This window comes from Psittacula echo, assembly GCF_963264785.1.
Source record: "Psittacula echo genome assembly, chromosome: 2".
NCBI lineage: Eukaryota > Metazoa > Chordata > Aves > Psittaciformes > Psittacidae > Psittacula > Psittacula echo.
The window spans coordinates 153,229,184-153,368,366 of record NC_137737.1 but is presented as its reverse complement, the minus strand read 5'-3'; the positions used below and the strand labels follow the sequence as shown (position 1 = coordinate 153,368,366).

Genomic DNA, 139,183 nt, shown 5'->3' with positions numbered 1-139,183 from the left:
CACAGCCTGAAAGTTGTAATAAGGTGGATAATTGTCCAAGGACAGCACAGATTCAACATGCCAGCAGCAGCCATCCCTGCCCATGCAGCTCTGGTTTACCAGATGGATCCACCATCTTCATTGCACCCTCACATAAATCTAACATGAACGCTTGACTAGCCTGAACATAAACAGCAATAAAAAACCAGTAATAAACAGCACTCTCTGTGTCACGTTGCTCTTTATGCCTTTCTTTGCTCAAATGAGTTTTTGTTAGCTTAGACCTCACTATCCTGCTTTCAGCAGCACTGCTGTAATCATCTGTGAAAGAGCTTAAGTGGACCGCCAGTCTCAATCTTCAGAGATATCCTCAGGCTGATCATAAGTGTGCTATTTTAGGACAGATACAACATAATCCTGACAAGCAGATCCGGCCCCCAAATTTATCTCTATTTTCTATCATATTTGTTTTAATAATGTCAGGAGAATTGCTCTTTGGGATTCCAGGATTGAAAGTGAAGCATTTTGCTACTTAAGAAGACAAAACCATTGGATTTTTTCAAGGAAAGTCTGGTGGAGAGGGAGTTTAAAAAGGGGGTTTTATGGAACCTATTCACTGGGAAAAAATGCAGTTAGCTTTACTAATAATAATACCTACACACACATGTGATCCCTTTCCAGGAACCAGCACTGAGGGGAGAATGGAATAAGAGAGCAGGGGCACAATTAGACCTCCCCTCCCTTATAGGGAACATTTCTGGGTGATGGCAGGTTTGCAATGCTCCAGTAGGTCTTGCTGTCACTCAGAGCACCGGCTACCTTCTCCTAAACATACGGATACCCCATCATTGCCACTCTTAATGACAATTTGGCAAGAGGAGCTTGGTAGAGGATTAGAGAGGTTGAATTGCTCCGTTTACTCACAACCTATTGAGCAGCCTCCTGCCAGCCCTGGCTGAGCTGGCCATCTATGCCATCACAACAGAAGCTGGGTTTGCAGTGACTACAGGTGTGCTTTCACTCATGTCTTTGGCCAGAGCATTTCTGGACACCTTCCAGCATTAGCGGATGTTGTCTGGGGAGCTCTGATTGGCATTCCAGTCTGGTGCCTTCTCCTTCTTTATACTGAGCATCAGTCCTTACAGACTTCTCTTTTCTATAATTGTCCCCCATAATCAAGTTTTTCTCAGCCTTGGTTACAATGCAGAAGGTTTGATGGAAGGTGCCAAAGGATCTAATGTGGCACACGGGACACAGAGCCACATGTCAAGGCACGTGAGTGAAGAGTTGGCTCATGCAATAGGCTTGGTTAGAAGGGATGGGTCTCACCTGCAGCACACTGCCCTGGTCTTGCCCTAGCTTGAAGAGATAACACCCTGCATGTGACCTGTGACTGTCTACCTGGTTAGTCAGGCATAGAATCATAGCACCATAGAATAGTTAGGGTTGGAAAGGACCTTAAGATCATCAAGTTCCAACCCCCCTGCCATGGGCAGGGACACCTCACACTAAACCATGTCACCCAAGGCATCATCCAACCTGGCCTTGAACACCGCCAGGGATGGAGCATTCACGACCTCCCTGGGCAACCCATTCCAGTGCCTCACCACTCACAGTAAAGAATTTCTTCCTTAGATCCAATCTAAACTTCCCCTGTTTAAGTTTCAACCCGTTACCCCTTGTCCTGTCACTACAGTCCCTCATGAATAGTCCATTCCCAGCATCCTTGTAGGCCCCCTTCAGATATTGGAAGGCTGCTCTGAGGTCTCCACGCAGCCTTTTCTTCTCCAGGCTGAACAGCCCCAACTTTCTCAGCCGCTTTCTTCTCCATACGGGAGGTGCTCCAGTCCCTGATCATCCTCGTGGCCCTCCTCTGGACTTGTTCCAACAGTTCCATGTCCTTTTTATGTTGAGGACACCAGAACTGCACACAATACTCCAAGTGAGGTCTCACAAGAGCAGAGTAGAGGGGCAGGATCACCTCCTTCGACCTGCTGGTCACGCTCCTCTTGATGCAGCCCAGGATACAGTTGGCTTTCTGGGCTGCGAGCGTACACTGAAGCCGGCTCATGTTCATTTTCTCATCGACCAGCACCCCCAAGTCCTTCTCCGCAGGGCTGCTCTGAATCTCTTCTCTGCCCAACCTGTAGCTGTGCCTGGGACTGCTCCCACCCAGGTGTAGGACCTTGCACTTGGCATGGTTAAACTTCATCAGGTTGGCATCAGCCCACCTCACAAGCGTGTCAAGGTCCCTCTGGATGGCATCCCTTCCCTCCGGCGTAGCAACCGAACCACACAGCTTGGTGTCATCGGCAAACTTGCTGAGGGCGCACTCAATCCCTCTGTCCATGTCACCGACAAAGATGTTGAACAAGACCGGTCCCAACACCGATCCCTGAGGGACACCACTCGTTACCGGTCTCCAGCCGGACATGGAGCCATTGACCACAGCTCTTTGTGTGCGGCCATCCAGCCAGTTCTTTATCCACCGAGTAGTATACTCCCTGGGGTGTCTGAGGACATGATTACAGAATCCATTAGCTTGGTACATGGGATAAAAGGATGGGAACAAGGTACTGTGCTGCAGTGCATGGTGGAACATGGGACACTGTAAGGGAGAAGCCTATAGTCTTGGCCCAGGATGAGAGATTTGAGCATTTTGATGAAGTACGGGTAAGACTTGAGGACCACCAACATGCAAGTGCTATTACAGCACAGAGCATCTGCTGGCAAAACTCCATGTGCACAGTCTTATTTTTACAATGTGCATTTGCACAGACACAGACATTCACTAACAAACCACAGCTGCCTTTTAGACTGACAATCTACCAATCTGTGGCTCTCGAGGAGTCTTTGTTAGGATATGTTCATTTAAAAATGAAGCAGCCCTAGATCTTTTTCTCCTCTTGTGGAGAAATTGTGGTGAAATTGTGGTGAAAATGTGCATTAGCAGGGAGGCCTGCAGGCATGTTGCTTGTAAATGGAAGTAATTTTCCCATACTTAGCAGGATTTGCTTTTCTGCTCTGCTGTATATACGTGTGAAATGTGAGCATGATAGATGTTCAAGATAAGAAATTAAGCCACATGATTAGCTTCGACTGGTTAATAAGTGCCTACATGACAAACAGCAAAGTCTGATGGAAAGGATTGTCTTACATGAAAAAAAAATCAAAGCAAAATTTTAAGTACAGGATGTCAATGATCAGGTGCCGAAATGAATTGTCACTCTTTCTGCTTCAGCTTCCCACGTAAAATTAAGCAGCTGGTGTGCTGGGTGATCAGACCCTGCAGAGCAGACATTTCCATCAAACTGCATGGAAACAGTGATGGGTTGAGCTGCGATTGCTTCTGTTTTTCACACTGACCTGGCATTTTGGCTCTAAACCTTTCTTTCCAATTACTGGGAGTGCTGCTAAATTTCAGGGCATTGGGCTGAAATTTTCCATGTTGTTTCCATGCCTTAAATGAGTCTGAATCTTTTTAATCTTAAGACATTTTGTTTGTTTTTCTTGCGGTTTAAGGTTGGCTTTGAGCTTCTTGTAGAAGTCTTCAGCCAAAATTATTCCCAAAGGCCTCAGAAAGGGAAGGAAGGAAAGGAACAGAAAAAGAACAGGGAGTGATAGGTCTGCCACCCACAGAAAGAGAAGAAACTAACAAACCCCCCCCAAAACAAGAAAGGTGATCACAATGAAGGGAAGGACATGCTGCAAGAGGAAGCCAAGAAGAAACATGGCGTGAGTAAGAAAAAGAAAGAGGAGATCCTCCATCCTCATCTCTTCTGGAGTGACAGAGAACATGAGGTTCATGAGGAACAGAAATGACCTTTCCTATTTCTTTTAGACAAATCAATAGCCAGCTGCAACAGTTGCAACATTCCCTTAGAGCAAAGAGCTCATTAACAGTTAGGAAATAAAGCTAACCTGCTTAAATTGAGAGGCAAAAGAATGTGCCTACAGAGAAAAGGAGAATATGGGAATAATAAAACCTTCATTGTCTGCTCCAGCATGGATGTGTAAGATGATCTGGAGAAAGCCATCTGCAAAAAAAAAAGACCATAACCTAAAAAACCTTCAGCATCTCTCAGGAGAGCTGTGAGGCCACATAGGGGCCAGTTTTCAGTTACTACCATGTCAGAATCTGTAGCGTATCTTAAACAATCATTTTCCCACATTTGTTCTATACATTTCTTGACGAGAGCGCTTTGAAAGCTGCCTGACCCTACAGCCCTCATCACAGCAGCTCTACAACGCCAATTTATGTCAGAGGATTGCTTTTGTCTCCTGGTGTCTCTGTAGAAGATCTAAAAAGCTGAGGTGGACTCACTGAAACCCTCTCATGGTACCCTTATTACAGAGCACCCATTCCTGATGAGAAAACTTTGCCATCATGTGCAAAGCACTGCTTATCCTGCAGGAATTAAACCTGTTGCAGCACAGAGGTCTGCAGTAACACTGGAGCCCCTTTTGTTGGACCCGTGTGGTTTCTAACAGTGACCACAGGCTTGAGGCACTTCACAAGCCCATTTTCCCTTGCTGCAAGGGGATCTAGCAAGCAGCCCTAGTACCCAGGCCAGAAGGACACACATAGATGGATCAACCTATTCAGGTCTTCTACAAGTGTCCTTCAGCCTTCCCATCTGCCCAGCAAACCCTGTCACCCCAGACACCACTATAGCTTGGCCAAGTCATAGGTGCTTCATCTTGGGACATGCTAGACTAGTAGGGACACCCTGGGGCAGACACCTGCATCCAGACCTGGCATTAAGACACCAGCAGTGTAAAGGAACTTCTCAGATGCCCTCTACATGGGAGTTCGCCTGTTCTTCCTCAGAAGACTGCTTTAGTTAAAGCAGTTAAATCATCCTATTCCTTCCCTTCCCCATTAGGGCAGGGCCTGACCCTTCCTTCAAAAGGCATCGCTGGTGATGAGATTTCCAGCCAAAAGTAGGATTCAGACCCTTTGTTTAGGAACAGAAATGAAACATGCTTCATTGCACCTCATGAATTCTTTCAGTATAAGCATCTTCAGTTACATGTTTCTGTAGCTGGACATACATGTCTGTCACCACAGTAAGGAAGGAAAGAATTTCACCGATGTGAAAGTATGGTGCTCCCTTTTATCCTGATCTCACTGTTAAACAAATGATCTGCCTTTAAAAGCACTGTGACATTTATTTGTGCCTCTAAAAGGGGCTATTTCCACCCCTGTCTCTGTTTACACTTTATGTAGTAACCTTCCTTATATGGGCTCCTTTAATTAAGGGGAATAACCTTAATTTCAGTTAGTAAAATTGCTTTGTGTGCATGTGGGTGTGTGAAAATTATACAGTATCTTGTTTCAAACCTCACAGGGTTCCAACAATTATGCCTTTAACAGAAAATCTCAAGAGCCAACAGCCATATAATGTCTAACTCCTGGGAAACAGGGTAAGAGGAAATTATACATTGACCTTTGAGTATAATGGTGTAAAAATACATGTGTAGATAACTGCCATTATCTAGTGGCTGAAATCAGACCCCAGAAGGCTTACCTCACCCAGACAAGGTAAAGCCAGATCCCACAGCTCCTGCTTGCTTGTATCAGCCTGCATGGGAATACTGCACGTGGGGAGGAGAGTGGGCTGTGCCAGGCAGACATTCCCAGGTGCAGAGCAGCACGTCCCAGGTGAGGAAAGCCTCACCCAGTTCTGAATATGCCTTTCTTGTTGGCAGTTCCCTCATCATCCCGCCCTTCTTCAGCTCCTGGTCCCTTTTCTTGATCTAGGATATGCAAATGCTTCTCTGAGTCACGGCTGCTGCAATAGGAGTTTCATCCCTTTGGTCAGAGTAGTGCTGCGTGCGTGTGTGTGCATTTCTGCTTTACGTGATTGTCTGCACGTCCCTTGGCAGACAGCGAGAACATCTCCCAAACCACAGCTCACATGTCTAATCACTTCCACTCCACACTCCTGAGGCTGAGTTGGGGACAATATAATAACCAGTTTCTTGCGGGCAACTGGGCAATGGTCCAGCCAAAAAGTTTAGTGAATCTGGTGGCTGACATGAAACTCATCTGAAGTTCAGGTCCGCAAATAATCTACAGTCTCTTGAAAAGGTAAGATTCAGAGAGACCCCATCTTCTTGGGCTCTCTTGCACAGGAGATCCTGCCCCAGGATTTGGAGGGAGTAGTACTGGTAGCGCTGGTTAGGTGGTAGGAAAGGGGATGTGCCCACATCTACCTGCAAACCAGACCACCACCATTTGAAATTCACAATTTGTTGGCAGCAGATGACTTTGCATTCAGATTGGCAGAGATTTCAAATTCTTCCAGTCCTGTTTGTAGATGTTCGCACAGAGCCCACTGTAATGGGATCTGGTCCCAATTAAGGACAGTTGAAGTGCTCATGGTAAATAGCAAGGGGAAATGACAGCGAACAGACCTTTCCACGAGAGTTGCTAAAGTGAAATAGCAGCACGTAGACAGCATGTACATTGAGTTAAAGACTGGTCCCACAGCCCTGTCCTTATCTAGTTGGATGATCACCAAGCACAAAGGGAAAATGACTAAAATGAAATGAAAGAGCCAGGGGATGGAGGAGGAAAGATGAGGAGAGGAGAATAGTTTTCATTTTACTTAGGGCGCATATTGCAATGGTTTGCAATACCCATTTACAAGCAGAACTGACCAGTTTGCTGGCATATATGAGTCATTAGATGCAGATTCCATCCACAGCTGTTAACCAGCACTTTACCCTGAAAAAGAGAGACAGGAGAGGAGAGAGAAGACAAGAACTGGAAAGTCCTGGTAGGAAAAACCTCAAGAACAATCAAAAGCATGATAAAATTCAGTGGGAGTTGTCTGTAAGTCACTAAGCAGCCCAACACACAACACAAGGGCTTGGGCAGAAGCAATATTAGGCTGGAAGGGCTACTTGCTCCAACTTCTCCTAACTGGAGGAAATAGACCCATTCAGGTAATGGAACAGACTTCCCAGGGAAGTAGTGGAATCACCACCTCTGAAAGTGTTCAAAAACCATGTAGATGAGGCTTTTATTGACATGGTTTAGTGGTGGACGTGGAAGTCCTGGGGTAATGGTTGGACTTTCTTAAAGGTCTTTTCCAACCTAGCTGATTCTACTATTCTGTGTGTAACTAGTGGGCTTGCTGATGGTACCCAGACAGGGACACCGCAGGTGCAGAGTGGCAGGGTAGGATGGAGATAGAGTAGCAGGGAAATGAACTCATTCTCTAGTCATCTATTAACAAAAGGGGATGAAATAAGTCCAAAGATTCAGCAAAAGATACTTGAAAACTAGTTGCAAAAGCCCATTGCTTCGGCACTGCTCTGGCATGGAGATGGCGATCCGTAGAAGTCATTTTGCTTAAGGAATTGCTGGGTGTCACAGTCAAGAAGGTTTCTGTCATAAGATGTTTTTAAAAGCATTCCTTAATGACTGAAGTTGGGATGCCTTGTGAGGTGGGACAGAGTGTAACTTGGTCTGGATTGCAAACAATTTTGGCTGGAAGAAGAAGCAGTATTGGTCTGTGGTGTGTTGCCATACAGACATTGGTCTGTGCATGAATATCACTTGAGCACCCTGCCTTGGGCAGCCCTGGTTTGCTGTTCTGGCACAGATGCCTGTTGTTGAACAGATGTCATCTTGTAAGCTCTCCTAAGCAGCTCCATTTTCCAATCAGAATTGTAACTGGAATTATGTTCAGAAGATAACTGCAGCATTTATAAAAGGGGAGTCTAAAAAACTGGCCTTGTAGAGCAGCGAATTGAGGTCACCCATCAAGCTCCTGCCCTCCCCTCCTGCTTTTTTCAAAAAGCCAGATGACTTTATTAAGTCAGATGCTGAATAGATAGATACCATTGGCATTACGAGCCAGGAAAGACAGCTAGGATACTCTTTTGTCACTAACTTGTTTTCTGATCAGAGAACAAACCAATGCTTGCTGTATCATCAAACAGGTAACGGTTTCTTGTGTAATTATAGAAAACTAATCTAATTGTTATTATTATAATAATTTATAGCTGTTTTTCCCTTAAGCCAGCTCCTTCATTGTGTTTTTTACTGTCTTCTCTGTGACTGTCTTGTTGAGATCATAAGCATTTTGGGCAGGGACTGCCTTTGTCATATGCAGTGCTGGTCACCCTACTCATGCTTAATGAGTGAGGTTCTGCTTTTGGAATTATACTGTATCACTGAAATCAGCTATTACTAAAAGGAGAAAAAAACCTGTAGCATCTGGATCAGTATATAATATCTGTAAGAAATCACAATATTAATTTAATTGTAAAGAGTCACATTATTCTTTTCCCTTGCTTTCAAGACCTGTGCAAACATGTAAATACATCAGGGCTGGATAGTCTATGTAGTTGACTAATGAGATATTGGCCATTAGTTTAGGCCTCAGCTTGTTAGACGTGATGGCCCTGCTAGTCAGCAGGTGTAAATCAATGTAAAATATCTGTTGAAAATCTGACTCATAGTTCAAGACGAGCTATACCTGATGCCAAGAAAGGAACTTCGGATATAGCACAGCCTGAATAAAAATATTGTTTGCATTAAATCTTCAGTCTGCAATGCTAATATAACTTCAGAATAAGAAAGCATCAACCTTGTTAAATAAACATCACTGTGGCAGAGAGAACAGAACTTTTAAATAAAACAAAACAAAGCTGTGAGCCAAGCAAAAATCTTTTAAGAGGCAATGCAGAATACTTCCCTTCAAACAACTTAAGATTTTCTCCAAATTTCTGCTTTTCTTCCATGTTCAAATCATGATAGGGAGATGATTGTCTAATACCAATATCAGAGCATAGCAGATAGATCTTATATTACACTGTAGATATGTCTGTGGCTTGGATAAGGTTCACTGTTTTTGTAAGAGCTTCAGCTCTATCCCTTTTGGTATATAAACTTAACTGCAAAATCTCTGTAGACGCAAGTGTCTCCATAAAACTCAATGTTAAGATCTAAATGGGGTACTGCAGACCCTTTGATAATGGGCCATGAAACTAAAACGTGAAAGCAGAGACTTTGCTGCAGTCTCAGCTGTTCAAATATCCTGCAGTAGCAAAAAATTATGTTCACCTAAAGTTCACTGCAATAACCGGATCCACACCAATGCAGGATGAGAGCAATGCTTCATGCTCAAGAAGTAGATTTTGTTGTACATCATACGTGGATATATTTATGTGTATTATTTACATGCATACATAATATATACACAGGCACACATAGAATAGATATATACATAACTGTAAGGATCAAATACGTATACTTTGAAAAACGATGTCTTCATCATCTTGGTAAGTTTTTGTTTTGTCTTAACTGTAATTTAAATGTAAATCATTTGACACTTTTGACCAGTCAGACCAGTGAGGTTAAAGCAACTGATTTTTGTTGCCCACTTTTTAAAGCTGGTAAAGGACAATGCTGGTAAAAGGATAAGTGGTATTCCAAAATACTGGAAAGCCAGGGGGGTGGTGGATGTGTTGTGAAAGCTCAACACTCCCAGCAGAAGCAGGTGGGCTGGCAGATGAGTCTGTTGGGGCAGGTCTCTGCATCCTTTGTGTGTCCATGGAGCATTTGGGTTGATGCTATACATCTCTGTGTATCCCACTGAAAGGCGGATGTAAGGGTTGAATGTCCTTAAGATCCTTTTGAAATCCTCTGAGATCTACAGGTGACTTGATGATCTTTTTCTAAGATTAGAGGTATGTGGAGCTGAGATTTCACTCATGCCTGTTGCTGTCACTACAGGCATCAAGAGGTTAAAGCAGTCAGGATCAAAACCATGAAGTAACAGAAATCACAAAACTGGTGATAAAAGGCTGTGTTTCTGATGTTCAGCAAATTTAGAAGCATTGGGCATTTCAGTTTTATGGTGAACCCAGCAGTTTCAGAGCTGGCAAGGTTTACCCTTGGTCAACATGGTGGTGGTCTCCCAGCTCAACAGAAGAGCCAAAGCAAGAACCAGCCCTGCTGTGTCCCTGTCCCAGAGCTCGCACTCAGGAGGGCTGGCTGCTCTTGGCAGGGACGGTTTCTTTCCCCTGTGGTGTCCTGGCAAGCAAAACAAGAAACTTTCCCTCCTTATAGTAAAGCTATCTTCTAGAGACGTTGGCCAGCTTCCATTCCCTGAATTGGTGAGGCTGCTGAGGTGGCCATGGTTTAAACCCTGCTCAGTAGTTCATTGCGCACGCCTCCCCGGGAGGATACTTCAGCACAGTGTGGTGCTGTGTGAAAACCCGTCCAGGTTCATGTGGCTCTTCAAGCCTGCTCTGTAAGAAGAAGGGCTCAACAGCAAGCAACAAGCAAGAAATCAAAGAAGAATCAGTCCTGGGGAGGCCATCCATAGTCAGAGAGAAAGCCCCAACCTCAGCTGATAGCCTTGAAATATGCCAAAGCTTCCTTTTGACAGCCAAAAGAGGCCTGGGAAATATAGCCCCATAGCCTTGCAAGGGGACTTGCTGCCCTTCACAAGAAGTCACCCTGGGCACAAACAAAAGCAGCCTCCCTTCCAGAACAGCCAAGGCGACCGAGGAGGCGAAGGAAGCTCTTAAACATTTGGTTTCTGGATTTTGGCTGCCAGATCTCTTGGGAGAGGTTGGACTCTTCACAAAAATGCTTGACGGGAAGAAACTCCCTAGAAAGGGATTGTTCTGTTTTGTTTTGAACTTGAAGGCCTCCAGTTGACTTGGGACACTGCCACCAGCCACCTAAAGAAAGCTTGAAGCCTTCCTACAAAGGGTGGGGTAAAGTCCTAGTGTGGGTGTACAAAAGGCCTTCAGAGGCATGACTTTCCCTGGGACATAATCTTCTTGCCACGCTATATTTTGTGGTTGAACATAAGCTGGGTTGTTTGGTGCTTTTAATGACAAAATCCTACTGAGGTTTCTCTTTCCCCTCCCAACCCCCATTGCTTTTACTCCCAGTTAACATGAGGTTTTCCCTGGAAATTCCTCTTTATGGGTCCTATGTGCCTGCTATCACTTTATGTTTGTTTCGTCCAATGACTCTTAAAGAAAAATACATAAACAATCCAAAAAGGAAACTGAAAACTGCTCTCAGGGATGGGAGACCTCCTTACTGGTTTGAGCATCTTGCTCTCTCTCACACTCCCTGTCTTTCCCTGAATCCTGCATTTTAGGCAAGGAGAGGGGAGAGACTTTATCTCCCATTCTTCATTTCCCCTCGTCCCAGATTTAATGTCTCCTCCCATGATTATGCCCTCCCAACAGGGACAGAGGAGCTAGAGGAGCAATAATGCTCATCAGTCCCTCTCCATGTACCCTGACATTGGGACACTGAGCAAAATGTGAACTTGTACATGTGGAGACCTCATAGCAGCCTTCCAGTATCTGAAGGGGGCCTATGAGGATGCTAGGGAGGGACTCTTCATTAGGGACTGTAGTGACAGGACAAGGGGTAATGAGTTCAAACTTAAACAGGGGAAGTTTAGATTGGATCTAAGGAAGAAGTTGTTTACTCTAAGGGTGGTGAGGCACTGGAATGGGTTGCCCAAGGAAGCTGTGGATGCTCCATCCCTGACAGTGTTCAAAGCCAGGTTGGACAGAGCCTTAGGTGACATGGTTCAGTGTGAGGTGTCCCTGTTCATGGCAGGGGGGTTGGCACTGGATGACCTTAAGGTTCTTTCCAACCCAAACTATTCTATGATTCTATGTCCAGCTTAGCTTGTGGCTGTTGCAATGGGGTGCTCAGTAGTGTTGGTGCAGGAGTAGTGTGCTGTGATGGCTTTGGTAATTGCTGCCTTCTCAGACATCCTCAGTGCCACAGTCCACAGCTTTGAAGGTAATTTCATGGAAATTTTGGGCTCCCAGTGTATCAAAGTTATTTAGTGACTGTTTTGTGGATATCTCCTTGGGTTTAACACCCAATTTCTCTCTTTTGGGGAGCTAAATGCTATTTTGGGATTTGCTGCTGGACTATCCTTGCCTCAGTTTCCTGAAGTATATAATTGAGGTTACAACATTTTCCGGTCTCATGAATTTATTGTGATGATGCATATGTTTAAGGCACTCAGCTTAAAACATGGTGAAAGGAATTTTCTGCATGTTTGTGATAAATAACCAGAACTCTGGTTATTTTGATGGTTTACTAAAAGAGGCTTCTGATTGCAACACTCCAGCCTAAGCAGCGTCTGTAGGAGTCTGCAGATGTATTTTGTATGAAGCGCAATAAACCAGAACAGGTACAGTGCCGAGTCTGCTAAAACACTTGTCTAAGTACCAGATTTCTTTGAAGAAATCTTCATTAAAGATAAATCTGTGGCAATGTGAGACATAACAGTATGCTATGATGAAAATTGCCCCTCTCTGTGGAAGGAATACAGTTGATTTGATTTATTAACCCAGGGATACAAAATAAACACAGACTCTGTTGTCTACTGTTTGCAACTCCTACAACTCCCAGGGCCACAGCATGAATTGCCCTTAAATTTTACTCACACTACAAAATGCAAATACAGAAATAGGCAGAAAAGCATAATCAGAGCTTGCCCTTGTTTTGCTTAGGGAGGTGACAATGGGTGGCCTGCAAGATGCACCATGGCAATTCAGCTTCAGGATAGGGCTTGGAGCTTGACCTCTCCAGGTCATGGTGTACAAATTGTGCCCATGTCCTATTTAATTGATGTTCTGCTTATCACTCTGTTAAGCACCAGATCTGGAAAGTCTCCAGCTGGTGTGGTGAGAGGAATGCTGTCTATTTGCCCCTATTCATTCCTCTGCTGCTGTGCAGAACAAGGTAGGATTTGGGTCTCTGGTGGGATTTTAGTAATTGTTCTTCAAAATCAGTGCAGAGCATTTATGATTCCTTTTCTGCTTGTCACATGCTGAGTGACACTAGGACTGAACTGTGAATGGAACCAGGTAATGCTAAACTGCTCTGCTTGCAGCCCTGAATCAGAATCATAGAATGGTTTGGGTTGGAAAGGGCCTTAAGATCATCCAGTTCCAACCCCCCTGCCACGGGCAGGGATGCCTCACACTAAACCATGTCACCCAAGGCTCTGTCCAACCTGGCCTTGAACACCGCCAGGGATGGAGCATTCACAGCTTCCTTGGGCAACCCATTCCAGTGCTTCACCACCCTCACAGTGAAGAATTTCTTCCTTATATCTAACCTGAACTTCTCCTGTTTAAGTTTGAACTCATTACCCCTTGTCCTAACTGGAGAATATTAAAGAAAGTTATTGCTCTCATGAGACCTCACTTGGAGTATTGTGTGCAGTTCTGGTGTCCTCAACATAAAAAGGACATGGAACTGTTGGAACAAGTCCAGAGGAGGGCCACGAGGATGATCAGGGGCTGGAGCACCTCCTGTATGGAGATAGGCTGAGAAAGTTGGGGCTGTTCAGCCTGGAGAAGAGAAGGCTGCGTGGATACCTCAGAGCAGCCTTCCAGTATCTGAAGGGGGCCTACAAGGATGCTGGGGAAGGACTCTTCATCAGGGACTGTAGTGGCAGGACAAGGGGTAATGGGTTCAAACTTAAACAGGGGAAGTTCAGATTGGATATAAGGAAGAAATTCTTTCCTGAGAGGGTGGTGAGGCACTGGAATGGGTTGCCCAGGCAAGTTGTGAATGCTCCATCCCTGGCGGTGTTCAAGGCCAGGCTGGATGAGGCCTTGGGTGACATGGTTTAGTGTGAGGTGTCCCTGCCCATGGCAGGCGGGTTGGAACTGGATGATCTTAAGGTCCTTTCTAACCCTAACTATTCTATGATTCTACGATTCTATGAAGTCAGAAACTAACTTGTTTCTCATTCAGCAATGCTAACCCATTGCAAAACTACTGGAAGTATTTTGTTTACTCCATGTTAAGCACATCCTCTTTTCAATGATAAATGTGTCATCATCCCCCCCTCACCACGTGCCCAAGAAAGATTAGCTCTGTATTCTTTAAGTACAGAAAAAATGGACTAGTGAGCTAAAGCAATTCTGGTTATCAGTGTTTCAGTTTTACATAACCAATATTGTGCTCGTAACCAGCATGTATAAAGAAATACATTCACCAGTGATGATTCACATACAGAACCAGGCTGCTCATGGACAGCTTGTGAATGGAAGGAAAAGCTAAGTTTGTTTAATATATTAGTATGCAGATGTTATCTCTATTTACAGATAGACAAACTGAAACTCATAAAGACTGAATTGTTTGCCAGGGAAAGGCCAAAAAAGGCAGTGGCAGGTTTGGAGAAAGACTTTGGATCTGCTGTCTCCAAATCATCGCTCTATCAAACAACAGTACCATCCTTTAATTAATAATTCATTAAGTGTTTGGAAACAGCTGAGCAACAAGCACATTGCACTAGAAGATGTCTTGTTGGCATCTTTTTGTACGTGAAGGATGTGACTTAATATTCCTGGATTTTGGCATTGAGACAGCCTGTATACATTAAAGGGCAGCTGTGCCTGATCTTCATGAGTGCTTAAAGGTGAACAACTGATTTATTATTTTTGCTACAGATTTTGTTGGCAACTACATGAATTGCCTAGTTGTTTTTGTCCCAGTAAATACAGTGTTTCAACATAGATATTTTTATTCATATACTTATCTCTCTGAGGATCTCTGCTTTAGCTCTGTTATGCCAAACCATCACTTCTCTTTTCAGCCTTGTCTTTTACAGGGAAAAGTTTCAGATTCGCTTTTTATTCATAAAAAGAAAAAAAAAAGGGGGGGGGGGGAAATGACCCTTGACTGTTTTCAATCCATGAGATCTTCACATCACTGAGAAAAAGACTGCTGGAGTGTGTTATTAAGCATTTTGTTTGTGCTGGTAAAGACTCTACCTCCTGCCTCTTGGTATTTCACTTTAGTGTTATATGTTTGGACCTTCCCAGGCCATCTCCTATAAGTTATGGTCTCATCTGTGTAGGTCCATCTGAGTCTGGCTGTTTCTTTGGGTATGCCGGGTACCTTCAAGAGGGATGCTCTGCAATCATCCAGTGGGTATATGCAGAAGCACTTCCCCAGAAGGAGTTAGAGGCCATGTTCACTGGGGTCTTTGAACTCAAGTCAAGGAGAGGAAGGCTTAACATGGCTCAACAGGACTAAATATCTTGAGCATTTAGTTGGTCTTATCTTTGTGTCACATGTCCATCTATTCTGAAATATCTATCCATGAGTGTACTTCCTCTCAACCTTCCAAATTCCAGATATTAATGCCCCCTGCCAACACAGAAGATATGTCCTTATGTTGCAACGCCATTGTCAGCTGCCCATATTCCTGCACGTGTAAAATATCTCCAGTGGTGTGCTCCCAGGTACACATCCTCAGATAAAGCCAATGGACTGAACAATGCCACCATCCTCCTGTCCCTATGCTCAAATCTCTTGCTCCAGTTAAGTTCATTGATCCTGCCAAAATCTTTCCTGCTTTTCCATTGTTCAACTCATGCTCACCTTCTTTTTCTCTTTTTCTCTCTGTTCCATCCACTGTTCTAGGACCCTTCTGAAAGGACCATCTTGTAGGACCCTGACCAGTACTATGTCATTGTTTTCAGGTTCCCACCAAACCTGTCTTCCTTCCTTACCTGGGTTTCTTCACCTAGCTGAGCTTCTTCAGCTACATTTTATCCTTAGCAATGGCAGATAGTACTTCAGGCTATAAAACAGTTGGTGACAAAGGGGATGAATATCTTCTCACAGGAGTAAATCAGGAGTAGCTAATACTGGTGTGTTGCTGTTCAAGTGGAAAAACCTCATCCTGTGCACAAAATACTGCACAGCATGAAAGTTTAGTGTGCTGTCCCACTCTGAAAAGCATGACCTGTGCACCCCACGTGATAGCATTGCTAAATGAGCTTTGAAAAGAGAACATTTTTCTAGTGGCCTCTTAAAGAATGTGGGTGGCAAAACAGCGACAGTAATCAGCAATGTTAATTGCAGTCACACATCGCTTTTCATTGGCGTTGACCAACTTTCCGTATAAAAGACATTGTTACACTTGAAAGCTGAGGTCAAGTTAGCTAGCTAATCATTCATAGTGTGTTTGCTTTCTCCCAGGATTGTCTAGCAGGAATTGTACCTTGTGTCTTAAATCTATTTCAAGCAAAGAGCCTAGAGTGAAATTGCTTAATATGATTTAAAGACCTTTATAGCTAACCTGCCAGCCAAAGTGATTCAGGTAACAACTGCTGTGCTGTCTGCTGAATTAGATCCGGTTTTGCATTACACTGATTGACGTGTGAAGTATCTCTGAGGAATTGATCTGATTTTCCCCAAAGCGTTGACTCCAGTGAGCAGTTACTACGTATTTAAAACCATCCACTATGTCTGTTGCTAAAAATCATGGGACTGTGAGTCAGTTGTCTTGGATGATTTACGGTTCTGTCACTGATTCACTGAAAATGAATGTCTATGCTGCACCCAGCATGAACCGAATGAAAGCTCAGATGCAAAAAGCAATCTGACCAAAAGGCCAGAGGGTTTGTCACTGGCTAATTAGGGTAAATTACAAGGCTATAGCTTTATAAGGCTGTTTTATAAGATTATAATGTTGTCAGTTACAATACGTACTTGTTCAGAATGGACTAGTTCCTTTACAATCCTGTGCCCAATGTTATCTAACAGTACAATGGGTGAATAATACGTTCCAAACTGAGAAATGTGAAGGCATGGTAAAGTGTTTTGAATGGAGTATTTTAGTTATTGTGTTACAGTGAGTTTGTTTTCTCTAAATTATGGAATATGACTTTAATAGATGAATGAGGGAAATTAGGTTTTCAGTCACAGTATGTTTGTTTATAGGCCAAATCTAGAATGGATTAAAAAACAACCAACCAACTAACCAAATAACTTTACTTCGGTGTTAACTATATCGAATAATAGAATCCCAGCCTGGTTTGGGTTGGGAGGGACCTTATAGTTCATCCAGTTCCAACTCCCTGCCGTGGGCAGGGACACCTTCCACTAGACCAGGTTGCTCCAAGCCCTGTTCAACCTGGCCTTGAACACTGCCAGGGATGGGGCAGCCGCAGCTTCTCTGGGCAACCTGTGCCAGTGCCTCACCACCCTCATAGTAAATACTTTCTTCCTAATATATAATCTAAATCTCCCCTCTGTCAGTTTAAAGCCATTTCCCCCTGTCCTATCACTACATGCCCTTGTAAAAAGCCCCTCTCTGGCTTTCTTCTAGCCCCCCTTTAGGTACCAGAAGGCTGTAATGAGATTGAACTAGAGTCTTCTCTTCTTCAGGCTGAATAAATTCAACTCTCAGCCTGTCCACAGAGGAGAGGTGCTCCTATGACCTAGTATGAAACCCTTTAGTGAACACAATTGGTGACTCAGCTTTGTCAGTAAATGATACTTTTCCCAGCTTCATCAGTCCATGCTAGCTAATGCAGCCTTCTTCAGACAAAGGTAACCTTATACCAAATTTATCAGCCAGTCATTAACAGTCACTGACAGTTGGAAAACTCCTGCCCCCAGCACACTTCCAGGAACACAGCACAAACACGGCTGCTACCCCTGTGCAGTGGACAGCTTTAGCTCAGACCATCATCGAGGCCATCCCTTCAGAGTCTGCTTGGCTCCTGTTTGCCACCCATCATCCAAACTCCTGTTGCTTCCTCACAGCACACTACAAGGTGCAAGGCTGTCCAGGCAGGGGAGCCATGGCAGCTCTAACAGCAGTGGTACCAAAACAGCTCTGCAAAGCAGTGGGCAGTGAAGCAGTACCAAGAAGGTCCTGCAGCTGCCCTGGCAGCTTCTCCATGTCTGGGGCAGTTGCTGTTGGCTCTTTGCAACAAAATCATCATTATTTTATGGTTTTAGATGAACTGGCACATAGCCCAGCCTCATATGTCCAGCAAAACTAAATCGTTAGGCTCTGCCTTACTATAACCTCCATATAACTTGCCCTTAGGGAACTGGTTGGTTAGTCCCCTCCATACTTGTTCAACAGCACAGTTACAAGCATTCACACGTACAGAATAAGGACAGAATTTACACGGCATTTTGTAGAACTGACTCTTGAGGGACCCAAACAAGGACAATCTTTCTCATCCCTTGAAGAGTTTGTGTTATGTACTGCATCTGTGCTTGCTTCTGTGCTGGTAACTACCTGTGACTGTACTGTTGTCTTTTATGCACCTCCCGTATAGACCACCATGATAAGTGAAGCATGGCCTCCCATGCCACAGAGGAGCAGAAAGCTCTCTATTACAGCAGGGGAGGCTTAGATTGGATATTAGGAAAAATTTCTGCACAGAGAGGGTGCTCAGGCATTGGAACAGGCTGCCCAGGGCAGTGGTGGAATCATTGCTCCTGGAAGTGTTCAAAAACCATGTAGATGAGGTGTTCAGTGATATGGTTTAGTAGCAGCCTTGGCAGTGCCAGGATAATGGTTGGATTTGATGTTATTTAAAGTCTTTTCCAACCTAGCTGATTCTATGATTCTATACTGAAAGTCCTCAATGCGACGTGGACCACCTTTTGGTTTGGTTGGGATCCCAGGCAGGTTGGAAGGGTTGGCTTCAAGTCAAGGTGCCAGGTAACTACCTGGGCACAGCTGACACGTCATGTTCTGTCTTAGTCAACACTGTGATAAGAGCTTTCCCTATGAGCTCATGTTTGACCTTCACTGACTGCTGCTGCCACTCTCGGGTTTTCCGAAGGCAGGGTGTGTGTTGATACCACTCTATATACCACCCGATAGTGCTGGCAGGGGACTGGCTATTCACAGCCTGCTATTTCACAAGCATCAGTCACTGAACAAGTTCTGTGGTCAAGCTGATTCAGGAAGCAAAACATTGCTACTACATGAATCTGTGTCTGTATTTCACACAGTCTTCAGTCATCTCTGCCTCCTTGACCTTCTTTCCCCTACATCTTATTTTTAATGTGTGTTTCTCCTGTCCTACCCTCTCTGTTCCAAAACTTTGTTGTCTCCTTTTCAGAGAAAAGCAATCACTCATATCTTGAATTAAAAACATATGCTTCTAATTCCAGTATATTCACCTTGCTCATTGCCAAAAGTCATTATGAAAATCGTGAAGGTGTTGGAGGTTCAGAAAGTCAACCAAAACACAATACTGACATTACAGGAATCTGTTATCATAGAAAGTGGAAGGAAACCTCAGTGCTACTGACAGACTGGCAGAGAAAATGGCATAAACATTCATCTCTGCTCTCAGATATTCCCTCCAGGAATGCTCTGAAAAGCAAATGATACAGGACAGTGCCATGGGATTGTCCCTAGTGTTCACACTGGGCTGGGAAACAAACTCCAAATTGCAATGTGAATGTTGCTTGGGGCTCTTTATACCTTGTGGTTCCCCTTCTTGAATTGTTTTGGCCACAAGGATATAAAAAGCTTTGTTTTGCTCAAAAGAGGCACGGGGAATCTTTGAAAAAGGCAAGTTTAAGCCAAGTGTGCTAGTTTTAGTACCCAGTGCAGTGCACAATGCAGAGCTTTGTGCAGACTCCAAGGAGAAGAACATATGTGCGTATTTAAACGGGAACTGAAAAGAAATGCTCTGTCAACTGACCAGGAGTGGGATGTTTAGGGATCAGTTTTCTAAGTTATTGTAATGGCATGAAAGCTGTTAGGAGATGAGTCAGATCAACGTGCAAAGCAAAGCTCCCTAAAAGAGAGGCTTGCTCTGGACACTTGATTTGTGGAGTAGATCTCAACTGAAACAGATCTCTTTGTGAAGTGTGTTTGGATAATGAAAGCATAGGCAGGAAAGGATCTCTTTTAGGTTTTTGTTCTCCTGGAAACACTCTCTTGTAGGCAGAGGAAAGGTTGATAAGGACCCAAACAGAGATGTCCAACTAGTTAGGCATCCTTCTGGGAAGTGCTTATATCAGTAGTTACCCTTTCCAGCTGTTTGTCACTGCCAGTCTGCTGGATGAGCCACTTGTGGGACTGTTGTTTATTTTCCTCATGGAAAACTAGCTGTATTACTTTCATTGTTCAGCTTGCTGGTCTGAGCTGATTTTCATCAGCAGCTGACTGAAGAGTGCTGCCATAAATTGCCCTGACTGGTTGGCAGTCACTTACAGAGAGGACAGCAGGGGAAGGAAGGTGGGGACAGCAGTGTCCAGCAAGAAAATCTCAAAGAGATGTAAAACCACCAGCCAAAACCTAGAAACCCTACATTGTTTCACTTCACCCAATCACCATACAGCATAGTACACAAGCTGTGAACTGTGAGCCTTGATAATTGCCACAGTGAGGGGAGACAGATTCCTGGGATCTAGAAACTATGTAGATAGAGAGACACCCCAAGTTCAGTTTGGATCACAGTGGAAAAACAGATGTAATACACAGGCAGAAACTGTCTTGAACAGCTTTACAACTCTTCTGCACAATTCTTGCTGCACCAGGAACACTGATTTATCATGAATAATGGCAAGCATCTTGCGTATGGGAACACCTTTTGTTCTATAATAATGGTAAGCATCTTGCATATGGGAACACCATGTGTTCTACCCATGGGAAGTGGGATGGAGAACCTACTTCAGCTTTGGAGGAAGCGGGACAGGACACCTGACCCAAACTAGCCAAAGAGGTATTCCATACCATAGCACGTCATGCCCAGGATGTAATGGAGAGTTACCTGGAAGGGCTGGATCACTGCTGGGTGGGGGGCAAGGTATCAGGATCCGTCTGTGAGTGGTGAGGTACCGGTTGGTGAGCAGTTTTATTCTCTTCCCTTGTTATTTCCTTTATCATTATTATTATTGTTGGTAGCAGTAGTGATTTGTGTTATACCTTAGTTATTAAACTGTTCTTATCTCAACCCGTGGCAGCTGCATTCTTTTGATTCTCCTCCCCGTCCCTCCAGGAGCGGAGGGAAGAAAGGTGTGTGTGGGGAGGGGAGTAGACTGCGTGGTTCTGATTTACGGCCTGGGCTTAAACCACGACAATAGCACATCCTCTACTTGTCTGGAAAGTACCCTAAAATAAGTGGCACACACTTCTGAATGAGCCACTGCTCCTGTACTCCACTTGAAGATGGGTCATGTTACAGCCAAGAGCAGAAGGTGCCTGGATCCAGAAGGACAGCCCATAGATCTGGCTCTCAGGAGAAGGTCTTCATCCTCAGCAGATAGTGATAACTCAATTTCTCTTCTGCTTCAGGCATATAAATCCAGAGTAGGACAGCAGTACAGTAACCCCATGCACCTCATGTTTCCTGTTGGGTAGACTGTCCTTCTTCTGCATGTTTAGATCATGTTTATTCACGGTTTAGGAATCTTATCTCTGGAGTTCATTGTGAGGACATTGTGCATGTAAAGCCTGGGGCTTGGCATTCCTGTGGTCTAGTCAATGTCTGGGCACAGGTCCTCTGAGAGCAGTTTGTTTGGTTGCGAAGTCACTTCTCACTTCATGATGAAATGTGCTTTTGCTGCCTTGTACAACACTGGGGTTGAACATGGTGTCCAGCCATGGAGTATCATGGTTTTGATGGGGAAAACATTGGGATTTAACTAAAAGTAGAGCAAATCTCAGTGGGTGATTATGGTCAGTTACTTTCCACAATATTTCTGCTGTGCATAGAGCAGTCTTTGTCTCTGTGCAGTTGAAACATGAAACAGGCTAATGAGCCACTCCTGGCCTTCCCTCACATTACATGGGCACTCCTGCCCACCAGTAATCCCAGCAGTTAACCATTGAGGGAGGACTAGCTCCTTTGCAAAGACCCCAGCAGAAGGGAAGGCAACCTCTTCCCAGTGTGGATGAATGAAGGAACCTGCTTCTTATCCCCTCTGTAGCAGCAGGGTGTGTGCATATCAAAAAGAAACAAACTAAGCTGGCAGAAAATCCCATCTTTCATCATTTCACAACTCACTCCAGCAATTTGGCTTGCTGGCAACCCTCACCACATCAGTCACGCTGAGGGATTGTTACAGGAGCTGAACAAAAACAACATCTCTTTCCATTTTCTGCCTACCTCAGGAAAGGACTCCTTTGTGTTGCATGTGGCAGTTCCAGTGTAAGAGAAGCACTGGGACCACCAACCCACCCAATTGTCAGTAGTGTCCCCAACCTTGTCTTTTCATCAACAGATGATGAGGCCTTAAGGCCACAGTGCCATTGCACTACTTACCTACTCAGTAGCTACACCACCAGCTAAGATACCCATGGGAAAGGGCATTTTTAAACCCCTGTCAACTGCTCTTTCTTCCCAGGCTAACGTGTTGCCAACTAAACTTGAAACAAAGACGAGAAAAACATGTGTTCTGCATGTGTATCTGGTGAATAAAAGAAAGAAAATAAGAAATTGAGTCTGTTCAATCTCCCCCCCCCCGTGCCTTTGGAAACCTGTCCCTGATTTCCATTAATTTTCTCACAAACATATGGAAGTCATAGGGTCAGTCCTCTGAGGTTTTGTGGTCACCTGCTTTGAGTAACTTAAGGAGCTAATGACAGATCTATAGACCTTGTTAACCTAGCACGTAAGGAAGGTCTTTATGAGGTTAAATTCTGAATTTGTGCTTAGATGCTTTCCATAATTTTTAGTTTATGCTTTAATGGGAATTTAATGCTGTTCTTACAAGGCTATGCACCTCAAAGCTGTGTACACAAAGCTCACACTACCCACCTGCCTGCACTTGCTTAACTTTAAGAAGACCTTCTTCCTTACATCCCTCTTAGACAACCATCTGTGGCTCATAGCAGATGGACAAGCTGGTTGACAGGATTTGTCTTTCTGCCTTTTAAATGCTACAATTTCATTGAAAAGCAGCTCAGGCACCAGGCAACCAGCTGTATTGGCCCATGGGGGTATATTCACACCACTACATACTTAACCACTCTAGGATGTGAACCTTGGCTCCTATCACAGGGTCCACCAGGGTGGTAATTTTATAATATGAAGCTGAGGGCATGTTCCTAGGTGAAAAGCAAGAGAGCCTGGGCATTCAAAGGCAGCGGGGATGATGATAAAGGCAATGTAAGGGATCTGGCTCTGTCTTACCCTCACCCAGGGCAGGTGTCATCCACACCACAATAAGGTTTTGTCTTGGGCAGTGCTGGTTGGGTTGGTCCATATCAAATTCTGAATGAGAAGTACTTCTGGCGTGTGGGCACTCAGAGGTTCATTGCCTCAGTTTCTTCCCTGGATGATCTTTATTTATCAGGCAGACATAGCCCCAGAGCACAGCAGGGAGATCAAACTGTGCAGAGCCTATTCTACAGTCCTCTCTCTTAGGGACAGAGAACACAGACCCTGACTTTTGAAAGAGGCTCTCCTGATTCAAGTAATCACCTCTCATGAGGTTTAGATGCAGAAACTAAGCACCAAGCATGGGGCTTTTAGGCTACAAAAAGCCCACCCTGTGCATTGAAGATGCCCTTCAATAAAAGCTTTCCCTTTTCTCCCTTTTTCTGCAGCTGGTTGACAGAAGGCCTTAGAGATTAGCTGCATTCCTGTGAGCTATTTATACTGAAATATTTTGTGTTGAAAGATGTAAGCCCTTTGTTTCCTCTGTATGTACACAGCAATCCCTGAGGGCAAGCAAATCCTGCTTTGTTTTGGATCAGATACATTGTGAATTACTGTTGTAAAATGGCCTGGAGTGCACTTTTATGAGTCAGTCTCACCTTTACGCTTCCACATGTCACCAGGCATTCTCAGATGCCTCTGCAGCCTTCCAATTCCAGATCACCCTAGTTAAAACATGACTAATCCCCACTTGAGATGATGCTTCCAAATCATCTTCTCCAAAACAATATTTCTTTATATTCTTTTTACAGGCAGAGAAAGCATTTATCTTCCTGGTTGAGCAAAATAAGAATACCCTGAAGTAACATGGTTAAGTGATTTGGTTGGCTGATGTGTTGGAGTAGGCAAAGGTGGGGATCTGATACCAGCTCCATACCAAACCAGCTTAATGGGACTGGAGACCCTCTGACCAAAACTATGGGATTCCTATTTCCATAAGCAAGGACTCTGCCATAGCAAAAATCCAGAAGTGTGAATATTGGGTTTGGAGAAGTCAGCTGGCAATACAACATGTCCTTTTTCACCTCAAAGCCAGAACACTTCTCATCCTCCCCTCAGCTCTGCAGTGAATCTGACAGGACCAGAGGCAATGGGCATCAAATGAAAGACATAAGAATTCAACTGAACATCAAGAAACACTTTTTCACTGTGATGGTGGCATAGGTTTCCCAGGGAGGCGGCAGAGTCTCCTTCCTTAAAGGTATAAAAAACCCTCTTTAGATATGGTCCTGGATAGCCATCTCTCAGTGACCCTGCTCAAGCAGGGGCGTTGGACCACATGACTTCCAGAGATCCCTTCCAACCTCAACCATCATCTGCAATCCTGTGAATCCACTGGAAAAGTCCCTTCCCCTGAAGCATCCCACATGCTGTGTGGTAGCAGGGAAGCTCAACATTAGCAGCAGCCGTCTGTTACAGTCTCTAACAGGGAGGCAGTTTTATGTGATCCAGTATGAGTCTCTGGGGCTGCAGGTCAACGGCCAAATTCTTCTTTTTGTTACACCCATTTAGTCCTGTGGGTTTCAGCGAGTGGGAGTGTAATGGAACCGGTCCAGATACATTTTATTAAAAAAAATGCATTTTGGTGCAAGCAGTTTCAAAAGTGCTCAATAAACAAAGCACACTTTAATATGATGCCCTGAAAAGGTCACCCAAATCTTATCCCTTGGGGAAGAGAATTAATATAAACAAGACTTGATTAAGGAATCCCCATCCTGAAGGGGATTTTGCTTTTTCTTGGACAATATAGGTGGCCATCAGTTGCTGAAGCCTTCTTTGGTTGCACAATTTAGTGATACAAACACAGAATGTACTGGGCATTATTTACACTGCTAGCTCCCCTGAAATGAGGTTTTATGCTAAGTGCTTCCCTACTTCACTGGCACTCTGTTTTGAAGACTTTTAATGTAAAGACCTTTCTCTTCAATTTAGCTTTGATTCACTTTCTATTACTTGCAAGTTATCAGTACCACATTTTTTAGGCATGCTGCAACCTTAAAAGGCCTCTTCAGATCCACTCAAAACACCCTGAGCATTTTTCCACTTTTTTATGATACCCTTTGGAGAACTAGCGATGATTATTTTCCAGATGGAGACATCAAGACATGGCAAATGCCCCCATCCCTCTCAAATAAAAATCCCAAACAGACAAAAAACCTGTCTATATATGAAGTTTCATTATATGGTCTTTATGAAAGTTTTCTAAGTTTCACATGTATGAAGAAGGATAGCAGATGAATCTGGGCTGCAGTGTAGTTTCACTCTGCTCTGTAAAGCAACAGCGCTGTAGGAAGAAATGTCACTAAGTCTAAGCAATAGGTTTGTTATAATGGATTCTGTACACAGGACACTTTTCTAGGGTATTGCTGATTTTTTTGATCTAAACACATTTATGGAGAGTAAAACAATAGATATTTGTGGGTTTCAACTTTTATTTTACAAAGCAGACTATTCCCACTCATTGGATTTCTGATTTCTATCACCAAAGGGAAATTCTCCACTTTCAAAGATAATAAAACATCAACTGTATTTATACAGAACCTAGACAACAACTCCACATTTTTTCTCTGTGTTTTTTTCTGTCTGGCTTCTTCCTACCTCATATGCTGCACAGTCTCCTCAGTCTACCAGCCCTGACTGCTGCATCTGTGCCTGGCATTAAGCATTTAACAGAGACCTTTTGTTTCTAACTGCATGGTTATGACAAATGGCAGATTGTTCAAGCAGGAGCTGTGTTATCAAAAGTCAATCAAGAGTGTGCCAAAAATTCTGGCTCCTTGTGCAGAATTCAAATGTGGAATAGGCATCTTTTAGGTTGGAGAAAGAGACAACTCACACACACTGGCCAAATCAGAACCTTAGGAAGAAAGAGAAACACAGAGAAGTTCAACTGGAACCAGCAAGTGTGTCACCAAGTGTGTTCTTGATTACTTACTTTTGCTAGAAAACCAGCAAAAGAGAGAACCTTTAAGAGCTGACTGCAGTGAGGTGAGCCCTGAGGAGTTATGAAGGGTGAGTGTCCTGTCTGCCTGTAAGGAAGTGGAAGATAAGAAGAGGAACAAATCCAAGGAATTCAGTTGAATGTGGAAAGTTGCTGGAACAAATTATGAAATGGCTTGGGAGCACTTGGAAGATAATAGAGCTAAGAAATGGTTTTGTCAAGAGTAATGCATGTTAATGGAGTTTAGTTTCTTCTCTGACATGGTCACTCATTGTACAGGGTTTGTGTGGCAAGGTTTTGGTAGCTGGGGGGCAACAGGGGTGGCTTCTGTGAGAAGCTGCCATAAGCTTCCCCTGTGTTTGATGAAGCCAATTCCAGCTGGCTCCACCTATGGCCAAGGCTGAGCCCATCAGTGACGATGGTAGCACCTCTGGGATAACGTGTATAAAATGAGGTAAAAAGCCTGTGCAACTGCAGCAAAAAGGGAGGATTGAGAATCTGTGAGAGGAACAGCCATGCAGACATCACTGTCAGTGCAGGAGGGCAGGAGGAGCTCCAGGCACCAGAGCAGAGGTTCCTCTGTAGCCCATGGTGCAGACGATGGAAAGCCTGCAGCCCATGGAAGTCCATGGTGGAGCAGATCTTCACCTGCAGCCCATGGAGGAGCAGCAGAGTCAATGTGTGATGAACTGACCACAGCGTCCCTTCCCCTGAATTTCCTGAGGGGGAAGAGGCAGAGGAGTCAGCAGTGAAGTTGAACCTGGGAAGAAAGACAGGTGTGGGGAAGGTGGTTTTAGTTTTGCTTTGATTTCTCATTGTCCTACCCTGTTACTAACTGGAAATTAACTACACTAATCTTCCCTGAGTCAATGGTAATTGCTGAGTGATCTCCCTGCTCATTTTCTCATTTTCTCCCCTTGTCCTGCTAAGAAGCAGAGGAAGGAAAGAGCGCCCTGGTGGGCAGGTGTTGGCTAGACAAGGTCAATCCACCACACATCCAGCTGATGACAGGGAAGCAACTGGCATAATTTATTGCATTTGTAATAAAACTTGGGGTAAGAGAGTGCTATAACATTCTCATACGGGAAGCAGGGATATATGGACTACATGAAACTACTATTAAGTAACCACAAAATTCCGTGCAATGACTCAGAGAAGGGCACAATAATTGCTACCCAGCAGGGATGGCACATCAAATAGCCCCTTTCAGTTCGTGATTTATATCACCATAAAATAGAAATCCAATGAGCAACTGGCACCGATGTGTGCAGGCAGGTTTGACACTCGAAATGATCTCATTAAACATAAGAAATGAACTAAATTAATTAGTTTACTAAGTATATAGGAATCAAGAAATCATAGAGCAAATAGGGAAAAAAGAGAAGCTCGCAAGACAGCAATAAAATCATAGAATCATAGAATCATAGAATAGTTAGGGTTGGAAAGGACCTTAAGATCATCAAGTTCCAACTCCCTGCCATGGGCAGGGACACCTCACACTAAACCATGTCACCCAAGCCTCTGTCCAACCTGGCCTTGAACACCGCCAGGGATGGAGCATTCACGACCTCCCTGGGCAACCCATTCCAGTGCCTCACCACTCTCACAGTAAAGAATTTCTTCCTTAGATCCAATCTAAACTTCCCCTGTTTAAGTTTGAACCCGTTACCCCTTGTCCTGTCACTACAGTCCCTCATGAATAGTCCATCTCCAGCATCCTTGTAGGCCCCCTTCAGATACTGGAAGGCTGCTCTGAGGTCTCCATGCAGCCTTCTCTTCTCCAGGCTGAACAGCCCCAACTTTCTCAGCCTGTCTCCATACGGGAGGTGCTCCAGTCCCCTGATCATCCTTGTGGCCTCCTCTGGACTTGTTCCAACAGTTCCATGTCCTTTTTATGTTGAGGACACCAGAACTGCACACAATACTCCAAGTGAGGTCTCCCGAGAGCAGAGTAGAGGGGCAGGATCACCTCCTTCGACCTGCTGGTCACACTCCTCTTGATGCAGCCCAGGATGCGGTTGCTTTCTGGGCTGCGAGCGCACACTGAAGCCGGCTCATGTTCATTTTCTCATCGACCAACACCCCCAAGTCCTTCTCTGCAGGGCTGCTCTGAATCTCTTCTCTGCCCAACCTGTAGCTGTGCCTGGGATTGCTCTGACCCAGGTGTAGGACCTTGCACTTGGCATGGTTAAACTTCATCAGGTTGGCATCAGCCCACCTCACAAGCGTGTCGAGGTCCCTCTGGATGGCATCCCTTCCCTCCAGCGTATCAACCGAACCACACAGCTTGGTGTCATCGGCAAACTTGCTGAGGGTGCACTCAATCCCACTGTCCATGTCACCGACAAAGATGTTGAACAAGACCGGTCCCAACACCGATCCCTGAGGGACACCACTCGTTACCGGTCTCCAGCCGGATATCAAGCCATTGACCACAACTCTTTGCGTGTGGCCACCCAGCCAGTTCTTTATCCACCGAGTGGTCCACCCATCAAATTGATGTCTCTCCAATTTAGAGACAAGGATGTCATGTGGGACAGTGTCGAAGGCTTTGCACAAGTCCAGGTAGATGACGTCAACTGCTCTGCCCCTGTCCATCAGTTCTGTAGCCCCATCATAGAAGGCCACCAAATTGGTCAGGCAGGATTTCCCCTTAGTGAAGCCATGCTGGCTGTCACCAACCACCTCCTTGTTTTTCATGTGCCTTAACATGCCTTCCAGGAGAATCTGCTCCAAGATTTTGCCAGGCACAGAGGTGAGACTGACTGGTCTGTAATTCCCCTGGTCATCCATTTTCCCCTTCTTGAAAATGGGGGTTATATTTCCCTTTTTCCAGTCATCGGGAACTTCACCTGACTGCCATGATTTTTCAATTATGATGGCCAGTGGCTTAGCAACTTCATTCTCCAGCTCCTTCAGGACCCATGGATGGATTTCGTCAGGTCCCGTGGACTTGTGTACGTTTAGGTTTTTAAGATGGTCTCGAACCAGATCCTCTCCTACAGTGGGCCTAGGGTCCTCATTCTCACAGTCCCAGAATAGCACAGAATAGGATCTAAAAACTGAGTATGAAAAAGTATGATACCTGGGCAACTGAGCGCAAATGTCACCCTGGGACACATTAGCAGGACTAGCATCAAACACAGGAGGTAAACTTTGCCACCCATTTACCCCCTTTGAGTAACAAATCTATACAGAAACCATTCAGCACCTGTGACTTCCAGCTTTCAGTGCCAGCTTTGGATACTGCAGGTTAAAATAGATGTAAATAAAACTGAGTGAAGAACTATGAACCTGGCAAGCACTTTACGAAACAAGACTTATGAGGAAATGTTTTAAAAATAAAGATTTTTTTGCTTTTCAAAACACTGAAAGGGGAAGAAAACCAGTGGGAAAGCCACAGGAACACACAGAGAAGGAAAGTCCCAAAATTGCTTGCCTTGTTGTACATGGAAATGTTATCAAGTGTGTTACACATTTGAAGGAAAATTTGTTCTCCAAGTGAACGATAAGAAAGAACTAACAGAACTAAGAAAAAATAGAAAATACTTTCTTAAAATACTAAGAATATTATAAATATTCTATAAATACATAAAATAGCATTATATTTATAATATAATTTATAACAACATTATATTTATAATACATTATAAATACATAAAATAATGTATCTTAAAAGACATTACCTAAAGAACCCCCAAACTCTATTGCTGCAGGATTTTAAAACAAGTTAAAAAAACCCAAACTCAAACCTTGATAAAGATTTATAACAACCTTCCAGTGTCTGAGCGGGGTCTACAAGGGTGCTGGAGAGGGGCTTTTCATTAGGGACTATAGTAATAGGACAAAGGGTAACATGTTTAAACTTAAAAGGGGGGAAGTTTAGGTTAGATATAAGGAAGAAGTTATTTACTGTGAAGGTGGTGAGGCACTGGAACACTGAGAAGTCGTGGATGCTCCATCCCTGACAGTGTTCAAGACCAGGTTGGACAGAGCCTTGGGTGACATGGTTTAGTGTGAGGTGTCCCTGCCCATGGCAGGGGTTGGAACTGGATGATCTTAAGGTCCTTTCCAACCTAAACATGCTATGATTCTATGATTCTCTGATTCTATAAAGGATGGCTAAATTTACTTGATCGTTTCCCAAAGAAGCAAATAGATTCCCACTTCAAATCCCCTTCAACTCTAACTTTCTATAATTTTATATGAAAATACAGGTTCTGTTCTTTCCACTTGGCAGCTTTCTCACTTTAAGGGGAAAAAAAAAGTAGTATTTGGAAAATGATCTGAATTTTTTTCCAACTCTGGTTTCCTGTCAACAGAAAAAAGCCCTGATTTTTACTCAAAGCCTCAAGGCTTGTAGCCTGTTTTTCCAAACATATACAACAAGTCAGCGCTTCCAGTAGTATTTTCAACTTGTACCTTTTTTAATCCCTTTTAATACAGGAATGCAGTTCTTTAGGTACATCTTTTTTGAAGTTTTGTGCTGTTTCAATGGTAACAAATACAAGAAACTGCCTGAGCTTCTCTAACCCTCTTTCTATAGAAAGCTGGCTGAAAACCATTCTTCCAGTCTCTTGCAGGGTCACATCCCATTTTCCAGGATGTTTGTGCCTCCCTTCTCCACGCGCTGCTGTGATATTTATGCCATTTCTCTTCTCCAAATACTTACACCATTAATAGATTGATCACAAAGCAATAAACAGAAAAACGCATGTTCAGCTTCCAGAGTTGCTCAGATTGTGTTTACTTTGCACACTGACATATGCCTATCTTGAGCCCAAAGCCCTTGGCATCTGCTTCCTCAGTGGAGTTTCCTAGACTTAAAACCATCTAAATGCATCTAAATGCATTTAGATAAATGCACTTAAATGCATCTAAACTTTCTCAAAACCAGCATCATTCAGGCTAGGATATATAAGTCATTCCTATCCCACTTTTATAAGCAAACTTCCTATATTAAGGAACTGATTTAAGTATTTAAACAGAAACACATATCAATGACACCAACGACTCATTATTGTTACTTAACTGCAGAAAAGACTTTAGGTGTCACAGCATGAGTGACTGTTTAGTAGAAATAAGCGTTTTAAAATAGTGGCTAATCCCACCATCAAATATTTACCATATCTGCAGCTTTAGTATCACACTCCGTGCCCTGGCTCAGCGTTCCTGCAGTACCAGAGAACATACTAACTGAGGCCCCTTCAGATTATTCCAGGGAGGTTTGGTTCTTCGCCAGGAAAGCTCTTGAGTGCATAGCTGCTGGATGTTGGCAATGGGCATGCAGATGATGTGGCTCTAAAAGTGTCCAGTACACAGCAGCTGCTGGAAAACAAAAGGACACTTCCCCTTTTGGTGAAGAAAGTTCTGTTTTGACAAACTTCTAAGAAGAGGCAGTGGCAGCTGCTGAACCCAGGACACTTTTGGTACCAGCAGATATCATGAGCCATGTTGTTTGGGGCTTTTTTCCCTTTGGATATTTAGTGGGCTGCTGTGTCTGTGTGATCACCCATATACAGAGCACAAGTTACCCTGCATGACTGGTCCCCAATAGCCAGACACTTCTTTGAAGCCACTTGGATATAGATGAGAATCCATTTTCTGCAGCATCTTCCCTACATCAGCAATTCTGATAAGCTGCTCTTGCAAAAATCTGCATGGAGGAGTGTCCAAGCCAAGGATGTGGATTCTCCCATCTAGAAAAAGCCCTGAAGGATGAAGGATTTAACTTCACCAGGAGGCTGCTTTCTAGCAGCCAAGGTGACAAATCTCGTCTTTTTGGGGTTGAAACCACCCGATTCCTCCATCACCCAAGGGGTTAGCACACAAGTCATTACACAAGCTCTTGCCTGAGCTTATGAAGAGGTGGTAGATCAGAACTGGATGAGCCCCCTGCAGGTAGCCCAGTAGTCCTTGGGACCCTTCCTAGGAAATCTTCACACCCACAGAAGGAAGGGCTGAGGTCTGGCTTTCATGTCTGCATCTGGATCTTTCGGCTTGACTTGGGTTAAGCTAAAAACACTGACTTGATGAAAGGTCAATAAATAATAGGTCTTAGCTCAAGTCTGCTTTCAGCCTTTGCCTTGAGTTTCTAACAGTGACAGACAGAAAGGACCCAGAAAAACTCCTTTCACCATTGAAAACAAACTGCTCTGAAGCAGCCCCCCCAGCTGCCTGAGGGGTCAAGATTTGTTCCTTCTCCCAGCCTGCATCAAATACCTCAGAGAGAACATGAGATTAAATTTGGCTCCCATGGGCTTTTGTGTTTTGGAACTAATGACAGTAGGAAGAATCAGATATGTCAATGGTTTTGTAGACAAAGAAACTACTTAAAGGCTTTTGATTTTGTCCATGCTACACAATACTATTTCTTAAAGCACGTCCCCCTGTTTGCTGTAATTCAGTTTTAAATCCTGCTGCAAAATTTTATGCTTTTCACAATGTGTTAACTGGTTATGGTCAAGAGTTAAGAAATACTTAGGTCTTATTTAAGTTTCTAATGAGATGGCTTTGAAATTCTGTCCAAATAGAGCTAGAGATACCATGTTTGAAGACTGACCATAAAAACTGCAATAGATTTTTAAAGATTCTCATAGTATTTAAGGAGCTGCTTCTGAGATGAAAATAACCTATGATGTGTGAGATGAACAAAGCAATAAAGGCATTCCAGCAGGGAAAGCATGCTAACAAGGAAATCTTGCATCCAGTAACAAATGTTCTTCATGCCATCCCTAAAGTTTGCTTTGCATCCTTCTCAGCTGCAAGGACACAAAGTGATGTACAGGGAGGGTTTTCAGACACGGGGCCTCAGAGCTCAAAATGTTTTGTTTTGGTACATTCATACTATTCTCCCAGGGTGTAATTCGTATTAATCACCCTGCTCAAATCTCTGATCTCATCAGATGTGCTCATCACCAAAGGTGAGGCAATCTAGTGAAAGCCTTATGATAAAGGGCACCGTTTTCTGGTGCTTAGCTTCCCCCTTTTTGCAAGGCTGCCTGGTGCCACAGACCACATGTAGGTAGATTACTGCATTCAGGCCCTTCTACAAAGTGTATGTGTCCACTCAAACTCTACTCATCCCACAGTATTAATATTTGTGCTAGCTCCAGTACTTGTAATTACTAATAAGTTTGAAGTATTCGAGACTTAAACTCTGGCCTTGATCCCCTATCTACCAGATGATTGGGAATGTCCTCACCATTTCAATAATGAGCATTTTTGCCACAAACTGTCTCTTGGGATTCATTGTTAGTGAACCATAGCAAAGCAAGGTTCCTAACCTCAGCTCTACCCTGCAGTCTAATACCATTGCTAATGAATAATAATAAGCCACGTTTGTAAAGCTTTTCTACACACTATTAAACACCTGTGGCCTTGCATCCACAGATGTTGTATCTCAGTGCTGGGTGATGAAGACCTCAGTTATGCTGGCAGACACTTAGAGAGTTCAATGGGGTAACTCAACCTTGCTGTCTAGCTTGTCTGAAGAGCTGCTTTTACTGTTTGATACATTGGTGACCAGCTCACTGAACTCAGGATACGGGAAGCAGCAGCAGCAGCATGTGTGCACTATTATTTCACTACAAGCTGTGGGATGTCATGCCCACAGAGCCGTGATCAGCTATGTAGTATGCTTTGTAGTAAAGAGGAATCATACGTCTGAGTACTGTGCCTTCTGCCAAGGATATCTTAGGATAGAAACCAAAAGGACTTAATGTATCCTAGCTAATAAACACAACTAGGCATTTAAGATGCACTTTTTCCAGCTACTGTTAACTGTTAGTTTGGTTGCTCCTTCCTACTCTGCTTAGCCTATACTTTTTGTAAAAGCAGCAAGCCTTAGGACTTTTTGGTATCTCTGTTCATTGGATATTCCCCAACACAGCACTGAGAGTCTTCAAGGGTTGTGATGCCCTTATCCTTAGCATATTCTACTATTCTATGATTCTATGATATTCACCTGAATTCCTCCCTGCTCCAACTGGTGCTCCCCAGTCTGGACCCTCTGAATACAGTTCGATTCACCAGTGAGCTCTTTCCTTTCCAGTGACAACTGGAGCTGGAAACAGGCTGTGCAGCCACCCCCTACCAATAACTTTAATCAGTGTTTTCCAGTATAAATCCTACCTTTAGCTGTAGCTCTGCCAATGTTGATCACCTATTTGTTCAAAAGAAAATATGATGTTTGCAGGTTTTAAGTCTCACGTTAAACCTCATGCTTACACTAAACCTCAGATGTTTGCTCTATTAGATACTTGCTCTGAGCATTAAGATGTGAGTCTGCAATGACCATTGTTCTTCTAGAACTGCCTTTGATTTTTAATTCTGAAAATTATTCTCGGAATATCTTTGGTAGGGTCTAGTGTGTTCAGTCTAGCAATGACAATAAATGCATATGTGCTAGTCTCCTGTACACAAAATCCTGCAATTTTCCACACCCAGAGCTAAACCTAGATAATTCTGTTTCTTACTAACAAACCCCTATTTGTTCTTGCAGCATGTATCTTTGATTCTTTTTTAGAGAAGCACTGTTTGGGCATGGGGTAATTCCATTTACTGCTAATTGAAATATTATAGTAACTCAAACCTTACGCCTCTTTAATTTCTGCCTTAGGTTTTTAAAACTCTAAGCCTGAATCCCATATCCAGGGGACATGCTGCATTTCAGACCAGAAACTGGTGATTCTGTCTAGGCAGAGTAAGCTTCCAGAGTTCACCTTTTTAAACAGTCTTGACACCCTTCATTGTTCACTCTGTTTTATTATGGTAATCCCAATGTTGCTGTGATCTGCTCTATGCCTTCCCATGTTGGCTTTCCTCTGGGCTTGCTGCTTCCATTGGGCAGAACATGGTTTTGTTTCCTTAGCTTTATGTTAACACCTTAAACTTCTGTCTAATCTCAACCTCCCAAGCCACAGCTTGTAGCTGTTGCTCCGCTATATTCTCTCCCACTACTGAAATGGGTTTGGCTTCATCAAACCTCCAGTTTTCTTTCTAATGGATGTAGGCTGCTATCAGACCACCCCTGAGTCTCCTCTTGCCAAGACTAAACAAGCCCTGCTCCCTTATCTTCTTCCTTGAAGGTCATGTGCTCTACCCTCCTCACTATCTCTGCATCTCTTTGATGAGCTTTTTAAGGTTCTTGACATTCTCGTGTCCAAAACTGGCCTCACAGGTGACGATTCCCCTGGCTCTGCTGGGCATGCTTCTCCTGATGTAACTCAATGTGCAATTTGCATCACCTGTAATGAGATTCTGGCATCGACCACAATCCCTAGATTCCCTTTTCTCAGGTCTCAGCCGTTCAGTTCCCAACCTGTGCTGAAGTGTGGGGTTATTCCACCCCAGGCACACAACTCTCTACTGTCCCTGCTGAACTTCAGGAAGTTCTTGTTGGTACAATTCTCATGTTTGTCAAAGGCTTTCTGGGTTAAACTTTGTCACTTGGTATATCAATCACTTTCCCTCACTAAGCATCATTCTGAATTTGCTGCAGTGTGCACACCCCTGGTCTCATCATCCAAATCATTGATGAAAATATCGAACAACAGTGGACCACTGAGGCACTCCACTTGTTACTGGCCTTCAGCTGGATATTAAGCCATTGATTATTACACACTTTAACCCTAACATTACAGCCATTTTTCAAGCCATATTCATGTGTCTTACACTTTCTCAACCTGAAAATAAGAAACCTGTGGGCGATGGTGTCAAAAATGTTACCAAAGGCAGGATATATTGCATTCACCATTCTCTCTTCATGCACATAGCCAGTCATCAGTAGCCCTTTTCCAGTTGTCAGGAACCCCCACTAATTGGCATGTTTTGCAGATAATAGACGTCAACCTGGCAATCACTTATCTCTTATCATTCATTAGGTGGATGACTCCTACAGCAAAGAGCCTCTCTTCTTTCCTTGCCTTAGGCTGAGAAAAGCTTTCTTGAGTCATGATTTGCATTGCAGTTGCTCACTCTCCCCTCTGTTCTGTGGTATCTGGAGAACTCCTTCATTTTCCTTTCACTTTTTCTTTCTGATAAAAACACAATAGTTATGTTTTCTTTGTGGGAGTGTCTGTGTACTTGTTAAAAAACCCTGAGAGTTGCTCTGGAGATAACTGAAAGCTGTTTAACACATCAGAGATTTCATCTGCTGTGGGAAATGAGGTTGCTGTCTTCATTTTGGCACTCAGTTTCAGGCAGAGAGAAGCTGAAATGCTGCTGGTTTCCCAGTGTTTTCCACCTAACCAGAGGCTGCAAGCAGAGGTGGTGCTTCACAGAGGACTGCTTAGTCCCTCTGGATATGTGTAGGCTAAAAGGGGATAGGGTGTGAGCTCAACACCCAGACCCTTGGCTGCTCACTCCATTGCTATTTCACTCCCTAGCTCTGGTCTTTCCACTTCCCAGAAGCTGTCGCCAGGCAGCATGGAGAACACCACACTCCATCCTATGCAGTCCCCCAAGGCTGTCCCTCAGGCTCTGCATCCTCCTGCACACTTATTTGGCCCCATGCATACCCTGGGGTATGGAACATATCCCCTCAGCTCCATGCCATAAAAACATCATTCTTCTGTGTTGCAACATCGCCCTTAGAGATTATTTCAGAACCTTTGAACTCAAAAACACATTAAAAAATACTGATCATGTCTTAGGACCAGAGGAACACCACTTGTAGCGCAGAAGAGAGCCAGGGCCAAGAGCCATACAATGTGTGGGGTCAGTCTCCTGCAGAGGGCTGGTCCTAAGGCATGGAGCCTGAGCTGGGCCTTGTTGCTTAGTGTTGAGGCCAGCGGCTGGGTTTTGACCCTTTTATGCTTAAAAATATGGACAAAGCATCTGTTTGAGATGCAGCTTGTACCAGCCAAAACTTAACACCAAAGTGGGATTTTTTTGTGACTCATTTGATTTGCTAATCTGAAACAGATTTACCATGTCTTGTTTAATAGGGAACAGCCTTTAAAGCCATTAAATGAATGAATTGCTGATTTAGGGCTGGCTGTTTGATTCTGAGCAACTGTTTTGAAATGACTGGCAAAAAGAGCACACCCAGTTTTCCTCCAAGAGCTGCAATCGGCTTTACCTACTGCTCTCTTCTTCTGTCCCTACTCCCTCCATTACTTTGCCTTAAGGCTATAAACTCAGTGTTTGTCAAATGATGCCTAACATGACCCCTTAATCAGACTGCAGTCAAAATCTCCTGTTTGCATCTTATCTCCTCTGTGGCATTCTCTTCTTGAGTAACTTATTAAAAAGTGAGCCAACCTCTGTCATAAAATCATAGAATCATAGAATAGTTTGGGTTGGAAAGGACCTTAAGGTCATCTAGTTCCAACCTCCCTGCCATGGGCAGGGACACCTCACACTAAACCATGTCACTCAAGGCTTTGTCCAACCTTACCATGAACACTGCCAAGCATTCACAACTTCCCTGGGCAACCCATTCCAGTGCCTCACCACCCTCACAGTAAAGAATTTCTTCCTTAGATCCAATCTAAACTTCCCCTGTTTAAGTTTGAACCCGTTACCCCTTGTCCTGTCACTACAGTCCCTGATGAAGAGTCCCTCCCCAGCATCCTTGTAGGCCCCCTTCAGATACTGGAAGGCTGCTATGAGGTCTCCACACAGCCTTCTCTTCTCCAGGCTGAGCTCCCCTCTGCTTCAACATAAAACAGGGGAGAAACCTCAGGTATTTCTGTCACAGGTGTTTGTATTTTACATGTAGGAGTCCAAGACCATGAACGTGGTGCCAGGACTGTCAATGTGGTCAACTCAGAGTACATGGTGCCAGCAAGCAAAATTACTTTGTGCTTCTCTGACTGTGGGTTCAAAGCTGTAAGAGCAGCATATATAACCTAAACCTTTAGAAAACAGCTGTAGCCATCTGATTGCAAGTGATAGTGTCATTTAGGGTCTTGCAGAGCCACTTTCTTTTAGTGAATTGCTTGCCTGTGTCATTGCTATGTGAATTTGTGCTCCGGGCAAAAGGACATACACTTTTAAGTGCATTTGCAAGCAGAGAGCACATGACATTTATACATTAGGAAGATTAGACAATGATCAGGCCTTTTACCAGTTCTTCCTTATCAGACATAAGTGAGGACCGAGTTCTGACTTGCTTAGCTGCTCCTCAAACCAATAGGCATTCATGAGCCTATTCTGCTTGAATTCAAGCTATCTCAGCCTTGGTGGGTTCAAAAGTTCAGCAGAGATGTGAGCTGGATGTTCCTTCAGAGAGGTTGTGAAAAAGGGAATGGGAAGGGTTCTGGTACACACAGATCTACTTGTGCCGATGTATTTGTGTGTATAGCAGTGCCTCAGCCAGACTGAGCGGGAGGAAGAGGGGCAGGGAGGGAATTACTTTCGAGGTTTCTAGCTAGTAGAGGAACTCCTTTAAAAATATAAGAACTAAAGATGGGAGCTAGGGGGGGAGAGTGGAGCACTTGTACTTCAGTTTTGGAGCTATTTTGCTCAGCCAAATAACAACCACAGAGAATCAAAAAGACGTCAAATTGCATTTGGTGCCTTTTCTGCCCTGGTCAGTACAGGAGATGCAGGCATGTTGGCTGATGTGACCCACACCAGTGTTTGGATTCAGGAGATTTTCTGTTGGCTTCCAAGCCCTGTGATCTCTTTCTTTGAGTGGTCTCGTTTACCAGAGCACACGCTCATACTCAACACGTCCCTGGTTACATCTTTCTCCTAAAGAACAAGTTGCTGCAAAGCCTGTTTTAAGAAATGACTTGAAGCCTCCAGGTTGCTTGTGAAGCCTCTAAATGAGTTCATGTGAACATCCCCAATGCTGTGCCTCTAGGGTGGACATGTGCCAGGGTTTTCCTCATAATGTTCAAGTATATAGAATCCATGTTTTCTAGTATGTGAAAGCTTTTATAAAAAGATATTTACAACTTAAAAGTATTTCTTTAAATTTGCCATTGAATTTGCAGCACAGGACAGTAGTTGCAACTGATGGTCAGATTCTTCCTATCTAGTGAATGCGGATGGAGATTCCTGGGCATTCCCTCCCCAGCATCCTTATAAGCCCCCTTCAGGTACTGGAAGGCTGCTCTGAGGTCTCCACGCAGCCTTCTCTTCTCCAGGCTGAACAGCCCCAACTTTCTCAGCCTGTCTCCATACGGGAGGTGCTCCAGTCCCCTGATCATCCTCGTGGCCTCCTCTGGACTTGTTCCAACAGTTCCATGTCCTTTTTATGTTGAGGACACCAGAACTGCACACAATACTCCAAGTGAGGTCTCCCGAGAGCAGAGTAGAGGGGCAGGATCACCTCCTTCATCCTGCTGGTTACGCTCTTCTTGATGCAGCCCAGGATACGGTTGGCTTTCTGGGCTGCGAGCGCACACTGAAGCCGGCTCATGTTCATTTTCTCCTCGACCAACACCTCCAAGTCCTTCTCTGCAGGGCTGCTCTGAATCTCTTCTCTGCCCAACCTGTAGCTGTGCCTGGGATTGCTCCAACCCAGGTGTAGGACCTTGCACTTGGCATGGTTAAACTTCATCAGGTTGGCATCAGCCCACCTCACAAGCGTGTCGAGGTCCCTCTGGATGGCATCCCTTCCCTCTGGCGTATCAACCGAACCACACAGCTTGGTGTCATCGGCAAACTTGCTGAGGGCGCACTCAATCCCACTGTCCATGCCACCGACAAAGATGTTGAACAAGACCAGTCCCAACGCCGATCCCTGAGGGACACCACTCGTTACCGGTCTCCAGCCAGACATCGAGCCATTGACCACAGCTCTTTGCGTGCGGCCATCCAGCCAGTTCTTTATCCACCGAGTGGTCCACCCATCAAATTGATGTCTCTCCAATTTAGAGACAAGGATGTCATGTGGGACAGTGTCGAACGCTTTGCACAAGTCCAGGGAGATGACATCAATTGCTTTACCCCTGTCCATCAGTTCCATAGCCCCATCATAGAAGGCCACCAAATTGGTCAGGCAGGATTTCCCCTTAGTGAAGTCATGGTGATTGAAATGCCAAAAAAAATCTTATCTGCTTGTAGGTAATTTTGTAATGAAAACATCAAGAAAAAATGTCAAAGGGAAGTTTTTTGTGCTGAAGACAGTACTTCCTAACTGGTTTCCTTTAGCCAGAGCAACTCTTTTCTAATAAACACAGTTTCTTGCTAAGAATGGGATGGAGAAGGCCACCTACCTATGAGAAAGTTGAGGATCCTCCCCTCATTTACAGCCTTTCAGCATTTCATTTCTCCTGCTTTGACAGGAGGCTTAAGATACTACTTTTAGACAAATTGAAACTACATCACGACAGATAATTAGCAGCAGTGAATTACACTTTGATTGCAGTGAATGCGTGAGCTGAATCCACCTGAACATAGTCCGAAATGCAGCTACTACTGAGACTTTTAAACTCCCTGTTGGGTGGCCACCAAATCTGGGAGCACTTTTCTTTACCACTTGCTGTGTGTGAAATCACTGTCATCCTGGGTTAAGGAGTTGCTCTAATTCCTAAGTGAACCCCCAGTTGGGTTTTCTTCCCTTTTGTCTCATCCTGTGCAAGTTTCTGGCTTAATCTTTGCACAAAGATAGCTCTGAAAACTAAGGCTCTTTTCATGAGCAATTGGCGTGAGAGACAGGTTTTAATCTAGATATTGCAATTTGAGTCTTTTTGGTTTAGAGAAGTGGAAGTACATAGCAAGTCCCAATTCTCCTTCCAACTGTAGCCAGGGTAAGAAACTATCTCCCCACCTTCACAATGACATCTGTGAATTGCAGAACCAAATTCTTCCTTCTTCGTGACTTGATGAACTGTCATTATTTTAACAAAATGCATTGGCTCCAACAGGAGGACTTGCAAGCAAAATGTTGTGCAATGGGTGTATAACCACCCTGTAGGCTGTGGTTAAGATTTTTTCCTGGTAAGCAGAAATGCTGTTCTCAAACACAACTGTGTGTCTGAAACCACATCTCTCAGATGCCTGTATTATCTGTGGGTTACGGACTGTGAGGCAGTACCAGAGAAAGCGCTCACTGACCATAGGTATTCATCTCTCAGAGAGAACTTACAATCAAAAACCTTATGTGGAAATAAACATAAAATCTATTTTAGACCTTGTCTCTCTTGGCGAGCTTTAATATTTACCACTCATTGTGCTGACTTGTCATAAACACAATTCTTAGGCACTTGTCCTCATGCACTGGACCAAAAGTGAGTGGTGAATGTGGGTCCGGACAGCCCTGTCACTCAGCAGCAGAGTCCTGCTGTGAGTTTAGCTCATAGATTCCACCCCATTTAACAAAGCTTCCTACAGAAATGTTCCCCTTGGTAAAATGCTCCACTAAAAACCTCCTGATGGGACATACCTATTCAGAACAAACTCTCACCCCTCCATTCATTAAATGAGAGAGCAGATAAATCCTAATATTCTAAAATATATCAAAAAAATAATCGACTTCCTTTGCAAATGGCAGGAAGGTCAAATTGCAAGACTAAAGAAATGACTCACCCCGCATCTATGCTTTTCCTGAAGTAGATAAACCTGCCAAAAGCAGTTTCCAAACTGGAAATAAGTACTTATGTGGGGATATGAATAATATCAGGGAAAATCTCTCACAAGGGCATGTGAATCTGCAATCCGTGGTGTTATTTATTTAGATTTTTAATTGAGGTCAGTGCCCTTGGTTCAAAGCTGCATTGGAGAATTTTTGGAAGGATGACCAATCCACGCAGCTACATGTCAGCATTATCAAGGGATCCCAAGGCAACAGCAAAAGGCTGTAGTACAATAAAATTCCCAGTGGATAGGGTGTGATATTTGATGGGTCACACAGGGGATTCTTTTGACATGAACCAGCAAACATAAAGTGTATTTTTCATAAAACACGTAGCTTAATCCAAAATTATCCCTGCTGTATTGTTAGCAAGAACAAGGGAACACCCAGTTACTTGTGCAGTGACTAATAATATTACCACTGCTTAAATGTGCAGACCTTGCTAAAGAAATGCACAGTATTTTATTGCAAAGCATAATGCTGTGCTCCTATTTTATTCAGCTCTTTCCTTCTTTGCTATTGCAACACAACCCCTGAATTTTCCTGTGTTAATGCTGGCACAGCAAGAAATACAATATCAAAGGAAAGAAGGATAGTCTCATAATTAAAATCTGTTTCTATAACACTCAAATAGGTGGAATTTCTAGACCTTAGTGGACTCTGGATCAGGTCTCACACCCTGTGGTTCTTCATTTGCACCATCCTCTTTCCCCTGGAGCCTCGCAAGCATTGATTAGTTAATGGCTTTAAAGTGCTATTTAAATGCTGAAATATTGTTACTGCCAGGTATTGGATCCCATAGGCAGGTTTCTGTTCAGCACACATGATTAGTCTTTCTCTAGCATGGAAGTATGCCATTTCCCTTCTTTGTGCAAACGTGTCTTTGTGTGTGCTTATACCTACAATAACCCAGCTCAGTAAAACAAAACAGTAAATCAAGGACTTGTTTACTTTACTCTTAAAAACCTTAGAGACCTATGCTGCAATCTCAAGTGAAAGCCATAGTGAGCACTGGAGAGGGTTTGTGCTTTCAGGTTAGTTTGAACAGCCCATTCACTGGTACAGGAATGGACATCTATGGCAGGGCAACCACTCCCTATAGAGATGCTCTTCTGGAAAGAACAAGTGCATGCCAGCTGCATAAAGCTAGTGTACTGCATTAAATCATATTTACAGTAGAAGTACTCATCAGCTTTTCAGTAGGCCCATGTGGGTGCCAGCTCGTCTTGTCTCCCTAACACAGTGGTTCCTAAAGTACACACGTCTGTACACGTACAGATTCTGGTACATGAGCCACTCAGCAGCTGTGGGAATGCAGCGTGAGCAGTTGAGCAGCCCAGCACTCAAAAACTCAATGAGGCTGTGTCTGTTGCAATGTCCGCAGTGCCACTCTGGCAAACTAAGCCCTGAAATTCCTGTCTTCCTACCTATCTTCTATGTAGCCTTTTTCAAGCAGAGGAGAACAATGTTCCCCAAGTTTTCAGCTGTGCTCCTTTCTGGCACACGGCAGGATTTGGATCTCCGAGCACAAACGTTAGCAATTACATCTTCACATAATAAAATACCTCCTAACCTGGATTCTTGGAATGACGTCATTTTCTTTTGCAATCCACCAATCACCCTCAGACACTGTAAATCACCATGTTATTTCTCAGTCATAACTAGCAAAATAGCTGGGAAGAGTGCTTGAGCTAGTGAAGGCTCAGTTCGGATGCACACATCCTCAGGCTTGCCTACTCATGTGGGCTAGCAACTATTGACTCCTGGCATCTTCTACCTGCCTGCTTCCAACATATCGGAGGGCCCAACGCTGCATGTGATGTAAATAACAAACACACTGCAAAACAAAACAGTTCTCCAGTTCATGCCAGACTCAGTACTTGTTTCTACTGCAAAAGTCTTCATTTAGTGCGCAGGGAGTAAGGGAATGCTTCAAAAGCAAACAAAACAGTTCATTCCAGTTGCAACTCTGGAGCTTTCAGCCCTTTCCCCAAAAAGCAGCCAAGCACAGCAAACTTGAGGATGGGCCAAACCACAGAGTCCAGACACTGACCCACATCTGCTCTGTGAAGGACTGAATGTTTTCGAGCTAGGAATTTGTTTCATGATCAGATGAAGGAAGTATTAATCTGCTGGAAAATGAGTCAAGCCCATCTTCTTGTTCTAGCATTTGCACTTGTTCCATAACTCCAGAACACTGAGCTAGACACATCTTCCATAACAAACATAGCAAGCCAGTGATCTGATGACATAATTTTGAAGATATGACTGGAAAACAGGCTCAAATTAAGTTATTTGTGATGATTTCATTGGTCTCCTGGTCTCACAGTTTAAAATGAGTATGAAAAAGGTTAGACCTTTAAGGATTCAAAACCAAAGAAAGCATACATAGAGCAGCACTGTCTCAGAACGACAAACGCTTCTCTTGTGTTGTTTTAGAAACGCTTTTCCTCCTTGTAGACATTAACTTATCAAATGTAAGAAAACATGGTAAGGAATTTCCTTTATTCCTCACTTAAGACTTAACTGCTACACGATATTGTCTCCTGTCATTTCACGGGGAAAAAGGAACTTTTTCCAGGGTTCTTTTTCCAAAGGCAGCACTTTCTGACTCAGGTGTAGAAGCTGGCTTAGGAGGAGAGAAGCTAATATGCATTTGAACAGCAGCAAGCTTTTATATAAGAAGAAGGCTCAATAACTTTATTGTATAGCTGAGAAAACAGAGTGGAGAGTTTAACAGAGTTTCAGGAGTTTCTGATTTCCTCTTCAGGCCACTGCATGAGGGAGTATGATAACATGCTGTGATTTCATCAGTCTGGGTCACTGTAACCTGCCATAAAAGCGAGGTTGTTAAGTGAAATCACACACATGGGGTAAATGTGCTTTACAGAAAAGCCACAGAAAAAACAACTCAAGCTGTCATAGTTCAACCCGCCCCTTAGTGGGTGGCTACACACAGAACTGTGTATGTAGAGATATTCTTTACTCAGTAGGCAAGGGCCTCTTTTTGGAATAAACGATTAGCTGCACTTCTTGCCAAAGCGCTGTGCGTTGGGAAACTTGCACAGCACTTGCAGCGCCCGCTCACCCTCTGAACTGCATCAGAAACATGTGAAGGCACTATTTTCTACCGTAATTAGAGTTCCTTACTAGTGATCATGTTAATGTATGAGCAGAAGACTTTTTAATTCAGGATCTGGTAAATAGACCTATTTTCACATAGCAGTACATACATCCACAGGACTTTGACCACCTGTGCCCGGACATTGCTGTGTAAGTCCTTTGCTTACTATTTCCCACCACTGCTACTCTTTTGGTCCTCGGACAAACCACTTGCACACACATCCTCTCACCAAACTGTGTGAAAACCCTTCTCACAGGCGTGGTAACACTTTGGAAGCAGATCAGCAGGTCTCAGGCGTCCACTGCTCCCAAAGTTTGCCCGGAAAGCGCATATCAGAGGTGATCCTCCCCCTAGCTGAGCCTCGTGACTTGGAAGAAGGGGGCATCTGGGCTTTCGGGTGTGCACCAGGGATCCCCTTTGACATTTAGGGACCCTGTGCAAACCGGGCATCCGGGGTGTAGCCGCTGCAAACGTTTGCGGGTGACGACGGGGAGCCCTGGGGCGCAGGGACGGACGGACGGGCGGGCGGGCGGAGCCTCGGAACGGGTGGTGACCCGCCCCGTGCTCCCGCCGAGGAGGCGGTGGCGGCGGCGGCGGAGGGCAGCGCCGCCCGGCGGGCGGGGCGCGGGCTATAAATCCGCCCCACGGCAGCGGGCGGGCGGTGTTTGGAGCGCGGCGGTGACGCGGTATCAGCGGTAGCGTGGCAGGTAAGGGAGGCTCCCTTCGTCTACACACCCACCTGCATACATCGCCATCCATCCACTATCTATCCATTCATCCTTTCACTTCCCCCGCGGACCTCGCAGCTTTTCCGAGCGAGCATCTTTGCATCATCCTCTTTTTATTGTCCTTGTAAATAAATCCCTTTCCCCCCCTCATTCCAAGCAGGGCTTTGCCGGAGGAGGGAGTGGGTGGCTCTTAGCAAGGTGATGGTCCCGCGAAGGCGGGAGGGACCAGCGGACAGGGTGTCCCGATCCGTATCCTGGTGGTTCTCACTGAGGGGGGCAGCTGCTGGATGCCGCTACCACAGTCTCTAGGCTCCCCGGCAGTAGGAGTTTGGGCTGGACTGCGGAACAGCTGTGAGACGAAGGCACATACTTCTACGGAAGTTGACTAGTGGCGCTTGTTGCTTGTGTGTCTCTGCTCTCGCAGCTCTGCGTTGGGTTTGGAGCAGAGGACAGACTTGACTGGTGTATCCAGCCTTTACTACTCATTTGTTTCAGTGGGGTTATTGTCTTCTTGTGTGATGATAGATGCAGTTTGCCATCCGTGTTTACAGGCGCTGCTCAGGTTCAGAGCACTTCAAAGCAGTGTTTGCAGGGGAGGCACAGACACATACTGGGTCTGATGAAACTTCATTTCATGAGGGAGGATGTTTTGGTTAGCGCTTTCCATTGTGTTATGTTTTTCCTATGAAACACTTGCAAGCTGGCATTGCTCACTGTTTTATAAAGACCACAGTGTCTGATTTTGCACCTCATCCCCAGAATAGGAGTACTTTTAGGCTTTAGTTAGAATAACTATGTTATATATATGTAACTATAATAGAATAACTGTGTTACTTGGATGGTTTTCTCCTCATTTGCCTGTTTAAATAGGAGCTGTATTTTCAATACAGAAAAATGCAGCTGTGGAGGCATGGAAGAGATTAAAAACAACCTAAAGCTTTCTGACCAGGTTCTCTGCAAGGTGTTGCACTGTTTTCACTTACTCTGGCTTTTTGTCAATGTTTTGTGGCTGTGGCCAAGTGTGTCAAAGATACACAGCTGCTGAAAAACTCACCGTTGAGGGCAAGCAATGGCAATAGCCTGTAAACAGGAGCTATCAAATGGTTCAGGTAAACATGTGGGAAGCCTGCCTTGGCATTTGCAGTCTTGGCTGTTAGAGGCATAACTTGCATCAGAACAGCAGCAAGTGGCGTTAAGCTGATGCACTTTGAACTTGTCTTTGGGAGCATGTGGTGGGTTTCTTTTCTTTAAAGAAACTTGTGCTCTTTTAACCAGAGTCTAAGATAGTTTGTGTGGTTTTATCACAAGTACTTGAGGAAACAGCAGGCAACTAATGCTGTGCGATGTCCTGTGCACAGCAAGGCTTTAATGACTGTGGGTGAAATGGTGAAACTCGGGAGCAGTTGCAGCAAAAATGAAGTGTTCCTTAAAGGCTTGTACCATTTCCAGAGTGCCCTTGAAGACAAATGCATGAATGTGCTCAAGAGGAACTGGTGTATGTTTTGCTATGGAAAACGCAGATGCGGTGAAAACAAGTTTTAATGTGGTAATGAGACCACTTAGGGTGTGTGTGGATTCTGTACCTAATATTTTTCAGTATAAACTGAACAGATGCCATGGGAAACTGGAAATCACAACTTCTCAGTTGGGGTTCCTTGCACTGCAGTTCAGCAGGTACCTGAACAGGCTGGATTTAAACTTCATGGAAGTTTTGTTTCAAAGTTTTGAATCAGTGAACTGAGAGATGAACTCATCCCCTTGGGAATGGGCACTCTGCAAAGTGTCTGGCCTTGAACCAGGCTGGGGGAGAGGGATCTAAAAGGTCTTGACAAGCTGTGTTTTTCATTTGTTTCCCTTAGAAAGAAGGTTTTGTGTTCTGATTCCCTACATTTATTGGCCGCTTTACCCCAAATGACAGCAGGATAGAGATGTCAAAGTGTCAGGTGTCCACAGGATTTGGCAATAGACAAAGAAGTGTCACCCGCTGCTGAGGGAGGGCTCCCACATGCGCCTGCCTGTGTTTGGGAACCAGCATCTGCACCACCAAAAACCAGACTCAAGTTTGTCTGTTTCTGCCCTGCACAATGACTTTTTTGTTCTTGCCAAAATAGAAAAGGAATGCTAAAACTATGGGAGATCATCTGGGCAGCTTGCTTGAATGCTTGGTAAAAACAGCAGGATTCGCCCATTTTCTATACTTCGGTGGGAGATGCTCTGCTCTTTGAATATTCCTTTTTGCACTATGATGGTTATGGGGGGAGATTACAGTGCATCTTGGGAAACACTTTGGCATGGGAGCCTGGTAAAAGTAGTTATAAGGTTGTTGAGTAATTTGCTCTTGTAGTTCAGGTGGGATTAACAGTGAACTGTTGTGAGAAAAGCTCCGATTCAGATATTTAAACCTAGGTGATTAATTTGTTTGAAGTGCAATATACATCTCATAATGACCAGCTTAAGGGAATTTGGCAAACTTCTATTTTCCCATAGAAAATACTGCTTTTTTTTCCACTTAAACTCATTAGAGCCTGAAATCTGTTGCACGAAACATGGAACATACGTGTAATGAGACATTTCTTGCGTTTATTGCTTCAACATAGGCAAAGAGTGAAAGAAGAGATACGGAAAGGGTGAAACTGGCTTGAAGCTCTTCTGAATGGAGACAACTAGAAACTGTGAGACTCTTAAATAATACAGATTCTAGTTGTAAACACGGCTGATGCACCACATCATGTGTACAGCTGGAAGCTGACAGCAGCAAAAGCCCATTTGCTGTCAGGGGACAGTACAGCCTGGGAAGCCAACAGCCTGAATCAGTTCAGCCCCAGCATTATGCAGCAGGAACAACTGTTTTCTAGTTGCTCTGGTTTGACCACTTGAAAGGAAAACCTTCCAAAAGCCAGGAGATGCAACTGCTTGATAGCAATGGGGATGAAATCCCGGTTCGTGAGATGAAGTGTGACTTCCAGGTCACTGTTTACATCTAACTTTCATGTTATGTCACAGCACCCAGAAGTCTCAGGCAGAAGTACAGAAGAGCCCCATTTCTCCTATCAGTTTCACTAAATAAATGCTATTGTATGTAGACTGCCCTTTAGGTAAACATTTGTAAGTTTACCTAATGAGTAATGGTGCTGCCCTGCAGCCTTTTCGGTGAAGGATTTTCCTGGGCTGTTGCATGGGGAGTGGATCTTCAGCAGGTCAAGGAAGCAGTAGTTACCCCTCTGCCATCTGTCAAAAGCTCTGTTCCGAAAGTTGCAAGTAAATTATTTGCTAATACTGGAAGGTCATGGAAAATACTCTGAAGCTGTTTAAAAAGCTGAGAATAAGGCAATTGCTCTTTCAGGTTTGGGGTGTGTGTGTGTGTGTTGCTATGGATGACTAAAATCTGGGTTAGGCTTCTTGGAAATCAATGGCTATGAATATAATGGCTATTGAACATGGTCATTTCTCTCAAATGGTGGTGGAGGGTTGTTTTTTCTCACATCTGGGTCACTTCCAGTGCCCTGAGTGACTTCAGCGCGGCCATTCAGTGGGAGGTAATCGCTGTTGCCAATTCCTTTTGGCTGCAGAGTTGGAGCAGCAGTAAGGAACCATTCACAGCTTCTCCTGGATGTGTGATCTTATATCATTAAAGGGTCATTATGATAAAATTAAACTCAGTGCTGAGCATCCATGAGGATCAGTACTATTATTTGCCATTTAATCCAGCACAGGGAGTGTGGAGTAAAGAGAAAGTAAAGCCTGTAATTATCCAAGTTTCAGATTCAAATGCAGACGCTTCTATGTTGGATGATGAGGGAGGTGAGTTTACTTTTAACTAAGGGTTGCTGCAGGATTGGGCCTGTATTCTTTCCCAGCTGGCATGAGAGTGTTGTCTTTGGATAATGCCCAGCAGTCTGTTGTCAAATGAGGTGTTCTCCATGCAGAGGTGCTCCACACTGTGCTTGCTGATGCACAGCTGGACTGCCTGTGCTGATGAAATTTCCCACAGCTGTATCTGTTTGTACAAAGCAGGATGTATGTCAGTTTTACTGCTCAAAGTCTGTGTGGCTGATCACGTTTCCTATGTTTCTTTTGGGTTTTGCGCTATTTCCTTTCAGTTAATTGTCACAATTTTAATACATCTTTTTCATCTGTCAGGGTTTTTTTTCCACCTCTTGGTAGCTGGAAGCTGGTCAATGCAGATCTTCCTTTTCAATCCCTGTTTTTAAAGCTGGGTATTCACTATTTTTCCAAGCCTTTAACTGGCTGCTTCCTGTCTGAACTAAGTATAGCTTCAAAAGTATAGCTCTTAGCTTCTTTTCTACCATGGATGTATAAGGCCAGTCTGCTATTACTGTACAGATGATGTAAAAGTTAATGGAAAGAGCAAACAGTAGGACATAGTCAGTTAGGTTTTCATGCTGCACTGTAAAACAAATCTTCCCGTGTTCTATCAACCATCCCTTGGAGTTTTTGTGTATGGTTTTTATGTCCTTGCCATTTCATCACTCTTACAACTTGCCCTCTGTAAGAAATAGGGACTTTTAGGGAGCAAAAACCTAAGTGATAAGGGTCTTGAATCAGTAATGCCCCTGACAAAGGCCCTGTTGGTGTTGAAAAGCAAAAGAGTGGTAATATATCTTCTATTATATACATGTGTGTGTTTATTGGTAGGTACGAGATATAATGGAAAGTTCAACAGCAAAGTAGAATGCAGCTTTTAAGGGAACATACCAAGCAGACATCCAGACAGGAAATGCACTATTAGAGGAAGGAAGGATTGCTTTTGCTGTGGGATTTTGGGTTGCTTCCTTCAGGAAGCTCGTGTGCACCTTGTCAAAATAATGATGTCATTTTCCTACTGCTATAGTTTGAGTGCTCTAAATATATTTTGTTTATTGCATGTTATGTGTGTAACGTATCCCTGCTAAAGTTTAAGATGCATTTGTGTCCTTAGCCGAAGTTGCAACATGATTATGTGACTAGCCTGTGAAGTAGAAGCACTGCAGTTTTAAGATGATGCCTTATATTAAGGCAAATTCAAAATGATTGGATTTTGATTCAATTTAAGATAATTTAATTTAAGACCATCTCATTATTTTCCCATGTGAAACATGCTGAATTTTATGAAGTTGTGTATAAAATCCCACTCTTACATAAAAACTTTGGCATGCATACTCCAACCCCTCTTGTAAACACAGCCTGGAAAGTGGTAAGCTCTCTGCCTGGTATAATAGATGTTAACCTGGAGCATGGATGGGTAGGGTTTTGAAAGAAGTCATCTAAGGATAAAGAATTGCTTTTCATCCACTTTAAAGGATTTTGAAAGGTCTTGTTTTGAGGAACAAGTATTCTGGCACTGGGTGGTGCTGACTTAGACTCCCTCACCAGTCCCTTCTGTTATGATATGGGCAGGAGTGTGCTCAGTCCTTAGGAAGATCACATTGTATCTGTAGGTGTTGAGGCTTGCAGGCAATGGAAGACTCTTACCCAAATCTAGTCCTCAGCGCTTCAGCATGTGCAAATGCTTAAATTTGGGTAATTTCATAATGAGACATTCTTGGAAAGAATGAAAGATGAGTCCTTAACACAATGGACACTTGTGCAGAGTTTGAGTCCAGATTAAGATCTAGAATGCTGAAGTTCATCCCAGAAAAGGGGACTGGGAGCTCACAGGAACAAAATAATACCCATAAATTACACTTTTCTTCTCAAAACCAAGCAAAAAACCTCCAGACACTTGTCAGGGCTGAAGTTTCCCGTAATATCTTGGCAGGGGTTATAAAGAGTACTTGAAATAGCGATGAGCAAGCAATTCTAATAGGTGGCAGAACATGTTGTGTATGTACTCAGAAGCTGTAACCCATATAATATGACCTAATGAGTAAACTGAAATTAAGATACATCATCAGCTTTAGCTATGATGTTTTGTAACTTTAGTACTCGTCTTTGCAACATCAACATGAAAATACAAAACATGAAAAGAAGCCACTACATACTTGCGAGGATACAACCTAGGGAGACAGATACCATTCCTCATCTCTGAGTATACTTTGAGCCTGACCCTTCTCGAATAATCTTGATGTGTTTTTGCCTCTAACTTGCACAGAACCACCCCCTTTTTGAAGCAGTTGCAGCTGGGCAGAAGCTATGAACTATTAAAGCATGGCAGATTGAGAACAGGGAGGGGGTGGTGAGCATGGCCTGACACTGGTGAGCTGCAGGAACAATAGCTTGTTTCTTGTCTGTTTAGACAGCAATCTTTGTGGCAGAAGCTGTCTCTTCCATGAAATGGAATGCCTAGTGCATCTTTGCAGCATTTGTTATTTAATCTGCCTCCAAAATCCAGTGTAGCCCCTAGGTGCAATGCAGGTGTCTGGTTCTGTACCCAAGCATTGCCTTTAGTCTTTGCTTAAAACCTGTATGTTTGCAGGCAGCTGAAGGAGGAGTGGGATGGATGCAGAGAAAGATGCTGAGAGGGTTCTGGGGCAGTGGAAGGAGACCGGCTGATTGGTGGGGTAAGAAAACAAAGCTGGAGAAGGCAGCTGATTGTCCTCCACTCTTTCCACCCTGCAGTGCTGCCACCTACAGCCCGGAGTCCTATAAAGCTAAAGTGCAATATTGGCACAAGCACAAATGGGCATAACGTGTTGCCAAGTCACCTTAGGCTGCCACTCAGATGTAGCATTTCTTACAAAAGCCCTGGGTTCCCCTGTCTCCACCCTCTGCCATTATGGCCTGCAAGGACTGTTTGCAGCCATGTCAACAGTAAGCAGTGGCTGCTTGAAGAGGGAGGTTGGGATGACAGAGTCCCAGGAGTCACTAGTAATTTTAGTCTATTTAGAGAAACTTCACATTATTGGAGATAGGCACTTCTCACAGAGGTGTGACCAGAAGCAGTTTCAGGTGCCAGATGCTAAAGAAACATGGATTTCATAGAACTTGATTAGGGTTTGTAATCTATCCCTCATGGGGCTGTGATATGATAATGTAAGTAGTACTAGGGATTGCAGCAACAGGGAAGAAGACTGAAGACATTGGAAGCTCTCCACTTCCCTGCCAGCTAGGAATAGAATAGCTGCTTGTTATATTGGGGTGGGAGGGACAATGGGGGTGTCCAGCATAGGTGTGATGGGGACAGCAGACGTGATCTTTGGGTAGCACACGCAAAGAAACACAAAGCTAGTTTCTATTCCTGTGAAGGATGGGAGGACCCTGAGATTTCCAAGGAACATTCATCATTGCATCCCACAGCGAGAGGATTGTGCAAGCTGCGTTGCAGCAGTTTTCTTGCTCAACATCTGCGGAGTAGACAGAAGGCTTGCTTCCAGCTCACTTTGTTTTGATGCTACTATCAATGTGCAGCTGCCAGAGCATATCATGTGTTTGAAGAGCAGCCAGTCCCTGGTCTGAGGAACTGGCAGTTTCAAGGCTGTGTCCGATATCAGTGATTGCAGCTCAACAGCTCTATGCCAGTTGTACAAGTGAAAAACAGCCAGGAGAAAAGGACTATAGATGAGCCTGGAGATCCTCTTTCTAACTGTATGGATATGCCAAAGCCATGGGCAAGCATAGCTGTTGGGGATGCTGCAGACCTGGACCTGTGTGTTGTTGATCCGGGTGGTATCAGCTGCTGGCTCTTTCCTCACAGCCTTTTCCTGGCTGTTACTTGGCACAAGGCTCAAGTTCTCAGCTAAAACATTCCGGTTCCCTAATCAGATTGATTAGCACACAGCATAAGTCTAAACTTAAAAGTGGCTAAAACTTTAAGCCCTTCTTGCTTTTTGGCTTTGAAAATCACTGTTCCGCTACATTATGCTCCGAAACCCTCTCGTTTTCCCTTGGTTGCCAGCTCTTATTTTCAACTAGAGCTTTCACTAAAGCATGCTTGTGGAGCAGCTCACAAAGGGGTTTGAAAGGAAATAAAAGCGAATTGGTTAGAAACAAATAAAAAGTAATTAAACTGAGTGTTGGCAGTGTGCTGTGCTTGAAGAGGGCTGGGTGATGGTGGTTCTCAGGACAGCTGTGAACCGGAGGCCATCGGGTAGTGTAGTTGTCTCAATTCCCTGATATTCAATTTAATGCTTTGATTCCTGACCTTTTCTGATTTGAAACTTGAGGCTATTTAAGGGTTACTTTGTGTCAGCGTATTAACTTTTAGTTGCAAACTGAGATAATCATGTATAACCAGAGGCTAAGGAAACCCAGACAGGCCCAAGTAGTTGAGTGTCTTCACTTGCTGCTCAGACTGCTTAGTCAGGTGCCTTTTTATAAGTCATCTGCCTTTTTATAAAGGAGAGGAACTGCTATAAAACCTCTTCCGTGCTTTATTGTCAGAATTATGTCAGAGAAAATCAGTAACTCAGCACGCAAAGGACCTCATGACCAGTTCCCATAACAAAGAGTAGCTTAAACAGGGCAGAGTGTGGGCAGATGCTTATGCATGGACTGCTTTGGATGCTTGCAAAATGCATTGTTTTCAAATGAATCACAAACGGGAAGATGGGCTTTCTCAAGTTTATTATAAAATGTCTGAAGTGTAAACTGCACTTAATAAGAGCATGCACTGTATATGGACCATAACCATACATGGGTGCTATTAACTGATGTCCACTTGTCTCTGTTTAGTGGAGACAAGTTTTCACAAGCTGCTTTCCAGTTATTTTGGTGCCAGGCTAGTTTGCGGTATTTACTGTTAATGACTGGAAGAGGTCTAATTGACTGTATGTAAGGCTCAAATGCTGTTTGAGCATCACAGTAACTTTCCTGGCTTCATTGTCAGATGCCTGAGCTCCTTGGTTATTTTCTGACCTGAAACTGATGGGGATCTTTGCTAATCAACTTCTGCAGAGCTCTGGAGACATCTTAGCTCCTTCCATCTTTGCCTCACCCATGCTTCTTTAACAGTGTTTTGAGCTGCTGCAGATGTTCAAAGCCTCAAATTGCCACCCATGTCCTTCCTACTTCTTTTGGTGCCTGAGCTCTGAAGGTGCTTGTGTCTTTCAAGGGATAAAGTGCAGAGTGATGTGGCTGGATTGGAAACACCTGCCATGTCTGGCCCTGGAGCTGAAGTCTCATGTGGTCCCTATCCTTCCAAAGAGACAATACCAATATCCTTCCAAAGACACAATACAACACAAGCTGTGATGCTTGGTGCCCACAGTCTTCTCCCTCTTTGCTATTAGATGCTCATGAGTATATAATATATATAAAGTGATTGCTCAGCCTGTGAAGATGGAGATGCCATCAGGTTGCTCTGGTGAGGTTACCCTTCTGTGTATATCAGTACTGAAAAGGACAATAACCTCTGCAGCCAGTGTTTAAACAAGCTGTTTTAAGAAAGTGCTGCATTTATGAAACACTCAGGCAGGAGTCTTTTCCTGTTCTTTGTTTTCCGTAATAGCATGTAAATAAGAAGCAGTTGGGTATGAGGGCAGGAGTAAATCATGTAGTGCTGGTAGCAGTTTCCCCAGCCCTTTTTGAATGTCAAACCATCATGCTTGACGATGCACCCCATGGCACAAACTTGGACAACCATGTGTGTCATCGGAAGAATAAAGTTTGAAACAAGGGATCTTTGAACTTGTTTTGCTTCTGAGCTTGGAATGAATTTGGTCATGTATCTCAGGATTATCTAATGTTTGGCACTTGTGATTGCAACACTGCTGGTGTCTGAGGATGGGTGGCCTGATGCGTGGCTTCTTAGCATTTTTGTAGGGATCCTTCTTGTGCAAAGCCAGGCTGCACATCCATCCTCTGTTCCCTGCTGCCAAAACAAGGCTGCAGCAATGATTATCCCTCCAGCAATGATACAGAGGGCCAGCAGATATATTCTAACCTTTAAGAGCAAAATAATAGGGCTCAGTAAAATGATTCCTGAGCCTTGGTTATGACACTTGCTGTGGTGGTTTTGGGTTTGGGCTGGAATGGGTATAGAAAAGCATTTTTAGATGAAATTAGTGAAAATGATACTGCTCAGATGACTTCACCGTTCCCCAAGCCCCCTTTGTTCTGAGAAGCTGGTTTAATGCCTTTCCTGCTAGTTGGCAAAGGTAGATATGTGATTAGTTTTAAAGCGCTTTGCCAGCTGTTAGGTGCCTTAAACCTTTACTTTTTGGTTAGTTTGAAGTATGATTGTTTTGAAACTTAATCCTCTGAGCAGCAATTGTATCTGATACCTGGGTGCGGGGTGATGGGTGTTTAATGGATGGAGGTGGTCCTTGGGGCCTCTCAGTGGGCTGAATTGGCCAAGTGGAGTGAAAAAAGTTGATTTTCTCCAAGTTGACACCTTTACTGTTTGCAGGTACAAGTGAACTTTGTCTTTTGCACTGTGAGGCAAGTGCTTTGAAATAGGTATGAAGGAATGCTTGTACAGTTATCTGTTTAGGAGCGTTACACAGTTATGTTAGCTTCAAGCTACTCTGTCACATAATGGGGGGAGCACAAAGCACCCATTTAGAGATTACAAAATTTGTGCTGAAAAGAGGTGGTGCAAAACCGCTTCCCCAGCATCTTTCTCTCTGGGAAATCAGATGTTTTTTACAGTGCTGTCAGATAGCAGGGCTTTGTTTGCCAGCGCTAGTGAACAAACAGCATGTTGTTGTGCTGCCTTATCACAAGGTTGCTTCTTGGTAGGAATGCATCAGGTATTCCTGGTGCAGAGAAGGAAAACCCAGAGCTTGGAAATGCCTGATCTGAAAACATTATGTGCCTCTGAGATCTGGTATCTTTCCAAAAGTGAGGACTTGGTACATGTTGGGCTTTTGTTCAGCAGACTTTATGGCAGTCGTGTAGTCTGCTGGTCAGCACTTCCTAGTGCTGGCTCTTTCGGAAACATAGAGCAACAACTTTGAACTATTATAAAAACAGGATTGTTTTTTAAGGCTATAAAAGGCATCCATCTTGTTCTTCTTGGCACACGTTTTCTGGTCATTTGTAGTCAATGCTCTGAGTCCCTGAAAATCTGAAACTATCCCATGTAAACAACTTTCTTCCACAAACACTTGCTGTGGCTTTGTTCCCTGAGCCACTTCTTACTGGAAAACTGCAGGGGACCTGGCTTCTTACTTTCCTCATCTATAGGGAAAACATGGAAAAATCTCTTGCACTTCTAGTCCCTGTTGCAAAATTGGGTGCAATATTAAGGTGCTATTTCTGTCTTCATGTGTTGAATTGCATAAAGTCATTTGTGTTGGGTGCAATTGTGGGTAAATGTTTTTAACCTCCAGATACTGCGAAGGCATTTGTCTTCCCCCTCTGCCATGCGCAATTGGTCACTGTGTGGAATGGCAGCTTACGTAGATGGCCGTAATCATGAAAATATGTAGCACTATTTCTGAAATGTCACTTTCACTTGCCTGAAGTTTTGGCAAACTTGGTTTTTGCTTGTTCTTCGTGATTAAAATCTGTAATGCACAGAACTGACTGGAAAATCTGGAGGAAAAGAGTGAATCAGGGTGACTGCCAGGGGCTTAACTCTGCATTGACTCTTCTGACTCAGATACTTTGTTGTAAATTCGGATTACAAATTACTGGCAGTTTAGTTCCTATCCAAAGCCTCAAGTGGTGGGGTTAAATATTCCTGAAGCTTTTCTATATGCCTAAAATCCCCAGTCAAACTCTTGATCAAAAATCCACCCAATTGCACAGCTAGCAAGAAGGGTTCCTAAAATCTCAAGCATGAACGCCAGTGCTTTTTCAGCATTAACTTGTGTATGTGCGTGCCACTTCTAAGCTTCCTGCAGCATCCAGCCATCTTACATCTTCTCACTAGAGCCTCTTTGCCCAGGGAAGAGTGTATCGAGCTGACCCATCGATGCTCCTGTGGGCATCACAGCCTTTATTGAGCACCAGGTCATTTCTGTAGACAGGGTTGATTGGCTTAAATCAGATTTAAATCAGGAGGTGAGAAACCATGGTTTAAAGAATCTATTTAAATTGTGTTCTGTAGCTGTGTATCTTCAGGAAAATTGTAAATAGTTAAAGTGTTTGCAGTTAACACAGTCAATAATTCTTAAACATGTTTCAACCTTTTGGCTTGCTTTGTGACTGCACTTACTCATATGTTTCACTTGAGACAGTTCTAAGCTTTTCTTAGAAAGTAAATGATTTGTGTTATAGTTGTGTAGTTAAAAAGTATCCTTTCTTTGTCCAAAGATGCCCCAAACCCATATGATAGGAGTTTCTCCAGCAGGCAGAGGATATGCAATAAACATACTTTGTCATCTCACTGTTAAATAGTTCTGGCTTCTCTTGAAAACTGCTTGTTTCATTAGAGCTTTGCAGGGAACAGCCCTCTGTCTCTGGCACCTTATCTTTGTCAACAGGATGACAACATGCAGTTCTTTTTAGCTCACTGATACGATTGCTGAACTGAGATGCCTCTTGGTCCAAATGCAAAAGGTGCACTGCGCCTGCAGCACAACCTGCTCTGGGGCTCAGCCTTAGCCAATTCAGCTTCCTGCAGATGACGGAATCACAATGCCAGTCCTTTCCTACAGCAGGATACAGCAGTCTTGTTCCTTCTTTTGGCAGTTCTGGAAATGGACCTTGTAGATGTCCACTTAAAGGACTGTCCGTTTTACTTGGTACTGTTTGTTCAGATCAAGGACAGTGTTTCTGTCCCAAAGAACGGAGCACGTTGATCTATGAGTAAAGTGATGCTAATAAGCTTCCAGTTTTCTTATGGTAAATAATGGAGAGGAAGCCTGCATCAAAAAAAGGAAGAAAAGAATATCAGAGACAATTGTTCAAGCTAATTTCAGAAGGTGGCTGTGGAAATTCGGCTGTGCCTCCTTTCACCTGTGAAATGACAGTTTCCATGACACCCTCTGTACTGGTCCCTACCCCTTTCCCTCATTCATTCCCCGTCTTGGAGCTGCCAAACTTTCATTTGATCTCACAGCCTTAATATTTCTTTAATCTTGTATTGTGCAGGAGTGTGTGTATATATAAATAAATCAGGGAGGCATTTTACAAGAGATTCATAACCTTCTTGCCAAAAGTCTTTTAAACTATAATCTGAGACAGTGGGTCACTGCTGGGGTGGGTGGGTGGAGGAGAACCTTTATTTGTTCCTGTATTTAATCTTTGATGCAAGCTGAGAACAAATCTTTTTTCATCTTTACAGATATCAGCTACTGACCATGTCAACAGAGTTCCAGGATGCTCACCTTACAGAGGTGAAACCTCTGGTGGAGAAGGAGGAGGTAATTAAAGCTTTTTAGAGCTTATTCATTTTATTTCAGGGCTGCTGTTAGAACTGCATATGTGTTTTTAGGTTAATTCTAACATTGTATGGAAGAAACAAGTAAAAGAAACTGGAGATGGAGTAAGCGTGGGTTTTTTAAGTAACGCAAAACCAAGACATAATTATTTGGTCTTTTTTAGCCTGTGGTTTTACTCTTCTCTAATGCTGATCTGATGGTGGTGTTTTTTCTCTTCTGAATTTGAACGCTCTGGGTGTCTTTAGCTATTTAGAATGATGTCAATTGAGCTATCTTATGTACATCTTTCAATACTTATAGACTTTTCAATGCAAATATAAAGACTTTGTTTTGTGAACTGCCTTTAAAGGAGGCGCAGAGAGAGCCTTTACTTTTCCCTTGAGCACATCTGAGTCCAGAGGTTCAGCTGTGCCCCATCTAGTCCTCTCTGACTGCACTGAGATATGAGTTGCAGGCAAAGTGCTATCAGGTCTGCAGTTGGCTTGGGTGTGCATGAGCTGCAACCTTTTGCTGGCATTGAAGTGGAGAAACATCCCAACGTCCTAGCCTTTTTGATCTGTTTTTTGCTTGTACTTTGTTCCATTTCTTTTTTTACCCATTTTCTTCAAAGATCTTCCCACAGCATCTGGGTTCAGTATCTGACTCTTCAGTTATAGCAGTACTCTGTGCTGTGGTATGTTCATGGCAAATCATAGAATCATAGAATAGTTAGGGTTGGAAAGGACCTTAAGATCATCTAGTTCCAACCCCCCTGCCATGGACAAGGACACCCCACACTAAACCTCATCCAACCTGGCCTTGAACACCGCCAGGGATGGAGCATTCACAACTTGCCTGGGCAGCCCATTCCAGTGCCTCACTGCCCTTACAGTAAAGCGTTTCTTCCTTAGATCCAATCTAAACTTCCCCTGTTTAAAGTTTGAACCCGTTACCCCTTGTCCTGTCACTACAGTCCCTGATGAAGAGTCCCTCCTCAGCATCCTTGTAGGCCCCCTTCAGATACTGGAAGCTGCTATGAGGTCTCCACGCAGCCTTCTCTTCTTCAGGCCGAACAGCCCCAACTTTCTCAGCCTGTCTCCATACGGGAGGTGCTCCAGTCCCCTGATCATCCTCGTGGCCCTCTTCTGCACTTGTTCCAACAGTTCCATGTCCTTTTTATGTTGAGGACACCAGAACTGCACACAATACTCCAAGGGAGGTCTCCCGAGAGCAGAGGGACAATACGTGAAGGAACTTCTTGTCTTTTTTCTTGACACAAACCTAGTTTTTCTTTTATTCCCAAGGATTTTAATTCTTGACAATGATGTATATAAATTTGTTAGGCTTTTTTTCTGGTTTTCTACACTAGAACTATTCGTTGCTCTATTTCTGCTACTTTCTTTTCTCTTCCCTACCTCTTTTGCGTAAACACTTCAGAAAATTATTTGCACTTGCAAACTGCACTGAAACGGCTTGAGCAACTTTAAACACAGCTCCTCTGCCAAGGACATTGCATGAAAGCAGAGCTTGTTTGGATACCAGTGAATGCAGCACTCAGATGTTTCAGAGACTAATATCCCTTTTTAATGCCAATGTTGTTCAGTAACAGCAAAGCAAAGGAGATACTAAGCAGAGTCCTACGCATGCTAAATGCCTTTGCTGCAAAGTTCAGAAGTATCTTAAAACACTGATTAGCTTCGTAGGTTTCTGTATCATATAGATCAAAAGTTGGAAACCTGAAAATGAACCCTATATGCTTTTATGCATGATATTACCTTTAAGTTTTGTCTATGTAGCACAGAGTTTGACTCCTCTGTGGCCATTCTTCACATAGATGAAGGGAGTTACTTAATGTATTGTGAGTAGTGGAAAAGATTGCCCTGAAAGACATTCAGCACATGCTAAGTTTAACAGTGGAGTTGGTGTGGACTTGATGATGCATTCAAAAGTTGTTGTGCTTAGGTTTCTTCTAAAGGTTAGCCTTTGTTCCTAAACAGTGGTGAACCTTATTTCATATGCTGTCTATGTGGATGCCGCATAAAGTTACTCCTTTCAACGCCACTGGAGCACCAGTGTATGAAACCAGCTATGTTTAAAAGGTTGTGAGACCAACAGTATAATAAGATTAAAACCTAGCATATTGTCTAACGCTAAGGCTGTGTAAAATAACTTCCACAAGCTCAGCCAGCTCTTTAGCTACTTGTTTGTATGTACAACACACTGCCCAATTGCCTAATGATCATGGCTCTAGAGTCCTGTCATAACTATAAGTTGGACTGCAATGCTTTAAGGTCCACTATCTGAGACAATATTGCCCAAGGCAGCAGCAGTATTGCTTCAGCATCTTCCATCTTTAATTTACCTGGCCTTCTGGTACTAAGTGACCTCCTTGCCAGGATCCTAAACTTTGCTTTTTATCACAATGCTTTTTTGCAAGCTTTGGCTTCTCTGTTGTACTCTGCAGATACAAGATGTTTGCTTGGCTGCTCTGCTCTTCCCTCTGTTTACAGCCCTCCAGAAGAACTACAAGTTCGACTTCTTCCTTGTGTTTTTAGTAAAGCGGGTGACTGGAAGATACTTCTTCCCTTGAAGTTATAAGCCTTTAGACTACTAGAGGTGGGGAGGATGTCACCCAACTCCTTTCAGGTGGAGACCCTCCATGGGCACATGAGCTTGTCAGTAACACTGATGGCTGGTCACAAGTTGGAATGGACCTCTCTGTGTCCAGCCAGCCTCCCAAAGCCTAATTTTTGGCTAGGATAAAACCCTTCTTGGGTGCAGAACCAGTGGGTTAGAACACAGGTGTAGATGCAAAAGCCGCATGCATTAATGCTTTAAAATCTCTTCACAGGCTATCACTCGCCTCCTTCCGGACTTTGATGTTCAGGCAAGTAGAGCTATTCTTTATTATTAATTATCATCATAATCATTGTTATTTATTGTTGTTACTATTTTGTTAAAAGGGGAAACTGAATTGATGCTTTGAGAAGATAGCAAAATGCAGTGAGAAATAACTGCCTGCTTGCCACAATTGCTGTTACTGTGGGAGAAGGGTCTGAATGGGGCTCTGATATAGTGATGTGAAGAGGACTGCAGGAGGTCTTTTCAGACCGAAGCTGAGAAAGCTTCATCCAAAAGGGGTGGCTGAGTTGCAAGCAGTTCTATGCTTGCTAAGAGAATGAGTTTCTTCAGCAGTGGTAGTGAGAGGAAAATATTCCCCTCCTACATGGACACACACTTTACCCAATTAATTTGCTTTCATTAGCAATGTGCATGCATTTCCTTGGAGGAAATGCCCCTCTCTATGCTGTTGAAAGCTTCCAAAAGACTCCTTAAGCTTGTAGAGAAGTGGAAGGCACTAGGCAATCAATTTTGCGCTGTAATAGGAGTGGTGATAGTTTCTGCATGCTTATTTACGGCCAGAACAGGAAAGTTCATAAAGCACACCACTGGGTCAGATGGTGGCGAGAGATGACTTTAACTCTTTTAGGTCCCTCTTTTGTTACTGTTATGTGAGCTTCTGACAGAGAAGTTTGTCATTGCTGGTTCTTAAGCTGACTGTTGGAGTCAGGCTGTGTTGAACTGGAAGGGAGGGAGACCAGGATACTTATACCTACCTCGACAAGAATCCCCACCACTGATGACTAGAAGGTGTATGTGTTGGGAAAAGGGGCTTGCTGGGTTCCTTGCTTTTATTAAGGGGTGTAGGGAAGGAGATAGCTTTTCTTATTCCTGCACATTCTATTAAATTTTTCTCATCTCTTGAATATTTAGGTCCTTGAAGGAAATAACCCTTTTTGTACTTCGTGGCATGTTGCACTTTATTTGTGCCTGTCTATATTTTGTTAATGTTGTGCAAATTAGTTTAAAATCCAACAAACTCAACAGTCTTTTCCTTGGAAACCAGGAGAGACAGTTACCACAAACATCTTTACCATCTTTCTTCAGTGGCTCTTACTTGTGTAGCAAAGCTGTAGTTTATGTTAATCCTGCATCTTCCCCTTCATCCTTTCTAATGATGAAACCCACTGCCTGAAGTCTTGATAAATGCAAGTTAAAGCTGTCACCATGTGACTTCCTGTAGGACAGTGCACAGCATGGGAGAAGCTTTCTGTTTGCATCCAGATTGATCACTTGGTCTAAATAAATCTGAATCCCAGATTAAGTCTGCTAACAGGAATACTGTGGTATTTTGATTAAGAATGCAGAAGTGACCCGTATTTCATTTCTATTCTTGGAATAAATTGCTTGCTTTGTAAGTCATGTGTATATATAGATTTATTTTTTTTTTTAAACTTTCAGCAAATTCTCTAAGCCTTTTGGGTTCTTTTTTCTATGTTTTGGATTAACTGTTGCTAGTCCAGAGCATTGGTTCTTTTTATTTAGCCCAGTTTTGCCACCTCTTGCTTTTGAATGATCCTTCTTTGTTAGAGTTTAATCTTTGTTTGTTCTAGCTCAGAAAGGAAAAATGTGGAAGAACAGTCTCAATTCATTATGTTAAGAACTGCCACTGAAAGGAGGTTTAGCTTTGGTCCTTAAAACCACAAGTGCCCTCCCTCTGTGTCTTCTGTGGTTGATTTATGAAAGAGATGGTTTAAAGCAGTTATGAGATACTCTTGCTTAGTTCATTGTAGAAGTTCATGTGTGGCCCTGGAGGATCCAGGTCGCTCAGGACTAACACTGAAGCTCCCATGGGTTCTCTATCAGCAACCTGCCCCATGAACCACACGTGGGAGGAGGATGGACCTGGCCAGAGAAGGAGGTGATCAGCCATGGGCAGGATGGAGCTTCTTTAGTGCCTGTGTGTGGATATGGGTATCCACCATATCCCTTGCAACTTGCTCCATCCTTCTAGGGACAAATTATACAGTGTTCAGTTATTGACTTTGTTTCTTCCACTAGTGAAAAGTAGTGACTGCCTGTGATGATTTTGGTTCCAAGAATAGATTTTATCTAGTTATTCAGGTTTGGAAAGAAAGTCTTATTTCTCATGGTGTTCTAGACAGACTCGGGTTAAACATACTTTTCCATTTTTGAAGTAAGTCACCATATGGTGCAGTATCACCCCTCTGAAAGCACACACTGCAAGACATGTATGTGGTTATTCTCTGAACAAAAGCTTTCCTGAAGTTACCAGGGTTGGCCAAGAGAAGAGATGGAAGAACTGACAGCTCCGAACTACCTTTAGACAGCACTGTCTGTCTTTATATCTGTGGCACCCACCTGAAAACTGAAGTGAAGGTCCCTTGCCTTCCAAGAAGGGGAGTGTTCCTGGGCAAACCTGCTTTAGCACAATTAATAAACTAGTGCAGGGCAGTGTGCCCTGTACTGCTTTAGGTTGGCTTAATGCCAAAGGCATTTTAATTGTATTTCCAGTTTGATATATTTGCCTATTCTCTAGCTTGGCAGCATTGGAGCCGATGGAGGCCTGGCTCTTTGACATGGTGTATATTCTCTTAGCTTAGTGTTCCGTAAGTGAGCAGTCCATCAAGATACTGCTTTTCCCAATAACTAAGCAAACTTTCCAAGATGTGCAGCAGCTGTAGGTGGCAGAGGTGAGTTTCTCCCTTGGAATTCATGGCTTATAGCTGTCTGTACCCACTGGCATGCAAGAGCCATTTCTGTTTCCCCTCCTCCTTCTGCCTGTGAAGGGAAAGAAATCAGCTGGTTCTCATGGTGCAATGGAGTGTGTTTCCTGCTGGTGTCGGTAGATGCTGTTTGCAGTGTTGCAGTGTGTTACATGGATTTCCTCATCCTTTCACGTCTCTGAAGGAAAGCGATGGAGGTGGTTGTGGGTTTGTGCTTTTGCAGGGCAGTGTGACCCAGTGCTAATAGGGATAGGAAGAATTCCTGAGCAGAACTATTACAAATAATCTGCTTCAGTTCCTGCACCAAAGTTTTCGTTACTGGCTTTCACCTTAGCAGTCACTGACATTTACATCTAAAATCATGATACATATTAATATACTGTTAATGTAATTAACTGACTACCTGAACCGGGAAACTTTTTACTAAATATTGCTAATTTAATACTGAAAACTAAAAGAAAACCAAAACAGAAACAAGGTAAAAAGAAAAAAAATATCTGGAAAGGTGAGCATTGGGGTTTTAGAAACACATGAGATGAATTGAAGTAGCTATTTTAGAGCACAAAAAGTTAGAGGAAAAATGCTCAATAGCTTCAGGGAAAAGGGGATTTGAAACCTAGCGTTACAATATCATAGTAAAAGCTCAAATATATTCAAGATATTGGAGGAAAGAAAGAGAAAATTAGCATGTGCAGGTATTGCTGTATTAAATTTCTTAAGTAATACAAATATAAGATATAGTGTCTCCTATAAATTTAAAAGCTATTTAAATCCTCTTTAAAAGCTTTGAAGTTTTTCCCTTTGTTCCGAGTCAATAGAAGGGAGGTACATTTAGAAGGCATAATAGAAATTAAAATAGAAGGATGAGATAGTAATGAAGGATTCAGTATATTTGAAAGCTTTCAAAGTAATCTTGATGGAATGCAGTATTTTAAGTAAAATATAATTTATGGCAGTTTTTAGCAAAATATACAATAGGTGTGTATTTTCCTTTTTAGATACCTAAAGTGTTTTGGTTCCACGTTCCACACTTCAGAAAACAGCTTATTCATAAAGACGTTCCTCAGCCCATGTCATCCTTAGCCAGGGTAGAGAGGAAAAGGAATAAATGGGCTCTCGCATGTTACCGACTTAGAAGCTGGCTCTCCCTTCTAACCTTACACCAAAGCATCAAAAAAGGTCACTTGGCCCCAAAATAAAGTCTACTTTAGCACAGATCAGCTCCTTCAAACTCAGCATCTATTAAATTGCATGTATCCAAAGTATTTGTGTGCGCGCTTTTAGGGCATGAAGATGACTGCACCTCTGTTAAAGTGAGAGATGTGAACAGATGGTGTGTTTGTCTTTATCCTTATATCGGATTAGTGTACCTTGGATTTTTTTTCCAAGATAGTGTTTTAATACAAATCAGTTGGTGAAGAGCCTCTTACTATAATGTTGATGTTGATTGGGATGTGCTGCCATCTGTTTTTAGTACTCTGCGTTTTGAAAACATCCATCCCTACATCACGTAGACAAATCTCTTGATCTTTAATAGGATCAATAGGGATGTGAAGTTGTTGGTTTGATGTCACCGAACAAACTGGTTTGAACTGATTGGGGTATTTTAGGAGAACCTTTTGGGTATTCACTGTATAGAATTCACACTAATGAAAAATAGCACAGCCTTCTAGAACTAGGAGAGCCTTACTGTGAAGATAATGAGGAATTAAGCCAATTGTTAAACTGACTGTGATTTATGCCAGTAATTAAGGGTATGGTCACCTGTCTTCTCTGAACTATTTTTAGTTGACACTGAGTATGAACTAGACTGGGGTTTCTAGTTCCAGAAGAATTAGCTGTGGATGTCAGTGGGATGTTCAGGTCCAAGGGTCTGGCTTTATCTACCATGAACAGATATTTTTCCCTTTCATGCACAAAGGAGGAAGATCCCAAATCTTGAAAAGCGGGTTCCCTCCTAAGAAAACCTATTCTAGACTTTCAGTGCTGTTACTGGAAGGATCTAACAATAATAATGTGATGATGCAAACTGAGGATGAAATGATTTCTATATAACATGTTCATTAAGAGGTGTGTTACACAATATTGCTTACTGTCATTACTGGTGTTAAGGCTGCCAAACTATCTATTGTCACACTTTATATTGAAAATTATCTAAGTACAGAAGGAAGGTATAATGTGGAAAATATTAATTGCTGTTAGTATTAGTTGCTATTTATTGCTACTGCAAATCTCTTCTGGAGTATTGTATGATAACTATACCAAAAGTATCATATTTTCTGCCAAAAATGAAACTTAGTGGTATTAGTATGACTGATTTAGGAATGTTTATAATGTTGCTTATCTAATTTGGATAATACTAGATTTCAAACATTCAAAGTCCTCATTTTTGTTGTTGTGCAGAATCATTCTGACTTGCCCTAATTTTTTGAAGTCTTTTGTCTTCTTACCAGAAACTTATAATCCTGGTTTTTAGGAAAGAACAGGTTTTTGATTTAATTCAGAATAAGTCTGGTATGTTTTTGCATTTGAAATGATAAAACATCAATGAAATTAAGCTGAACTTGTCAAAGCCTGATTGAAACAGCAACAGGAAAGACTGTACTAATTCTCAGGTTTGAAATTTGGCACTTTGTACCTTGTGCAGTGAAGACTGAGCTCATCTTTGATCTCTGAGCTCTGTTGAGTAAGTCTGTCTCCTGGACAAACCTGACTCAAATCCTATTTAAGAATGACATCCTCACGAATTAGTCTGGTTTGTTTTTTTTCTAGCTGGGCATTATGGGAGTCATAAGCCTGTGTAGGATAGCAGCTTGTCCATATAACCCAATTTCCTACTTGGTCAAAGTAGAAACCATCTACTGTCCTCTGTCTGAGTTGCTGGATTTATCACCCTATTTTGTCTAAAGATGGTGCTGGCTATGGAAGACACAGCTTACATGCTAAATAATGCAGTGAGTATGCAGAGGAATGAATCTTGAAGGGAGTTGTAAAAGCTGGAAACTAGTGTTTCAACGGAGTATAGTTCAGACAGCAGCGATGCTTAGCTTGCCCAGTGTACAAGGAGGGGATGGATTTTGATCCATTGCTGTAATTGTAATTTAAAACTGATGTAGGTGTGTAATTGCAAGGAAAATGGGTGACTTGTGGGATGGTGCTGCCCAGCATTCTTATTTTCAACAAAATGTGTGGTGTATTCTCTGTATTAAATTAAGGAGCTGATATTTAGACCAAATTACTACTTCAGATCTCTGAAGAGCTTTTGGGTTTTGCTCCGTGACAGTGTTCAGAGTTCGTACTTCTGATTTCTGCAGCATAATTTCTAATAGATTTGAATTTAACTTGGGCTTTGTCTCTGGGCATTACTGCACAGAGAAGTCAAGCAAGCTCTGCAGCAGGGTATCTGTCTTGTACAATAAAGGAAGTGTTCTGGTGAAATGCTAAGCCTGGCTTCTAACTATGTACTGTCTTGACTGTTATGTGAGTGTAATGGTTTACAGTTAAACAAGTGTCATAAATAGCTGTTGTTTTGCAATTACCTTTATATATGTTGGCAAAATAATAAATTGCTTATACCCATCTGAAGTTCAAATACAAAAGAAACAAAAAACTCTTCTGTATGTTGTGGATGTTAGTATGACCTAAGCAACATCTAGGTACATAGACATCCGATACATAAAAGATGATACTCGGGGGCATTGATTTGATATTAAAGGTATCCTTAGCTTGAAGTTCATTTAATAGTACAAACTCCTGTTATGTCACATAATACCAGGATGCTGCTTCATGTTTCTCAGATACTCAACACTGCGGTGATTATCTGCTGCTTTATAGCAAACCTTAAACAGCTGGGATTATGCTCAGGTCTATACATAGCAAGCCATAAACACAACAGCCACATGTGTTAGTAGCATTCCTCAATAAAACTAAAATCACAAGGCCCTACAGTGTGATAAGTCTTCATGGCTAATACAGACCACTTAATACTGCTTTCTTTGGGGAATAGTAGTTATTTGCTGAGTCTCCTTCCTAGAAACAGAAGTATTTTATCGTGGCAAATTGCACTTCCGCAAATGTCAACAGTCATAGTTGCAAACTGTTGTTATTTTAGGTGTCATTGCACCAAACGGCTTACTTTTTTCTTCTTCCTTATGCTGCCTTTTAATGAGGTTAAAACCTATTTAACTATTCCTTCAGTGTTTGGTTAGAATAAGCAACTTAAGTGCTTCTGCGGTTTTCTGTGGACTGGAGTGGATGAAAGCCAAATTTACAACGTGGGAGAGAACAGGGTGTATTTGCATTGGAAGTACAGATACCCCCTGGCTGAGGTAGACCCTGGGATGGGGCAGAACCTGTCCTTGATTAGAGCTCTGCTGTAACATGGACATGCCCCTGACAGATCCTTCTCTTCTTTGCCAGGAGCAAGATGTGGAGACTGTGCATGGCTCAGTCCATGTCACCATGTGTGGGACCCCCAGAGGGAACCGGCCAGCTATCCTCACCTATCATGACATCGGGCTGAACCGTAAGTAGACTTTTTAATAGCACGGGTATGGCCTGGTTCCTTTACACTGCTGTTGTAATCAAAGGTTTGGAAGCTGTGATGGTTAGGAAGCCTTTCCCAGGTCCTTGCTTATGTGCATTGCAGCCTGTTAGATGGCATCTAATTCTGCCCTTAGAACAAGTTTAATTCTCAGATTTATTTTTTTTTATCCTCACAAAGTAAGTGGGATGTTTCACTTAAAGAAGCAAAAGATTTCTCCTAGTTCATAGTGACCATGTAGAAAGGCTGTAAAAACATTTTCAGGGGTGGCTGACAGTGGCGTGGCTGAAAGCAACATTGCTGGTGCTTTGTCTTAGGTTCCTGTCTGATAACCAGTCTTATGCTGCTGTGGGTTTATATGAATTGCATGTCAAATTGGGATGATGAAATGAGTGCTGGCATTGTGTCCTTAGCCAGTATTAAGAAAATAACTTTGAAAGGTGTCTTATCTTATGTCATGTCCAAGAATATAATGACCTGATAGCCAGATTTGCTCTCTTTTCACCGGTACTGCTTGCTTCACACGATTTACTGCTTCTTAATCAATTGTCAATACTTATATTTAAAAACACCTGCAGATCTTTAAAGTCTGGTTATTGCTGGGGACATTACTCCTAAGAAAAATCTGTTTTCTTGGCTGTTTTTTGTGGAACTGCCTTTATTTTGGATTTTCAGTGGATAGGAGCAGAGCTTAATCAGGATCCCATCTTTGAATGAGAGTTTGTTCTTTCTACGGTTAAAGTGTATCGTCATGGTGGATAAAATTTTCTCTCCCTTTGAAAGGGGAAGGACCTTTTCCCAAACTTGCATATTCCCCTAAAGCTGATTTTTAGCTAGATGTTTTATATTCTGCAGTTACTGTGCTTGTAAGCTGTAGTGTGAAGACATTCAGAAACACACAGAATATTGAACCGTTTTCTAGGCATCTCAAAGCTGGAGCTACAGAATTCATGCTTTCAAATCCAGGAGGAAAATATGCTAACCCTCTCCCCACATTAATATTGCAGAAATCAAATCACCTCAAAACTGGGAACCTGCAGCACTGAGTGTCCCAGAAGGACGCTTTTGTCTTGAGCTGCCTGCGGCAGCTGATCATGTAATGTTTCTCATGTAATATTTGGGCAAAAGCACAAGTCACGCTCTTGGATACCCTTTTCCTCCATCTGTTTTGACGCAGTCCAAAGAAAAATGACTGGACAAGTAAATGCATAACTTTAAGCCAAAACAAAGTGTGTTGAACACTCCTGGCTGCATTTTATTAGTGTATTAGCTTCGCATAAAGAATAGGTTTTTGACATTTTGAGGTACCAAGCAAACATTCTGGCAGGTACCAAAATAACACAGATAAACCTTATCTGGCCATGATGAAGAAGCTGTACAGGGGTTTTACTTTAAGGAATTAGAGCAAGCTGGCACAGGTTTTCTTGTAGCAAGGCTTTACTGGTCTTTCCTCCTTAGACTACCAGTTTTTCCAGGCTATAATATAGCTCACCCAACTGAACCAACTTTTCATTAACCTGCAGGACATGTTAATAAATGATTTTATTACAGCTGCAAATTTACCATTTCCTCTCAGCTTACTTGTTCCTTATTTTCTTTTCCTTGTCAAGATAAAACTTGCTTCAATCCTCTCTTCAACTTTGAGGACATGCAGGAAATCACCCAGCACTTTGCAGTCTGCCATGTGGATGCCCCAGGTCAGCAGGATGGAGCGCCGTCTTTCCAAGCTGGGTGAGTCGTCAGGGAAACAGCTCTTGCATTCGGAATTATCCTCTCTGTTGAAAAAGAGTCTTGATCTGCAGTTGAATTAAAAGCACTTGCAGCAAACACAGTAGCTGGCTTTTGAACTTCAGTCCTGACACTCTTTCTAAGGTACTGCAGCTCTGGGAGCTCGGTGTTGTGCCATTTCGTGGTAGACTTTGGGGCTGTAATTTGTGTTTTATCTTTAACTATACTGCTTGTAGAGCAGTTCCTTGACAGATGTCTGCATCTGTCAATTTAAATATCGAGTTACCTTGTTTTTTAATGATATCCTCAACACAAATATGAAGCTAAATTGTTAGATAGGCATTAGCCACTATACAATGCCCTTCCTAAATCCATGTTTTCTGTGAAATGGCAGCATGGTAGATCTTGGTATGTAAACTTGACAACCTATCTGGAAAATCCAAGTCTTTGGACAGTGACAAAGTGATGTACCCCCACAGAATATCATAGATAGCTGAGTACTCCTGTATGTGTATCATGTATGATGCTCTAATGCTTGGAAACCTTGTGTGCCATGAGCAGTCTTTGCCGAAATCCTTATCCCATTTAGCTCAAATGTCACAGGTTTGCCTTAAGATGCCCCTGGGATAGAAATAAGCTTGGTTGAGGAAGGGAGCAGCCAAGATGTCAAGGGGAGGGTACAAGGAAAGGAACTGGTTGTTCTATAAGAACTAGGTATTAAGGAGCTTATATGTACCCTCATTGCATGAGCCAGTCTATTTCCCTTCTGAATTGTTAAGCTGCTCTGTTGCTGAGGAGGTCAGAATGGGCCAGATTCTCAGCTAGTGTTAACTGCAATGGCTCAGTTGTCTGAGAGCAGCCTATAGAGATATTTCAGTCCCCTCCTGCCCTCTTTGTATTTGTTTGAATCACAAGCTTTTAAGTGTCTTAACCTTCATGTCCTGAACAAGAGTTAACACTTCTGAGTTGTCAGCTGCACAAGGCAGCCATCATGATCTATGCTAGTAAAGACCACTGCCTAAAAACATGATGGCAGCACAAGAAGTTGTATTACCTCTCCCAGCCCTCCAACTGTGAAACCAGCATGCCCAGGTTTAAAATCATAGCTGTGGTGACACTAGCCTTTGTTGTGATAGGGCTTGTTGTAGGGAAGTTGGACTGGATGGTGTTTGAAGATCCCTTCCAATCCAAACTATGATTCTATGAGGTTTAGGTTCCTAACAAGAAAAATCTAAGAAAATAACTTTAAACTAGTTTTGCAGTGATTTGTGGTTAAGTTTGGTTTCATTTTGGAGGATAAACTAGAAAATCACTAGGTGTAGCCTTGATGGGAAGCCAAGATTTGGATCCATCCTAAGCAGATGTTCTCCAGCTACTTTGGGTGGATTTTTTCCCATGTGCTGCTTAGTTGAGATTTTGCTCATAATTTCCTTCCCTAAAGACTTTGTTTCTGCTCTGCAGAAGACCAGGAGCTGACAGCTGGTTTTATTGAACTTCCTCAGCAGCTTAGTAGCCCTTCCTGCCTTCATTTTCTTCATCTATATTAATAAATCTATTCTCACCTATCCTATGGTAATTTGTGAGCCCATGAAAACATGTATGCCAATTATTTGCCACAGATCTAGATTTGCTTGCTGTAGCCTGTGATTCTGCAACACAGGGAAACTTTGTGGTGGACCCAAGGTATAAATGTGCTGAATGTGGTTGGAAACTTACCTCTGAAGTTCAAAAGTGTTAACTTTTCTTGGAAGAGATTTACTGAGAGGGTGGTGAGGCACTGGAATGGGTTGCCCAGGGAGGTTGTGAATGCTCCATCCTTGGCAGTGTTCAAGGCCAGGTTGGATGAGGCCTTGGGTGACATGGTTTAGTGTGAGGTGTCCCTTCCCATGGCAGGGGGGTTGGAACTGGATGATCTCAAGGTCCTTTCCAACCCTCATGATTCTATGAGATTCTATGAGATTCTATGAGATTCTATGAGATTCTATGAGATTCTATGAGATTCTATGAGATTCTATGAGATTCTATGAGATTCTATGAGATTCTATGAGATTCTATGAGATTCTATGGTCTGTTTTGCTCTCAGCCAGACCAGACATCGGTCATCCTGTAATTCACAGAGACAACCATATGGATTGCACTCCTATTTGTGCTAAATTACTTACTTGTGCTTGCTCCTGATTTAAATTCAGCTCATACAGTCAATAATCTTGTAAGGAGCACATTCGGTATTAAATCTACAGTGACCGCTGTGTCTCTAAACGTACCGGCCTACTCTACTGGAAGTGGTGTATTAACGCCACAACCACATATTTGTTGTAGGTACGTGTATCCCTCCATGGATCAGCTGGCTGAAATGCTCCCTGGAATCCTGAAACAGTTTGGGTGAGTACAGAGTTATTTACTTATTTCCCTCATTCTTCACTCTATGTGGCACACCATCAGAGCAGGGCAGAGCCCCCGAAGCTCCCATCTGGCTCTCTGGTGTTTTGTTTCCTAGAACTAAAGTTGTGTTTGGCTTTTAATTCCTCTGCTATAGATGAATCATTTTGCCTTTGTTTCTGACAGAGCTTATATTTTGGCTGTCTTTGAAATGTCAGTTTATTTTTAAACAGGAAGTAACTTGGACTGAAATCCCATGTGCCTAATTTAGGGGCTTCCTCCAGTACCTTCTATGCATCAGCCTCACAGGGGCAGGGCACAGACAATCTGTTCTTCCCACTGTAACAACCCATGTTTTCCTGTGTGGTTAGCAGGAAAAAAAGCCATGGTCCCATCTAAAGTCACTGCTTTGTTTGTGTGGCTTGAGTGTCTGAGGGGGTCAGTCTGACCTCCTCAAGCCTCTTCTACCAAGTGCAGATGTCAGGGTGCTGATGTTGAAGGACTTTGTGGCAGTGTTCCTCTCTACCTGGAACAAGGTTTGGTGTGTGCTCTCCCTTGGAGCTGTAGCTGCAAAGGTACCTTCACTGAGTGCTCCAGGTACACAATGAAGAGTTCAGGTGGGCACCTCCAAGGGGTTTTGAGACCAAACAGAGAGAAAATCCAGCATTCAGGGTTAGGCAGATGTATAAAACAGTCTGGACTGCGTGTAGGGGTTTTAGTCTCAGACCATCACCCCAATTGTTCAGCTGTAACTGGCTGTTACAGTACCTTGGACCAGTTTACCTTACTAAAGAGATGTATTTTTGAAACACCCAATGTAAGGCACAGGGCTGTCAGTTCTGCTCTTGCACTGAAAAATCCCTGCTACCATAATGTCATTACCTTGAAAATCAATTAAACTGCAGTGTACTTATAAAGCCTTGATTTAATATTGCTAATGAGAATGAAAACTGTCCTCAGGTGTTTTCCTAAAAGCCATTGTATAACCTGTTTTTCTGAGTGGTTTTGCCTACTCTTCCCTTCCATGTATTTTCTAGGACCTTGAAGGCAATGCTTTAAACCCAATTTCAGTTAATGCAAATATTTGGTTTGTCTCTGCCCTGTTTGGTTATGAAGTTTAAACTTAATCAGTGCAGTGGCTGGATAGCAAGAGAGGTTCCCCTGCCAGCCCCCTGTTAGAGAGGAATCAGTGTCCCAGCTGGATAGAAGGCAGGGGGAGCAGGGAGAGGGGAGCTTTGTATTTAGGTTGCAGATTTAGGACTGTATCTTACAAGCTTTTCTGGCAGAGACCTTTTCCTTCAGGATCAGAACAATGCTATGGTTGCTGAGTATATTTACTTAAAGATAAGTGAGAATTGCTGCTGCCCTGCACTGTGTGAGAACCAGTGTCCTATAAACCTACTGAAAACAAACTAGCTGCTGCATCAAGTTCCTTAGTGGGGCTGGTGGCACTGCTGAGGGTCCATGGTGAGCCTGAGCTGCAGCCCACCCTCCTGTAGATACCCTCTGGCATGTGAAAGAGGAAGGCTGCTGATGTGGGTTTATTTTTGGTGCTTAGTCATTTGTCTCTTCTGGTTTATTGCTGTGCAGGCTGAAGACCGTTATAGGAATGGGAACTGGAGCCGGTGCTTACATCTTAACCAGATTTGCTGTAAGTTTTGTGGAGCTTCCTTGAAGCCTCAAACCCAATTTCCCTGACACGTTGCTGCCCCTGTAGCGTGCACAGAGAATTCCTGCTCTGCTGTGCCCATTTAAGTAAGCAGTCAGGCTTTTAAGTGAAATACCACAATCTGTGGGATAGCTAAGCCAGAAGACCTAGATTTTTCCATTTTAAGGCCTGGGCTCTACCCAGTTAATTTGCAGAAGGTTTTTTTAATGGGAGTTCTCTATTTAAACTGAGGGTGGAGAAGAAGTTAAGTCTTAATGTTCTCCAGCTGCTCAGTTGAATTGCTTTAATGAAAAAATCTTTTTTTTCCATACATATGCTTGTTTTGGGCAAGATCAAACCGGACCCCAGGAGATAATTTGCTAATTTAGGTTTTCTGCTGACTGTCAAAGGATATGCGATGAATCTTAAATCTCTCTTTTCTTTTGCAGTTAAACCACGCAGAGATGGTGGAGGGATTAGTTCTCATTAATGTAAACCCTTGTGCCGAAGGTTGGATGGACTGGGCAGCAACAAAGGTAAACATTTTTAAGTTAGGAGAATAAATCATTCTATGAGCCTGTCAAGCATGGGCAAGCTTGTATGTTAAGACATAGCTGCAGGTACAAAATATCCCAAGCTGAATTCCTTTGGGGTTTATTCTTTCATTTACAAACATACCTACTGCAGAGCTAGTGGTAAAAAAAGGTACTTTGTGAAAGAGATACCCATGGTACAATGGGTATAGACAGCTCTTAAGAGCTAGTAACTGCTGGGGAAAATGTAGTTTAACCTGTACACAGGGTAGTTCTAGAAACAACATACTTGCAAGTGAACTGTGAGCATAGTAGAACATTCAGTTCTTTCTTGTCCATAGTTTGTTAACCAGCACAGTCCAAAATGGGAACTAGAGCACAGAAAAATGTTTAGAACAACATCTTGATGCCAAAAAGCCTCAGAAAAGGTCATTAGCTACGGTAACCGTGGACAGAATGTCTGTACAGCCTGAATTATAAGTGAAAGTTCACACATAAAGAAGCTCCTGTTAACTGTATGTTTTTTGTAGTTGTAAGAGATTTCAATGTGGGGAAACAGGTGCTGAGAGCTGGTTTCAACAATCTTCCTGGAGCCAGTATATATAAGTATAAATATTACATGTCACTCAGATTTAACCTGTTAAGACATTTTTCAGGGTAAGCTGATGGAAGGCATTTTGTATCATTCAGGGTCATGTTTTTGATATAAACACTGAGAAGTACAAAAATGCATGTGTCGTCTTTTAACCACATGTAGACAACCCACTGTAAGTGTCTAGGGTGACATTAAATGTAATGACAACCTTATAACACTAGGAGAAATTGGGATGTAACATTCTTTAAAGGCTTAGTTACTATTTTTTAAAGAAATAACTTTGCATACCTGTTTATTTTGGTGAGTTTCATCTAGAAGTGTATTTAGTACCTCACCTACACTGAGATGTACCAGTCTCATTGGCCCATTTTGATTATCTCACCCAATGTCTCACCATAATTAAATTCTTCCATATCTGTGCCTCTGCTTTCCATCTCTTTTAAGTATTGCTGACTTTAGGAATACAGCAGGTGCCCTGTATCCTTACAAAGCAAGAGCACATACTCTGGGACATGAGCTTTAGGTACCGAAAGTGCATTGTCAGTGTGAGCTGTTAGGGAGGAGATTGGGCAGTGAGGTGAAATGACACCCATCTGGCTGGCTTGCTTGGTGGTCTTGCGGGGAGTGGTTTCAGGTGTATACCTATGCCACTAGTAATGTGTCCCTATATAACTAATGGGTTTTAGCTGACTTCAGGGAAAAAATACCAATCCAAGATATGGTACATATAAGGACAGCAGAGAAATATCCCTTGGTCTACTTACGGGTGATTGAATGGTTTCAGTTCCTCACGGACTGTTTTAACATCAGATACTTAGATAATCTTGCTGTTCAGATTTCAGGTTGGACAAATGCTTTACCAGACATGGTCATTTCACATCTTTTTGGAAAGGTAAGGATGTTCAAAAGATTGCTCTGATGTATTTGGTCATCTGTATGTACCTCCTGGGGCTGGTAGGAGGGGAGAAACCTTCACTTAAACAACAAAGTACGAAGTTAAACTGTGATATAGGATTCATACTTGTGCTCCAAGTGTTTTGGAGGTGGTATTCTGCCTTGGAGCTTGCTGTGTTCTGATGACTTAAGTGCATCTCAGTGATGACATTCCTATTAGGTTGTCTGTCTTTAGATAGCCAACACTTAAATATGGGCATAAGCATCATATGTGCCATGTTCTGACTGTAATGTACTTGTAACTCTGAGAAAGCTGGTTATTAGTACTAATGGTGCTCTTTGGTTCAAGCCTACTTTAATGGAAAGTTCTATACTCAGGCTATTCTGCTGTGCTTGAAACTGTCAGTAAATACAATGGAAAACTCCATTCCAGCAGAAAAAGGAATTAATCTAAAGACTTGAGAACCAAACTGTTTGAAAATGTTAGTGATTGAAGTCCTTGAAGCTCAGTTATTTACTATTGTGAAACCGAGTTCCACATCACATGTGTTTGTAAGCTTTCAACATCTGCTTTACTCTGGAAGCATCTATTGAGCTTTTTACCCTGTTTTAAAACCTCATACTTGTCTGACTGTAACCATCTGCACCTCAACTGCATGTTTTGAAATTGTAAGATCTTGACATTACAACATACTGAAGTTTTAAAGCGAAAGTGTGGTATTGCAGTTGGAGGCTAATATTAATCCTGGGTGACACCACTGGCTGTTAAAAGTTGTCCTGTCTCTAAAGGTGCACTCCTGCTGTGTAGATATGATTATGATACATGACTGCTGTGCTATGTCTTTAGATCCTTTCAGAAAATAACCCCTATTCTGAACCCTTCTATCTCCACTGTAGGAAGAGATTCACAGCAACCATGACCTGATCCATACTTACCGTCAGCATATTATTAATGACATGAATCAAACCAACCTTCATCTCTTTGTCAACTCTTACAACAGGTAAATGCATTTACCTGACTTCTCTTAGAGCCAGTGTTACTTGTGTGGTGGAGTTACTTATGTTCCCCCAGTATAAAGTTCTGCTTGACAGTGCCTTCAGGGATCTCAGGTGGTTTGCTTATGGGAAAAGGACTTTATGCATCCCTGGGGAGAAAACTGGGTACACTGGGACTAAACAAAGACTTTTATACTTCATTCTAAGAGTGGTTCTCCATCAGTTGTGGAGGCCACAAGAAGTATCAGATTAAATTAATATATGTGAATGTATGTACTCTTTCTAAACCAGAATAATATGAAAATATCTAGAATTTCAATGTATAAAGAACCTTTGTCCTCTCCATTTCTTTCAGTCGGCGAGACCTAGAGATTGAACGTCCTGTTCCTGGAATAAATGTTGTCACCCTTCAGTAAGTATTTTATTTGGTACCAGTTCACCTGTACATGATGTTAACTAAGAGTTATGATCACTGAGTGTATTGCATATGCATTGCAGAGCTGTAGCTGATGTGCTTATGTGCTAGAAAAAGGTCTTGTAACTTCGTGTGGGAGATGTTGCTGCAGGACAGAGACCACCATTAGGAAGATTTCCCTGCTTCAAACTTCACAATCATATTAGCTGAAATGGAAAGCTAAGTAGCTTCTGTCACAGTGTATCTGCAAACTTAGTCAGTATTTGTAATGTAGATGGACTTAGCTTCATCCAGAAATGTATTGAAGTTAATGGAAACGGTAGGTCTGAAGGCACTTGAGCTGTGCCTGTATAACCAAAAAACCAGAACCCAAAACTATTTAAAAAACCCAAATAAAAACATTCAGAAAGATGGAGCAGGCATGAGAATGACTGTCTGGCAGATCTTCCGCTAATGGCTTTTCACTTACGCTGCAGTTTGTGCAACATAACAGTTGAGTCATTTGCTGCTCAGCTGCTGTTTACACACCGGAGACTTTGAGACTGCTCCTCTGTCAATTTGGTTGAAATAGGGTGGACAGGTCCAACAGTTGGAGCTCAGGGGCCTGGGGAGGTAGGGATGAGACTTTAATGCTGATCCCTGCATTCAGTTTCATATAAAACTAGGTGTAAGAGCACTGGAAAGGGCTGGTCACTACAAAATATGGGGAAAGGGACAGCTTCTCAGGCAAGATATCAATGCATGTCAGTAGATGTGGATCTAATACAGTGGATTTAATGTATATCTAAGGTGTCTGGAATACAAAGAAAATCACTTTCACAGTTAACTTTCTCATTCTCCCAGTGACACAAAATGCAGCTTAGGGCAATTCCAGGCTGGATCACAGCAATAACACTGCTTCCATGTGCTTCCCTGCAGATGCCCTGTTCTCCTGGTGGTTGGCGACAGCTCCCCGGCGGTGGATGCTGTGGTGCGTACCTCGAGCCATCAATCCAGCCCAGCTGGCTCTCCTCTTCCAGACCATGGGACAGCTGCCATTAATTCCTTGCTGTTTATCCTCTATGTCTGTGCAGTTATTTAATAGATCCTGTGTTAGGAACAATCGCCACAGCAGTTACAGTGAACTGCAAATATTTTCCTTCAAGAGGAATCTGCTGCTGGTGTTTTAGCTTGTTCTGTGCTGTTGGAGCGATGCCTGGGTCACTATGGAAGTGAAGAGCTTCTTTTTTTTGACCATTATAACTTGCCCCAGATGACTGGATGACTTTAATGGGCATGACCAGTCTGCTGGCCGGTGGCCATATGGCTGCTCACCACTTGGGATGCTACCAGATGACCCCAGATCGCAAGATAAACAACACTTGTTGCCACTGGAGTCACAGAAACAGATAGAAAAAATCCCCAGTTCCCAACTAATGGGTTTGTTTGTACATGGAAACATGAACTGCCCTACTTGGGTTTAAAGATGTGTATATGTATACGTCGAGTCTTTATAAAGAAGCCTAAGATAATCAATTGCATCTGTATTAAGATATAAAACAAGATATTTAATCTGTTTTTATCTAGCAGTTCATAATTAGAATCCTGTGTATAATGCCTATGCTGCTGTTCTTTAACACAGGTTGAATGCAACTCAAAGCTGGACCCAACAAGGACCACACTTCTGAAGGTAATAATAGAAGTGTTGGTTTTGGTTTATTTGTTTTAATAAACATTCTCCTGATTTAAAATCAGCTGGATTAACTGAAAAAGCAGAACCAGAGCAGTATACTGCAGCACAGACAATGGTGAGAATCTAGTTCTGATGTGGAAAGGTGGTTCCTTTAGGGTTAAGAGTATTTTGGTGGGATAAATGAGACTAGAGGCTTCTTGTCAAGGTTCATAACAGGGAATTTCTCAGCTCCTCCATTTTAAACCAGTAGGGGTGAGACTTAAAATGCTCAGTATTTCACATACCCATAATGAATTTGACTGAGCTGACACAGTTGATCTCAAGGTAACTTGAAAGATTTGAAAAAGCCATCAGCAAAGCGGAAGTGCAAACCAACTCGATCCGTTCCTGTGCTTGCCTATCCCTCAGTGGTAATGTTGGATGAATAGACAGCTGATCCATCAGCCACAGTTTTGCTGTCCTGCCTTTTATGGGGGCACAGTCCAGGACATCTTACTGTTGAAATGATTCTTCTTTTCCAAAAACTTGATAAAATACACTTCCAAACAGCAAAACATCATGTGAAGGCTTTGGCATTCAGAGTATGGGTGCAATCTTCAGCTCGTTACTGATGAAGTAAAATGGAATGAGTGTAATGGCAAGGAAATGGAAACAAGTTTGGTCATGCTTCTGCTGGGAACTTTTACTGCATCTCTTTATTGAACTGGTCAGTGAAAATTACAGTAAACAGTTAGAAATGCTTTTTCCTCCTAACACTGAGGATTTACACTGCTGACCTACTGTGTGGGCATGACAGACTCACCCTAAGGGAAAGCCTGTCACTGTTTCGGATCCTTTGTCAATGGCCAGCTTTTGCTCAGTCCAGGGATGCAGCTGATACTGGATCCTGCTACGGGCCTGTTTTGCTTCTAACTAATCCTAGATAGGATTTGGGGTTTCCTGTAATTTACAACTCGACTGTTTTCAGCTTGGAACAGCACTGTTTTTGTTGGGTTGACTTCGAGGGGTGGAGTGGCAGGAAAAGTGAAGTGCTCCAAAAATACTGCATGCACTCAAGATAGCTTTTTCTAATTTGGCTTTCCCTGCTTCCCTTGGCAAGTCAGGCTGATGCTTGCCAGCCACAATCTCAGCAAATCCTTTCTCCCTCTCACCTCTGAGACTTAGGTGTTTGTTCTCTCTCCGCTGTTTGTTATTCAGGTCAATACCAAGTCACGTTATTGTAGTTCAGAGCTGAACTTGCAACCAGGACTAACAGGATGGTTTCTAAGAAACTAGTGATCACTGCCTAGCAAAAAGTATTTATTTGCTTTGCCTGAGGATCAAGACACTTCAGGGTTTTCTGGTGCAGTTGTAGCTTTTAGAAACATTTAAGTGCTTACTTCATTGTGTACATCTACACGTTACACAACAAAAGGAAATGTTGTGGTTTTTTTCTCCTAAATAGCTAAACCGGTCATTTTAATGCATTCTGAGCATAAATGAGTTCCTTTGGTATTATGCTAACTGGCTGTTCTCATCCCTGTTTCAGATGGCTGACTGTGGTGGGCTCCCTCAAGTTTCCCAGGTAGGAATTTGGACGTAATTCCTACTAATCCTGTTCTGCAGCATGTCAGACTGCAACAAATGGGTGTTTTTTTGTAGGGTACTTTCTGTTCCCAAATGTCAGCCAAAAGGATGGTTATGATTTCACGAGTAATGATGTCAGTCAGTCATCTGAGCTTTCTTTTTTCTTTAAGGAGCAATGAGGCATAAAGTTAAGATTGGGAGGGGATATTATTTCCATTAATTATGTCTTAACCAAGTAAAGGTCTGAGGTGGGAATGCAGAGGTATTATTTTATGCCTGTCTACTAAGATAACATGGGTTAAGGCTGGAGCACTAGTGTTTTAGAAAGATGGTCTTATTTGGGCTATTTATAGTATAGATCAGGAAAGTGGGAGGCAAGAAATAACAATGCTATGTTCTTGCATACACTGACTTGGCTTGATTGAGAATGAACTGGAGCTTCTGAAATGTATTTAGGCATAAATTCCAAGACTGCTAATAAAAGCAGGCTGGGAAAGTTAAAACTTACCTGTGCTCGAGTGTTGCCTCACTAAATGAGCTGACCTGTAAATCAGCTTTAGTAGGTGATGTACCATCTAGACAGATTTCTAAGCAACATAATGTGGTGTTCATGAACTTAAGGAAAAAAATGAACTTGTAATTACCCATGCTGAGAAGTTCTTGTACAGATAGTGTGTGCTCCAACAATGGGAGTGGGGGGGAAAGGCTTTTTAAAAGCCACACAGTATGTATTGCTTCTGTTATACAGAGTCCATCTTTGCACTGATTCAGATAGAATATACCTCAGTTCAAGAAGGACAGGGAACTGCTAGAGAGAGTCCAACGCAGGACAACAAAGATGATTAAGGGAGTGGAGCATCTCCCTTATGAGGGAAGGCTGAGGAAGCCGGGTCTCTATAGTTTGGAGAAGAGGAGACTGCGGGGGGACCTTATTAGTGTATATAATTATATAAAGGGTGAGTGTCACGAGGATGGAGCCAGGCTCTTCTCAGTGGCAAACAATGATAGGACAAGGGGTAATGGGTACAAACTGGAACACAAGAGGTTCCACTTAAACTTGAGAAGAAACTTCTTCTCAGTGAGGGTGACAGAACACTGGAACAGGCTGCCCAGGGGGGTTGTGGAGTCTCCTTCTCTGGAGACATTCAAAACCTGCCTGGACGCCTTCCTGTGTAACCTCATCTAGGTGTTCCTGCTCCGGCAGGGGGATTGGACTAGATGATCTTTTGAGGTCCCTTCCAGTTCCTGATATTCTGTGATTCTGTGTGATACCAAAAGTCCAGGTCATATTGGCATGCACAATGATTGAGACTGTGAGGGTTATTTGGCCACTCTGTCAGCAGCAGAGAAAATAGTGAGTGCCTCATTGCAAGAATGTCAGTCATAGTCAGTTGTGCTTACATCTTCCTGCTGAGGTTTTTTTTGTCCTATAAACGTAACTATCATCTCTGACCAGCTGAATATGTGCCCTTTATAGAAGTCATTTTACTTTAGGTCACCTACCTCACTAACAGCACGAGCAAAGCTTGAGCCGGGCTTAGACCACTTGTAATTACTTCTCTGGAAAACTCATTCTCAAATGCATGTGTCCATTTGGTAAAGTAATGGGGCAGGGGAGCAGACCAGGGAGGGGAATGGTGGAATTCTATCACAACAATGAAATTTTCATACATTCATTAGAACCCAGAGAATATTTGAGATGTACCTGTTAAGACAGGGCATCTGTAACATTGTAATGTACTCAGTGCTCAGCAAGTTAATTACAATAATACTCTCTTCTTTTGCAGCCTGCCAAGCTTGCAGAAGCTTTCAAATACTTTGTTCAGGGAATGGGATACAGTAAGTATTGGTGTTATTATGGAATCATTCACCTGGCTATCAAAGTTTGTTGGGCATGTAAGCACCCAGAGAGTCTTCTGATGCTAGATGTGTGATCTTTTCCTAGTTGGATATGCATTTGCAAGGGGAAAAAAAACACGTGATGTTTCAGACCAAATAATGTTACTACATGTTAGAGACCTTTGTAGACATCTTAAACCCACAATTTCCTTCTTGACATTTTGAAGGTTGATATTTGTAATAGTGTCTCATCATTGCATCGAGGGTTTGGTTCATATACTGAGCATAACATTGAAACCTCATTAGTTGATAGACTTATTTGATTTGTAGCTGTTTGTCCTTCATGTATGTGCTTCTAATGACTGCTCTTGCATAGATGCATTGCCAGCTTGGGCTGCCAGTAAAGTTAAAGCATATGAAAGTAATGGGAGGTCTGATGAGTGTCTTTAGTTTTCCCCTGGATTGTTGCAGCCACAGCAACATACAAGACATTCATTTGTCTTGAGTTCCTCAGCCCGGGCCACTAATTGTGCTTTAGTAATTTGGGCTCCTTACCTGTATGCCTGGAGCAGTGATGGTACGTGAAGCTACCATGAAAAGTTTATTTTTAACCATGAAGGCTTCTCCAAAGGTGGTTAAGGCTGGAGAGGAAGGCAAGGGCTTCCTTCCAAACCCATGAGGCAATGCATTAATGAAAGATTGTTCTTCCAGTCCCCTCTGCTAGCATGACCAGGCTGATGAGGTCCCGCACCGCTTCTGGCTCCAGCGTAACCTCTTTGGAAGGACAGAGGAGCCGGTCTCACACGGGAGAAGGCACACGGAGCCGGTCTCACACTGGGGAGGGAACAAGGAGCCGATCCCACACTGGGGATGGTGCCAGGAACCGCTCCCACACAGACACACGCATCGAGCTGACGCCGAACTCTGCAAGCAATGCTGAACAATCAAGCCCCAAGTCCATGGAAGTGTCCTGTTAGATGGCTGTGGGAGGTTGAAACTGGTCACAGTGTGGAAAAAGTAACGGATGCCCCCTGTGTATCACGAAAACATAACTGGTATTAATCTCAAGCTATTCTGTAGGCTGAACTCTGTTCAGCAGGGTCTGACAGGGACCAAAGAAAAGAAGCATCTCATTTGCTCTGTCGTTATTCTTCTAACTCAGACAGTTGCTGCTATTGTGCCCTCCTTCAATGGATGCCAAATTCTAAAGGATACTTGCCAAAAGCTGATGTGGTTGTGAACACTTCAGAGTCAAATCAGACTTGCTTAATACCCTCCTTTTAAAATCAAAGCTGTTACATGTCCCTTTATCTCTTAATCTCTTGAAGTAAACTGGCACAATTTGAGATGAGTTTCAAAGAGGGGGAGAGGAAGAAAAAAGATCACTATTATGGATGGCTTTTAAAAAAGGAGATGAAACAAATGTGTTATGGCCTCATGTTGAAGCTGGAGTTGAATTCATTGTATATAGCTTGACTTCAAATGATAAAGAAGTTAATGTATCATGCATTTATAGGCCTTCTAATTCCTTAGTATTCAAGCCTGTTTTCCTATGTACAATAATATGCTACTAAAATAGGTGATTTAATGTGACTTTGAGATGAACTAAATCTAAGCTTTTTTTATTTCACTTTTTTGAGATTTAGTTCCAGTCTTCCTTTTCCTCCCCCCCCCCCAGACCCTAAAAAACGCTTAGCCAAATGAGGACAGGATTTAAATCTGATAAGCAAGGTGGCATCTCCTGTTTGCATTCTTGGGCCAAAGGATTTACTGTACCACAAAAGCTGGTGTAGTTGTAACAAGTAGGGTAGCTGTAGATGCCAACAAAGCAGAAACAGCTTGATTTTTTTCTTTCAGACAGTTTCTTGTCTTTGCAGCTCAAGTTTTTGTGTCCAGCACAATTGTGATGAATTCGGAATTCTTAAGCAAAGCCAGATCCAGCTGTTCTTTGTCAGGAGAGATGAATAACTGTGGGATGGCGTGTAATTAGATACTGTACATTCAACTGCTACTAATTGCTAAATTTGGAACTCTGAGATCTCACTGGTGCTGAGGAGTGCATTGCACAAAGTGGTGGAGCGGCAGCACTGTATCTGTGAAATACAGTGTTTAATGACTGCCTAAATGTAATGAGCTTCTGGTTCTATATACAGCCTCGTGATTCCTTGGGTTACTTTGATGCTAGCGGCTTAATACCTTTCCGCCAGTCAGGTTTTCACAGTTGGGTGTTCTTAAGCTTGTCCTTCCATAGGCAGTGGGACAGGGTTTCCCGCGCTCCAGTGCATACCTGCTGCATTGCAGTCCTCACACAAACAAGAAAACTCAAATGCCGAGCAGTTAAATAGCAAATGTTAATACTTTTGGATTGCTTGTTCAGAAGAACGCAGTCTAGGTTACTTTATATTGACTAACTTCAGCTCTTGTGTAGAATATCTGTAACAGCTTGTGGGAAGAACAGTCAATTTCCAGAAAGAATAAAGCTATTGTGTAAAGTCTATCAAGAAAAGTTTCTTAATGAAGTATTTGTATTTATTTCAAGAAAAATAAATTTGTAACTTTGCAGTGTCTGGTGTCTTCATGTTTTGCTAGGGGTACAATAATCAAGTATACTCTGTATAAAAGTGTATTGTGCTGTGGTTTAACCCCAGCCAGCAACAGCAACTGATCCTGGGCTGCATCAAAAGGAGTGTGACCAGCAGGTCAAAGGAGGTGATCCTGCCCCTCTGCTCTCATGAGACCTCACTTGGAGCATTGTGTGCAGTTCTGGTGTCCTCAACATAAAAAGGACATGGAACTGTTGGAACAAGTCCAGAGGAGGGCCATGAGGATGATCAGGGGACTGGAGCACCTCCCGTATGGAGACAGGCTGAGAAAGTTGGGGCTGTTCAGCCTGGAGAAGAGAAGGCTGCGTGGAGACCTCATAGCAGCCTTCCAGTATCTGAAGGGCGCCTACAAGGATGCTGGGAATGGACTCTTCATCAGGGACTGTAGTGACAGGACAAAGGGTAATGGGTTCAAACTTAAACAGGGGAAGTTTAGATTGGATCTAAGGAAGAAATTCTTTACTGAGAGGGTGGTGAGGCACTGGAATGGGTTGCCCAGGGAGGTTGTGAATGCTCCATCCTTGGTGGTGTTCAAGGCCAGGCTGGACAGAGGCTTGGGTGACATGGTTTAGTGTGAGGTGTCCCTGCCCATGGCAGAGGGGTTGGAACTGGATGATCTTAAGGTTCTTTCCAACCTTAACTATTTTATGATTCTATCACTAAGCCCCACACAGCTGCGCACTCTCCTGTCTGAGTGGGATGGGGGGAGAATCAGGAAAGTGAGAAAACTTGTGGGTTGAGATAAAGGCATTTTAATAGGTAAAGCAAAAGCTGCATCCACAAGCAGAGCAAAATGGAATTTATTCATTGCTTCTCATTGGCATAGGAAGGCTCCATCCTCTGTCACAGTGACTTAGGAAAACAAATGCTATCATGCTGGACATCCCTCCCTTCCTCCTTCTTCCCTAGCATTTAGTGCTGATTATGATGCCATATGATCTGGACTATCGCTTGGGTCAACTGGGGTCAGCTGTCCCTGCTCTGTCCCCTCCCAACTCCTTGTGCACCCCCAGCCTGCTCACTGGTAGGGTGGCATGAGAAGCAGGAAAGGCCTTGACTCTCTGTTAAGGAAAGCACTGTGCTCAGCGCTAAGGAAAACATCCCTGTGTTACCAACACTGTTTTCAGCACCAATCCAAAAAGTAGCCCCATACAAGCTTCTGTTAAGAAAATTATCCTAGCCAAAATGAAACCATTTTGTTACCCCTTTGCATCTATTGAATCGGTTTTTTTTTGCTCATGTCTCTTCTATTCCCTACTTTTGTGCTTAGAGGGCTGGGGGTGGTTTTTTTCACTCCAGCCTATTCCTTATAGAAATAAGAAACCCCGTCTCCCTTCAGTATTAACTGTTCCAGTGTCCTGGCTTCAGCTACTCCGTCCTCCTGCATTTCAAACAATCCAACAATAGGAAGAGGCAAAAGCAAATATTTGGCATGTCTGAGCCAAGGTTCTTCTAGATATGATGATTCAGCAGTCATGATTGGACTGGTACCAGCAAAGGGCTTGATTTTATTAACCACAGGCAGTGCCAGTGAAAGCAGGAAGAACCTGCGCCAACTCATCTTACAAAAGAAGGGCAAAGTTACTTGCTTTGCTGAAAGTGGCTCATCATTCCTTCCACAAGGACACCATGGTGAGCCTGTCAAGCCTAGGCAGTTTATTCTTCTTTAATGGGAAGGAATGCATCCAAGACTTCTCGCGGCACAAAGGGATCTGTGAGCACTTCTGAGCTGTGAGGAGTTGCTAGGACCACTCTAAATGTCAGCTTTGTAACAAAAAGTATTGCTTTGGCAAGGAACAGCAGGTACCTGTGCAGAAAAGCTGGAGGACAGTACAGAGGAGTGGTGTCCTACCTTCTACAAGGAGTTAAGACTCCTCTTTCCTTGCAATAGTGGTCTCCTGGCATCCTTAACTTGTGCTGAACTGAAAAGTGGAAGATTTATTAGAAATCTGTTAGATTTATAAAGTGGCAAATTTATTAGAAATGAAAGGAAATAAAATAAAAAAAGGCTTTTTTATAAAACCCCTTCTTAGATCTTGCAAACTGGAGTTCTGCATTATTCTTGCAGGCAGAATTAGCCTGGATACTGTAGTGTCACTAAACCAGAAAAGATGAGCTGAGGTTTCACCTCTTTCTCAGGGTATGAATGGCCATCATAGAGCAAGGAGCTCCTGTGGCACAGAGGAAATTCAGATTGGATAACAGGAGGTTTCCAGAAAATAAGCATTTCATCCCTTACAGTGCTTTTGGGGGTATAAAGGGTGGTATAAGACAAAATGGGCCCTCAGGGACCAAGAGGGTTCCTGATTACATTGAAGTATCTCAAACCCAAACCTTTACTTAGTGGCACTCTTCAAAACCGCTGGTAGAAAGGATGTTGTTGCTGCTGAAATCTGAGTTCTTCCCACCTCTGCCTGGGACTTGACATCTACTGTACAAAAATCTGGCTGGACTTCAATGTGGTTTTTCCCCTCCCTGCCCTTGCAGGAGGAGCGGGAGAGGATGTGGCAATACCATGTTGTCAGAGCAGGACTTTTGTGCTGAAGGATGCTGCTTCCCTCTTTTAAGAGTCCCTAGAGACTAAACAGCTGGAAACTTTAACCTAGATGTGTTTTGGGGGTTTATGATTAATGTCATGTGTTGCAAGCAAAGGGCTGAGCTGGAGAGAAAACAGTTTATAGCAAAGCTGCTTATTTTTTCTATCTAGTGCTGGAATCCTCTTCCTGTCTGTTTTTGCATCTTGCTCAGAGTATCTGGTGCAATCCTCAAGGTAACGCAGGCTGTTGTTTCTACCAATACAGCACACTGAGCAGTGTCTCTTTGCATGATCCTCTCCATTCTCACATGCTGTCTGCTTGTTTTTGAGTTATTTTGCACTGGTTTGCACCATTTCCCTGGAACTGAAAGTCTCTCCCGCTCTGTATATATATGAACAGCTGGTTTGATGTGTGGATTTAGAGTTTCCACTGAGCCAGATATAGGCTTTATGTTGATAGCTGATCGCTGCTACGCCTAATGTTTAAATAACTGAGGGAAAGGATGTCAGGGTATTTTAAGAGATCAGCCCTTCCCCCTCAGCCCTTTGTAACAGGCAGACAGAGGCTCTCGCTGTTTCTATCTATTGCTTCATTAAGGGCTCCATTCATTTTACAAACAACACAGCTGCTGACCAGCGTTGCGGGGGGGAAAAAGAAAGAATGAAAGAAAAAAGGCTTCTGATTGCAATTGCCAAACAGTTCAGTGTCTACTCCCTGCAACTCAGCTCACTCAGCACCTCCTGGGGGCTGGAGGACAATTGTTATTCGGATGTAATTAAAGAGGCAGTCTCCTACCCCATATACACCCTGGTTTTGGCACTGGTGGCTGTGGGAAGTACATCAGGCATGGGATGCAGACATCACGGGCATCTCCAAAAGAACCCAAGGGTTGGGAAAGGGGATAGTGGGCAGCTCTTCCTTCCCAAGCAGCACCATCCCAGTGAGCTGTGACCTGCAGCTGATGAGAAATATATCCTTGGGTGACCTGCCACTCTGTGCGGTTGCTTATGGCTGAGGGGGATTATGGTGTTCATTCAGGTCAAGGTCAACGTGCGAATGGGGCTGGGGGGGAAAGGGCTGTTTGCTGGGCTGATGCACTCAGGGAGGGCCAGTGCAGCACCAGACAAAGCCTGCATGAGTGACAGCACTCAGGAAAGAACAAGAGCTGTCACCAGCCTGGACTTCGCATCCCTTGGCTCTGTGTGTGTGCATACACGTGTGTGGGAGCAGGTCCCCGAGATGCTTGGCACCCTGCATGCAGGATGATGGGCAGGGAAGATGAGGCTGATGAGCTGCAGTTTCACTAGACATGGTACATCAGTACAGGGCATGGTCAACCAGCTTGTAGAGCCTGTCCCAAGCAAAGGTGCCACCAGCCCTTTGCACAGTGGTGAGATGCACACAGACAGACCCCTTTACCTTACCTCATGCCTACATTTGCACCTCTTCAGCTTTGAATTGCCATTTATTAACTGATTGCAATGTGTTTTCATTTGTATTTGATAATGACCAGTGACCAATAAGTTCTTTATCACCAGCTGCCAGTGTTAGATTCAGTCATGTGGCGATTCCTCACCTGCTGCTGATGCAAGCTTGGGGCGGGTGAGGTCCCACCGAAGCAGAGTCAAGCACAAGGTCAACACTTCATCTGGAAAGAGCAAGGTGCTTAGGAGATGATGGGTTTCCCAGACTCGTCCAAATGCAGTGGCTGAGAAAGCAGCCAGAGAGCCCTTCAAGCAAGATCGTGTGCTTGGCAGCTGCCTCATATGCAAGCAGAAGACACAGGGGCCAGATCAGAGTTCTGGTGCCTATAGGGGCAGCAGGGAAATGTGCTACCTTTGCTGAGATCTATTGCCAGAGGCACAGTTGGATAGAAAGTGCTTAAAAATGCAGAAGGCTTCCCTCAACAGCAAAAATAACCCAGTAAAAGCACATGAAGAGGAAGGCTGGGGAGAGGGTGCTTTTACACCTAGTTCTGGCAGCCATAAGCAAGCCCACAGCACCCATCACTGTTCAGTTACAGGAGGCCACTCCAAGTGTTTAAATTCCTACTTCGGGCTGGAAGGCAAGCTTGCTTAGATGGTAGAATCCTTACTGGGGTCAGGATATGTAAATGCAGGGATATGGATAAGGATTCTTTAATTTAAATGCTTTTCCCCATATCTTTAATAACATTGAACAATTTCTGCTATGGCTGCTGCAAACGGGTGACTCCCGCAACCTCTCAGGTTTGCTGTTAAAGAAGACAGGATTATTCAGTTGAGTGACACACTCTACTTTGCTCAGAGACTCTAGACAGGCTACCCCAAGTCCAGGAAGAATGCTGGGGGAAAAAAACAAACAAAAACAAATGCAGAGCCAGAAACAGACCAGTAAATAAGGATGTGTGAGTTGGGGAGCACCTGGCTTTCCCAGGCTGCCAAAACAGTCATACTGAGGGAAATGCTCTCAGAGCATCCTCTTTCACCACATACTTCATTTTATGTGTTCTCCAGTTCAGTGCTTTGTCACTGATTGCAAAAGCACACTTGGACATCAGCCAGGTGAGGAGATTGGAAAAGGAAATGAAATATCAGTGGCAAAAGTATGTCACCCTCTTTTGCTTGCCTAAGCTTCTAAATGAGGTGTCAGTCATAGATTCATTAATCATTTACCACTTATGATGTTATTTACTATCTTTAAACCATAGCAGCAACATGCCACCTATAAAATCTCACCACGATGCTATGCGAATGAGTAATATGTGTTACATAGCTGGAGTAACGCAGACTGACACTGCCAAACCAATCTGTTTTTCCCATTATGTTTCCATATATTTCAGCATATGAAGCTTAGAGAAATAGCTCTGTAGAACTGTTTAAATGGGGAAGTCACAGTTTGAAAAGGTATGTGTATAGATATGTGCCTGTAGTTAACGAGAGCATGCTGTCTCCATCAGCGTAACAAACTGCTTGTCTTAAAACTCCCTCAAAAACCCAGGAGAAAAAATATCCTGGGATTTAGTTTACAAGATGGCACAGTGCTCCAGAATACTGTGGACTTATTGGAGCATTATATGTCCACAGAACAGCCCTAGTGAGCAACTGCACTACACCCTGTTTCCAGTTGCACACACGCTGAAATGGTGTTTTAAATTCTAGTCAATGCTCCATGCAAAGGCATCTTTCTAAGAAGCATGTTTGCTTCTTCAGGGAGTGGATAGCTGACTTTCTGGGGCTCCTCAACAAGGCAGCTTGAGCCACCGTAGTGATCGGGTAAAGTCTGTACAGAAGGCTAATGGTGATGGTCACTGGAGCTAAACGGAGTCTTGCCATTTGTATCAGCATGAGATGACCCTTAAAATCCCATCCTCTGTCCTTGTCCCAGCCTGCAGGTCCAACAAGATGACTGTCATGGGCTGGACGGGTGTCAAACTCTCTTGGCTTAGCTGGGATTTCAAAACCCTGCTCCCATCCTTTCTCAAGCCTTTCCCTGGAGTGCTGCAGCAGAGGGGTCTAGCTCCAGCTCAGATCCTGGTATCTCCTCAGTGCTATTATTGTTACACTCTTGGATGATGGTACCGCTTTCAGGTCCCAGCAGAGACCTGGACACATTGTATGAGGCACTGTACAAATGTTCCTGCTGGAGAAGTTTAAACAGATGCAATGAACAGTAGGGCCTTGTTCTGTCTCTGGAGAATGGAGGAAAAGCAAAGCAAAGGGCTAGATCCATGAAAGCCTTTGAGGATCTAGATCCTCGGTGTATTTAAACAGTAACCACAAAAGTTCTTTTGTAAAGATACATGAGTTGCCCAGCACACAGGGAGCCAGGGAACTGAAATTAAAAGCTAGTCCATTGCCTTAGATCCAGGGCTAATCTTCTTGTAAACATCCATTGAAACAAAGGCTTTCTAATGCATCACAAACTGCCAGGCAAATTCACTGGCTACAAGTGTTGCTCTTTCCCTTTCAGTGTCACCAGACAAAGAATTGCACAAGCTAGTGAGGCTTGGTTTCCTATACGTTTGTGCCCAATGCCCCCACAAAACCCCTTGACAGCAGTGTAATAACCACTATTCCCCATCTGTGATGCCTTCAGCTGTCCCTCTTCCACAGCTGCTTGTTTCCAAATGGTGCATCTGATCAAAATCCTTTAATGCTGCTGATGCGGTTGGGCCACACTGTACCTGTATTAGATGTGTTGGCTGCCTGGCAGATGTGTATGAGCTTTTAGTGGGGGCAATGTGGTGGGTTTCTTCCCTGTCTTGCTATTTTATTTAACTTGTTATTTCGAGAATCACAATGCTTCTGAGATCTTCACTCTTCTGCCTACTTTGTTTGACGTTTCCCACAAAGGGACTGACTGACAGTCAAATGCACAGTACAGTTTCATACGCCTTGTTCCCTTGGGAAACCAGGCTAGAAACAGAAACATCTTGGGTGCGTTGGGTGAGATCTGTGGTTCCCAGGCATTCACTTCTCTAAAAACCAACACACACTGGAGCTGCTGGTCATGCATTAGCTTACAATAGCTTCTTTTATCTCACAATGAAAGCTGTGTGTTTCAGCCACTGCAGCATTTGATTATGGTGGCTACAGTGTTAGTAATTGCAAAGTGAAGCAAGCTTATTAAGTGCCACAGTTTTGGGCATGTCTTCTGAGCCTGTTTGCTTGTTTCCTAATGTGTACATGTAAGACAAAGACTGATTATAGATATGTTTATATATATATTATATGATATATATATTATTTATATTATATATAAATATATATTATTTCTATTATATATATGTTTATACATATAAACATATGCATATATTTATATGTATATTTGTGCATTCCATTTTATGCACAACATTTTATGCACTGTAGGAATACATATATGTCAATATATACATCTATACTCATGGGCATCATATATTTTTATATATATATACTCATATGTTTTTCATATATGGTTTTGTAGATAATATTTTCTACAAAATTATATAAATGCATTCATACCACATTTTCTATATGTGTGCATATACATATACATATACGAGTATGTGTATTTGTATATATGCATATACATACATGTATATATGCACACACATATTCTATTTTATGATGGGCAAGAATTAGAGACAAGATTCCAAGTCATATTTAAGGGATCTGACTGATAAAGAGGTCCTAGGATGGCTTCCTTACCAAGCACCTCAATAAAAACAATTTTCCCTTTGGAAAACATCATCAAGTTGTTGGCCAAGACCACTGTTTCATATGCTCCATGGACCTTTTTTCACCAAGCGATGGAGTTTGAAATAGAACGTGCTTAGTTTTGCAGGTGCTGAGGTTCATTCTGGTGGAGGTAAAGAGGTCAGACGTGACCTCTCCTGTCACTTCATCCAGGCTAAAAGCAGTCACAAGGCTGAATCTTGAAAAGTACTGGTGTCTTCAGGTTCCTTATGAACAGAGGAACAAATAGGAGAGGTGTTTTGCACTTGCACTGGAACATGCAGGCAGGGATCACCCTTATTATCTGCCACTGGGGATTTAGAATCATAGAATCATAGAATAGTTAGGGTTGGAAAGGACCTTAAGATCATTTAGTTCCAATCCCCGTGCCATGGGCAGGAACTCCTCACACTAAACCATGTCACCCAAAGCTTTGTCCAACCTGGCCTTGAAGACCACCAAGAAACATTGTGCCCAATGCCTTCACATTTCAGGAAAGCTTCAAAAAAGAAATTGTAACAGATTTGAATTAAGGAATGACCTAGCTCTATGAAAAATTTATGGGCCAAATCCTTGTATATATATAAAAAATAGAAGCTATTGAAGTTAACAGCTTTTGAAGATATGCAGCATTTTTTCTATTTGTTTTTACATAAGGATTGCGTTATTTTCAGCCTGCTTACAAGAATTTTTATCATAGCCAGAAAGATTCATGTCTCCCTAGAATCTAGCTTTCTCTAGGTTATCAAACTGAAGAAAAACAACTTGCCAATTGAAACTAAAGCAAAAGAAGTGACTGATGTAAACCAGTTGCATCATCCCAAGTTCAGCCCTGTACTGGTCCAGCCTCCAAACCGTGCATCATTCAGCAGTTTTGCCGGCAATCAGGTATTTTGGAAGCAGCTATTCCAGTTCTTCATGCAGAAATACATTTCTACTCTCCCAAGTGAAACAACAGCCAATGTGCGATGGTGCATGGGTGCTGTGCTAACACTTTATTGGAGAATAAAACTGTCTCCGTCACCCTTCAGTGATGACAAACTGGTTGCCTGGAAAGGTAGTGACAATTTTCTCTTCTTTTGGCTGACATTTGCATGTGAAACCACTTTTGCAGAAAATGTTCACACCTACTGCACCAGAAGCTATGCCAAAGGTTGTCCTCTCCTTTCACATCCTAGCCTCTGTAACACATGCCTCCTTTCTTCTACTCCAGCCGTGTAAAACAAAGGTATGTGTCACTGGCAGGGTGTCAGTAGGAAGTGGGACCTGTGTGTTGGTAACACACAGAAGGAGGTGGTGGTTCCCAGGCACACCCCATTTCTATGTAAATAAATGGGCACATGAGGTATTGTCCTTCATCTTTCATCTGACTCTGCATTTCATCCTTCAGAGCTAGTCTAGAAGCAAAACATAACCCACAGATAAGAGGATCTATCCTGAAAACATGAGCTCTGGGGTGGTCATTTTGGATTCAGAGCATCCAGGCTGTTCAAGATCAGAGCAGGTAGAGAAACAGTGAAAATATCCCTGGTACAAGATGCTCTAAGAGATCTAGGTGAGTCCAAGGAGAGAAGGAAACAGAGGTTCTTGGACCCAGCCTTGTGAAGTGAGAAGCAGACGTTGCAGAGAGACCTCAGGAGAAACTTTGTTCTCCCTGGGCTTTTCCCATGAATTTCACCATGGGGTAGGATCTGACTGAGAATGACAGAGGGCTAGTTCTAGGGCTGATCTCAGTGTGATAGAGACTAGAGTCTAGTCCTGATGGTCAGCAGCAAAGACTGAAGTGTGGTATTGAAAATGAAACATGTATGCCAATGCTCATTTTCCAGCTTAGACCACATTAGTCAAGAGATGACAGTAATGATAACTGAATCTCATGTCTAAGCTACTGACAGCCATACTTTTGTTGTCATACTAGTGTACTATTCTTTCCTTTGGGCAATTAACTGCTGGCCTAATAAATGGCAGTGCCAGCAGGCCTGTAATTTAAGTCTTGGAATCTGTGCATAGAGGAATTTTTGGCTGCTGTTAATGGATGAATGTCTATTAGAGTTGAAAATACTGCTTGTTCAAGGCCTTTCCAAAAACAGTGTGGCAAAACAAGGAGACTTAACATCCTAGCTCAGGAAAAAACAAATTGTACATTGGCAGTGGATGAAGATTCTCCTTTTATTTTAAATCCTCTGTAAAATCAGAGCAATGGGTCAATTCCAGCATTCAGCCTCTTTAATTAGCGATTTCAGAGTAATCATGGTAATGAGCCAAGTCGGCAAAGATGTCATTGGGGTTCTTGCAGTTCAGGTTGCAGAAACAAGCATTGATCCACATGATTTTCCAGGAAAACTCAGTTCCATCTGGGCACTGGAACCTCACTTCAATAGTCTTGGACTTGTAGGGTGTGCAGCACCTATTGTCTGTGCAGACACCACAGTACTTGGGTCTATATGGACTTTTGCTCACACATCCTGAGATGGTGTAGTTCATTGGTTCGTTGGCCCTGTAGACAGCCAAGCACTTCTTCCCAGGCTAAATTAGAACAGAAAAGAGACAGGTTAATATAACTTGCTGACACAAGTAGGACATACAAACCACCTTCCCCGCACTTAAAGGGTTTTGAAGCTGTTAGGAAGCATTTTACAGCCCTGATCTAGAAGCTGTGGCAGTTTTACATGCTTAGACATATGAGTCTAAAACCTCAAGTAGAGTACTTGCAAATACAGCTCATAGCCATGACAGCAGTGCACCAGTGTTTTTCCACTAGCTGAGTCCCAGGTCTGTCTGAACAGTGAGCACAGTGGACTTGGCATGCCTTCCCTTGCAAGGACCCTTTGGCTGGAACTAAAGCTCTCAGGGGGTGGTTTTCACACCAGCATGTGGAAGCACAAAGAGGACTTGTTTTTGACCTCTTTGCAGCACAGTAAGTCCATGTAGAAGTGCAGCCGTCAGAAGCCTGAATGCTGCCAAAGAAAGGCTAACCCCATGTCCAGACAAAGCTCCAGGGCTGTGCAAAGGAGCAGTCCCCACCTTGATGTGCTTGGTGATATCCACCTCGCAGGGCCGCATGTTGCACAGACGGCTTTCCTTCAGGAGCCGGCACTGGTCGTTGTCATTGGAAATCCTGGTGGAGATGCCCAGCCCGCAGGACTTTGAGCAGGGACTCCAGGGGGAGGTGTGCACGATGCAGTTCTTCTGCCAGGCTTCATCCTCTCCCTCATATGCTGCAAGAGACCAGATTAACCCCATGTTATTCAGCCGCAGCAGCTTTCCATATTAAACCCCCTCTCCCCAGCTCATTACACATTCAGGCCACTAACCCAAACAATGAAACCACTGCGGACTGGTTCAGCATTCCCGTGAACCCTCTCATCCCACCCCCTTTGTTGCTGACCTACTTTGTGTCAGACCCTCCGGTGCTGCGAGCGCTTGGGGCCAGGGCTCATTTCTTCATCTCCCTTTGCAGCCTCACACAAGGGGGTCCTTGTCTGGGACCCCCAGGTGCTGCCACAATGCAAACAATTACAGCCAGTGCAGAAAAGGGATGAAGGTTTATTTCTGAGCCCATTCAATTGATTCTGTAACAGAAAGTGGTCAACAGCCCGCTGGATGGCTGAGGGGCTTGGGAAGCAGCCACTGCCTTTCACTAGGAGGAAGAGCAGCTTGAATAGCTCTCAGAGGGCTCGGCAGCCACTTGAAGAAGGGGTGGGCTCTGTTTTGAAAGCAGCTGACAACCCCAGTTCAGGTTCCTTCACAGCCTCGGCCAAGGTCCCCACTGGTCTTTGACTCACAATACAGCCTGCAGGCAAAGCTCTGATAGAAACTGCTGCATTGAGCTCGCTCAGTATTAGATTTATTACTCTATTAGTTATTATGTTAAATGTAGTAATTGCTAGCCTTGCTTTTATAAGGCTTCTACTTATGAGAGAAAAGGTCAGGCAAGGAAAGCTGTGTTATGCCCATGTTGGGACACAGGCCATGAAGACATAAGGTTAATTTCAGTAGTAGATGTTTTGAATTTGGACCTACAGTTCAAAGCTACCATGGACAAAAGTGAGGGAGAAAGTGTAGTGGGTTTAACCCCCAAAATGGAGATTGAGGCTTTGTTTTGTGCAACAAAAATACAAACCAAGGACTGGGAATAAAATCTTTGCCAGTAAGGAACCAAAATCCTGGTTTACAGCAAGCATTCCACGTGTCCTTGAGCTCTGCTTTTGTGAGATAGTCTAAAATATGGAGCTAATGTGGCTAATGTCACTACATTGCATCACAGGGTGTCATGAGGATAAATTTAAGATGTATGGCAGAGTAAGTCCATCTTAAGCCTTTGGGATCAGAGGGAAATGGCACCAGCTCTGTGCAGTGAGCTACACAATCCTCACTATGAATGTATGAGGAAAGAAGATACCTTATGTGATATGTAATACAGTTCAATAATGTCAAAATTCAGTTCAATCAGTCCAGAACTGTGAACTGGCAGTGAAGCTTCCACAGTAAATGTTTTCAAGGTGTTACGTAACTTTGGGACTACTAAAATACTGGGCTTTAAAATCACAGAATCCCAGACTGGTTTGGGTTGGAAGGGACCTTAAACATCACCCAGTTCCAACCCCCTGCCATGGGCAGGGACACCTTCCACTAGAGCAGGTTTCTCAAAGCCCTGCCCAACCTGGTTTTGAATGTTTCCAGGGATGTGAGAGCCACAGCTTCTCTGGGCAACCTGTGCAGTGCCTCAGCACCCTCACAGGGAAGAATTCTTCCTCACATCCAGTCTATAACCCAGACAGAAAGCCTCAGTCCCAAATTAAACTGAACCCATTCCGCTTTGCAGAGGGCCCAGTCTGAATACAAATTGGTGATGTTAAAAGGACTTGTGACATCTTCCAAGTGCCAGCAGATGTGTGCTTCAGAGGGGGCTTTGTCACACAGGCATGCTTGGTGAATCTCACATTGCTGCTGAGCAGTTCAAGCACACCACTGTGTTTCACATGTCCTCTCCTTCACTACATGCTGGAGTCTCTGTGCCTCATTCACACAAAGACCAGATGCCTGCCGGTACAAGCTGATACTTTGGTTTCAGACTGACCTCCAGTTGCCCATTGACCTAAGAAGTCCATGTCAGTCCCACCATACCTGCAGAGGAGATGTGGCGTGGAGAAGTCTTCCTGATTTTCTTGGAGTCATCACAAATCCACTGCTCGCAGCACTTCCCTGCTAACTTAATCAGCTTTGGGTTTGGGCACCAGACAAGGGGAGGACGTGAGTTTGTGCACATGGGAATACAGCCCACAGCCCCGTTAATGCATGTGCAGTTGTATTTGCAGTTGGGCTGAAACGTGTCCCCGTTGTTATACCTGACTCCATTGAGGACACATCCTACACCGACAATCTCTGAAAGGAAAGAAGAAGAGAGAAAGACACACAGAGCACTGTTAGAATAATGCTGGTGACAAACAGTGCTGATGTGCTTCTGTACCAAGCTGCTCCCTGGGCTAATGGAGCCAGCATGGAGACACGGCTGTGGGATGATGACGTCAGCGTGATGCTGAGCGAAATATGGTTACACCATCTAGGAAACAGTTTTCATTTTGAATTACAGCAAAAAAAAGAAGAATCTTTTAATGCTTCATGGAGGAAAGATGTTAGAAAATAAAACAAGTTTTATCCACAAATTCTCATTTAAAAATCATTTTGTAGCCTGCTGGTAAAAGAAGGAGCAATACAAGCAATTCAATAAGTATTGAATGAAATTTAATGTTTTCAGAGATGTATGAAAGGACCACATGGAGTTGCAAATATGGCTCAGCTCTTCACAACACCTTCTGAAGCAACAGCAGGAGAACACCCAAGTGAAGGAGTGCTTAAAATGGCACTGGAATCCTATATTTAGGCAACTTCAGTTTGCCACAGAACAGTTTTCTTGGAAAATGAAGTAACACATTGTAAGGCCACAGAACTTGGTATTTTATGAATATCTTAAAATAAAATCACCAAAATAATAAAAAATCAAACTTTTTGATTGCCCATGAACAGAAATCGCATTGGTTCAAAAAGCAGCCACTTTCTTATTTCAAAGTTGTAACAGTTATTTGGAACCAGTCACACAAATCTAATGGAAAATTCAAGCTTCAGTTTCTTGTTTGCTCACACGGAGGCAGTGTACACACACCGATCAGGTTGCTTAAGTTTTGAGTCTGGTTGGAAATGGAGCTGCCATGTAGCTGCTTCAAGGCTAACATGGATCAAAATGCGGGTTCAAATTCTGCAAAGGCTTCTTACTTTTAGAATGGGCTGAATGAAAACATCAAACACAAATCCCTTTTCCTGTACAAAAATGAGAGTTGTTGCTATTTGAAGGGCAGGTTCAGCTCCAATTTTGAGCATGCTTCCGCCTTTGTATTGAAGAGACATCACTCAGTGCTGGAGCTGGAGCGGAGCTGAGAACTCAGTTAAACTTCGAGGTGTACACACAGATAATGACAGCTCAAGAAAATGCTGTATTACCTGGTATTTTGCTACCAGCATATCCCTTCTGGACTGTGTTAACTCAACTTCATGCAGGTCTCATATATCAGGAGGTTCATCATGAGAACATCCCAAACATACACAAAGGAGCTGTTCAGTGCCTTCATGCAGAACCTCACTGAATCTGCATCTAAGTTAGGCACTTTCGGAGCACATCACTCTTCCTGTCACATCCTTGTTCCCGGCCTCAAGTGCGCAATGCCTGCCTCCCCACCTGAGCATGTGCTCAGCATCCTGCTGTCTCTGCTTTGGTGCAGAAAAAAGCCAACAAAAGGAGACGTGCATTGACGCTCCTATCTGATGTCCAGGTGACCAGACCTTGGACACACCTCACCATGCCAGTCCAGATACAGCTTGAATTTCCCACATTCTCACTCCATTCCTTTTCCCAACACCTGAAAGAGTTCTGAGCTCTTTCAGGATCTTTATTTTCCACAGATTCCATTGTTTCTGTAGTCCCGCGTGCACTGGATTCTCTAGACCTGGCTTGTTGGCATTCAACTGCAAAGCAAATTCCTCACAGCAGTTGGTCCCCAACACCCAGCTCAGGAGTCCCACTTTTGCCTTCACTCACCCTGTGGTCCCAGCAGTAGCTGGTGTGATCAGAGTGGAGTGATGTGGTCAATATATGACCCAGTGCATGAAAAGAACATGTCAGCAGATCCTGTTAGCAGATCCTTCACCTGGATGCTGAAGCAAGGGGAAGACCACAGCTTTCTATGGCAGCCAGAGACAAGCCACTCCACTTCCTAACCATGGGAAGACCTACTTCTCATGCCCCCCAGCTGTGCACACCACAATGCCCCTCACCTTATAGTCATGAATGTCACATAATAGAGAATATAATAAGGAATTAAGGCTGCGTGGAGACGTCATAGCAGCCTTTCAGTATCTGAAGGGGGGCTATAGGGATGCTGGGGATGGACTATTCATTAGGGACTGTAGTGACAGGACAAAGGGTAACGGGTTCAAACTTAAACAGGGGAAGTTTAGATTGGATATAAGGAAGAAATTCTTTACTGAGAGGGTGTTGAGGCACTGGAATGGGTTGCCCAGGGAGGTTGTGAATGCTCCATCCCTGGTGGTGTTCAAGGCCATGTTGGACAGAGCCTTGGGTGACATGGTTTAGTGTGGGGTGTCCCTGACCATGGCAGGGGGGTTGGAACTGGATGATCTTAAGGTCCTTTCCAACCCTAACCCATGATTCTATTCTATGATTCTAATATATTGTTTTTTTGTGGATGAGCTAATGCAAAGCCATGCTAATTTCTTACTACTCTTCCTTACAACCTCTAGTATTTCTGTCAGCTATCCTAAACCTCTTTACTCCTTAGGCTTGCCCCTTGCAAAGCTTCTGCTGATATTCTAAGTTTATTGAAACACAGTACTTGCAATCTTTTCTCTTTTCTGTGGATCAGTTATTCTATCCATCACACCATCAGCTCTCCTCCACGTTTCCTTCCAAGTTGCATTTTCTATTAGGACCATTTGTGGTGGCTTCTTCCTGTTTATGAATCTAAAGCTGTAACCAGTATCTTCTAATATCATGCTAAACAGTCAGCATCATTTCTGATCAGCTACCTCTGTGGATTTACTCATGATCCTTTCCTTTTAATGATTCCCAGAGTAATGATTTTCAATCACTTATGACATTTATGAGGAGATTAGATTCCCCCCATGTTCTGCATCTCAGAACAAGTGGACATATCCCAGACACACAAATATTATCTCATTTCTATTTGAATAAAAACATTCCAGTCACATGAATTATCCCACCAAGATTTCCTTGTGATGGGCAGGAAGAAATCCTTCTGCTTCATGGCAGCTGACATGACTGAAACCTCTGTAAGATTAAGGCTCAGACCTCAATTTGTCACCAAGAAAATTTGCTAGGAGACGATTCAACCCCAACCCTATTGGACAGGATACCGCATGTTATACTTCTCAGGGATCCACTATTGGGAATAAGTCAGAATTGTCCCCTTAATGTAGACACCCACATTGCTTGCCTTTAAAGACAACTGTATATCTATGCTTCCTTCATGCCCAACCCACTACAGCATCTTTTCCTATTGTGGGGAGTATAAAATCATCTACTTCTAAATCTGAAGACTTCCAGATGATGGCTGGTCATTGCTCTTGGCTGCAGCCAACTCAAAGAGCACAAATTCAGATGTCATTTCTCATCCAGCCAACTGCCCCAAAATGAAGACAGCTATAAAGAAACGGAAGATGATGAACAGAGGAGTTGATGAGCATACAGTCAAGTATCTAATGAGATTAATCTCAGCCACTGCTCAAACTGAGGGGACCTGCCACTGCGTGTCTAAGTCAAAAATATATGTACATCACTTACGTGCACATACTCCTATTTCGTACCTAGGTCTGTCTCCACTGTAGTCACAGTACAAGCCCCTGTGGAAGTCACAAGTGTCAGCCTCAGTGCATCTCTCTCCACGCTGCTTGGCACACATCTTGCAGCAGTCGCAGCCATCTGTGACCAGGCTGATGCCCACCGAGCACCGAGGTGGGGACTTCGGACATTCGCATGGCCACTTACAGTACTGAGTCCGCGTGTAGGTCTCTGTGGTGGTGGTCATGGTGGTGGTGGTGGTCTGGGCAATGGCCTACAAACAAAGAAACACACTTGGAGACCGTTCCAGAGAAAAGGGGCTTGCAAACCCTTTGGTGACTAGTCCTCAATTACAAACCCCGTAGGTCTGCAAGGAAACCAAGGGGTAAATGTCAAAGAGACACAGAAAGGGAGCTGTCACTGCTGTCTTGTATCTCTCAGATACCAGCTTAGGGCAAATGCTCTGCAGCTCAGACTAGCGTCTAAACTGCATTGCCCCAGTCTGCTATACTCAGCCTTTTCCAGACGTCTCCTCCCTAAACAGAGGTCTCTCTCCATAAGTGAACATGTCAAACCCTCCCTCTGACACATGAGAAGAAGGTGTGGTGTGTCCAGTATGTGTTACCCTGTGGTGCCTGGCTCTGACAAAGGATTGTGCCACCTATAGCTTGTCCCTGTGGATTGAGAGATGGCTCTAGGGCCTCTCTTGGCTGCTTAAAGGCTTCCATGTGCATCAGTCACTGATGGAGGTAACGGTCATCATGTTACAGAGGGAAAGCTCATGCGGGCCTGTTTGGCCTCATCTTCTTCAGGTTTATCCATATTTGTGTGGGTCTTGAATCCAAAACACAAGATCCAATAAATCCACGAGGGTACCAGGAACAGACCTGTGAGTCCACCATCCTCACAGCCACTCATGAACATCTGTGTTGTACGGATGATTTGAACCCACAGACCTAGCACTCCATCATGGATGTCCTGAGGATGTCTTGGCCATCTCTTCTGGTACTGCTAATAGCACAACTGCTTTCTTACAATGTCCTAGTCCTTTGACTTGAGTAGAGATGAGGTTAGGGAAGGAAAAGAACCTCTGAAGCCAAAATCCGGCTGTCTGTGAACACCATGATTCACAAGTTCACCCACCTCTGTCTGAAAAATAGTTTGCTTATCTATCTCCATCCCTATAACACAACACACATGCAGTTTAGCTCCCTGACAGAGTCCTAGTCCTAAGCAAAGAAACCACAATATGGCTATAACAATTAATTAATTCATCACTCAATTAATTAAGGTCATGTATTTCCTCTGAGCACTCTGACAACCACACTTACCCAACCTTCACAGTGTCCAGACTACCATATTCAGCAGAAACACTCTCTGTGCACCCTAAACTAGTCATGAGACACTTAGATTTGTGATGGGCTCTTCCAGGTCTCGCTGGAGTTCCCATGATATTTCCCTGGCCCACAAAGTCAAACAACTTGAATATTTCTGCAGTGATTTTCCACCTTTGCCTTTTGGCACATGCTTTTGTCCTACACGGAGCCACTGTGGGAACGCTAAGTTGGATGAGTGCAAGTGAAGCTTCATAATGCTAGTGTTTCTCCCATTAGCCATGCACAAATATTTGCAGCATGATGAGAAAGGAAGGAGAACTTTTATGGGGAGGATACTGCCAAATTTCCACTTTCTGATCTCCATTTCTTTGGGAAGCAGGAAAAAAACCCCCACAAGTTCAGGTTAATTAAAAATCTGATAATCAGATAAAAAATCTGATCAAGTAAATCAAGGTATAAAAGGGATTTCGTGTAACAAAGTGATGCTATGCCAGCAGACACACTCAGGTCACTATTACTGAGATAATGGAGTGCTGTGTTACATTAGCTCATAGAAACCCACAGAGGGCAGAGGTTCATTGCCTTCTGTACTCTTCAGTCCCTGCAGAGCAAACTCTGGATGACATTTAACAGCATCAGCCATGCTTGTGATTCTGGAAGGGTGCAAATCAGCCCAGCGACAAAGGAAAAAGGTGCCTTTTCTACCAGGACTACCGCATAGAAAACTGGAGCTGCACATGGGAGTCAAGCAGGGCCCAGAACCTCAGGTACAGGAACAAACGGGGTTATTTATGGACTATCAAAAGCAGCCACAGCATGACCCTGCTTGGGTACATGAGGTCCAGAAGCCCTTTATTGTGACAAGAAATGAGGGCTGAAATAATAAGTGCGTAGCTCTACAAAGTTCAGACAAGGAAAGTCAAGGACTAGAAATTACTAAGGCAATTCCATCCATTCATAGAATCACAGAATGGTTTGGGTTGGAAGGGACCTTAAAGCTCATCCAGTTCCAGATCCCTGCCATGGGCAGGGACACCTTCCACTAGAGCAGATTGCTCAAAGCCCCATCTAACCTGGTTTTAAATGTTTCCAGGGATGGGGCACAACTTCTCTGAGCAACCTGTTCTACTGCCTCACTACCCTCACAGTAAAGAATTTCTTCCTTATATATAATCTAAATTTCCCCTTTTTCAATTTAAACCCATTCTCCCCTGTCCTATCGCTACATATGCTTATAAAAAACCCCTCTCCATCTTTCCTGTAGTCCCTTTTTAGGCACTGGAAGGCTGCTTTCCTCCAGGCTGAACAAGCCCAACTCTCTCAACCTGTCTTCACAGGAGAGCTGCACCAGCCCTCTGATCATCTTTGTGGCCTCCTCTGAACTCACTCCAAGTCCACGTCTTTCTCATGCTGCATCCTCAGAGCTGAACACAGTACTCCAGGTGAGGCCTCACAAGAGCAGAGCAGAGGGGCAGGATCACCTCCTTTGACCTGCTGGTCACACTCCTTTTCATGCAGCCCAGGATACAGTTGGCTCTCTGGGTTGCACGTGCACATTTGTGGGTCATGTTGAGCTTCCTGTCAGTCATTTCTGGCTAGCTTGTACTGCACCATATATTCTCCAGTGTTTTGTCCTCTTTACAGTTTCAGATGTCTCAAACAAAAGGCTTGCCATGAAGAAAATGCTTTAATTCAAGGCTTTATGGGTTAATGCATCCCCAAGCACTGCAATCCCACAGCTGTCTTAGGCAGCATCCTTGCTAAAAGACCCAGATTTTATTAAAGTGCATTTCTAAACCTGCTGCTATTGCTGTATCTGAAGATGTATTTAAGCATCTTAGTAACTAGTTACCCTCCATACAGAACACTAAATTGTTAACACATTGATAATCACTGTAAAATAGGCAGTGTTTGCTCTGGGCATAGTTCCCAATTCCATTAAGACCCCTCTTACAAACAGTTGCCCTTAAAGTTGGCTTAAAATCACCTTTAAAGTCATGTTTAAACTAAAACATACCAGTATAATTTACTCCCACTTTAAGCCTCTTTGATGCTGCCAAAGTTGTTAAAAGAGGAACATTCAAATCAGTGAAAAGCTTTGGCCTTTTAACAGCAGCATTTCTCATTCCACTAGCAATAATTTGAATAGGTGCAATAATCTGTCACTTGAGAAGAGAGGCCTCTTCAAGTGCAATAAACCTATTTACTTTGTTGCTGATCATTAAAAAAAAGTGCTTAATAATCAAATCCAGGTACACAGATAAAATTCACACAGCTATTTAAAGAGCCCATTGCTGTGGCCCAACCCTGTAAGTAAAGCCCTTCACAGTCCTTTATTTCTATTGTCAACATGAGCAAGCAAACAGCTTCTACTCTGTGTAGATATGAAACTGTGAATCAACACACGTAGCAAACACGAACCTTGTTAGTCCTGTGGTTTTAGTTAATACATGAAGGACTGAGGCTGAATTCTTGTGAAGCACTGGGTAGCTGGGAGCCATGTGGTGGCTTGTGAGAGACATGAATTAAAATTAAACTATTTAACAGCGCTTCCTCTAGGTCTAAATCTTGACCTGGACAAGGAGGCTTTTCGAGTGTCCTTTTAGTTACTAACTTGTAATTCCTGATGTGCCAGCTGAAGGATCCAGTGGTATATCTAAGTCACCAATAGGAAGGATACATGGTTTGGGCTACATGAGCATCTTTAATTAACCAGTGTGGACTGATTAATTAAGGCATTAAAATTAATTAAGGCATCAAAATACTATGACTGCTGTATTTTGCAAATAGGAAAGGCATGGAGAGGTGGACATGACACCATGTCCTAGGCTCCACTGCAACCCAACCAAAACCCAGCCTTTGAAAACTGTTGTCCATTGGACACTAGAAAAAATGTACATCCTGAGCAGCTTTCAAGCACTGCTTCTCTCCCCTCCTAAGTCCCCCAGAGCTTTGCTATGGGAGAAACAATTCTGTAGGTTTAGAAGATTCTTGGCTTTTCCTTTTCCATGGTCAGCTTTCACAGCTGGAATATCTAAATTCCTTTAGAAAAGTAATTCAGCCCTACTACTTCCATGTCCCATAACATTTTGAGATATAGACACTTCCTTATGAATAGGTATGATGGTTAAGACATCATGAATAATGCCTTATAAATATCACAACTCTTTTGGCTATCAACAGGAAATCACGCTGCAATGGCCTTCATCAATGGACATCCTTACCTGGAAGCAAACAAACAAAAAAACATCAAGTAATTTAAGATTTCAGGAATCATGACTTCATGGCGAATGTAACGTGTAGGAGGACAGTAGGCTTGTTAAGCAATCCAAAATGAGAATGAAGAGAAACTTAACACCAAAAAACAGAGTGATGGAGAGTCAGCAAGTTTATTTCAAAATGTTAGAAACATAAAAGAATGTGCCTGCCAATAAATTAGCTTTTCCAGGTACTTGTATTTAACTTGTTTTGTAACACTCCTCTTCCATCTTGAGGTCTGCAGATTTGTTTTCTTGAATGCTAAGGAGAATATATTCCACCACAATTTACTAATGGGTTTGTAATTTTGCTGCTTTTGGAAGTATAAGTCCATTCTCATTAAAACATGATGAAGCCTTTCTCACCCTGCCGTGGTTGATAACTCCCTATTAAAGTTGCTCCTGATTTATGCTTGGCAAGCTCCAAAATGGCTTTCTTTTTGCATCTGCAGAGAGTATTATTTCGCTAGCAACAATTCCCAGCTGATTTCTGTTCACATCCAAGAAGACAGAAGGAGAAAATAAAAACATTACTTACTGCCTGCCATCACCACAAAAAAAGTGGTTTTAATAGCCATGAGGCTTACTATCCAAGTCTTAAAGATACAAAATAGGAGCATTCAGCAGCATGTTCTACCTACTGGCAAAGTAGAGTTTCAATTTGTTGGAAAATACTATAATTGTAAGTTTGTTTTAGTTTTGGAAACTAGAAAGACCAAGCTATGGTGTTGAAAATAGTGTCTACAGTCCAAATTGCAAGCCAGCCAGATATACAGCAGCACTTCTACATAATGCATTAGGAAACCTCAAACTTTGCCTTTAAGCAGCAAAGCCGTAAATGCATTGAAATATATCCCTTTGCTTCCAGTTTTTACAGGTGTTTAAAAATATATCCATGTATACTGATTTCACTGCAGTACTGCATGATCTTACTCTTACAGCTTTTGTCTTCCAAGTATTTTTCTCATCATGATGAACTGGGTGAAGGTAGGGAGAAGCTATTTATGCTCTTCACCTTCAGTTTATTGATGGGAAAAAAGTCCAGAAAGGACTGTGAGTTCTTAATTAAACTCCTCTGACTAATGGCAGAGCTGGTGAAATGGTCAGAAGCTGGCAGATAGAGGTCTGTTCAAACCATAGGACCTTATCACCTCCTTGGTGGTAATTCACTCTAAAAGGAGGGCTTTTGAGCTCACTCGTAGCTGCACAAGCTGTTTTGCAGGGCACATGCCATTGGGTGGACTGCTTTTAATTTCTGACCTTCAAACACATGAAAGTAATATTTTTAACCTACATTTCTGATACTGACTTTTTGAGCAAATGCCAGATGTTATTGATGGGGATATGATGTGATCTGGATTATCCCTTGTCCTCCGTCTCTGCACATTCACAAAGCAAAATGGGTCAGTGAGGAAATTTTGTTAAAACATTCTCCTTACTACTTTGTGATCAAATTAGATGATTTCCAGACTGACCCAAGCGTCCTTACTGGTGGGAGTGCATGTGCCAAGGCCTGATCACATCATAGAATCACAGAATGGTTTGGGTTGAAAAGGACTTTAATAAGACACCTCACACTAAACCATGTCACCCAAGACTCTGTCCAACCTGGCCTTGAACACTGACAGGTATGGAGCATTTACTACTTCTCTAGGCAACCAAGCTGTCACTGTTTAGAAATGCCTCCAGATGTTCTAGTTTGGCTGTCTTAAACATGGACGCTGATGTTAAAACCACAGCTTTAAGCGGACATGTAGGGATGCATCTCCCAGAGAACGACTATGCATTCGCATCTCTTAGCCAGACGACACATTTGCTTTCTCCTGGTTCCACCTACTGGCTGAACGATGTAGACAGCACAAGCAGAAATACCGGTAGAGCCAGTTCCGACAGCACGTACCACCCTAAATATTCCCATTAACCAAAATGATCTGAAAAGGCATCCCAGGAGATTCACCTCCGCATTCACAGAGCTGCAAACATCCTAATACTAACCTGACACAACACAGTTCCCAGGGGAACACAGAGCCTGGAGCATAATAAGGAAGTAAAACATTAAAAGACAAAATAAAACCTAAATAATCTATTAAATAAGCCACATAACCTTCCATCCCTCAGTTGCATCTCAGGGCAAGCACAGAGATTGCTAAGTTTCATTTGAGAACAGAGGTTAACAACTCCTAATGTATGTCAGAGGGATGGGCACATTAGCAATGATAAACAGGACCTGGCTTACATCAGTGAGCTTAAACCAGGTCCTCGGAATTGAAGTTTGTTTCTTGATCTTAGTTGGAACTTCTGAGCTGAATATTGCTGAATATTTGCATTATTATTGCACCTAGAACAGATGGGTCGCCAAAGAGCCAGTTCTTACAGCAAGATCAGCAGTAATCACAGCACCATCAGGACTTCTGTGCTGTCGAACTCTTGCTGCGAATCCCTGAGTCCCCATGACTGTTCATAAACTATCACAAGGAAATACTACTAAAAAGTGAGCTAGCATCAGGACAGAGATATAAATCAGATCCTGCATGGTAAGAGGAAAATATGGTTATTTGGGGTTCAGCTTCCCCAGAGTATGCACGAGCTTCTAAATACCTCATTAAAATTGATCCCAGACATGAAATCTTCAGAACATATTGTAAAATAACAGACTCGGAACCCAGAAAATATAAGATAGTTTTATAGATGTCAAGTGCCAGCTGGATTTATTCTTGCTGTGCATTGCAGGCTGAGCAGAATGGAACGTTCTACATGAAGCATAACATCCAACAGCCCAAGAAAATAAAATATCCACAGTGAGTCAAGCATTACTATTTCTGTGGATATATGAGTGATGAACGATCAGCTTCCCATAACTTTATTTTGGGAAATGTGACTGTGGGAAGAATGTAAGCAGATGTTTGGAATAGTCTTTTCTAACTCAGTTTAAACAATCATAAAGATTACATACATTCTCCTTTTTGCCAAAGATTTGCTTATACTGGCAGACGTAGTGTGGCCTCACATTTTCTTCACAGTTTTCAGAGTGAAAGAACTTCCCTGTTAGAAAGAAACCTGACGTTTCATAAGTGTTGCCCCAGTAAAAGCAGCACTTGCTTAGAATAGGGTGACCTAAAAATGTTTGGACATCATTAACAAATTCACACTGCCACCACAGATCCCACTAATCGGGATATTAAACAGCATAATTCCTGGGCTCGAAGAACATTTTAATGTCTTGCTCTGCACGTGTTCTGTTTGTGCAGTTAGTGAGCTCATCCAGCGAAACCAGCTTGAACTAGAGTCTGAAAAGTAACAGAGAACATCTGGAGGAGCAATGAGAAAAGCCTCCAGAAGGGACAAGCAGACAGACTTCAAGTTTAGGAAAGTGAAAAGTGCATCTGGACTATCCAAGGTCATGGTCATAGAGTTACAAACCATCTCAAACCTGTACAAAGCAAGATGTTGACATATGAATCGCAAGCTGAGTTGTAAAAGAAGTATCACAGATCCAGCTCCCAGTCCGCTTTGGCAGAGGTTTTACTTTGCAAGAAGTTATGATCTGCATTTACTCATCTCCTCTTTCTCAGTCATGGCCTTGAAATCAAAAGGAAGATGACTTTCAGGTCCTTTCCAACCCTAACTATTCTGTGATTCTATACCCTTACTGCCTTGGGGGACACTGCCCCAATCTGGTCAAAAGAAGTAAAGTAAGTAAAATTGAAAAGCTCCACTCTGGTTGTTTGGTTTTGTTTCTTTGCTTGGTTGCTTGTTTTTTCACGTCAAAAAGAGTACAGAGGACATAGCATTTTTCAAAATAATCCTGGTTTTCATGGTTTTTCTAATAAAAATATAAATTTGTTTTTTCAAGTATCAACAATTTTCTGTTCCTGTTCCAGTGCAGAGCATTTTGACTTAAAACAACCTTTCATTTTAAAATGTCATTGTTATTTAAACTCTTAAATCTGAAACAGTTTGCTCTGCTTGACCTAATATATGTCCTACCCTAGAGTTGCTGATGAACTGATGGACTTATGCATCCCTATTTCCTTTAAGCAGCCACCTTCCTCCCATGGGACTGAGATGGTCAGAGACCTAAAGGTTACCACCCAGGAGGAGATGTTGAGGGAGCTGGGCTTGAGTAGTCTAGTAAAGAGGCTAATGGATGGTCTAGCATATCTCAGTGGTAGCAGAGAGTGTACTAATGGGCAGCAGCCACAAGACATAGTTGAGGATGTTTAGTTGGGACACCAGGAAGGCAACTTCTTCACTAGCAGAGCAGTGCAGCACCAGAACAGGTCATCCAGGGATGCTCTGAATTCTCCATCCTCAGCTGTTGGATTTAAGACCTCCAGAGGGCACTGACAAGCAGTGTTTTTGGCAGCCTGTGAATGCATACCTAGCCAAAACCACAGATGGAATATGCCCATAGACCTAAACAACCAATGAGATGCCTTCATCAGTTCAGTCTTGTGTGTTGCCACCTAAAGTCTGGTTCTGGCACAGGGAAATAAAACCTAATCTTTTTATTAAATGGTGCATTTAATACAGACAGAAGAATTTGACTTTGCAGGTCCATCCCCTCTCATACCATGAGCACAGCCAAAAATGCTATTTGGCAGCTAATTGTTATTTAATCTGACAACAGGAAACCTACAAGAAGTCTGGTTTTGTAGCTGGAAGATTTCAAGATAACAAAAGGAAAGAGAAGCTGCTGCTACTTTAATGGCCCCTTTGGAACACATAGCATACATGGCTTCATCCAACAAATCCGTAACTGCCATTTAATATAGTGTTGTATCACTGCATCAAAGCCACCTCAAGACTCTCAATGAAAGATGATAAGTAAGACTGCATTGCTACATCTCTGTATGGACGTACATACAGGTGGAGACTACATCTTGTCTGAATAAACAGCAGCATTTCCAGATAAAGAGTTCCACCATGAAACGATACTTTTACACTCAGCATGGCACATCGTGGTAAATATAGCTTATAGTATTCTATGAAATCTTTTAGATAAAGAATGCAGATGGAAGACATATAGTTCAGCAACATCCTTAGGGTCAACAGAAGATGTCAGACTTTTGCACACTGTAGAAGGACATGGAACTAACTCAGAGCTTGATTGCAGAACATTAGGAAGAAACACCAATTCTTTATTAGCTGCCACATACTTTGCTCTCTTAAACATCCGATATCAATCCTAGGCATAATAAATCTTCATCTTTCAGATGCGCCATCTCTGGAGACATTCAAAGCCAGGCTGGATGTGGTTCTGAGCAACCTGAGCTAATTGAAGGTGTCCCTGCTCATTGTAGGGATGTTGGACTAGATGAGCTTCGAAGGTTCCTTCCAACCCAAGCTATTCTATGATTCTATGACCCATCTTGAAATGGTATCTGTTATCTTACCCTTTGCCAGGCAAAATAATGGCAAAAGCCTCTCATAGGATGTGAAGTGATTTAGCTCTATGTGTACAGATATCAGAAAAGCCGCATTTGTATGTTTGAAGCAAAGACATCGACATCAATACCACAGCCTGGTCATCTGGTCATCTGGATATAGCCTGGCCATACTTGTGTGTATAAAGAGGATTTTCTTTACAGAATCATGGAATCTAAATGTTCAGCCAGAGTCTGACTAGTGCCTGAGGCTGCTTCTAGAAAACCAGAGCCGGAAATCACCAAAACCCAGAGTGGGAGAGGGGTGTCATCAGACTGGATCTTATACTGAGCAGTGGAAAAGAGTAATAATAATACTGCAATTCTAAATGCCAGCAATGCCAAACCCCACCATGTTATTACTGTATTGTGCTTGCCTTGGTCTAACTTATTAGCTTGTGCCTTGATCTCCAACACTCTACATGGCCCAGCTTGGCTCTACTGCATTTCTGGCTCCATCTTCTCTTTTGCTTCCCACTACAGAGCCAGCCTGAGGGCATGAGGATGTGGAGCAAACAAATGTGACCCCTTTTGTCTTTCTTGTGGGCTGAGACTCCTGCCAGCTAATTGCTGCAGCAAATATTCAGTATACAGAGTTCACAAATGATGAGAGAACATTAGACAAGATCTTTTTTGTGCAGAAGTAGAGAAAGTATTACCAGGAAGGTGGGAAGAGGAGGAACCTGCATGATTCACCACTGGATTAAATCTCCTTTGACCAAGATCAAGTCCCATTCAAACCAGACAGAATGGGAACAAGAGATTCAGCGAATGAGAGATGCAGAAGAACCTCCCTCACAGCCTCCAGAAACCCCACTGACCCTCGTTTAACACATATAATAATGCTGCTGTACTTGGAGGCCTTGTGATACTTTCACACTTCTGTTGTGAAAAATTCAGCTGATAGCACCACCATGAGATCCCATGAGAACAAACAAATTAGCTTCCAAAGATCGTGGACCAACACTTATTGCACTGAATTTCCCGTAACCAGAAACCTCTCTTCAGGAGTCTGTTAAATCATTGATGCTCACTGCATGAAGGTAAAAGGAGTACACAATGACCCAGACAGTGGAACACAACTTCCTCTGATTGGTACAGATGACATGGAGTTATCAATAACGTTAGGGCAAATACAGAGAGTTTAGTTTTCTTTTATAAGGCTACAGCAGTTAAAAAGGAACCTTTACCTGTGTATGTAGAAATCAGACCATTTTCTAAAAGCTCTGGGGATTATTAGGTAAGTGGGTTTGATTACACTAATTTGGACAAATATGGGGAAGACCAAAAAGATGGCGAGAGTTGCACCCTCTTCATCAGCAACTGTGCACAGAGTGCAAAGTCTGCTAGGAGAAAACTTATGGGGGTAAAGGAAGTATTTATGGTGTTAAAAACTGACTCAGCTAGGATCAGTAGAATTTAAATTAAGGAAGGGAAACACAAGTTGACGAGTATGGGATGCATCCAGACAGCAAGAGGCTGGACTGACGTTCTGAACAAGTGCCAGGCATCTGGAAGTCTGAAAACAGGACCGCAGGTGTGCTAAGGTATGTGGGAAGTGAATGAATGTTGTTATCACACTGAGGGTACAGAGGCAAAAGACAGTCACATAGTCAAGAAGACAAACCACAAAACTCCCTGCAAGTTAAAGTTGTACGAAGTGATAAAGACAGGGTGAGGGGTGGACCATGAACATGGACTAACCAGAGTGCGCATGCTGTCACAAAGAAGGAAAGGGAACCTTCTACATCAGACTTTATGGGCGTCTCATCACATCTGCAGTGGGACAGAAACAGCACCATGGTCTATTCTACTTCCAATGGTTAAGTTTTCTGTCTTTGCTATTGTGTAAGCTCCTTCTGCCTCTTTCAAAATCGCAGACATTATTCCTATTACATTTGTATGAGTGCTATAAACTGACACACACAAATAGACATGTATCCACATAATCTACTTCAGGTTCAGGGATCTGAAGGAATGTATAAAATGATGCACAGCATAGAGCAGATGCTGTCTTGAATCACTTCCTTAAGGAACTGAAGTATTACATTCTCTGGGGACACATTGTCTTCCTGATATGTTCTCTTCCTAAAGCTAATATCAAGCTTTTAGCTGTATCATGGGGTACCAATATCAAACAACTGCCTCTTAAAATCCCCCCAAAAGATTTAATTATACATTTTGTCACTGTGTTTTAGATGTGCTGAAAAGAATCTCAAAAAGGAAATGTGAAGTCATTTGCAATAGTGATATCTGATGTATAAGAGGACAAGCAGCAGCATGCTAAGCACACGTTTCTGAGCTTTTTTCTTCTGACACAAAAGCAAAAGTCCACAGAACAAGACCACACACACAAAAAGACTAATGGCTTTTAAATAAAACCAGTAAATTCAATTGAAATGCTGCTGCAAGCTCTGGATTTGTTCAAGTGTACAGCATATGGCTGGAAGTGAATCTGCACCCATGCACACCAGGTTGTCATCAAGCCAGAAACATGGTGACCCGTAAGCTAGACAAATGAATCACTGTATAAGCTCATATTAGAAACTGAAGCGAGATCAGCACAAATAACCTTGCCAAATTTATGGTGAGATCATTTAGCAGGAGCGTGGTGATTAGCTAGAGGCCTCCTTATCCCAAGCTTAGATGAGCTTGTCTGCCCCAAATCCCTGGAACAAGCCCAGCCTAACTGAAGGAATTTACTAGCTCAACATGTGAAGCAGAGACATTACTTGCCAAAGACCCTTCACACAGATGATACTGGAGAACATAAGGGCTAAAGCTATGAGAGTTAAAGAAATCAGTGAACAAATCTGGAATCTGTTAACTTTTCTAGATGATGGTCAAGACCCTGAAGTAGATTGGAGGACAGGGTTTGTAAGCAGAAAGGTGGAGACCGTAAATTGAGTACACTCAATGTACTCATCATCAGACGTACCAGATCCAAGACATTTCTGTGTTGAGATTTTTTTATGATCTGTTATAAGAGACAAGCCTGGCCAAATAGTTTATAGCCTACCAAAAGGATAGAGGATGGTGGAATGAAGCATCCTCTGTCTTTGACAACTGGGAAACTGAGGTCGAGTGGTATCCTCACCTGGCTCCTCAGCTTAGTCTCAGTAAAGTGTACAATGCCACACAGTACCTGAGCCTAGGGCATATGCACAAGACATCAGAAGTACATGAACTGAATGCCATCGAGTATGAAACTAATCCCTTAAAGCTGGAACCTATCTGAGGTAAATGAGTTCTTCCTGAGATACTCTGACCTATCTGGGGATCATGTTAGAAATCAACACCACCACTGCTTTCAGTCAAATGAAAAAACAATACAGCAATTCCAAAGAAAGCATCTAATAAAACATGGAAAACAATGAAGTGGTTTTATGTCATTATTAATTTTTGGAATTCTGTCATTAACTTCACCTGAGCTATATTCCCAACCAATCAAACCAACCAACCTCTTCTTTCTTAACAAAATGCTGCTTTCAAGTCCATCAAGAGGGCAAAGTTTAAGGGTATGCAACCACTTGAAGGTCAATTCATCCCGTTAAAGGCAGATGAAAACCTTTTCTTCTCAATGGATGTAGAAGCTACTTGGGTCTTACACAACCAAGATGGTTTCTGATCAGCTTTGCCCCAGAAAAAACAAACAAGGAAAAAGCCCTCTCATGAGACCTATCCACTTTTGTTTATCTAGGAATAAAGCTGGATAAAGAAGAAGAGTGGAAGAAATCAGTTTTGACTGGGACATGGAGGTTCCAATGCAGTAAGACACAGCCACAAATAAGAATACTAAAAGGAGCCAATGCAAGCAGCTTGTTTTTAATGGCAGTTACTTCCTAATGTGGACCGCACAGCCACATGGTTTTTGAACATGGATGCATCTTGTTCACTTCTCACAGTCACTGCAAAGGAGAAATGGCAGCCAGAACAGCGTGATTAAAATACAAATGCCTTAAAAGAATATTGGTGCTAACGAAAGTCAGATGATTTGCACAATAAAGTTAATTTAGAGCTAGTCAACAAATACAAACCACTGGCAATCAAATGCATGTGCACAATGGCTCCAAAAATGTTCCTGAGCAAAACACCAGTCCAGTGCTGTAAAAGATTGGACTTTTGGTTATAAGCAGTTACCACATTTGCAAGACACTCAGTAGATCAGTGTCAAGTTTATACTGGATATAAGGAAGTTCTTTACTGTAAGGGTGGTGAGGCACTGGAATGGGTTGTCCAGGGAGGTTGTGAATGCTCCATCCCTGGCAGTGTTCAAGGCCAGGTTGGACAGAGCCTTGGGTGACATGGTTACTTGAGGTGTCCCTGGGCATGGTAGGGGGCTTGGAACTGGATGATCTCAAGATCCTTTCCAACCCAAACTGTTCTATGATTCTATGATGCTTTGAATGGAGATTTTGTTCTGGTATGAGGGGCTGAAATACCCTTGGCGTGTAATTTACCCCATGTTGAATCTGGTAGACGCTTTCTTATCTCACACATAGAAATCCTGTTTGTAGAATTTTGGTACATTGGCCTTCCGCTGATGCCTTTGCCAGGGAATTTATTGATTGCATTTCAATTGTTATGAATTAAACTTAGAAGGTAAAATGACTTTCTCCTCCATGAACGCACACCAGAAAGCAGGGCTTGCAAAGGAAAGAAGTGTTTTCACCAAAAGCAAGAGGAAATCCTGTTCTTTTCTAATAGTGTTAAACCACAACAGGATGTAAAATGTGTGGGGATGTGCAAAAAAAAACCAGAAGGGAAGGAGAAAAACGGCTGCTTTGGACAGAGACAATAAGTGACATTATCTTGAAGGAGAGAAACCGGTGATGCTGAAGCAACACAACTGCAAGATATGAAGGGTTAAACTTTGTTTACTGAGGCATCCAGTGGGAAACACACAGCTGTATTAACAGGAAAGTAGAATCTGGAGTCAGAAGTGCATTTATAAACTTGGCTTTTTCTCCCTCAAATGTACTGAGGAGATGAACAGTTGAGAGTAACAGTTTTTCCTCAAAAGAGAAAGACCTCAACTCTGCAACTTCTGCAGCAACAAAGTACAGAGAGGGAAGAGAGCAAGCTCCAGTGTGCTGGCAGCTGGATGGCACCTATCAGAACTAGCATCCACTTTCCAGGCCACCACAAAGATATGAAGCCTATTCCAGGTTCAAGGAACTCACACTGTGGGAATCTACTGGCTTGAGGGTGACTGCCAGGTCCTAAGGTGGAGCTGAGACAGAAGCAGCCAGATCACTGTGGTCCAGACCTCCCATGGCTGTCCATCCCTCAACATATGCTCTCATGAGACCTCACTTGGAGTATTGTGTGCAGTTCTGGTGTCCTCAACATAAAAAGGACATGGAACTGTTGGAACAAGTCCAGAGGAGGCCACGAGGACGATCAGGGGACTGGAGCACCTCCCATATGGAGACAGGCTGAGAAAGTTGGGGCTGTTCAGCCTGGAGAAGAGAAGGCTGCGTGGAGACCTCAGAGCAGCCTTTCAGTATCTGAAGGGGGCCTACAAGGATGCTGGAGAGGGACTCTTCATGAGGGACTGTAGTGACAGGACAAGGGGTAACAGGTTAAAACTTAAACAGGGGAAGTTTAGATTGGATATAAGGAAGAAATTCTTTACTGTGAGGGTGGTGAGGCACTGGAATGGGTTGCCCAGGGAGGTTGTGAATGCTCCATCCTTGGCAGTGTTCAAGGCCAGGTTGGATGAGGCCTTGGGTGGCATGGTTTAGTGTGGGGTGTCCCTGCCCATGACAGGGGGGTTGGAACTAGATGATCTTAAGGTCCTTTCCAACCCTAACTATTCTGTGATTCTATGATACACATCTACATTTCACCTGGTATCCAGGACACTTTTCTCCTCTGTCCCCGATTCTCCTTGGATAAATAACCTTATGAAGTTATAATTCTGATTTCCTATTTCTCCATTTCTCCAGCCAAGCCCACAGCCTCAGAGGAGCATCCACGTCTCATGGGTTTGAATTTGGATTCAGACACAGAGTAGAGAAAAATAGATATGAGAACACTGGTGTGAACCTGGTCTCGGGTTCCTGACCCTACACAGAGATCCCATTAGCTTTCCAACAAAACAGTTGAATTCAGCATTTTAACTGCAGTACACAAGGGCTTACCCCTATTTTTGTCATAGAAACTGTTTATGTACTGTGTAAGCCTGGGACAATGTCAGAACACAGAAACACAAGCCAGAAAACCTTTTACAAAGGGACTGATGCAAAATGAGAAGGAACAACTTTTTCTCCAAATACATTCATTTTGTATGCCAACAACTAACAATAGCAAGCCTGCTGCAGACTGCAGTGTAGCTGAGGGGAGTTTAGGGCTGACTTTTGGGGAGCAGAGTCTCACACCACATATTCACAGAGCCCACGACCACTAACTCCTCAAACCAGAATGGAACTGATACTGCTGCTTTTCTAGTGGCTTTTCAGAGAAGGTTGCCTGGGTTTTACATTCACACTGATACATGTGTCTTATCTTTCATCTTTCAGCATGATTTAGATCCATAATCTAGGGATTTTTTCAGGTTTTACCTAATTCAAGGTAAATGCTGATCTATCATTCTATGCAGTAGATCTTAATAGCATCAGATAACCCATAGAGGTAGCAGTTTGGTAAAAAGTGAGTGTAACCTGGATGGACTGTACCTCACATAAACTTTATTAGTATTAAAAGGAAGTGAGATGACCACAAAATATTAAGAGATTAAAAGATACAGAAAAGCACTGGGGCTTTCCATAGGCAGAGGATGAAAAGCCAGGGTAACTGCTAAGAGGCAGCAGGTATATTCATAACATTAAGATCATTCGGAATGACTATTATTCAAATACCTCATATAGATTTATTTGATGTTAATGAGAAGGGAATAAAAGAATGATTTTGTTCCAAAACAGTGCTTGTTCAGCATAGAACTGTGGTTCATGAGGAAGTTCCCATCCACATTGAGATCATCTCTGCAGCTCCGAATTGAAGTTTCTTTCTAATAGTTGGCCTACTTGATAGTATTCTTTAAATAAAACCTTGAATTCAGATTCAAAATATTCCCCTCAACGTTCTCTCACAGTTGTCAAGTTTCCTAACATTGTCATGGACAATTCCTCTACATCTGGGTTTCTATGGAGCACCACATTTATAGACCTGCTACGGGAAGGATCCTTCTCTTGGCTGCTCACTCATGGCTAAGAACATAATACTTCCCTGTTCTGAAAACCAACAGGGCTTGGCCCAGAATATTTGGCTTGCAAGACTTGGATAAAGGTGGTTAACCCATGTAAATTCACATGGCCATTGCACTGCAACAGACTCGTACAGCAGGCATTTGCTCTGGAGCCCTGTATCAAAAGGAAGCAGCCTGAGCCTGTGGGTGCACAGACACCTGGGTCACTAGTCTAGATTTAACTGTGTGGTCAGCCCCATGCTGTAGCCCCAGGAAGCACTGCGTCCTTGATGTTGACGTGATAATAACATGATGTTCTCTCACCCACGTTTTGGCTGCCCATAGCAGTAGCTGAGCAAAGCATCAAGGATGAGGAGCTGTCAGAATTGCATAGAGAACCCCAAGGGGAGCCTGGGGAGATCACCCATATAAGCCTCCCATGTGAGGCTTGAAAGGTGGGCTGATCCAAAACAACTTGTGTAAGGAGCATTTGCTTGTTTAGCAAGGTCAGTAGAGAGATGGCTGCACACAGTATCTTGTCCCATGTGCTATGGAGAAGGAGGAGGGGGTGGTGGTGAGTCCCTGAACAGGGGGAACAGGCTGTTCCTGAGAAGTTGGCACAGAAACAGCACAACGAGCAAACTCAGGCGACGAGGAGAGGACTCAGAAGAGGTTGTAGCCATCTCTCAAGCCAAGCTGAACTTTGTACTACAAACATTATTCCAGACATGCTTGAACCCAGAAAGCCCCCAAAAGCATCTGTACGTTCCCTCCCACCTCCAGAAAAACACATTGCAAATGGGGAAGCAAGGAAAAATAGAGAGCCCTGTAGATTTGCTCTTGACTTTACAACATGCTGGGGACAAAACCACTGGTTTTGAACTAAGTACAGTGGAAACTACAAGCAAGGAAACGAGACCACCTCCAAATTCATGAATAAAAAAAGGAGTGAAGTTATTAGTATAGGAAAATTATGTATTGTGCTGGAGAATTAATCCTCCTGCCCCTGAAGTCAGTGGAAACAGAACTGAACTTCAGGGCTTTGGTAAAAAAGATGGCAGAGAATTAACCTAAAATAACTGGTGCAAGTAGTAAATGTGAAGGCTGGTATACTCGGGGGCATCAGCTCTCTGGATGGGAATGTACACATGGCATTTCACGAGCAAGCAAAGCATGTCATGTTCTGTTCCTAGGAGGGTTTGCTCAAGGTGGAAAGCAGCACTTTTCATAAGGATGAAATTACTGAATAACCTGTTTCAGTTTGGGGCCCAAGAGATGAAGTGACTGTCCCAAAGGCAGACAGGATGTCTGTGGCAGAGCCAAAAATAGCACTTAGATTTCTTGTTCCTACACTGTAACCATACCATGATCCCTCCTACACACAGCTAATAAACTAAGTTGTTTAGTTCTTACTGGATCCAAAATTCCACTGACTCGCAGATGCTGTCTGTTCAGCAAAGTCGCTTGCTTCGTGTTCTGACTTTCAACCATTGCATGCACCTGATGTCTGCAAAAGGGCGAGAGTGCTTCACCTCTCCAACACCTTCAAACACATCAAACCAGTGGTGATCAGCAGTTTATAACTTGATGCATCCGTGCAAAGTGATGGAATGGGTCCTTCACATGTGATTCTTTCTTCCTTGCATGCAGCTGTGATACCTGCTGGGGCCCAAGTCTAAACCACCCAGGTGATAAGATCCCCATTTCTGATCCATATACCATGAATGGCATCAAATAAAACAAAAAAATAAATCCCCAGCCAAAACTCCTTCCTGCGTTTTGATCATGGACTTCAAAATACAGGTCAGGTATTAGTGCAGCTCCACCACAACCCATTGTCATGTTGAGTCCCACACGCTGGCACTGAAGCATTTTGGCAAGTCACAAGGAGAAAGTTGCTTAGACTTCATATCCATGATGCTTCCCAAAACCACCATACAAACACTACCACTTCCCATCCTAAACAGCCCCAGGATGGAAAGTGGCAACATCTCAGCCCTTAAGCAGTTAATGCTGCTGCTCTCATACATAGAGGAGAACACCATCTGTGTGTTTTATCTCCAGGAGGATAAAGGTGAATTCCTATGACAACTGAATGACAATTTTGCTCGTCTCGGAATAGCTGTTGCTGGCTGCCTGCAGCCCACAGCAAACCAAGCGGGAGCAAACCAGGCCCAGGTTTGGTCTCCCAAGTGCCCAACACGCGAGGGCAGTGTTGATGCACAAATGACAAGGCTGTGGTGGTGCTCCCCAGCAGCCCTGCTTCTGCCGAGCATCCCCCTGGGGCAAGGCTGCTCCAGACACGATTTGTGCCGGAAAAACACTTTTGGGGAGTGTATGGGGAGGGAGGTTTTAAGCCAAAATATTTATATCCACACTGTTCCTGCTGCAGAGGCGCTTTTTATCAGCAAGGTCCCCCTGTATGTTACAGGGTGAACAATAAAATGAGGATCAACACCTTCATGGTCGTATAGTTACATAGGAATGAGATAATGCAATTCTTTAATTATCCTTCTATAAAACAGTACAATCATCGAGGATGGAGTGTTTATGAAGGGTTCTCAACTGTACTCCCATAATATCCATTTACTCCTCTAATCAAATAGTCCAGCCTCCCAGATGGTATTTGAGAAAGCATTTTAATATAGCTGGGAGAGAGGGAACAGTCAAAACTGGCACAAACATTTCCTCAAGTGCAAACAGACAGCCTATATGATATGTACAGAAAAACTGGCACAAACTATAAAAAGAAGGGGGGGGCATGCGTACGTGTATGTATGTGTGTATGTGCGTGCATATGTGTATCTGTATATGTACATCACACAGAATTAAGGATATCATCTAAAAGAAGCAGAAGTGTCATATCTGAGCCTGAAACCAGGCACATAATGCATTGTTCCACCACAGACTCAGCCGCTCACCCACACCTGGGCAGCTTTGGTGGGCAAGGAATTCACCAGCCTGCACGAGCATGACCACACCACCGCTCAGGGGAACCCCAGTGCATTGAGGAAGCTTGGTACAGGTTTTGGTGCAGAATCTGGAAAAATAAGTCAAATGACCTCCAGAAATCTACTACCTCCTAGACATCAGCTTGAAGTTTCTTTAACCCCTTCGCCAGGCTTGTGGAGGGCCATGCTTCATAGAAATGTACAATTAAATGTAATATTAAAAATGCCCATGGCAAGGGGTTGGAACCGGGTGATCTTAAAGTCCTTTCCAACCCAAACCATTCTATGATTCTATGATTTTATGTACACTTGGCACTCTGGTAAAACAGTGAAAATTGATAGTGAATGATCTTCATAAATGAACTGCAGTGCTAAATAGCTGGGATGTCATTATGTATTTAACTAGAGTAACAACAATGCATAGGGTCAAATGTGAAAGAAAAACAGAAAGAAGCCAACTGAATTCACCCTCATTCTCTCCCATCAATGTATATCAGCCCACACACAGATGCTGTGGGTACAACCTAGTCCTCCAAGACCAAGATCCAGCAGGAAACACTGCCAGCAGTGCTTATAAATAAATCACCTGCTGAATGGCCAAACGAGCTAACGGAACATGGATATTTTCCTAGTTAGTTTTCCACCTCTTTTTTTCTCCTATAAAAATGTAACCAAGGGGTTTTACAGTGTAATCCATTTGCAGATTCCCAGCGCTGGCTGCAGCTTTGTGGTTTGGTCCTTCCTTGCTAAACAGCTAAAATGACCCAGCTGTTACTCCAAACCCAGGGAACTGGTAGCCTGCAGGCAGCCAAGTACATGTGCCAGCCGCTCAGAGAAGCACTTAATTCCCCCCATATGGATTTCAATGTCTCTGCTTTCTTATCATCCCAGATACAGCAAGTTCCTTTAGCCACAGCAGGCATAAGCTGGTGATAAGTGTGAGCTATAGCCTGCTTGGTCATCCAGGATTATATTAGTGGACTTCAAACACCAGAAAGGAAGATTCACAAATCCAAAACGTACAGATGCAGAGTGACTTCTTGCACTGCAAATACAAGAATGCCAAGGACGCCATTTATCAGGCATGTCAGGGACAATGACAGAAGCTTTTAGAGCACAATCAAGAGATGCTTTAAAGATAGTAATGGCACTTCCTTGGGAAGATCCTCTGCAGAGCCCTGGTACATTAGCTGAGTGCTCAGTGCAAGAAGGGTGGCTCCTTCATGGAGAGAAATAAGTTCATCAGAGCCACTGCTTCAGGTTTTGTCCACAAAAGACATCAAACTGTGTTTCAGCAAAGCCATGATTCCTTCTTTTCTCTATAATCTTCCTTTCACTGACCAAGCATAAGTATATGGAGATGTGGAAACTTCAGCAAGAGAAAGAAACAATCGCTCACTCATCTTGATGTCTCTTGTCAAATCTTCAGTAACAACACCAAAAACGAAAGCAGGATGGAAAGCTGTGAACCCCTCAGAAATTAAAGTTTGAGTTGTGTTCAGAAATTCGAGAGAGGGCAAAGTGCAACTGCTAAAAATTTGTTACCGTCTAACACAAAAATAAACATAAAGTAGAATAATACCCAACCAACCAAACAGCATATCCAGAGCAATTCTGGTCAAAGTTGTGAATTCTTTGTGGTTTGCACTGTTCCTGTTGGCATATAGCAAGTTTTGGTTTAGGTATTGTACAGAATGACAAAGCTGCTTGACTACTAGTGACTTTACTGTGCTCTTTCCATTGTATACAGATGTATTTCCATGTTTCTAAATCTAATGTAGCTACTAACTCAGTTAAGCTAGACAGTTGTGTGATTGAGATGTAATAAAAAAAACAGTGCTTCATATACACCTGGAAGCCTTTCACTGGAGATAACTTCAGGAGGAAGGGAAAGGACAGGTTTACCTTAGGCTGAGAAAAAGGACTGAGTTTCAGCTCTAAGCAAAAGGTGTAAAAGCCGCCAAAGCATTACAGGTATTGTGAGTTCTGTTCATCTGAGTGCCAGTGAAATGCTGGACCAAGTGATCTTGCTATGCTGCCCCATCACCAAGCACAAGCTGCTTTTTCTTATAACTCGTTCCCAATCTTTAAGGCAAACTCTTAGGAGAAGATAGAAGATCCTTTCTCAGGGCTGGAATTGCTCCATAGCAGCAACAACCTAACTGTACACATGTCCAGCAGCATCGGGATCCAGATGACTCACAAACCCCCATGGAGGAGGCATGGGCCCACAATTATTTCTGCAAATACCTCTCAGGTTTCCCTTTGGGCTCATTGCTTGCCATCCTGGAGTTCATGAAACTTGGCATTCCAGCTTGCTCATCTCTCATTCGCTTTATAGGTTAAGCAGAATGACAGACCCAGACTAATAAAACAGAACAACAACGTGGGAGCTGTTGAGAAAGAGAAGAGGAACACAGAGATGACCACACAGTCCTGGAATGCATTACCAACCCAAATATTAGAAAATCATTATTCAGGTTGTGCTGTAAAGCTTAGCTTAAGTGTTATCTTCTCCCATAGCTGTTTTAGCCTAAAGGCTCTCCTTTCTTTCCCCATCTACAAGAATTGCTTATACAGCAGATCCATCTGTTGGCACCCACAGAGGTAAAAATGCCTTTTCTCCCTTTTACTTTCCCACACCTAGCCCAGACGCAAGGATGCGAGTCAAAGCCCAGCAGCAGCCGTTTAGAAGGCATAAGGCATTAAGAGGACTCCAGAAGCTTCACCCAGGATGCTAGAATAAGCAGCAGCCAAGAGGGAAACACATAAGTTTTCTGTGTGAAAGCAATAAATAACAGAGGGACCAATGGGCTGGGAGACCATCAGGGTGCAGGGGAGCAAAGTGATCCTCACCCACAGCTGGAAAACCCAGAGCAGCACTGGAGAGCATCCACACAGAGCTGCCAGCCTGCAGCAATGGGAGGCTGAAGGTAACTCACCTCAGGATGCAGTAAACCGTGGGTGGGACAAAACTTGGAAGGGGGAATGATGGGGAAACTGGGTGCTGTAAGCCCAGCCCAAGAAACTGAGTCTGGATTCTTGGTGAGCATCAGAACACAGAAAGAAAACAAATGGGTGGACTTTGTTTAGGCCCATCTCTGATGAGGTGACAGCTCTAAGTCAAAGATTCTAGAATAGAAACAGAAAATTCTGCTTTTAACATAAGGACCCTATGAATGAGGATGGTTGAGATATATTATATGAAACAAAGGGGAAATCAGGGGTAATATTAATACAGGGTGCTGACCTGCACCTCCTGGTAACAAATCTGAAAGGCTGAGGAAACCTTACCCTGCTTTCTGGTCCACAGCATGAGACACTGCCAGGTTTGATACTCACATGTATCTTCAGCTGAAGCTGTGGGCGTTCAGCTTTTGCCAGGCCACTGTTGCCAATGTCCACATACATGATACTACAGCTTCATTTGCACTTGTGCGCGAGAGCCAGCACTGTCCAGACAGGAATGCTCAAGACCCCTCTGGGACACTGAAGCCATCCAAAAAAGAGCAGTGCTCAATAAGCTGAGCACTGGCAAGATGCTAAAGCAATTCTTAATAGCTCAGCATGAGAACCCAGAGCTTCTGAAGAAAGAAGTCAATGTCCCATGTAGTTAGGGAAGACTTCTGAACTTTCTGACCTGTGCCTTTTCATGGCACCTGGGGAAGGCAGGAGAAGATAGAATCATAGAATCATAGAATGGTTTGGGATGGACAGGACCCAGTTCCAACCCCCCTCCATGGACAGGGACACCTCACACTAGACCAGGTTGCCCAAGGCTCTGTCCAACCCGGCCTTGAACACTGCCAGGGATGGAGCATTTACCACTTCTTTGGGCAACCCGTTCCAGTGTCTCACCACCCTCACAGTAAAGAACGTCTTCCTTAGGTTAAACCTGAAATTCCCATGTTTTAGTTTAAACCCATTACCACTTGTCCTGTCATTTCTTTCTAAGGACAGACACCCCTTAGCATCATGTAAATCTCATCCTTTTGCTAAAACCCACAGCTGTCATTCTGAAGTAATGCCTTTCCTTGAGAAGCCTCACTAACAAAGTACTCACACTGCACCAGTCCTGCTGCAGGGTGAAATTGGGGACAGGATCTGCACAGGGGATGCAAACAGGCAGTGCCACAACTGTGAGAGGATGAGGAAGCCAGCTCCTGTCCCCAGCTCTGTCTTGGTTAATGTTGGCAAAGAAGCTGTTGCACACTGCAGCTGATGGCAAATTCAAACACTGATAGGAGAAGGTATGAATAAGCTACTCTTAGCAAAAACTCTCTCTGTATTTGTGCATCTAGGAGGCATCTTCATCAGGGACAGACTTGGGTCGAGCTCTGATTCATGTGAAGCACATTTAGGGCTGCCTTCAGGATGTTGCCTTGGCAATGATTTCATTCTGCAAGTGGATTTGTGAGGGGGGGTGCTGACAAAGGATCAGCTTTGGGAAAGCCCTGTGTATGATGCAGCCACAAGATACTTATTTGCATAGCTGAATCTTCAGGTGCTATAACCAGAGCAATTATAATTGACATCCTACAATGGAAGTGTAGGATATGAGCCCTTCTAAAGAGAAGTTTGTCAAGCCAGATAACCAGATGGCGTCAAGGTGGGGCAGTTAGAGGGACAAGACACATCAACTTTGAACCTGCACTGCCTAAGATTACCTAAGTATCATTATCCATGTTGTGAGCCTCCAGCTTTCTTTAAGAAGCGCTCTATAGATAAACCTCAGCTCAACTCCCCTGGAGAGCAACAGGATTTTTGCAGGCAAGAATAAAGGTGTCTGGAACGTTTAGCATTAGACTACATATGAGCTGCCAGCAAAGCAAATAGATAAATTAGTAAATCAATCTGTAGCTTTTTCTTTATTTGTTGGGTTTTTTTGGTTTATGTTTGGTCAGAACGTGGTTTCGCCTGGAAGAGCCCAAAGAAATGTCATCATTTTTTCCTGCCACCAAATCCAAACATTTTACAAATGCAATTCTTGGCCTCACATCTGTGCCAACAAATCTTATAAAAAGGAGAAGGAAAAACCACACATTATGGTTCTTAAACCACTTTCCACACAGCCTGAGGCAGCCCTGAACTTGGGTCATTATCAGTGAAATCAATGCTCACAGAGAAGTGCCTATATAAAATCATCTTTGAACATCTTTCTTCTCCCTGTCACCCACTAAAGCCAAAAGCCTGGTGTTTGTATGCCATGATGCCATCATATCTAATGAAAGTGTCAATACCTGCCAGTTGATGTGATGGAGAACAACACTATTCTTTGCTATTCAACCTACTACTTTTCATCACCACTAAAGTCTGCAGGTTTGCATTTACCCCCTTTCCTTATTTTAGATTTCTAACCCACACACTACCCATTCCTTAACTTCAAATGTTTTAGTAACCTGCAGCGTTGTTCTTCCTATGTAATCTCCTTTTCTACAAAGTGCAGAATAGCTTTTCTAACCATTACCCTGGTTTGGGACATTTTAACAAGGGGTTAAAATGTCTGAACAAGGGGTCTCCTATCTGCTGAGCCATCAGGGCTGAAGGCTGAAGATCCTGGCTCTGATTCCTCAATGTGCAGCACTGAAAGGGGCCAATGCATCCCGCCTTGCTACAGAAATGACTCAGGCATTGAGGAATCTCAGCCTAGTTGACGGGACTTGGGCTCCCATGGTCTTTGCCCTTATATCTATGAAAAAAAAACATATTTTAAGAGATGTTTGAAAACTTGTGCCTGAAATTTCAGCTATGCTCAGCCACTTTTCTCTTCCCAAGCCCATCATCTGTGCAATTAGGCCCTAATAAAACATCTTCTTGATAGAACTGTTTAAGAACTCAGTACTGCGAGACATGGGACAATCTGGCAGAACCTGAGAGTTACCTTCTGAAATGCCCTTTGAGACCTGCCTGACCTTCCCATATTAACTCTGTCTTCCTAGAACAAGCATATATATTCCAGTTACATTCCAGATAGTCAACCCTCCTCTTTCCCAGTGGAGCATCTTTTTCTGTCTATATTCCTTTATACATGTGAAGAGTGACAAATCTCCAGGGAGACCACAGAGCTTTTATCCTGTGCACAGTGATCTGCCTGATGCTACCACTACATGGGTCTTTGAAGTGCTGGGAAGATCTTTATTACAGTTGTGATGATGCCACCAAAGATGCAACACAGCAGACAATGAGTGCCAGAGCTTTACCAGCACTCATCTGTTATGACCCATGTGACTTAGCTAAGATCTCTCTCTGATGAACAGGGTGGACATGCCAGATAGCTATTCACAATATCCCACATCAATTGCAATATCCCTTGCTCCTTCAGACATCATCCCCTTAAGTGGATCAAATTAAGCCTCTCTTCTCCCAAAAGTCCTATAAGTATTATTACAAAGACTAATACCACCTCCCAGTTGCTCTCCCCAGTCCCTCTCATCAATCCATGCTGTACACTCTCTTCATCCCTGTTTCCCCACTCCTTTATGTACGCCAGATAGAAATCTGTGCTTCATCAGCCAACCAACCTCTTATCACAGTCCAGTTCAGGGCTCGAAAAGACCCACAGAAAGCCAGTTCATTACTGGGGAGAAATCACCCCTACTCAATGGTTTCTAAGCACAACCTTCTAAGGTCCAATTCAGTGCGTGTATGTGTTCAGGAGGCAACAGTGCCCCTGAGATGCTCTGGACAGGCACAACTTCACCTGCTCCGTTCAGCTGAGAGCTTGAATTGAAACAGTAGAGACCCAGGACTCTTTTGAGACTTTTTTTGATATAGTTTTGAGCTCTTTTTTAGGTGCTCTTTGGACCAAACATGCTGCCAGCAATATTTGACTTGTGCTCACTTACCCCCACAACAGGCACATATGTCTGTGTGCACACATACCTCTATGCCACAGCATCATCTTTTACAAACATCTTTGATATCAGTTGAACTCAGGACAACGACTGCAAAATTAACAAGGCTCATGCTCATCTGCCCTAGTAACACTATTCTTCCTCTGTGTGACTTCTTACTTGCTCAACAAAAACTGAGCCGAGAAGCAGCTTACCTCAGAGAGCGCAAGAGGTGTACCTTGTTTGTTTGTTGCCAGGTTTGGTTTTTGTGTTGTATTTTGTTTGCTAGAAGAGGCACCGTTATCAATCCATCTCAGCACTCACACAGGGCTTATCGCTTTGCCATCTGCTGTCACACAGGTGTGTCTGGTGCACCACATCACCCATAACACTTTCTCACTTTATCTCCCGACACTGAAGCCAACCCCTGATGCCAGCAGTCCTACAAAGCAAAGTACCCCCTATGCAAAGCGGGTGATGTTACCCCCCCCTTCCAGCAGAAGCGATGCTCAGACAGTTTCACATGTCTCTGGCTCAGGGACTGTCCCGGCCTCCAGCAGGGTGGCTCAAATGGGTCCCTTAGGATCCACCTCACTTTCTGGGTCCCTAGGACTCCCTGAGCCTGGAGTTGTGTCCGGGAATGGGGATGAGAATGGGGGTGAGGACGAGGATCAGGGACATTGAAGGTCCCGACGTGGCCGCTCTGTCGCGACAGGCTCTCCCGCACCCACTGTCATGACAGTCACCGTCCTGGGCACCACACCTCCCAGTTTCTCCCCCAGGGATTTTATACAGGAGGCAGGCACTCACTGGGACAAGGCAAACAAAGCGCGAGCGCCTTCCTGAAATGAGCGGCTTCCCCATGCAGGTCTTTCCAAAGAGCAGGCGAAGGGAAGCGGCTGCTGCTGCGTGGACCAGAAATCGGGAGAGGAGAAACATCCTCCTCCTGTGCCGGCAGCGGCACACCTGCGGCTCCGCCCGGCTCCGGCTCCACTCCCAGCCCCGGCCCATGCTGCTGCTCCGGCCCCTGCCCCGGCCCCGCGGCGGGACCTGCCCGGGACCACTCCGGCCCCGACCCCTTCGGGCACCGCCGCCCGTCGGGACCTGCCCTGGCCCCTACGACGCTCTCCCCTGACAGCCTCACCGCGCTGCTGCGGGCAGGAACGAGAGAGCTTCTGCAGCTTGTTTGGCTTCCCAGCACAAAGAGTGGAGATGAAAAGACTAGAAATGGAAAAATAAAACCCTACACAAACAAAATACCCCACACTACAGGTTTCTGTGCAGATCCACCTTGATGCTGAGCAGAGGCGGATTCAACTCAGAGACACTTCTGCACCCCTTCCTTCCCCTTATTCCTTTCTCTTTTCCTTATTCCTTTCCCTTATTATTTTCCCTTTTACTTATTCCTTTCCTTTTTCCTTACTCATTTCCTTACTCCTTTCGTTTTTCCTGTTCTTTCTTTCTTCCTTTCTTTTTTCCTTTCCTTTCCTTTCTTTTTTTCCTTTTCCTTTCTTTTTTCCTTTCCCTTCCCTTTCTTTTTTCCTTTCCCTTTCCTTTTTCCTTTCCCTTTCCTTTCTCCTTTCCCTTTCCTTTCTCCTTTCCCTTTCCTCGTCTTTCTCTCCTCACTCCCACATCTCCCACCTCCTTTCCAGTGCCCACCTTCCCACATGCACACGCTCGGATCTCCCAGCCCACCGCGCATTAAACCCAAGTGTGTTTGCAGAAGACGAGTCCCTCCTGGAGTTTCCAAACTCACCTGCAAAATGCTGCTTGTTGCTAGAATCCAGGGCAAAAGCCACCTCATCCCTGGAAGCCGGGATTAAATACATTGATTGAACCCAGCTTTAGAGCCGTTTTGAACAGAAACACCACTTTGGGGAATGCAGAGCTATCCTAAACCGGCAACCCAAGCCTAGGCACTCTGCCTTTTTCTCTTGGCTCTTTGGGGGTTTTGTTAAAGACAGATCTGACGTCAGGGTGAAGGACAAGCCCTGCATTTTTCCTCTGGAGAAACTTTTCCTGCCTCCACTTCTTCATTTTTGTGTGTGGTGTTGTCCCACCTCCTGCATTTCAGTCTATCGCCGTTAGCCAAAGGGCTCTTAAAGGGAAAGCTGCAGCGCCGTGCTCCAGCAAGCTGTGATTTCAGCATAGCGCTGAAATGCTCAGAGCTTATCCCTCACGTTGCTCATGGCACTCAGACTCTTGCACTCAAATACGTGCAAGATCATTGATGTATTTAATCTTTTAAAAAGAGTGGCTTCATTTGAAGTGCAGAAGGACGATTGTCCTGCAAGTGTGCCTTGTGGGATGCAGTATGCCAGCACCCTTGGGATCCCCATCTTTACAGAGCAATCCGTATGGGAAAGGGAAGGGCGGGCACACTGTCCCCTGCCATATCCCCGTTGCCATATCCCCGTTCCCTGATTTTGGTGGAGTGTACCAGAGTGTGCATCAGCTCCTGGGCTCTGTCATAGTTCTTTATATATTGTAAATATATCTAGTTATATAGTTATAGTTACAATTATAGTTATAGCTATACTTATAGTTAGTTATAGTTACAGTTATAGATATATAGTTATAGTTATATAGTTATAGTTGTTCTAGTTAGTTATACCCAGCAGTGGCTGTAACAAATATTACCTTGGTACATGGTAGTGCAAACCTCACCCTGAACAGAGCTAAACTCTCTGATACCTGTATACCTGTTAATGAGTACTTTGATTTTAGCGGGGTCATCTCTGATGTGTTTTTCTCCTTTTACCTAGGCACAGACGCAGTATTTCCCCTCACCCTTCTGAATTTGAGAGAATTTAATGGCTCTTTCATCCTTAAACTGAAATAGAATAATATAAGGTAAATAAGTGCTTGCAAAAGGAAGAAAAATCCTTTACAAGTCTTAAACCCAAGAAAGATATTGTCTAAAAGAGATGTCAGGGTGAGTTTAAAAGTAAGCAAACCCCACGGGCAGCAATGGGTGGGTGAACACTCTGATGGTCAGACTAGAACTGAGATGATGATGCCTTAACCTCTGCCCAGCCTTGCCTACCTCCTGTAGCTCAGCTGTGCTGGGTTAGGTTGGGGTGAGCCCCCCACACCCTCCAGGAGCCCCCCAGCCCTCAATGGAGCTGCACTGTGCTGGGGTTTGCCCCTGGACCTGGCATGACTGAAGGTCAAGGCTGTGGCTGATGGTGGGTGGGTTACAGCGAGGAAGCTGCACTCCAGTAACACGTCTTCTTGCAGTGACTTTCATGTCTTGTGTGGTGTGACATGAGCAGTTTAATGGTTTCACACCAGCTGGACCAGGGAGCTCTGAAAGGACCCGTTTTTGTGTGTGACAGCCTGGACACCTGGCTGCCCTGGGAAATGATTCAGAGCTTGGCTGCAGACTGGAGGAAGTGCCAGCTTCTGTGTTCCTCCTCCAGCACCTCTATCACTGCCCTTTCCCAAGACATACCAGCCTGAAGACCAGGTTAACGATTATATTTTCTGTCAAGTTCCCATAGGGCTGTTTCTATTCTCCTTCCTCCATATTAATCCCTCTCTTTCCTCACTTTCTCCTCTGCTAACTCATCCCACCTCTGTATTCCAGTGTTTCTTTCACCCCTCTGTCACCAGCACACATCCTTCCTCATACACAAGCAATACTCAGGGACTCTCTTTCCCTGCTGAGGAATCTGGAAGCCCTCTACCTTTGTGTCACCTGAGCGGTGCTTGTCTACATGTGGTACCACTCAGCGCCTGACTTTGAGGTCCAAGTCCCTGAGTACTTTGCTAAAGGAGCAGTTTGAGAGCGTAATTCTTCCGACCAAGGTGAGATGGCCTCTTAAATAAAGAGGTGAAACTAGATGGATTAGCCTAGGTAAATAGCCTCAGATGTAAAGTAGGTGGCTAATGCCTCCTACAAGACGTGTTTGCTGGCTTGGAGCTGAAAGGACCATGCTATCAGGCCTAGCAAAGGTAGCTTTGCGAATGGAAGAGGAACAAGAGTTTAAAGCTCTTGAGCTATCAGACTCCAAAACGAAGGGAAAGAACACTTTACAAATGACAGCAGAAATGGCAATGTGCTGCTTTGGGTTTTTTCCCCCACAAAACAGATGGTTATCTCACTCATTTTTAAACTATTTCTCCTGCATATTTCATTCCCTTCAGTGAATTCCTTAGAGGATGGTGTGGTCAAAGTGTGTCAGCAAGGATGGAGTCTTTGAGATGTGAACATCTGGCTGCTTGTAGCTCCACAGCCCATCTCATGTTGGTCATGGGAGTTTGTCATGTAATGATCATAAACCAGACCTTCTGTCTTAGTTTGGGTGAGACAGGGATCAAGGGATGGGCTTGCAGCTCTAGGGCAGGGATGCTGAGACATCAGCAGCCTTTCTGATATCAATTCCTGTGTGGATATGGCATGGATATGGCATGGATATGGCATGTCAGTGCACTTACAGGTGTGACTGGATGTAATGTTATTTGATTAAGCCTTAAATAACAGGGACATTTAGGTTCTTGTTTAACCCAGTGATAGCAGCAGCCCACACCTTGGCTTCTGCTTCTGGGAGCTTTCAGTTCCCTCTAAGTTTGACAATGCTAAAAGAGATCATTGCAATCCTGTATCAACCTGGCTAAATCCTGGGGAGTCTTGTACTGACCCCAATTAATAGAGGCCCTAAATACTCTTTTCTGTCTAGTTCAAAGGCTTAAATTCAATTTCAGATCTTCAAATGATGGAAAATCCACTTCATGTTTTGGTGAGTACAGTTACATTCACTATTAAAAGTTTGTGCCGTATTTTCAGTCTGAGTTTCCTAGTTTCATCTTTCTGCCAACGTCTGCTTGGCTGATGAGAATTCAGTACCTTCTTCCAACATATAAACATGCAAGGGATCAGTAAATCACTGCTGACTCTTCTCTACAATAAAACAAGGAAACCACATGGCTTTTAAGTCTCTGCATAATTGATTTTTTGGACCTTGAAGCAATTTTATGATTTTATGACTTTTGTCTCTTTACCTTTGACTTTCCATGGACATTATGTCTGCAAATGCAACTATCCATTGCTCTGCAGCCACACCAGCCACAGTGAACTGGAAACAGGTAGCACACCACAGTGCAAACTAGCTCTTATTCTGTTAGCCTAACACTGTAATATCACTCCTTCCTCAATTTGTCCCTTAGGCTTCTCGGCCACATAAACAGGTTTCTCAGTTTGACTCCATTTTACGGTCTTTTTGGACTAAATAAACTGGGAAATGGATTTATTTATTTCATGCTGTTTGATGTGCCTAACACTTTTACTGAAGGCTGTAGCTGGCCGAAGAACACAGGTACTGCTAAGAACAGGAAGAAGGTTCAGGGAGGAGGGATGCTGCTCTTGCTTGAATATGTGTGGCAGGAATAGCTCCTTTCCTGTAGTGGGTTTACCCTGTAATAAGTGAGATCAGAGTCTGCCTACAGGTCTAAGGGAAAAAGAGCACCTTGGAATTTCCTGACTCATAAAGATAAAGGCTGAGTCACGAGTCTCGCTTTTAAAAAACCAAACAAGTAGCTGTGTTAGTTTCCTATCACAGTGCCCCTTTTCCTGACTTTCTCCATGCCAGGGTAATGGAGAATACACCCCTTCCACGCAGGATTTTCCTGATGAAGAGCAGGGACCCAGCTGGGTCTGCAATAAGCAAGAAGGTTAAGGAACCTCACCTGCTTTGGGAGGCACATACTGGAATGGGAAGGGAGGTGGTGAGTCTGATCACACCATCTATTATTGTTGTTGTTATTACTACTTAGGTGATGGGAAGGAGAGTTACATCAGCCTGGCCCTTTGAAATATCAAAGAAGCTTTAGAAACAAGAGTATGAAAACATCTGGTTTAGCTGCATCTCGATAACATCAAGCATCTGAGCACTCAGCCAGCCCCACTTCAACACAGGTAAATATCTCATTTCCACTGAGTTACTGGCCTTTGCAGATGAGACTTGACACCACAGAGTGCAAAAAGCTGCAGTACAGAAGGAGGATGCACTCTTTTGCTGTCTAAACAGTCTTTCCAAAGAAGAAGATGGAGGGGAATCACAATATGGATGGAGAGCTAAAAGCTCCTGCGCTCCTGTTCTGCCTTGTATCACTGGTGCCATGATGCAGAAGGTATCAGCAGGAGCCAAGGTGGTAAATCCACCACTGGATTCCCTCAATCCCCTAAAAAATGCCTTGTGAAGGGAGGTGCCTTGCAGTGTTACTCAATCCAGGTTTCCATTACTGAGCATGCATGCGTTCCCTATGTGTCTTGGGCTCCGTGTGCCGGCATACTTGTAGGGCTGATAATACACCCAATAGCTAAAAAGAAAACCATCTAGTTCAGGTAAACCAGCCTGAGCGTGAGCACTCCAGGACTGAGTGATTATTTCTCCAAAGAACTGGTATAAATCAGATCCACTGATATGGGTGAAGCAGCAGCTAAGTCTGAAATATGGAACCTTCAATATTTAATTCATCCGTGCATCCAAACCCATTTGTATTCCAAGTGAGAATACTGCATTTGGGGAGACATGACTGTGATTTCATCCCCCATAAATAGACTCAGATTTATTAGGATAAGTCCTCAGCTGGTGTCAATCTGTGTGACTCTGTTGATTTCAGCAGTATTAATCTGGCTGACAGCAGCTGAGCTGTTCCAATGTGAATGAGAATATGAGGGTTTGAATGGCAGTAGCAAAACATGAGACATTAAATTACTAGTTTCTGCAAGTTCTTATAAAATAAAAAGAGAGATACAGAACTTTAAATCAATTTATAAATATGTGTTATATTAGATTTTCAGTTATTGATGCGAGGAACATCAAACATTGTATTTTCTTCCTTGAAATGGCAATGGCCTGACTATTGTGTTCACCTATTCTTAAATTTTCATAACTTCCTCTTGGCTATTTATGTGAGAATGGGGAACCTGCCAGGGATATGAACAAGCTCTGATAGAGTTACATAATACTTGCTAACCAATAAAAGAGGCTGGATTAACAGCACATATTGAGTCTGAGCCTCAGCTGGTATAAAAACGAAGTCCTCGGAGCTGCATTGATTTGTGGCATCCATGAGTGCAGTGCATTATTCATAAACATTAGCTCAACTATTTGAACAAATGAGGGAAGTGCAGCGGAGGAATTAATCTTTGGGTTTGCCTCCTGCAGATGTTTTTTCTTGATGCACATGAAAGGAGGGAAATTGGCTAACAGACTATGAAAGGATGAAGAATCCCAACAAAGATTGCACACATTCCTGAAGTGGCACTTCATAGGTTGTCCTGCTTCATTTCATGGTCTCCTGGACATGTAATTTTATGACATGCTCCAAAAAATGACTTCACCCACTGTGGATAGCATGCACACCCTGGTATTTCTATTCTCTAGAGCAGTGACCACAGAATTACACAGCTATTCATTCATCTGGGCCTTCTTTCCTTCTACTTGTGCAGCAATATCCTTCTGTCTCTGGGATGGAGTTGGCCACATGAGGAGGGAAATCTCTGTGCTGCTGGAAATTCACTGTGACCAGTGTCATTGCTGCCAGTTGGGTCTACATGAAGACTAGAATCAGATTTGACCTTTTTGATCACACACTGAGGCTTCCCAACACTGGAAATGTGTCAGTGAATTCTCAAGGTTGGGTTAGATTATACATATCTTTGGTTGGAAAAAAACCCAACAACCCACGAACAAGCCGATGAAATCTCATTTAGTGTGAAAGAATGAGGGCTATAAAACACAACCCATCTTCTATCTCAGATGAGCTGGTTTTCTGTAGGTCTGTCCTTCTAACCCATGTGTTTTTTTAAAATGTTTTGTTAATAAATGCAGACAAATTTGTTTTTCATGTTAAAGAAAATAAGAAAGAACCTGATGGGAAGTTTAGAAAAGTGATTAATAGATCCTCAAGAAATTAAACCTGTTTGAAATGTGAAATATTGGAGGACCAGTTTTCCCTCTATTGCCCAGGTATCCAAATTCTGCATTCTAATTCTGGTAACATGTTGTTCAAAGTTTCCTTTGGTATTTGGTTAGTAAATGTTTCTCTTTCAACAGAGCTGCTTTCAGCCTCTGTTTCCTGGGGAAATGGAGCTTATGCAATCACTTCGTACGTGTTCATGTCTGTCTGTGTCCCTTTGCAGTAATGTTTGAGCTTCTTGGCCAACATGAAGCCAAATTTGACAGGAAGATAGCTCCTTGTCAATCACATTCCTGAGCATTTTGTGAAACAAGACATTGAGCTAGTAGAGAAAGGCCATAGGAGTATCCCACCTTTGGGGAAAGTGATTATTCACACACTATTAGATGCCAGAGAAGCCACACAGCTGATACCTCTCAGATGGCCAACTGCAGGAAAACAACTTCAGTGGAGTTTGCAGTCAGCCACCAGACACAGATCTGTGGGGGAAGTGGCTTTATTGATGTAGTGCTGACAAAATCACAGCTGTTTTAGGCACACATAGTCCACATGCACTCAGGTTCTCATCTTTTAATTCTTTTTAAGCTTCCCCACCTTCCAGCCCATAACAATGTTTTTCCTTAATTTAGTCTCGGTTATAAAAGCAAAAAAGGTGAAAACAAAGGTATCTATTTTCACACTAGCAACTTAAGAAGTAAAATACTATGTGTGTCACAAGTTCTTCCTAGGACTCTTTCAAAGTGCAAAGATACAGTCATAGAACCACAGAATCATAGAATCATAGAATAGTTAGGATTGGAAAGGACCTTAAGATCGTCTAGTTCCAACCCCCCTGCCATGGGCAGGGGCACCTCACATTAAACCATGTCACCTTCCAGTGGATATAGAGTAGTTCTAAGTCAAGAAGGTAAACGAATTGAGGGTCTGATATGGGCTGGTTTAGAGGCCTCAGTAGAAGGAAAGCTATGGAAAGCATCCAGGATACACATTTCTTATTACCATAGATAATTGCATCTGAAGCATTTTAAAAAGATTATAATGAAGATAATAAAGTACTTTTTGCATTCCCTGGAGGGTGTTCTCCACAATGTCTGCTGGTGTTTGTTATCAGTTTTACAAAATTGGGAGCATTATGATTTTGTTTCCTGATTTTATTTGGAACACAGTTATTTGCCAACCCAAAAGGCACAGAAGGGGATTTGGGCTCAGGAGGTGATGCATCACACTCAGAGTTACAGAGCAGGTCACTGCCCCAAGCTTTGCTGTTTGTGATCAGTGTCCACCTTGCTCCATCCTTGTCTAGTGTAATAAACTTTCCCCTCGCCTGGACTGAGGGTACCACACAGAGTACTCACTGTTTCCTTCTGGACTTACTTTAGCTTCCTTTTCCTCCTATCAGCATTTTGGAGCAGATGTCATGATACAGACTTGTATTCAACCTGAGGGAAAAGAAGAACAGGATGGAACAAGGTCCTGAGCTCACATGCTCAGGCAAAAGGTGGGTGCAGTTGATGTCTACCTTGATCCAGTAAATGCTTTTCTTCTTCATGAGGTATTAAAATGACTTCATGGCTTCTGGCAGTACTTCTTTCCCACTGACATGGCTTGGGTCCATCTCCATTTAGTCATGCCTGAAATTGTTGAGTTCCTGAGGAGCTGCTGGGCTGCACATGTTCAGCCAGGACAGGCTTCCCAAAGGAAATTTGGATAAGGAGGACATATTCTGGGACACTCTGTGAGGCAGACAGAGCACAAGAGTGAGGAAGGAAACGGAGAAGATTCCTGTATGGAATCCACAGCATTGTTCTCCTGAGGCTGCACTAGTTATTCCTGGGTTTCAGCATTGATATGATACAGGGAGTAAGTCCTGTATACCCCACAATTAACAATAATTGTGCCAGTGTGGTCTTTTTGTTTTGTTTTAAAAGGAAAGCTAAAAACACAACTTCTACATCCATCAACTTTGAAAAACATCCAGTTTCGTTGAGGAGGTTGCACCTAAGTTGAGGCTCAATTTGACATCAGTAGCAGCACTAGATGCCAAGAATTAAGACTCTTCACCATGTTCCACTAAGTTATTTCCTACCCTAATGATGTCATGGTGATACCTACTCCTTACTTGACAGGGGAGAAGTTTTTTGACTTAAAGTCCTGAAGGGACTAACTTGACTTTGTCTATCACAGGTTGAAGAATTTAGGGGC

At 43.3% G+C, this 139,183-nt stretch overlaps 2 protein-coding genes across 2 annotated transcripts; one reads left to right on the top strand and one right to left on the bottom strand.

Moving 5' to 3' along the window:
• Positions 1-68,265: 68,265 nt before the first annotated feature.
• On the top strand, positions 68,266-84,930 carry NDRG1 (N-myc downstream regulated 1). Its single transcript, XM_080610859.1, has 14 exons — positions 68,266-68,375; positions 68,467-68,572; positions 70,201-70,321; positions 72,638-72,700; positions 74,288-74,348; positions 74,795-74,881; positions 76,309-76,365; positions 77,265-77,368; positions 77,719-77,775; positions 78,697-78,748; positions 79,400-79,447; positions 80,979-81,014; positions 82,804-82,855; positions 83,567-84,930. Exons 2-14 carry the CDS (start codon positions 68,509-68,511, stop codon positions 83,830-83,832), a joined length of 1,068 nt encoding a protein of 355 aa, XP_080466985.1. The 5' UTR covers positions 68,266-68,375; positions 68,467-68,508; the 3' UTR covers positions 83,833-84,930.
• Positions 84,931-95,416: 10,486 nt separating this feature from the next.
• On the bottom strand, positions 95,417-130,859 carry CCN4 (cellular communication network factor 4; the record flags this gene model as incomplete). Its single annotated transcript, XM_080611218.1, has 5 exons — positions 95,417-95,716; positions 96,215-96,408; positions 98,318-98,575; positions 102,066-102,336; positions 130,812-130,859. 5 exons carry the CDS (start codon positions 130,857-130,859, stop codon positions 95,417-95,419), a joined length of 1,071 nt encoding a protein of 356 aa, XP_080467344.1.
• Between the last annotated feature and the right edge of the window lie 8,324 nt (positions 130,860-139,183).

Excerpts from the sequence above, each read along its gene's own strand:
- NDRG1 (XM_080610859.1), top strand. The coding sequence starts at position 68,509 with ATGTGTGGGACCCCCAGAGGGAACCGGCCAGCTATCCTCACCTATCAT. Across the intron at positions 76,366-77,264 it reads TTTCACATCTTTTTGGAAAG|GAAGAGATTCACAGCAACCA; the intron begins GTAAGGATGTTC and ends TCTCCACTGTAG. Across the intron at positions 77,776-78,696 it reads ATAAATGTTGTCACCCTTCA|ATGCCCTGTTCTCCTGGTGG; the intron begins GTAAGTATTTTA and ends GCTTCCCTGCAG.